Source organism: Xyrauchen texanus, chromosome 1 (assembly GCF_025860055.1).
Source record: "Xyrauchen texanus isolate HMW12.3.18 chromosome 1, RBS_HiC_50CHRs, whole genome shotgun sequence".
NCBI lineage: Eukaryota > Metazoa > Chordata > Actinopteri > Cypriniformes > Catostomidae > Xyrauchen > Xyrauchen texanus.
This window is the reverse complement of record NC_068276.1, coordinates 5,670,155-5,814,333: the sequence shown is the minus strand read 5'-3', so window position 1 is coordinate 5,814,333 and position 144,179 is coordinate 5,670,155. Positions and strand designations below refer to the sequence as shown.

Genomic DNA, 144,179 nt, shown 5'->3' with positions numbered 1-144,179 from the left:
TTGAATGATGCAGCATCCAGGCCACTAGGTGTCACTGTAAGCCAATGTAAGCCACTTCGACATACTTCAAAACATTACTGAGAGCACCTTTTGAGCATACAAGTTTTTTATTTGCATCTTGGTGTTTCCATACAGATATTTAAAAATTTGCATAAAAATATGTGGATAGAAACCCAGCTAGTTTAAGCATAATAAGGATAATTCACCCAAGAATTTTAATTCTGTTATTTTCAGTTCCTAATGAACCTACATGAATTGCTTTTCTTTCTTCTGTGGGTGACATTGATATGAATGACAGTGATAATATTTTTCAAAGTAAAGTGTATGTGGGTAAAGTGTATGTGGGTGGGTAGGTAGGTAGGTTATTCCTGGAATAGATAGATAGATCATCCCCAGAATAGATAGATAGATAGATAGATAGATAGATAGATAGATAGATAGATAGATAGATAGATAGATAGATAGATAGATAGATAGATAGATAGATAGATAGATAGATAGATAAAAGACAGAATAGATAGATCATCCCCAGAATAGATAGATGGATTGATAGATAGATAGATAGATAGATAGATAGATAGATAGATAGATAGATAGATAGATAGATAGATAGATAGATAGATAGATAGATAGATAGATAGATAGATAGATAGATAGATAGATAGATAGATAGATAGATAGATAGATAGATAGATAGATAGATAGATAGATAGATAGATAGATAGATAGATAGATAGATAGATAGATAGATAGATAGATAGATAGATAGATAGATAGATAGATAGATAGATAGATAGATAGATAGATAGATAGATCGATCGATCGATCGATCGATCGATCGATCGATCGATCGATCGAATAGATTTATAGATCATCCCCAGAATAGATTTATAGATCATCCCCAGAATAGATTTATAGATCATCCCCAGAATAGATTTATAGATCATCCCCAGAATAGATAGATAGATAAAAGACAGAATAGATAGATAGATAAAAGACAGAATAGATAGATAGATAGATAAAAGACAGAATAGATAGATCATCCCCAGAATAGATTTATAGATCATCCCCAGAATAGATTTATAGATCATCCCCAGAATAGATTTATAGATCATCCCCAGAATAGATTTATAGATCATCCCCAGAATAGATTTATAGATCATCCCCAGAATAGATAGATAGATAAAAGACAGAATAGATAGATAGATAAAAGACAGAATAGATAGATCATCCCCATAATAGATAGATAAAAGACAGAATAGATCATCCCCAGATGGATAGATAGATAGATCATCCCTAGATAGATAGATAGATAGATAGATAGATAGATAGATAGATAATCCCTAGATAGATAGATAGATAGATAGATAGATAGATAGATAGATAGATAAAAGACAGAATAGATAGATCATCCCAAGAATAGATAGATAAAAGACAGAATAGCTAGATCATCCCCAGATAGATAGATGGATTGATAGATAGATCATCCCTAGATAGATATATAGAGATAGATAAAAGACAGAATAGATAGATCATCCCCAGGTAGATAGATGGATGGATAGATAGATAAAATACAGAATAGATAGATTATCCCCAGAATAGATAGATAGATAAAAGACAGAATAGATAGATCATCCCCAGATAGATAGATGGATAGATAGCTCATCCCTAGATAGATAGATAGAGATAGATAAAAGACAGAATAGATAGGTCATCCCCAGATAGATAGATGGATGGATAGATAGATAGATCATCCCTAGATAGATATATAGATAAAATACAGAATAGATAGATCATCCCTAGATAGATTGATAGATAAAAGACAGAATAGATAGGTCATCCCCAGATAGATAGATGGATGGATAGATAGATAGATCATCCCTAGATAGATAGATAGATAAAAGACAGAATAGATAGATTATCCCCAGAATAGATATATAGATAAAAGACAGAATAGATAGATTATCCCCAGAATAGATATATAGATAAAAGACAGAATAGATAGATCATCCCAAGAATAGATAGATAAAAGACAGAATAGCTAGATCATCCCTAGATAGATAGCTAAAAGACAGAATAGATAGGTCATCCCCAGATAGATAGATGGAGGGATAGATAGATAGATCATCCCTAGATAGATATATAGATAAAAGACAGAATAGATAGATCATCCCTAGATAGATAGCTAAAAGACAGAATAGATAGGTCATCCCCAGATAGATAGATGGATGGATAGATAGATAGATCATCCCTAGATAGATATATAGATAAAAGACAGAATAGATAGATCATCCCTAGATAGATAGCTAAAAGACAGAATAGATAGGTCATCCCCAGATAGATAGATGGATGGATAGATAGATAGATCATCCCTAGATAGATATATAGATAAAAGACAGAATAGATAGATCATCCCTAGATAGATAGATAGATAGATAGATAGATAGATAGATAGATAGATAGATAGATAGATAAAAGACAGAATAGATAGATCATCCCTAGATAGATATACAGGTGAAACTCGAAAAATTAGAATATCGTGCAAAAGTTCATTAATTTCAGTAATTCAACTTAAAAGGTGAAACTAATATATTATATAGACTCATGACAAGCAAAGTAAGATATTTCAAGCCTTTATTTGATATAATTTTGATGATTATGGCTTACAACTTATGAAAACCCCAAATTCAGAATCTCAGAAAACTAGAATATTGTGAAAAGGTTCAGTATTGTAGGCTCAAAGTGTCACACTCTAATCAGCTAAACACCTGCAAAGGGTTCCTGAGCCTTTAAATGGTCTCTCAGTCTGGTTCAGTTGAATTCACAATCATGGGGAAGACTGCTGACCTGACAGTTGTGCAGAAAACCATCATTGACACCCTCCACAAGGAGGGAAAGCCTCAAAAGGTAATTGCAAAAGAAGTTGGACGTTCTCAAAGTGCTGTATCAAAGCACATTAATAGAAAGTTAAGTGGAAGGGAAAAGTGTGGAAGAAAAAGGTGCACAAGCAGCAGGGATGACAGTAGCCTGGAGAGGATTGTCAGGAAAAGGCCATTCAAATGTGTGGGGGAGCTTCAAAGGAGTGGACTGAGGCTGGAGTTACTGCATCAAGAGCCACCACACACAGACGGGTCCTGGACATGGGCTTCAAATGTCAAACGTCTTACCTGGGCTAAAGAAAAAAAGAACTGGTCTGTTGCTCAGTGGTCCAAAGTCCTCTTCTCTGATGAGAGCAAATTTTGCATCTCATTTGGAAACCAAGGTCCCAGAGTCTGGAGGAAGAATGGAGAGGCACACAATCCAAGATGCTTGAAGTCCAGTGTGAAGTTTCCACAGTCTGTGTTGGTTTGGGGAGCCATGTCATCGGCTGGTGTTGGTCCACTGTGCTTTATTAAGTCCAGAGTCAACGCAGCCGTCTACCGGGACATTTTAGAGCACTTCATGCTTCATTCAGCAGACAAGCTTTATGGAGATGCTGACTTCATTTTCCAGCAGGACTTGGCACCTGCCCACACTGCCAAAAGTACCAAAACCTGGTTCAATGACCATGGTATTACTGTGCTTGATTGGCCAGCAAACTCGCCTGACCTGCATTGCCAAGAGAAAGATGAGAGACATGAGACCAAACAATGCAGAAGAGCTGAAGGCCGCTATTGAAGCATCTTGGTCTTCCATAACACCTCAGCAGTGCCACAGGCTGATAGCATCCGTGCCACGCCGCATTGAGGCAGTAATTAATGCAAAAGGGGCCCAAACCAAGTACTGAGTACATATGCATGATTATACTTTTCAGAGGGCCGACATTTCTGTATTTAAAATCCTTTTTTTTTTATTGATTTCATGTAATATTCTAATTTTCTGAGATTCTGAATTTGGGGTTTTCTGTAAGCCATAATCATCAAAATTATATCAAATAAAGGCTTGAAATATCTTACTTTGCTTGTAATGAGTCTATATAATATATTAGTTTCACCTTTTAAGTTGAATTACTGAAATTAATGAACTTTTGCACGATATTCTAATTTTTCGAGTTTCACCTGTATAGATAAAAGACAGAATAGATAGATCATCCCCAGATAGATAGATGGATGGATAGATAGATAAAAGACAGAATAGATAGATCATCCCTAGATAGATATATAGATAAAAGACAGAATAGATAGATCATCCCTAGATAGATAGATAGATAGATAGATAGATAGATAGATAGATAGATAGATAGATAGATAGAGATAGATAAAAGACAGAATAGATAGGTCATCCCCAGATAGATAGATGGATGGATAGATAGATAGATAGATCATCCCTAGATAGATATATAGATAAAAGACAGAATAGATAGATCATCCCTAGATAGATAGATAGATAAAAGACAGAATAGATAGATCATCCCCAGATAGATAGATGGATGGATAGATAGATAAAAGACAGAATAGATAGATCATCCCTAGATAGATAGATAGATAAAAGACAGAATAGATAGATCATCCCCATAATAGATAGATAAAAGACAGAATAGATAGATCATCCCCAGATGGATAGATAGATAGATCATCCCTAGATAGATAGATAAAAGACAGAATAGATAGGTCATCCCCAGATAGATAGATGGATGGATAGTTAGATCATCCCTAGATAGATATATAGATAAAAGACAGAATAGATAGATCATCCCTAGATAGATATATAGATAAAAGACAGAATAGATAGATCATCCCTAGATATATAGATAAAAGACAGAATAGATAGATCATCCCTAGATAGATATATAGATAAAAGACAGAATAGATAGATCATCCCTAGATAGATATATAGATAAAAGACAGAATAGATAGATCATCCCCATAATAGATAGATAAAAGACAGAATAGATAGATCATCCCCAGATGGATAGATAGATAGATCATCCATAGATAGATAGATAGATAGATAGATAGATAGATAGATAGATAGATAGATAGATAGATTGATTCACTGGTCACTTTATTTGGAACACTATTTCACCTACTTATTAATGTGATTATCTAATACGCTAATTGCATGGCAGCCGTGCAGTGCATAAAATCATTCAGATGCGGGTCAGGAGCTTTAGTTAATATTCACATCAACCATCCGAATGAGGAAAAACATGTGATCTCTGTGATTTTGACCGTGGCATGATTGTTGGTGCCAGATAGGCTGGTTTGAGTATTTCTGTAACTGCTGATCTCCTGGGATTTTCCCCTCACAACAGTCTCTAGAATTTACTCTGAATGGTGCCAAAAAACATCCAGTGAGAGGCAGTTCTGTAGACAGAGACACATTGTGACTCAGCATAGCACAATGACTCTGTTTTGAGAGAGAAAAGTTCTAATGGCACAACACATCAAAAAAAGTGATGCCTGAACACGTTAGATGCCCGTTTTCCCACTGTCAGTGCTCAAAATGGACTGCAATTGGTTAGATGTCTGTGAAGAGCGGCAGAGTGCCACTCCACTTTTCCATCTTATTCTCTTTCATCTGAGGAGCTGATGGCAGAAGAGTAAGATGAAAGTGAAGATTGCAAATCAGTGTGAGCACTTGGGGAAACGATTTGGACTTGAAAGTTTGTGGAGAGTTGGAGTGTGCAACGACTGGCTGAATCGCCGGCGTTTTGTTTGTGTTAATTTGCACTTTAGAGGAGGAGAGCATTCAGAGAGCAGCCTGAATACAATGGGAAAACAGTCAGAAACATTCAGTTGTTGTCCTGATACAGTGTAGATTGGGAAAGACACCTTCCACAAGATGATTCTGTAACAGAGGGTCTACATAGTCAGAATAAATGATGCATGAACCATTCAGAAGATCACTAAAAATTTGCTAATGGGATGAACAGTTCTGACCAGCTCTTTATGGACTTTCAGCTCTAAGCACACTTTAACAATACCGTCAATCCAGTACAATATTTAAGCAATATATACAGTATATATAGAAATTTATCGGCTAAAATAAGTTATTTCCTGTATTTTGTTGAAAATGTGATTTTCAATAAAGGCGTAAGGATTTGGTTTGAAACTCAAACTATGAACAAAATTGGGAGCTCTCTTGAACAACGTTTGTTTTCACGTCTCCAACACCAGAGTGTTTCTGAAAGCGGGTGTCGCAAAACTCCGGTCTTAAAGGGGCTAAGTCCAATTTATGACTTATGTTAAGTTAAGTTACATGAAATTTCTCCACTTGGCAATATATGCTAAACATAACATGAAGTATTGTTCATTAAAGAGTAAAATTATCTATTGGGATGGATTGAGACTAACAATCTGCCCAGCAGAGAGCAATGTGACACCAGAATAGAAATGTGAATAATTCTGCCCAGCTGAAAAATTTATAATTATGTTATAAATCATATACTGATTACATACATTTTATGTATTTAAATGAATACTGTCATTTTTCAAATAGAATCGTCACTGATTACATGTTTCAGTAACACTTTACAATAAGGTTCCATTTGATAACATTACTTAACATCATTAGTTAATATGAACTAACAATGAACAAAATATTTTTACAACATTTATTCATCTTTATCAATACAATTATTCATTGTTAGTTCATAGTACATTAACTCATGTTTAAAAATTATATTTTCCAATAGTATACATGTACTGTGAAATCAGGCATTACATTTGGCATTATCAGAACTATCAAATATCAGGACCTTGAGCATTGTTATACATTATATTCAGTTATATTTATAGTTATATAGTACAATCTTCTGCAAATGCAGTGCAGATTCACTAATGTGCTGAAGTCTCGTCCCGGTGCTCATTGCATTACAAGTGCTTACATGATGTGGAGAAACCATCTAAAACACATTAAAAACCGACACACCTTGACATCTGTGACATCAGTGTGAAATCCACGACAGCTGCACAACTGATTTCGTTGAAACTGAAATCAAGAGATGTTTCACGATTACTAACTGCAAAGCACCGTTGGTAAAATGTTAAATGGTCTGCACTTATATAGTGCTTGGTTTTCAATGTGCTTTACACTGCTTCTCATGGCTAGCCTGCTATTGGGAGCAAATTGGGGTTCAGTGACTTGCTCAAGGACACTTCGGCATGTGAAGTCGTGTGGGTCGGGAATCGAACCGCCAACCCTGTGATTAGTGGACAACCCGTTCTACCACCTGAGCCACCCCAAATTGATTGCACTCCCTTTCTCCACTGCGATCGGTTTGACTGACGCAGATACATGTGCTCACTGGCTAAGTGAAGTTTAATGGAGACTCTCTTGTGGTAAAGACAGTTTTGCAAAATGGAAATACGTGCCTGATTTTGAATTAGTAACTGTGGCAGGGCAGAGGGCGGGGCTGGGTCGTGATCGTACACACCCAGTCCCGTATTAGGCTAATCAAGCCTCCCGAGAGGGATAAAGGTCGACTGCAGAGGATCGTGCGGGAGAGAGAGATAGTTTACGGACATGTCCGTTATGTGTATGTGTTTGTCTTTTGTTTTAAGTTTATCATTAAAACTATTATTTATATCCTCCTTTCCACTGTACACTGGTGCCGGAAACCCAGGAAGAAGGAGGAGGGATACGCTGTAGTAGAGTTCTCGCCACTACCGTCCACTCCAATGGAGCAGCCACGGCCATCTGCCAGGGAACGAGGAGCCCAGCAGCCTGAAAGAGGACAATTGCCGCCGACCGCGAGGGGAGAAGGGGCTCCTAACCGACCACCTGGAACGGTCAGGGCCGCTGAAAACGCAGCAGGTTTTAAGACTGCCGACCGCGAGCGAGGAGGGTCTCCCCCCGCCCCTGGCAGCGGTTCTCCCGCTCCAGGAGGTCGGCAGTGAGCCCCTCCCCGCTCGCGGTTGGCTTCCGCTCCTCCTTTCCATTGATCTCTTCACACTAACATATAAAACAGCTCAAACATTCAGTCAACGTACCTGAAGTAGCAACTGCTCCACATGAAATTGTATGCTTATGATTTTCGTTGAAGGGTTTATAAAGTGCTCTCATGCGCTGGAGAACTTGGGTCATGTTTATTATGCAACACATTTTTCACTGGGCTGTTAAGTGATGTCACTGATGGAGCTTCTCCATGCTCGCCACAAATATGCAACTAATCGCTATTTAAATACATCATCAATGATTTTCATTTTCAATAATTATTGATTTTATCGATTACCGATTTTTCGATTCATGGCAAATTTGCTTCAAGTTTGCTACAAATTTGCCATGGACTCTCGATTCTTGTAAGGCTAGTTGTTTCAACTCTTCTAAACAACAACACTGTGTGTGTATCCTAGTGGTTAAAACATCTGGACTGGTCACTGGAAGGTTGCAGGTTCACACCACACAACAGAACATGCATGAATTAGCATAACTGTGTTCTTGATCAAGACACTTAACCTCAGAATACTACAAGGTGGCTGAATCAGTGTGAACCAACATTATCCCAGACCAATCATTCAGTGAATTCAAGGACACAAGTTCAAAAGTTCTACTGCTGAAAACGGTCTGGTTACTTAAATTTAAACCACTGCCCACAGTGGCCAAAGCTGAAAGTGTTGTTTACCAGTGATACTGGGTGAAATGAACAAAGGGTGGTGCCAAAGGTGAGTTGTAGTTTTAGTTGAAAATGATGTAATACAGTCAACAGGAATGCATATTTACTTAACTCTAAATCATAACCAAATCCCCAACCCTAAACCTAACCATCTGTGGAGTAAAGTTGTATTTTTAAAGCAGAAGATGCAACCTCTGAGTAATGTTCACTATTGTTTAAGTAAATCTGTTTACTACCTGGTTTCCACATGACCAAACCTGTATCTCAATGTGAACGTACTTCCTGGATTCCACTGGGACCAGAACCCATGTTCCAGGGATCGCTTGCTCAACGCATCTGTTGTGACACAGGAAAATAATACATTTAAATTAATGATACATTTTCAGGGTATGTGAACATTTGGAAGCAGCATGTTAATGTACTGTGTGATCATATTGGTTATCCAGTATGAAGTGCAGTGTTTGAATTGGAACAAAATCAGTGCTGGTATTCCTTCCCTGAGAGTTTCTTTGTCCAGGGGTGGGCTGCCTCTGAATGTTTCTCCGTCTGGGAGACAGTACCACCATTACAGCAGATCTACCCATATGTAAGAGTTTCTGCCAGTACTGTGAAGTTATTGTCACTGTTACCGGCACTTACCAGCTTACTTCGAGCATTGACTAAGAGGATAATAGTGTTTGGAAATGGACAAATTAGAACCAATAAAAACTAACCAATCAGTGAACTCCATAATAGGGAAGCTTCAAAATATTTAATCTAGATCAAAGTCTGACATCAGCTAAATGAAAGTTCCTGGTTCCTAGATGTGGCAATAGCCATTTTGAAACCAATATAGGATGACCACTAGACAAAACCAGTTCACTCTAGTTCTTCAAAGGACAAGAAGGTCATTTAGTAATGTGCACAGCCACAATGTCAGAAAACACACACACACTGACAATGCAGTGGAGAGGAGAGGCGGATTTTAGAGCGCAGCGCTCTAATTGAAGCCCAGTGTGTGTCCATCAGGCGTGCAAACTTGCTCAGATCTGCCCAGTAACGAGCAGCAGAGTCAGGCTGTAATTGTGGTCAGTTCACCTGCGTGTTCTGTCAGATCTGTGTGAACTGGGCCGGATCAGATAAGATCTGTGCTGCTTTGACCCACCACAAGCCCATTAAGAACTAACAGGATGAACTACCTACAGAACAAAAGCACAGAACACTAGATTAAAGAATCACCATGGGTCAACACATCTGGATACTGGGTCAGGATGTAGAACACAGACTGTACAGGTCATATATTCTTATGTGACCATGGTATGTGAAAATGGTGATCATTAAGTACCATGGAATATATCAAAGTAGCATGATCTAGGGATAGTCTATTGATGAGGATCCATCCCTCCATAGTGTACTTGATTTCACCAAGTAGCACATGTTCCTGGATCAACATCACTGTTGGACCTGGAACAACATTCCTATTAACCAATTATATTTAATGGTTAATGTTCAGTTAGGGTATTGTAAACCAGTTTTATGAACCTTTAATTTCCCTCAAATTTTAGGTGCTGGTTATGGTTAGTTTGGGTTTGAGGATACAGGTAGGGTTAGGACTAAGTTTCTCTGAAAGGAGTGGTTCCAGGACCAACAAAAGATGTTAATCAGGAACACGTCTTATTTGGCAAAATCACAGTTCTTACCCATTCCATTCCATCCATCCATCCATTGTTATCCAATGCATCCATCCATCCATCCATCCATTGTTACCATCATCCATCCACCATCCTCCCTCCTAATCTTATATAATCGAATCTACTAATCTAATTCATCCATCCGGTGGAACCTTTCCCATCCATCCATCCATCCATCCATCCAATCTGTCCATTTGTCCATACAGCCAGCCATCCAATGCTCTTTCCTTATTTTATTTTATTTTTCTGCACTGGGACATTGTATTCTTTGAAGTACCTTGTCACTGTTTGTCTGTCTAACACAAAATTACCATTCTTGTTTTATTTAGTTTCATGATATTCTTCGAAGCATCTAGGAGTATCAAGTAAATACCATGATACATAAATATAGTAATCATTCAACAAGTATGATGATATTTCCATCACTGTACCATGGTACTGCCACAATAAATTTTTGTATGAGTGGTGCTACATCAAACACGACTTTCACATTTGTGGTGCTTGCCTACATGCTGATGCTAGGGTGTTTTGTGATGTTTGAAAGGGTGTCGCTATGTGGTTGCTAGGATGTACTGGCTGTTTACTAAATGGTTGCCTACTGGCCCAAGTAATAAAATAAAAAAAAGATAAGAAAATAAATGGACCACTTCTCCTCAACAAGCCAATATTTTGAGATATTATTCATGTCTGTAGCACAAATGGTGCAGGATGAGTTGGGGTCCAGGGTTAATTCAAATTCATAACCCATATGAGCAACAGTAATAACTGCCTTAGCAAACACTAATAATACATAATACTATTAATAATACATTTCAAGAAAAGTTGGGTTCAAGACGTAGATCAGGTTAACTACACCTCATTAAAGCATTTCTTTTTTTTTATTCTCGGATGTTGGTTCTTTGTGTTGTCTGCCAGGAATAACACTTATTAAAACACGTTACACATTTTCACAGACTAAAGTTCCATAAAATGTACATTTAATTATGAGCAGTGGGTGTGTAAGTGTGTGTTATTTAATGAGATGACATGCTATGTATGAGTATTTACAGATCATTTAAATAAAATGTAATTACAGTGTATAGTACGATTTCATGAAAAAGGAAAACAAATATTCCCATTTTCCATCATGTTTGTTTAGAAAAAATACAACAGTATCTGCACATCAATTAAAATGAGAGCGAGAGATAGGGTCAAATACTCTTTTCTGTTAGTGAGAGAGAAGAAATTATATTATTTGTATCTATTCTAATGCTACAGTCTCAGCAGCAGCGAATCAGTCAATGTGGATATGCATTGCTGCTTTAGTAAGTAATGAACATGCGTCGACCAATCATGGACTGTATGAAAGTGTGAAATACGTGAGAGGGAGACAACTAGACTGAATGTGATTAATTACATTTTCATTTCTATTTAATTTTAATTGTATATCTGTAAATGTTATAAATCCTAAGTCAAGCAAGTAATGAGATTTCATTCATAATATTATCCAACATGTTTATTGAATATCACAATTCCTTCATATTGTGCAGTTTCGATTTCCTGTTGACTTTTAGGTATACTTTTAGGTATAAAATTCTTTTTATTGACTTTTAGGTATAAATAGATCCAAAAATGTTTTTGGTGTCACACCACATTATGCTGTCACATAATGCGTCACTATGGTAACACATGATTGGCATTGCAGGTAAAAGCTCCACCCCGTGGCCTTGACTTTTGCCCCTAATGATGCCCACACACTATACGACTTTCAAAGTCATCGGATTGCTTCACACTACACATCTGTCTGTCTATAATGGGGTTCTTGAAGTTGCTTACTAAACTCTAAGCAGTTCATATACTCCAGTCTATTAAAATTCTCACACTAGGGAACATTGTTTGGGGTAATATATTTATTACTGAAGATGTAGAATACTTTAAATCAAAACATGTGTGGTTTATCTTTTTAACTATGGGTGGCGCTGTCTCCACTGCTTAGATATCCTTTGAAGATGATGTTGAAGGTGCATCCCAATTTTCATTTAAATCTGACAAATACAATATTTTATTATAAAATTCAAAATGGCGGAGAGACGATATGGCTGATATCAAACACAACTGAAAGAAAGAACAGTCTGGATACAATGTTCATTATGTCTTCTATACAGTTGACAAGTTGTCTGGAGCGGGGATCAAACTATTACCCAGGAGACCCTTTTGATCTCCTGGGTTCCACTACTCTACATAGCCTCATGCAGAAGAGACATACAAAGCTGCCAATCAGCTGGTTTTAAATGAAAAAATGTATAAATACATTTCTTAATTTCTCTTTGTATTTTCTGAAAACTTAGAATAGTAAGCAATGATGCATCAAAAGTTTTGCCTAAATTAACAACGCATTTTGATCACTATCTGACATTGTCTCCAAACTGCTCAGGTACCATCAGGACAGGATGTCAAAGATGCACACCAATTTTCATTCAAATACAACAATGCATTCAAAAGATATATAACTTTTTCATAAAATTCAATATGGTGGAAAGGGACTATAGCTAATATGGGTTGGAATCCTCATTATCCACGGAATGCATAGACACTGATCTCATGATTTCAGGACATACGGTTCAAAAGTTACGAGCAAAATAATTACAAAATCATATATTTTTACCCATAGTTGGTGCTGTCACCAAACATTGCATGTTCCCTCAGATCATTGTCTTAATGAAGCATACCAGGTATTTTTCCGATATGACAAACTGTTGTCGAGATACAGCCTCACACTCAGTTTTATGTGGACCTCGTTAACTATGTGCTCCTGTAACTTTTCAACAAACACAAGAATCAAAATTATGTTGGGTGATTTCTGTGCATTTCAGTCTGGAGAGTCCTTGTTTGGCACAATTGGGCAAAGTTTGAAGGGTGTGAAATGTTTTAAAGGAAAATTACACAAATTTGCTATGGGGACTATTCATGCCATCCTTATCAGTGTGCCAAATTTAATAATTTTCCTATGTACAGTTCATAGGGCTGCCATTGTCTCCCAGCCAGAATAATAATAATAATAAGAAAACTTCTTCTTTCGGCTGCTCCCATTAGGGGTTGCCAGAGCAGACCATCCATGATCCGAATATTTGACTTGGTACAAGATTAAAGCAGGATGCCCTTTTAGTGCAGTTAGAAAATCGTGCCGCATGCATTCAGTGTTCGATCACTCTGCTGATTACGCAATTTGGATCACACTTCCTGTACGCAGATGCTCAGCGTTCAAAATGATACCGAAGTATGCTTTGGGCTTTTATGTGCAGGGCACTATTTTAAGAGAACTACATTTTATACACAGTCATTTTAGATTCATCATACGCACAAAGTCTTTAGGCATTGCCAAGTTGCTTTTGAATTTTTGTTCATGCAAATAGCGAATACAATTTTGTGGCACTTCCTTTTGATAGACCTCCCGTCCTTTCCTGAATACGCTCATAGTTTGTGCATATACGCCCACAAATAGTGCAAGCACTCCACCCATTCTTATTTGGGTATTTCCCTGCCAGGAAACTGATTTAGTCATCTCACGAAATTAAATAAGACGTAGAGCACGGTTGTAGTGCCTAGCCCTGCACATAACACAGGCACGAAAATAAGGCTTCAGTCATTTATTTTTGTTTTGGTTGAGTTCCCAGGCAGTGCAAAAGACAACATACAATTTCCCAACTTGGAGAAAACAAACAATGCTGCCAATCATTTATTATCAATAATGTGCATGTGGACATTTGGTGACATGGTAGTTTAGAGGGTAGCACTGTCACCTCACAGCACGAATGTCACACTTTCAAGTCATGGCTCAACCTGAGCCTTTCTGTGGGAGTTTGCATGTTGGAGTTGAGGGGGTTTCATCTGGGAACTCTGGTTTACCCCTTAGTCCAAAGACATGCAGGTCTTGGAGCGAATTGGAGACTCTACATTGCCCATAGGTGTGAGAGTGTGAATGTGTTTGTCTGTATGTCTTAGCCTTGTGATGGACTGGCCACCTGTCCAGGGTGTTTCCCCACCTACGACCTGACACAACTGGGACCGGCTCCAGCACTACCTGCAATCTTACATTGGATAAGTGGCTAAAGAACATAGATGGATGTGAGCATTTGATTTAAAGTATTGTACATCTTCAGTAATAAATATTATCCCAAACAATGTTCCCCAGTGTGAGAATTTCAACAGACTGGAGTATATGAACTGCTTAGAGTTTAGTAAGACAGCAATAACTGTTCTCCTTGCAAACATATCTGCTAGTAAAGTCCTTTGAGTAATGTAGATAAATGTACATGGCTTGCTGTCCGCAAAGGGGGGCTTGAGGATGAGGCTCAAACTAGTCCCTCCACTAGTCCCCCCTTTGGGACTAGTGAAAGGATTAGTATAGTGTGGCATGGGGGGGCATGGTCATGTGTCTGTCTGTGGGAGAGGGAAAGCGGTAAAGCTCGTCACCTGGGCTGTAATCACTCTAACACCTGTCTCTCATTATAGTGATGGCAGAGGAAGACCTGATAAGGCATGCCAGAGTGGGAGAGAGAGTGACAGTGGAGAGTGTTGTCTGCCTGTGCATGTCATATTGTTGGGAGAAACGCCAAGACTCTTCTGTTTATGTTTGGCCACTAAGAGCCCATTTATGTAAAGGTTTTGTGTGACCCTGTACGTGCCTCCTGACTCCTCCATTGCCCATGAAAATAAATCTTTCACATATAGCTGTTAAGGCAGGAACTCTTAGAATAGAGGAGGACATGGGGAGGAAGAGGAATGCCGGAAGGGTTGTCACCAGGGAAAGGTAAGCAGTGACTTATATATTCTGTGGTTAATTGGTTGATTGGATGGGCAGGGTCCTCCATTTAGTACCATACTACTTTTAAAAGCCAGTCTAATCATAATGCAGAGGAAGGGGGAAGGGCAAAAAAGATGGTATGTCTTTCCAATAGTTTGTTCCACAACTAAATGTGTCACACATTGTTTGTCTTCCCTTACAAAAAAATCTAAAGTTCTGTGTGGCAGGGTGGAGGGCGGGGCCGGGTCGGGATTCTACACACCCGGTCCCTTATCAGGCTAAACCCTGAGTGGGCATTCCAAAGGAAATCCTCATGGATCAAGACACAAACATACACATGATGGACATGTCCGTAAACTAGCTCTCTCTCCCGCACAATCCTCCACAGTCAGCCTTTATCCCTCTCGGAGGCTTGATTAGCCTGATAAGGGCCGGGTGTGTAGAATCACGACCCGGCCCCGCCCTCCGCCCTGCCACATTCTGGTAAACTTGCAACAATCTTGCCACAGATTTGACACCCATTATTTTCACATGCATGTGAGCTTGCTATTTGCAGCAAATGTTTGCCAAAGTTTGCAGCTCTTCACCTGTAGTAATGAACTTTCTGCAAATCTTTGGTGACAAAGAAGAGTTTGCCAAAATCTGCAGCTCTTCACCTATAGTGGTGAATGGCAAATTTTCATGCAAGTTTGTGGCAACTCTAGAAGAGCCACACTGTCTATTTTACCAGGTCATTGCATGGCAGACAGTTATCGACAAATTGCCCCTCCACACCAAAGGAAAACAGGTGGTGCTAATCGACAGTCCATTTTACTCTGGTACCGTAGGTGGCGCAAAGTGCGTTTCAGTTGGTCTGCCCTCACCCTATCACACATGAGATAAAGTTTTGCCAAACAACTATGGAAGCACATGGAAATGGAAAGACTATCCATCGAGTTCTCGATTGAGCCGATTGAAAAAGGAAAATCGAAGAAATTGTATTTCTCTACAAGCTTGTATACTCATAACATGTTATTGTTGTACACATACGTATACATGTGTTGTAATTCTTTTATAAATATCTATATGTGCATGGGAAAAGCTGTACTTATTTACTGTACATATACACAAGGCACCTGAATATGTTCACGACAAGTTTTTGACGATTCACCATGACACGTAACACTCCCTATCAACTTACACATAGTTTATTAGTAGAGAAGGCTCTGGCTTTATGAAGCTGTTGCTGTAAGTAGTTATTCAGTAGCTTGATTTAGCAGTGATTCTGTCTTGTGTTTCGATCTTGATAAATTCATTAGCTGTTTGATTATAGAGCTGTATGATTCACTGGTGATCCTGGAGCACATTGACGGTGTGAATTTCACGTCACAATATTTAACATACTTCATTGGATCTGATCTTCATGGTAGCTGAATTTGTATTTCTTGTATTCTGTATTTTCCTTTTCACTGTCTCTCAAACTCCTCATCTGTTTTAACTGTTGTTGTAAAACTCATCAGCTGATACAGTTGGCCTTAGATCATTATTAACTGTCACACTTGGATCTGATTCCTTCTCAACTGCTGTAAATGTCAACATACACACTTACACAGTGTTTGATTACAGAACATGGGTTTCTCCTGTCTTGTGTAGCATACACCATCTCACCTTTCGCCATAGCGATGGCAGAGAGCTCATTTATGTAGTTCATTATTCAGGGACTGAGTAGGGAGAGGAATGTATCAGGTTAAACGTTTCTGTGTTTAGGTGCTTGGATCATATTGGAAACTGACTAGGAGTTGACAAGCAGATCTACTGAAACACAGGTGAGTGTTCAACTATACAGACTTTTTTCAGAAAATAAACACATTCACATTCTCTCTAGTGTATGACCAACACATATGACCGATATGTACGTGAATAAGGTTTTTTTTTTCTGAACTAACAAATGTCAAATTATGCTGTCTAGAGAGTAGATCAGTTTAAATTAGAAAACAGTTGCATAGGGTGCAATAAACTACTCTTTAAGATTGAATGAACTATTCTTAGGGGGCTTTCACATGGGGCACGTTTGCTCCGAATCCGAGTGTGATTGTTCCTAGTGTCCCCCTCAGTGTTGGTCTGGTTTCACACTAACTTCATTCTATCAAACCCCGGTCCATTTGCATTCATCTTATGTCATCACAAACACGCATGGTGAACACAACGCGACTCATCATACTTTTAGTTTTTTTGTTGCCATTATGCACAGCAGAGTGAACGACAACTGCGTATATGTGCGCTTCATGGCGTAACTCCTCAGATGCCCTGGGGAAGGCGGCTTGCTGCTGCTCACAAACACCGTTTTTTGAGGAGTCTGCTGATTGTAAGGAATTAATTTGCATCTTTGTTTACACTGTACGCTTAACTCACACTCGTGTCCAAGGTGAAGTTATCGCCACTGTCATCTCCTATTATACATTATATATAACTTATAATAGTAATTATATATAGTATTTATAAGATAGATAGACAGACAGACAGACAGATACAGACAGAGAGATAGATAGACAGACAGACAGATATTATATATATATATATATATACAGACAGACAGAGAGATAGATAGACAGACAGAGATATATAGACAGACAGACAGAGATATATATATATATATATATATATATATATACAGACAGACAGAGAGATAGATAGACAGACAGAGATATATAGACAGACAGACAGAGTATATATATATATATATATATATATATATATACAGACAGACAGAGAGATATATAGACAGACAGAGATATATATACAGACAGACAGAGAGATAGATAGACAGACAGAGATATATAGACAGACAGACAGACAGATATATATATATATATATATATATATATATATATATATATATATATATATATATAGATAGATAGATAGATAGATAGATAGACAGACAGATAGACAGACAGACAGACAGACAGACAGACAGACAGACAGATAGATAGACATTCAGTTAGATAGACAGACAGACAGACAGACAGACAGACAGACAGACAGAAAGAAAGATAGATAGACAGACAGAGAGAAAGACAGATAGATAGATAGACAGACAGACAGAGAGATAGATAAACGGACAGCGAGATAGATAGACAGACAGATATATAGACAGACAGAGGTAGATAGAAAGACAGATATGTAGATAGACATACAGAGAGATAGACAGACAGACAGACAGAGAGATAAACAGACAGTCAGACAGACAGATAGACAGAGAGCGAGATAGACAGACAGACGGAGAGACAGACAGACAGAGATAGATAGACAGACAGACATTATTTATAGAGTTGATTGTACTTGTAAGTCATTGTGGTGTCATTACTTTTTGGGACTTTTAGGAATTAAAATCGCTTGCGCAGGTTACTTTACTTCCTGAACGAGTGTGCACCTGAGTCCGATTTGCTTTCACATTCATGAGAATCACGCTACAGTTCTATTGCAACCAAACTCTGACCAACTCCTACAGGTAGTCTCTGGTTCGGCACCCCGGCCCGCATGACAGCTTTCACATTACCAATTTTTCATGCAAACTGTACTCTGTTTTGAACTAAACTGCCAGTGTGAAAGCACCCTTACATTTACAAACCTATAAATGGGGTTTGCTTTGTTTGATTTTTAAGACAGTGGTTCTCAACTGGTGGGTTGCAATGTGCCGTTTTGATAAGATCACAGACAGCAGGGAAATAAATACTAAATGCAATAAATAAAATGCAATTACACATATAATTTATAATGATGTGCCTACTAATTAATTTAATTAATTGTAATGTATCACTTATATCATTATTTACAGAGAAAGGCCACCAAATAATGATAATTATATATATATATATATTGTAATTCAGATAATTAAAATACATTGCATCATATATACTATATAGTACTGCAGCAAACAAGTAAAGCATTTAGACAATACAGAATTGTGTATGTCTTTTAAAGTTTGTTTTATTTCCTTTATCATTGAAACCTGTTTTATATCTCTATGCTATTTTTAGCTGTTGGTCTATGCATTCATGTATCAGACTGATGTTTTAGGAGCATCTCACTTTAGTTGTGTCGCATCTCACTAGTTTACTACTGCTTCAAGTTACTTTACGCTCTGTGTCAAGTTAAACCTTGGTTGAATTGCTGAAAAACTTGTCATGAGATCTCAGCACTCTGTTGTGCTCCATTCAGCTGTCTTTGAGCACAAGTACGCGTCATCTGTTGATTTGAAAAGGCACGTTGGCTTTGCAGCTGGAGTTGTGCTGACTGCCCCCTATTGACACAGATTTGTAAAAACACCAATGTTGTAAATTTTTCTGCGATGGGAGGTTCCCTTTCGAGAGGTCTCTCCTATTGCGTACGTAGCTTACGCTATGGGAAAACTCAGTTTCTCGAGAAATATTGAAGTCTTTATGTAAAACGCATTGCAGCTGCACAGCAGACAGCAATGAGCGAGGCAGCTCGGTCATTGGCTGTGCTGCGGCAACTTGCTCGAACCAATGACGGGGCGACTCTGAACGCGCGACCAATGAGACCAATGAGCTTCACGCCCGCGCGCTCAGAGCCCGCCAAGATTGGCGTGGCTAAGGCTATATATTAGGCGCCCCGTCATGAGAGTTCTTTAGATTTAATCTCCTTCAGCAAAGACCTTCTCTTCGCTGGATCCTCTGGATTATTGGAGTCTTTTAAGCCCGCCGTCGACAAGCCTACAGCAGGACTGCTACTGAGGCGCCGGCGCCTTCAGCCGCCTTCAAAGCCTTCTGCTACGCCATCCGGCGCGCATCACCTTATATCCTTTACTAAGCAATAACTTTTCAAGTGTTAGCCTCTGCGACGCTATTTTGTCCTTAGTAAAGAGCAAATTCGGCGTTGTTTAAAATGCCTTCGACCTGCGCCTCGTGCAGAGGCCCTCTTCCTGGCGGGGACTGTCACATTATCTCGCTTCGCTGCCTGGGACCTGACCACACAGAAGCTGCTCTCACTGAGGCGGATGCCCCGAATGTGACTCCCTGGGCCTCACCGAGCTGCGCTTCGCTTTGCCGCCTTCGCCCGCGAGCGAGCCTGCTACCACCGTTCTGCCATCCCCTCTGTTCGAGCCGCGCAAGAAAAAGCGCCGCACACGGAGGCCGCCAGAGCACGCGGACTTCAGTGACGTCATGCCGGGCCAGTCCCCGCGTGCTTCACCACCACCCGAGGACTCCCTGCCGCCAGTTCTATTCACGCAGGCAAACCAGCACCCCTCCGGAGCACTGGGTCTCGTCTCGTTTGGCGCTAAGGGGACGACGGTGAAAAGGATGACAGCCTTTCCATTGACGCTGCATCCGACGACTGGCCGGGCTCGGCCTTCGACCCCGCGCCGTCGACACTAGCGGACACGAGCAGGGGCACCAGCATGGACTCAGAAATCGTCCGCATACTGTCGAGTGGTCTTCTCCGGAAGAACCCGCCCGCAGCCGGCTGGACGAGTGGTTCCTGCAAGGGCGCCGGCAGGCCCCTCGACAGAGACCCTCCCCTTTCTTCCCCGAAGTTCACGACGAACTCACAAAGTTGTGGAAAGCCCCGCACTCTGCTCACCTGGAGCCTTCTTTCTCTTCCTCGCTCTCCTCGGTGGACGGCGCGAGAGAAAGAGGCTACTGAGGAACCCGCCCCTCGAGGAGGCTATGGCCAACCATCTGTGCCCACCCTCCACCGCTGGATGGAAAGCCAAAGCTTCTCATCCCTCGAAGCCCTGCAGATCTACCTCAGCTCTCGCCGGTCGCGCATATGCCGCCACCGGCCAAGCTGCGTCAGCGCTTCATTCCATGGCTGTTCTGCAGGTCTATAAGGCCAAACTTCTCCGCACCATGGACGAATCTGGACCTGAACCTGAGGCTTTCAAGGACCTGCGCAGCGCCACTGATGTAGCCCTGCGAGCCACAAAGGCCACCGCCCAATCCATCGACCGGGCCATGGCTAACCTGACTGTCCTTGATATCCATCTGTGGCTGACGCTAACAGAAATGAAGGACGCGGATAAGGCGCCATTCCTCGACGCGCCTATCACCCCAAGCGGCCTGTTCGGACCGGCGGTAAAAGAGTTCGCTGAACGCTTCACTGAAGCCCAGAAGAATTCGCAGGCTATGCATCACTTCCTGCCTAAGCGCTCCAGCTCGTCACAGAGCTGCCAGAGACTGCCTCAGCTGCAGCAGCGAGCCAGGGCGGCGCCTCCCGTCTCCCAGCCCAGACCTGAAACAGACGCTCGACGCCGCTCGCGTTCCGCTAACCGAAAGCAGCCGCCTGAGCGACGGGGACCTCGGCCCAAGATCGTGCTGAACCCAGAGCCTCGTAAGCCTTCCTAGACATAGGAAGAAAGAGAGAGAGTGTGTGTCTCGCAAAAGCCAGACCACTCTCTCCAAAACGTGTAAAACATTACCCAGTCCCCTTACAAGTGGCTGGAAATGTCTGTACAGCAGTCAATGGGCCAGTCACAGAACTCGCTCACCTGCAATCAAACGCCGTTTTAACGGCAACATGCAGAAATCACAAAAAGAGTCATTTTCTGCCTGTGTCACTAAGGGGTCACGTGTCCACACTAAAGTGCGCATTCCCACTTATCAATACTGTCCAAACAGTGCCGAATACTTCCCCAGCTCAAGCTGGACGCCCCATAAATGGTGATCGTGTGCCTATTGTCATGTATGCACCACTACACACAAGCACTGTTCCCACAGTTATAAACACTTCCCCAGTAAAAGCGGGAAATACTATAAAGGTAACGCGCGTGCCTGCTGTCATGCATGCACCCCTACACACAAACACTGTATGCATGCCCAAAACCCCCGCCACGGCGGAGGCTTTATGAAAATGGCGCGCGTGCCTACTACGGTATATGCACCCCCACACATAAGCGCTGCCCATACAGTTTCAAACAGTTCTCTGGCCCATGCCGCGAGCATCACAGATGCGGCGCGCAAGCCAAGAAACTCCCCGCTAAGAACGGGAAGCTTTATGAAAGTGGCGTGTGTGCCTATCACAATGTATGCACCCCACCCGTAAACACTGTCTATACAGTTTCAAACATTTCTCCAGCTCATGCTGTGAGCATTACGGAGATAGCGTGCGTGCCTGTAATCTCACACGCACACCTGCACTCGGCACTCAACAAAGCTGCTCAGCGCGCTCCCGCGCCTCCGAGAGCTGTAAGCTCAGTGTTAGCACAAGGCAATTCGCCGGCAGGGTCCATACGTCACTGCGACACGCCCCCAGCCAGCATTCAGCCCATATCTGTGCGAGCAAAAGCCTGGGAAAAAATCCCCGACATGCCGAAATGGGTTTTGAACATAATAAGACACGGTTACTCGCTTCAATTCGCTCGCAGACCACCCCGCTTTTCAGCGGTGGTCGAGACCAAAGTGAGGAAAGATGTTTCACATGTTCTATGCACCGAGGTGCTCAAACTGATAGAGAAGAGCGCTATAGAAACTGTTCCTCCCTCTATGAGCGAGGCGGGTTTTTACAGCCGCTACTTTCTCGTCCCGAAAAAGGACGGTGGCCTCCGCCCCATCCTAGATCTCAGACATCTGAACAAAGCTTTAATGATTCGCTCGTTCAGAATGTTAACGACCAAACATATCCTCGCGCAAGTTTGCCCCAGGGATTGGTTTCTATCAGTGGATTTGAAAGACGCTTACTTTCACATTCCAATAGGGCCTCATCACAGGCCATTTCTGAGATTCGCTTTCGAGGGACAGTCATACCAGTACACAGTACTACCATTCGGCCTATCATTGGCCCCCCGTACATTCACGAAATGTATGGACGCAGCACTTTCCCCCCTGAGACAGCGGGGAGTGCGAATACTGAATTACCTCGACGATTGGCTAATCCTAGCACAATCAGAGCGTCAGTTAACGACGCACAGAATGTCTGGGTCTGAGAATCAATTTTGCAAAAAGCGTGCTATCCCCCAGCCAGAATATCTCTTTTCTGGGAATAGTGCTAGACTCAGTGCAGATGACGGCGCGCCTCTCATCAGAGCGCGCGCTCGCTATTCGGCGCCTTGCAACATCATTCAGAGTGGGCGCGCTCGCCCCAGTCAAACGATTTCAAAGGATGCTTGGTCTCATGGCCTCGGCATCAGCTGTACTCCAGCTAGGATTGTTGCACATGCGGCCTCTCCAACTCTGGCTCAAGAGCCGTGTCCCCACTCACATGTGGCGCTCGGACCACTTTTTAATCAGAGCGAATCACGGCTGTATAAAAGCCCTGATGCCCTGGAAGGCCGTCGACTGGTATCAAACCGGCGTGAGTCTGGGCGTGAACATGCAGAGAAAAATGATCACGACAGATGCCTCCAAAATAGGATGGGGGGGCCCTTTACGAGGGCAGGCCTGTCTCCGGTTTTTGGTCAAACCCGGAAAAGCGCCTACATATAAACTGTCTGGAAATGAAAGCGGTCGCCTTGGCTCTCAGAGCCCTGCTTCCATACCTGAAAAATGAACATGTCCTGGTCCGAAACGGACAACATGACGGTAGTGTCGTATATAAATCGCCAGGATGGACTCAGGTCGAGCTCCCTGAGTCCATCAGGTGCACTCTATGGCCAGGGAGCTCATCTTATGGTCACAGCACAACCTGCGCTCGCTGAGAGCAGCGCATGTGCCAGGCATCCTGAACCAGGGAGCGGACATGCTGTCCAGAGACAAGGTTCTCCCAGGAGAATGGTCTCTCCACCCCCTGACGGTCCAGTGGTTATGGCAAACCTTGGGCGAAGCAGAGGTCGACCTCTTCGCCTCCAGGGAAAATGCGCACTGCCCTCTTTTCTTCTCAAAGAGCACGGACGCTTCGCCCAAGTCTGGCCGAGCAGCCCCTTGTATGCTTTTCCCCGATCGCGATGCTACCTCAGGTCATCAGTCGGATCAGGGAGGTGAAATGTGCAGTGCTCCTGGTAGCCCCACTCTGGAAGAACCAGACGTGGTTTCCAGAACTGATGCAGATGATGCAATCTGCCCCATGGCCGATTCCGTTGAGGCTGGACCTCCTCAGGCAGGCCAACGGGATGATTCTTCATCCCCGCCCGATCTGTGGGCCCTTCATGCATGGCCCCTCAACGGGTTCCAGAGAACCTCCCCAGCGGAGTGTTGAGAACCATCACTGAGGCGCGAGCGCCCTCTACGAGGCGCTTATATGCCCAAAAGTGGAAAGTGTTCAGTGACTGGTGTGATACCAAGAGCTTGAACCCCAAATCGTGCGAGATACCAAGTGTACTCGCCTTTTTGCAAGAGTTGCTGGAGGCGGGCCGCACACCCTCCACGCTCAAAGTCTATGTGGCTGCCATAGCGGTGTCACACAATCCTGATAAAGGACGCTCATTAGGGAAAAACGACCTAATCAATCGTTTCCTAAGAGGCGCTAGGAGGACCCTCTCGGTACCGATCTAGGACCTGGCCACGGTCCTGGACGCACTCAAGAGTGCCCCGTTCGAACCTCTCCGAACCGTGCACCTTAAACAGCTCTAGCTCAAAACTGCGCTCTTGCTGGCACTCGCCTCAGTCAAGAGAGTGGGCGACCTGCACGCGCTGTCATCAAGCGCTGCTTGCCTGGAATTTGGACCTAAGGACTGCAGAGTTGTCCTTAGGCCAAAGCACGGGTATTTTCCTAAAGTGCTCTCCACACCCTTCAGAGTACAGGTGATATCTCTGGCAGCGCTATCGTCTTCAGCAGACGAAAGCGACGCTAATTTACTCTGCCCGGTCAGGGTGCTCAGAGTATACTTGGAACGTCTGCCCCGTTCAGACAGACGGAACAATTATTCGTATGCTTTGGCGGCCGCACTAAAGGTCTCGCAGTTTCAAAGCAAAGAATATCGCGCTGGATATAGATGCTATAGCGCTGGCTTATGAAGCCAAGGGCCTTCAATGCCCCTTAGGCATCAGAGCTCACTCTACGAGGAGCCTGGCCTCCTCGTGGGCGTGGTCGAGTGGGATACCCATCGAGGATATTTGTGCGGCGGCAGGCTGGGCCTCGCCTTCGACATTTATCAGGTTTTATAACCTACAGGTCCCCTCATTGCATTCCAACATTCTATCAGCCTGACTGTAGTATGGACTGGAGTACATATATGCTGAGCATTATCTCCTCCCTTATAAGGTCCGTCTCTGACTGACTTAGGGAGTTTTTTATGCATATCAGTAAATAGAAAAATCAGTACATAAGATATGTGCGTGTGTTTTTACAATGAGCGTCCCACCATGGGCCACCTTGGGGCAAAGGCGCTCTGTATTATCCCATTATATAGCTCGCCGTTGGCCGGCTCGTTGAATAATCACTGCTTTAAGGCTCAGGCATCTGCCTCTGGCTTTATAGAGCAAAGTCAGCACGCTGCGTTGGTGTTCCCATAGCGTAAGCTACATACACAATAGGAGAGACCTCTCGAAAGGGAACGACTAGGTTACTAACGTAACCTCGGTTCCCTGAGAGGAGGGAACGAGTATTGCGTAAGCTGCCGTGCTTGTGCTTGGTCAGTCGCTTCAGTCGATTGAACCTAAAGAACTCTCATGACGGGGCGCCTAATATATAGCCTTAGCCACGGCAATCTTGGCGGGCTCTGAGCGCTGGGCGTGAAGCGCTCATTGGTCGCTGCGTTCAGAGTCGCCCCGTCATTTGTTCGAGCAAGTTGCTGCAGCACAGCCAATGACTGAGCTGCCTCGCTCATTGCTGTCTGCTGTGCAGCTGCAATGCGTTTTACATAAAGACTTCAATATTTCTCGAGAAACTGAGTTTTCCCATAGCGTAAGCTACTTACGCAATACTCGTTCCCTCCTCTCAGGGAACCGAGGTTACGTTAGTAACCGAGTCGATTTTTTTTATTATTTTGTTTGAATTTACATATGAGTCGCAGGCATGATTAATTACTTACATTTATTACGTGTTATTTTACTTAAAGTTTCAAGTGTACATTTCATTGCACTTAAAACAGTAACTTGTCAACCCCAATATAATTATGTGTAGTTAGAATAGCACAAGAAATAGGCTTATCAACTTAAAAAAAGGACCATATATATATATATATATATATAAATAAACAAATAAATAAAAAAATTATATATATATAATTTTGTTGTTAAAATGGCTAATACTGTACTAATGCAATATTCATCCCAGTCTATGTGCATATTATTGGGCCTATAAAGTTTGTGGTAATTTTTGTAAATTCCAATGTTTCATTTTTATTTTTGTTTACTTTTGTACAAACAATCTCTGAACAATGTTGGGTCACCATTTGATTTTGGTGCTTTTTAACATAGCAGATACATTTGGATTCTTGGAGAGTTTTCCTTTCCTTGTGGGACATTTTAATGTCCAATACACATTTGAATCTGAGAAAAATATCTCTGGCTTTTTAGTGTATGCAAATCTCTCAGATCCCGTAACAGCCTTCAATTCGCTCTCTGACCTTTTCACTTCAACACATTCACACACCTTCCATTCGTCTGTAGAGGTGTGTGTGTGTGTGTGTGTGTGTGTGTGTGTGTGTGTGCAGCCTCATTTCCCACAGAAATAAATTCTCTGGTTGAAATGGAATGTGACAGTAAAGGCAGACAGTGATTCATAAATAGGAAATTACTCTCTGCATATTTCACACAAGGTTCCTGTGTTGGTCATTTTTCCTGCACCATGTCCTTTGCAGATGCCTGATAAAATATTTATTGTAACTAGAGACAATTACGAGAGAAAGAGAGAGTGAAAGAGACTCTGCACTTATTCTGGGTTACAAACAGGATATCAGTGCTCTCACTTTAGCAGGCAATCCATATTCTAAAATTACACAGTATTGCTTGTTTTTACAAGGTTGTAGTTTCAATAAGACGTTCAAGGCAGAGCTGTTGCTATAGTGACTTTTATCTATACATCACTTTGCTCTTGTGATTCAAGTAAATAGTGACCAATATATCAGCCAAGTCCATGTATCAGAAAATATTTGGCCATAGTTGTATATCTATGGATATTATTACATGAATATAACATGAGTGTGCCAACATTTTTGCAAAATTATATAACGTGGCTCCTTGCATGTTTTGCAGCAATTCCTTTTGCAGCAACTTCTATAGCGCCACAGGCTTGTAAGGTTAATGTTCTATCAAGTATTAAATCAATTAAACTTACCTCCCTACCCTAAACCATAGTGGTATACAAAGCAAATGTGATATAAAAAAAGCAATTGCTGAAGCATCCATGTCTTGTTGTGGTGCTTTTATAGCCCGATTCACACATGCAATCAGGTAAATTACAGGAAATCGTTGGGTTGCCTTAACTGCTAAATGTACCACATGTGCTGTTCACACATACCATCAATATGGAAATGTATAGGTAATGATACAACTTCTCATTAAGGGAAAGTGCCAGAGCAAAATTTACCAGTATTATCAAAAAAGGTTGTGTTCAAAAATGCAGTACATTTCCTGGAAAAGGCTGTATGTGTGAAAAGGGCCTTATAACACTTTCGGCTCACTTATCGAATCACATATTCTGCAGGACTCGTGCTTTCAGGACTGTCCTTTGCATCTCAAGTGGAATGCTCTATCAGTTCATCTACCGCAGGATATGATTGCGCTCGAAGGAGCTTGTAAATATTGTTGTTCGTGTAATCCAAACGTTTAAAATGTATCACCCGACAAGGCATGCGCTATAGTAAAAGACAGCATTGTGTGATGAACAGGTCGAAACGTGTTTGTGAACTTATAATCTGCAGTTTTACTTTTGATTTGTGAAGAAAGGAATAACAGTTCTATAAGGAAGACTCACAGACTTGAGTGAAATTTAAGATGACATTTATTTGAAGAATATAAAACAGAAAGGTAATGTGGCTTTCGCGTAGGCCCCGTCTGGAGGTCCGAAGAAGTTGTACTCGGAACCTTCATATCCTGCCAGAGATAGGAGGCAGGGCTGAGGAGCCTACCCCCATGCAGGACGGGACTCAACCTGTGGTGGTGGGGTGGTGGAGGTTGCCGTGTTAGCACACTGTAACAGCAATGTGATTGTGAGCAGACATATAAAGCAATGGCTTACATGTGATTGGCTTGGAATTACCCAGCTAATGGTGCGATGATATACAGCTGCTAGTCTTCCAGCTAGAACTATGCTGCGCTTACATTCATTGTTGTTGTAGTGCCTTTAGTGTTCATTTTACCAAGAGACTGGCACATAAGGAGTTCCACTGAGCAAAACTGCTGTCTGGATGCTTTTAGAGTAGAACATGTCCCCTTAAGATTTTGTTCCTTAGAGAAAAGGATATGTTCTCTTAAAAAAAAAAGAAAATGTACCCTAGAAACAGAAATGTCCTTCACCAAAGGATGACGTGTCACATGTAGAGGAGTAATTGTTCAGACAATAGTATATGTCCCTTTACAAAGATGCATATGTCCTTTAAAGTGACGAATATGTACCCCAACTGAAGGAGTTTGACCTTTGAAGGGGTAGAGTATGTTTTGGGTCTGATGGATAAATATTGGGGCTAGTAACCCGAAAAGTTGTGAGTTAAGCTTGTGGATGGGGTTATTCATGACCTGGTGGGTAACTGAGTTCCCTTGTCTCCATTGTGTCCTTGATCAAGGCACTTAACCTCAGGTTGCTCCAGTGGGACTGTCCCTATAATAATTGTACTGTGAGTCACTTTGGAAAAGACAAATAGCTAATTAACTTAGATGTTTTCTGTTAGGGCAGAAAGATTTCACATAACTTCACCTGCCCACAATAAGCAAACTCTATGTCATTTTAAAACAGGAACGTAAAAAATAAACAATTACCATTGACACTATAGTTTCTACTTACGTCATAAATCAGAAAATATTTGGCAGATTGTGTGACCAGACCAGAAAGCCCAGACTAGTTAGATCAAATCAGTAAAACAAGACCAGTGAGACCTTGATAGTGAGATAAAGTCAGTAAGACCACAGTGGTGTGACCAGATTTCTGAGATCAAACCAGTTAGACCAGACCAGTGAGATCAGACCAGTAAGACAACAGCACTGAGACCAGACCAGTGAGCCTGGACCAGTGTGACTAGACAAGTAAAATCACAGTAGAAAAATAAGACCAGACCAGACCAGTGACATCAGACAGTAAGACAGACAAGTGATATCAGAAAAAAATATCACAATGGTGAAACCATATCTGTGAAATCAAACCATTGTCATCACAGCAGTAAGACCAGACCAGTGTGACTGGACAAGACCACTGCAGTGTGATCAAGCTTGTAAGACTAGACAAGTTACACCAGAACAGTGAGGACAGACTAGTGACATAAGACCAGTAAGACCAGACCAGTGAGATCAGACCAGTAATACCACAGTGGTGAGATCAGACCCTTATGACCAGACCAGTGAGATCAAATCAGTTAGATCAGACCAATATGATTGGACAAAAAAACCACAACAGTGAGATCAGACCAGTAAAATCGAACCAATAAGACTAGACCAGTGGCATCAGACCAGATAGACCAGACCAGTGACATCAGAAAAGACAACAACAGTGAGATCAGACACTTCAGACCAGACTAGTGAGATCAAGCCTGTGTGACCACAGTGGTGAAACCATATCTGTGAGAGACAACCAGTAAGACCAGACCAGTTACATCAGACCATTGTGACTAGACAAGTAAGATCCCCACAGTGTAATCAAGCCAGAAAGACCAGACTGGTGAGATCAGACCAATAAGGCCATGACGGTGAGATCAGACCCTTAAGACCAGACTAATAAGATCAAATGAGTAAAACCAGTGGTAAATCCAGATCTGTGAGATCAAACAAGTTAGACCAGATAATTAAAATCAGACCAGTGAGAAAAGAGCAGTGAGATCAGGCCAGATAGACCAGACCAGTAAGATCAAACCAGTAAGACCAGACTAGTGAGATAAGACCAGTAAGAAAACAGCAGCAAGATCAGACATAGTTAGATCAGACCAGTGACATCAGACTAGTAACCCCAATAAAGAGACATCAAACCAGTTAGTTCAGTCAAGACAACAACGGAGAGATCAGACCTTCAAACCTGACCAGCGAGACCACAGTGAAGAAACCAGATCTGTGACATCAGACCAGTAACACCAGACCAGTTAGAACAGACCAGTGTGACAGAACAAGAAGGACCATTGCAGTTTGATCAAACCAGTTAGACCAGACCAATTTGACTGTACAAGTAAAACAACAACAGTGAGATCAGACCAGTAAGACCAGACCAGTGAGAACAGACAAGACAACAGCTGTGAGATCAGAACCTAAAGACAAGACCAATGACATCAAACCAATAAGACCAGAACAGTGACATAAAACCAGTAATACTAGTTCAGTGACATCAGACCATTTTGATCAGACACTTGAGACCACAGGTGTGAGATAAGTCCACAGTCCATATTATGTGCACTACAACAAGACATGGATGCTTCATGATTTCTGTGTACTGTAGGTGGTTCTGGGTTATTGTGTCAGTACAGAAATACTCAAACCAGCACATCTGGCACCAACAATCTTGCCACGCTCCAAATCATTGAGATCAAAATGTTTTCCCATTCTTATGGTCGATGTAAAATTAACTGAACCTCCTGACCCGTATCTGCATGATTTTATGCACTGCACTGCTGTCACATGATTGGATTATTAGATATTCAAATGGATGTTTTTCAGTAACTGTTGATTTCCAGGGATTTTTCACAGACAACAGTCCGTAGAATTTACTCTGATTGGTGCCAAAAACAAAATACATCCAGTGAGGGGCAGTTCTGTGGATTGAAATGTTTTGTTGATGAGAGAGGTCAACAGAGATTGGCCAGATTGGTTTGAACTGACAAAGTCTACGATAACTCAGATAACCGCTCAGTAAAATTGTGGTGGGAAGAATATCATCTCAGAATGCTATTTATATTGGCGCTGTTTTGGTGGCATGAGAAGGACCTACACAATATTAGGCAAGTGGTTTTAATGTTGTGTTTGATCAGTGTAGTTGTTATCATACCTTTTTCAGTAGAGTTGTTCAGAACCGGTTCCATTCTTTAAAATAATGGTAATGGTATTCGGTAGAGTTAACGGTTGTTCAGCATCAAATGTTCCACCGATGCGGATGGAACACCATCCTGAAATACTCTGACAGTTTTTCCAGCAGCACATCTCTGCAGCAGTGCTGTCCTCTACTGACTCTACAGCGTAAAATACACAGCTCTCAATTGTGTCCGCCCCTGAAATTGTGTCCCCAGGGGGTAAACATTCAGGATACAATGATGTTTCCATCATAATTGCTGGTGGTCATATAAGATTGAAAGTTGTGTAAATATGTAAAATATTTTGTAATATTGTGGTTCAGTAATCCTGTAACAGATAGCTTGCCAAATGTAATCTATCTAAAAAAAGATCTATAGTGTACTATTATGTGTAACAAATTATTTAGAAGTCATTAAATGTTGTATTTACAAAGTTATATTGGCATACAGCATAAAAGGATTTTGGAGGATTTTTACTCAGGCAGTGAATATGGTTCTCATTAAAAGTCCTATGAGTTAATGGAATCAATACGAATGACATAGGCTGTGTCTCGTTTCGAAGGCTGGATGCGTCCTTTGAAGGATGCAGTATACCGAGCATCCTCCTTTAAACAAATCCCATTTAAATGAGACGGCCTTCCAAGGACAAACAGATACAGAACGTAACATGGTTGCTATGACAGCACACCACTCTTTAACAAGCACGAGCACTTCAAGTAAGAATGAGTCCCTTTAAAAGGGAATGTATGAGGTACATTTTAGGAGAGTTATAAAGATGTAAAGAGAAAAGAAAAAAATTGATTTTACAGGTGTACTTTTAGTCTAATACTTTATTTTAATTATATATTAATATAATAATACATATTATATACTCTGCACCCGTCTACTGAGGTACTTTGCCTTAGAAATTAACATTCCTTGCATTTGAACATAATTTTTACAGGGAAATCGGCATTTTTTTTTTTTTTTTTGCCATTTCCGTTGAAGCAAAGAATTGTGGGTTGTGAGTGTCCACAAAGGATACACCTCATGCATCCTCTGAATTCCCATGAAAGAAGGTGGCATTTGAAGGCTGCATTCGAAGTGTCCTACTCAATTTTATGAAACGAGACAGCCTCGATGACATATTCGCCTGAGAAATGCGACCTCCGGAGGACGTAGCCTTCCAAATGAGACACAGTCAGATGCGGACTCTATTTTACAGGCGGACTTGATTCATCACGACACTGGGTCTTTTGAATCTACAGCGTGAAACATAAATGCTTCCGGTATAGTATGATTCCCAAAAGAGTTATTCAAAGGAGCCGGTTCTTTTGAATATACAGCGCAAAACATATGGTGCTTCTGGTATAGTCCGACCGTGAAATAACCATTCTAATGAGCTGATTCATTTGAATCAACAACACGAAACATAAAGGCCTTCCAGTAAATTTATACTGATGTGTGCAAGTTATGAATGTCAAACTTGAAATTAAATATGGGTTGGATTTCCCAAAGCACTATGTAGAATATTAGCAGCACTTAAATAGTCCTTTCACTAGCAAGGACCATGCCGCAACAATGAAGATGAAGGATTTTTATTGAATGGTCATGTTTCGATGAAATAGGGAGGGAAAGGATGTTGAGGTCCTCGATCCGGCTGATCGGGGAGTCTTGGCAGGGAGACTCAGAGTGGGGGCTTCGTCTCGGTAGGTAGCAAGCCAGGTGACCGGAAGACCCCTCCCGAATGTGGACTGTGGAGTAGAGAGGGGATGTTTAGAGACTTGAGGAAAGTGCGGGGGGGTTGGTGTTGAAGGGATGAGTTGGGTGGGGTCGAGAAACTGAGACAAACGGAGCAGAGGAAGTTGGTTCAGTATAAGTGCGTTGACGGGAAGTAGCTGATTGGTTGAGGCATGGTCTGCTCCCTAACTTTAGTTAAATTATCAACTTCATTAATCTCTAAGGGACGTTCCCCAAAAGCATCGTTATCTATGAAGTAGTTTGTAAAAATCTTCGTAAATTAACGAGAGCTTTGAACCGCTCTTAAGTCCATTAAGTGCAACTTAAACGTATCTTTCAAGCATCTTTCAGTTTATAAAAGAAAATAGGGCATAGAATAAATTGTTTTAATATATTTTGATAATTGGAAAGCCGTTGTAAACCGTTTCAGTTTCAAAACTATTTGAAAAGTGTTGAAAAAGTCACTGTGAAATCAATAGGCAGTCGCCGCAGTCTGCTCATGCGATGAGATAGATCTAAATTATAAACGTAATACAGAACAATGTTATATTAGCCTTCTTTGATAAGTATAATTGTAATGGCAATAGAAAGACTATATTCTTAATAAACAGATCATTTAAGAAGATACGAGTAATGTAATGTGACCAAACAGTTTAAAACTTAAATACATGTGCCTTCATAAATAATTAAAATATGGTTAACAAAGGAGATTCGAGCGAGAGGGTGCAATGAGAGATTCCCTCTTTTTCTTCACCGTCCTCTTCTTTCTTCCTCCAATGGATATTTCAAATCAGCTCGCCTATAGTCTTAGTACAAGGCAGAAACAAATTGCATGATGCAAAATGGCAGTAAGGCTACAAGTGCACAGTAACTTGAACTCTAACCAGATGATCTATTAATATTTAGGCATGTCTATGAGTAGTTCAATTCTAATGGCCATCATTTTAATCTTTTAGCATTTGTTCAGTGTCCAGCCAAATAACGTTAATCTACGTGAGAGCCCCTTATGATTCACATAGCGTACATTCATGTTACATGTATTTATTGCGTCACTTTCATTAATCTCTATGATTGAGCATCAATACATGGGAAACTCCATCTTACTAAAGCCATCATTGTTTCTATAATTAAATTCTGTAATAGTTAATCAATTTTGGCACCTCAACAAGGTTACAAACAACTTCCATGTTTGTCAGTATTTCCACCTTATTTTCATTTTGAGTAGACAAACTCCTGGACATACTGGCTAAATTGATCAGCACCTTTAAACCAGACAGCTCCCATAACAAAGTACTTAAGTTCTACTTTATAACGAGCGATCTACTTGGTTTGGGAAACAGGCGTTACTCCAAGATGATCGCAAAAGCTTAAGTTGCAACATGATCGGGAAACCCAGCCAAGAACTGTTGAAGTCTCACAAGCCTTCAGTACTTCAGTACAATATCAGACTACATTACACTATACAGGTCCTTCTCAAACAATTAGCATATTGTGATAAAGTTCATTATTTTCCATAATGTAATGATAAAAATTAAACTTTCATATATTTTAGATTAATTGCACACCAACTGAAATATTTCAGGTCTTTTATTGTTTTAATACTGATGATTTTGGCATACAGCTCATGATAACCCAAAATTCCTATCTCAAAAAATTAGCATATTTCATCCGACCAATAAAAAAGTGTTTTTAATACAAAAAAGTCAACCTTCAAATAATTATGTTCAGTTATGCACTCAATACTTGGTCGGGAATCCTTTTGCAGAAATGACTGCTTCAATGTGGCGTGGCATGGAGGCAATCAGCCTGTGGCACTGCTGAGGTGTTATGGAGGCCCAGGATGCTTCAATAGCGGCCTTAAGCTCATCCAGAGTGTTGGGTCTTACGTCTCTCAACTTTCTCTTCACAATATCCCACAGATTCTCTATGGGGTTCAGGTCAGGAGAGTTGGCAGGCCAATTGAGCACAGTAATACCATGGTCAGTAAACCATTTACCAGTGGTTTTGGCACTGTTGAGCAGGTGCCAGGTCGTGCTGAAAAATGAAATCTTCATCTCCATAAAGCTTTTCAGCAGATGGAAGCATGAAGTGCTCCAAAATCTCCTGATAGCTAGCTGCATTGACCCTGCCCTTGATAAAACACAGTGGACCAACACCAGCAGCTGACATGGCACCCCAGACCATCACTGACTGTGGGTACTTGACACTGGACTTCAGGCATTTTGGCATTTCCTTCTCCCCAGTCTTCCTCCAGACTCTGGCACCTTGATTTCGAATGACATGCAAAATTTGCTTTCATCCGAAAAAAGTACTTTGGACCACTGAGCAACAGTCCAGTGCTGCTTCTCTGTAGCCCAGGTCAGGCGCTTATGCCGCTGTTTCTGGTGCCTGTGCACAGTGGCTCTGGATGTTTCTACTCCAGACTCAGTCCACTGCTTCCATGAGGTCCCCAAGGTCTGGAATCGGTCCTTCTCCACAATCTTCCTCAGGGTCCGGTCACCTCTTCTCGTTGTGCAGCGTTTTTGCCACACTTTTTCCTTCCCACAGACTTCCCACTGAGGTGCCTTGATACAGCACTCTGGGAACAGCCTATTTGTTCAGAAATTTCTTTGTGTGTCTTACCCTCTTGCTTGAGGGTGTCAATGATGGCCTTCTGGACAGCAGTCAGGTCGGCAGTCTTACCCATGATTGCTGTTTTGAGTAATGAAACAGGCTGGGAGTTTTTAAAAGCCTCAGGAATCTTTTGCAGGTGTTTAGAGTTAATTAGTTGATTCAGATGATTAGGTTAATAGCTCGTTTAGAGACCCTTTTCATGATATGCTAATTATTTGAGATAGGAATTTTGGGTTTTCATGAGCTGTATGCCAAAATCATCAGTATTAAAACAATAAAAGACCTGAAATATTTCAGTTGGTGTGCAATGAATCTAAAATATATGAAAGTTTAATTTTTATCATTACATTATGGAAAATAATGAACTTTATCACAATATGCTAATCTTTTGAGAAGGACCTGTAGTCTAAACAGTCTCTGGAAGTGTTACTGTTTATGTAACGATGACCTGTGTCTCTATTACTTCAAGCAGGGCAGTTACTGACTGGTTGTTCATATGACCATGTATACATTTAATGGTTTTGTTGTAATAAGTGGAATTTTATACAATAATAAATTAATTAATGAAGTATGCCATCACATTCTTGTTGGTTTAGATTTGTTTATTTAATATATAGTTAGGATCTATTATTGGATTGTTTTGATGTCTCTAAAAAGTCTGCAAACACACCTTTTACATGACCTGTATTAAAACCTCTTCCCAATCCTGTAAAATTAGCCTAAAACGCCTAATCAAGGCATACCCAAAGTAAATTTAAAGCTGTTCTTGAACCGTTTGGAGTACATGCATGGTTTTGGTCACATTTGAAAGGGGAGACTCTGAAGTCAGAATTACTGTAAGTGCTACTGATTCTGAGTAATAGAAGTTTGAACACAATGAAATAGAAGTTTTTTTTTTCCGCCTGAAATTTTTTTTGCATACAGATGCCTGCAGATGACTATAACTTGTAGCTATTAGCTTGAGAACACAATGGGATCACAGCATGAAGCCTTACCTAGTCCAAGTTCAAATTTTAGAACAATACCATAAAAAATGAATATTTTACACATGTTTTTCTAAGGGTACACCCAGGCGTTTTACAAAAGTGCCTTTTGGATACTCCAAAAGGACCCTTTGGTAACCTAGGCCAAAAAGGCTCCTACTTTTGAACGCTTCAACGTACAGTCATAATTTTGGGCTCTAATGAAAGATGACACTTAGAGCTATCATATTCCATATGCAGATCCACTATTAGTTTTGCTGACACAGAGTAACTGATGCATAAACACATTAGAGTGCCTTTTCCCTTCTTGAAACTAAATGTTGTGCATATAAAAGAGTCAAAACTAGTGCTATGGTGGACAATTTGTTTATATAAAAAATACACAACAAACTATTTACATGAATTTTTACACAAAGTATTTACAAACCATTATAAAATTGTACATGTTTCTAGCAACATGCCAGTCATTGTAGCAGTCACATTTGGGTACAAAGCACAAAGGCAGAACACAGGAAGAGTACTTCACTGGTGTCTTTGCATGACACTGCCTGCACTTCAGACGCACCAGCGGTGCAAGATTTGGTGATGTGCAACGGCCTGCGATCTGCTCTTCGTGGAGCAGGAGATACGGGTCTGGCTGTGGAGTGAGACCCCAACTCTGCCAGCTCCTCAGCAAGGGTCTCTCTGAAAGCCCTCCTCTCTTGATGAGGTGCTGTCCTGCTGCTCCACTTTATGTGACCGCTTGCTGAGTGGGGGAGAATAAATAAATGTAATTTACAAAGCTAGACACAACTTTTCCATCTTTTCTGTATTATATATATATATATATATATATACATATATATATATGTATATATTCTTTTTTTCGAGTGTGTAAATATGCATTATTGTATGTATATTTACTGTAAATACTGTATACTTTGCCAATGTACTATGGAACAAAGAGATGGGCCTACACCTCCCCCATCAATTCAGCATTGTAACAAATAGATGGGCCTACACCTCCCCACCTCCCCGCATTGTAACAAATAGACTCTCAAACACAACATATATTCTTATTTTCAACTTATATTTATTTATTTATTTATATATATATATATATTATCCATATATATATATATATATATATATATATATATATATATATATATATTTACAGTAAATATACAAAACATCTATATAGCATGTCAATAGATCTGAAACAAACAATGAACTAAAACCTCACACACGCACATACAAATACAAAAAACACGCACAAACGGTTCAAACACTCACTGAGGAAACACACGACAAAGGGTAATTACAAAATGTGTTCATTATTCAAACTAAAGCTTATTTATGCGAATATACAGTAATATATGTTATAAAACACAAGAAAACACTTACTTGTCCAGAGCCATGTCTCATCTCTCCATATTTCCTCTGCCTCCAAATCATCCGTATTGTTTTCAGAAATTTCATCTCCAAACTCAGAATTTTGACAATGAATGCCTTCTTATATCACATCCTGGGGTGAAAATCCTGTTTTTCGAGTCCGCTTTCACCATATTTAAATCGCCAAATGTGTAAACAGTTCCAAATCAGTTCTCCAATGGCTTTATGCGCGGAGGCTAAAACTGTCGGTAAACTCGAGGCTGCTTACGCTACACGCATAAGAGAACCATGCTCTAATGGTTCCACTAAAGCCGCATATCACTGTTTTCAGAATTTCATTGGCTATATGATGCGTCAGTCATTTCCACTCTTCGATGTAATTGGTTTGATCAGTAAACAAAGGAAAGTGGGTATGCCCTTACATTCGACACAGATGGTGGTTGGGTATTGAAGGCTTTGGATAGGACATGGAAGCTCCTATTGGGTCAAATGAGGTGTCAATCGAAAGTTCAGAGTGCGTGCTTCCATTTTGATACCGGATATAGGAAATGTTTACATCTGAACTGAAGTTATTACCGATAATATGTGAAAGATTAGGCACAGCTGCCAGGTGCTTTGAAATGATGCAACAAGAGTCTGTGGATATTTATTGATGTAATAATGTGATTTGGACTAAACATTTTACTTGATTTGATCGTTTGGACATTTGACAATGAAACAACACCGTTTTTGTCGGGAAGTTATGGCTCAGTGGACTACTATGAGGCTTCATAGGTGAGTTGCCTAAATTTTGTTTTTGGTTGTTTATATGTTGGTGGTCTGACAAAGATATAGATTGTACCTGCTGTTGTGATTGTATCTTAAAAGGTTTACATCGTTCGAATCACGAGTATCTCAGCTTTCCAAATATATGTATTATGTTTACTTTTTTTTTTTTGAGTTTTATCTTTCAAAAACATAAACCTCTGAAACACACCGTGGGTCGAGTGCGGCACGTCGGACCGGGAAAGCGTTAAATTTATTTCTGATTGGTTATATCTGATCGTACTATTTTGTAACAAATAATTGCATTTCTCATTTTCAAATAGTTATATATAAAAAAAAGAATTACTGGAATCGTTACTGGAACTGTTAAGGAACTGGAATCGTTAAGAGGAATTGGAACCGGAATTGTAAAATTCCTTAGGATTCCCAAGCCTATTCATCAGAAAATTCCTTGCACAGTGTGTCAGTCCTATCAGGTCAGGTCAGGTTTTGCAGTCTGATTTTCTAGAAATTAAGTCTGAATTATGAGATTTATAACTTTATTTATCGCAATTCTTTATCTTAAAATGAATAAAAAAATGTATTCCTTGGTGGGATCAAGGCACTATAGTTAAAGTCATGGTTTGACAAACTCAATTCTCTTACCTGTTTTGATGTTTGGATTAAGTTTGTTATTACTTAGTGGCATGGGGTATAGTACAATCTCATTCTGGAGAGTATTTTATTGAGCGAAAATGTATATACGCCCCTACAAACTATGTATGTGTAATATTTGGTGCCCAAGAAGTGGAAGAGGAGACGCAGTAGTAGAGTCTTTGAATCTTTTAATTACAAACACAGGAGTAGGACATTCACTGGAGAGGAAACTAACGCTGGAGTGGAAACAAATGCTTTAACAAACATATCCATTGAAACATCACAATTCAAACTTTAATATTCAAGGACTGACAAACTATGAACAAAACTAGAGGATATATATATATATATATATATATATATATGTGTGTATATATATACACTGTCCTTAAATACAGTGGAGACAAACTGTGACATTACCCCCCTCTCCTATAAAGGGCAGCTCCTGGCGCCCCTAGACGGTTGATGGTAGGAAAATGCAGAAGAAGGATCCCAGGAGCATGATCTGGGGGGGGGGGGGGGTTCAGGGCTGGGAATGGTTCCGGCTGTCTAGGGGGCGGCCACAGGGCAGGGACTGGGTCTGGAGGCCTGGGTGGTGGCCACAGGGCAGGAACGGGGTCTGGAGGCCTGGGAGGCGGACACAGGGCTGGGACTGGGTCAGGAAGTGGAACTGCTGTAGGAGGATAATCTGGAGAAATGGGCAGAGTGGGATGGGAGTCGGAGCCGTGGAATACTCTGGGGGCAGAGCTGAGGGAGACAAAGCCATGGAAGACTCCAGGGGCAGAGCTGTGGAACAGGGTACAGGCTGAGACTGGAGAACGACCTCTGTGGTCGTGAGCACTGGTAGAAGACTGGGTAACGATCTCCATGGTCGTGAGCACTGGCAGAGACTGGGGAACAACCTCCGTGGTTGTGAGCACTGGCAGAGACTGGGGAACGACCTTCGTGGTCGGGAGCACTGGCAGAGACTGGGGAACGACCTCTGTGGTCGTGAGCACTGGCAGAGACTGGGGAGAAGGTGCCCTCTTCCTTCTCTTTCTCCTTCAGCCAGCAGGGAGTGTGGTTACGGGGACCGTCGAGGCCACAGGCGCTGGCTCTGGGATGATCAAGGACACCGGCACTGGCTCTGGTGAGGAGAGAAAACTGGGAGATTAGTCATTTTGGAGAAGAAGGGTAAGGTAGATGGAGGATTAGAGTAGCCACAACATACTCCACCAGGCAGAGATTCCCCACCACAGGAAGCTCTGTTGTATGGTTAGAGTTTAATCCCATACCATAAATGGCTTTGAGGTACTCATCGGAAAAGTCTGTAGCAGCTGTGAGGCGAAGGAACCTGGTTGAGTATTCCAGTAGGGGAAGATCCTGCCTGAAAAGCTCCAAAAATAAAGCTGTTGGCTCCATGCTCAGTGAAGTGCTCCTTGAAGTGGGGCTTAGTAGGAGAGAAAGATGTTGGGATGAGCTGGCAAGTGAATTAGTATTATTCTGTAGTTATTGGTCAGTCCTTCTGTAACTTTTGGTGCTCAAGGAGTGGAAGAGGAGATGCAGGAGTAGAAACACAGGACTAGTAAATTTTCTGGAGTGGAAACTAATGCTGGAGTGGAAACAAATGCTTTTACAAACATATCCATTCAAACATCACAATTCAAAATGTAACATTCAAGGACTGACAAACTATGAACAGAACTAGAGGGTATATATACACATGGAAACTTAATGAGGGAATGGCATACAGATGGGGATAACTATGAAGTGATTAGGATAGTGGATACTGGGAAATGTAGTACAGGAGAAAACTTAAATATAAGAGCCCTTGAATACAGTGGAGACAAACTGTGACAGTATGTACATCTACATTTACATTTATGCATTTGGCAGATGCTTTTATCCAAAGCCACTTAGAGTGCACTTATTACAGGGACAATCCCCCCGGAGTTAAGTGCCTTACTCAAGGACACAATGGTAGTGGCAGTGGGGATCGAACCAGCGACCTTCTGATTAACAGTTATGTGCTTTAGCCCACCACCACTCAAAGCTAGCATGGATGGATTAAAAGCCACAAATCAGAAGCCAGGATCTTTTGTTTAAATTAATTCACCTGAGCAGTATATTTTGTATAAGAATAGAGTGAGATGTCTTTAGCAACTCCCACTGAAAAAAACAGACACTGTTGCATTGTGACAATCTGCACGTATTTGAATTAAACATAATTTATGTGAACCTGATGTTAGAGGGTTTCAGTGTAATGAGAAACTCCAGGTATTGATCACACACCCACCCTCAGATCAAACCACATGATCTGATTATCATATTTCCATCAAGATGCCTGATAGCGGTCGTTAGAAATTATTCTCCCTGACAGACTAACATACTATTGGACCTGCAGCCAATACAATTCACGTAATCTTTGTGGCGGAACAACCCGCCCCTCCCTCTTGTCATTGTAGCCCCACCTTGAGAGGCTCATGATGGGACTGGGCCAGAGAGAGAAGAGGCGCATAGTTAATAAGTCTCGTCTGGGCAGCGGGTTGAAACAAGGCACACCTGATGCATGTTTGGCCTCATCACCGCTGCCAAATAAATGTAGAGTGCACCTTTTCTAGGGGAACTAGCTTCTATTCTCCATTTGTGCACACACTGAAATCCTTGCATGCCCAGGATCAGAGCGGGTAGGGTTCAGCTGAGTTAGATGCATCACCGGATCCGCTTCTCGGACCCCCGCGCAAATTAGAAGCATCAAGCTGCTGATACTGAGTCTCTTTATGCAACTCAGACTCTTTCTGTGGAAGAACTTTACTCTCTGGAGTAGACAGAAGATAGACAAACACATGTTGGTGCGGCTATCCTTATGAGGACTCTCCATAGACATAATGATTTTTATACTCTACGAACTATAGATTCTATACCCTAACCCTAAACCTAACCCTCACAAAAGGCTTCAGAGACCTTCTTGTCTCTCTTTTGACTTAAGCAAGTTTGAGAGATGGTGTGATTAGACAGGCTCATTTGGAGGGATGGTGTTGTTGAACAGATACATTTTGGGAAATGGTGTGATTGGACAGGCTCGTTTGAGAGACAGTCCCTGTGTTCGTCTAATTGATGAGAAACGCATTTCTTGGCAGGTAAAACAGCCCGCTCTTTAGGTTTGCGAGAGGGAGTATGAATAGAATTCGGACATACTAACATCCAGGAATGTACGCATGGCCATGTGACCAGAATATATGACGTGACAACAACAACTGTTAAAATAATCCACTCAAGTTCAGTTAAAGGGGCGCCATTTAAGCACAATGAGCAATGTTCTATGTGTATACAGTGAGACTCCGTTGGTGAGACTTCCACCCTGCGGTTCTCCGCCATTTGTTTTAAATCAGGCCTTTGAAGGAGATGTCTCCTTAGCTCCTGATGCATTGTTGGATATGAAAGTTTTCAAATGATCCACACTTCAGAATACCGCCGGAAGTAGTAGGTCATCTGGGCATTTCTCACTTGCTGTCTTATGAATACTATGGATTTGAACATACCACTCCACTGGCATACTATATAGTAGGGAAGTATGGATATTCAGACACAGGGAGTATGAACAGGGTCCTTTTGGGGCACGATGTGATAGCACAGGCTCATTTTGGGGGACAATGCAATTGGACATGCATTTTGGGGCACAGCTTGATTGGACAGGCTCATTCTTATGGACAGTGTTATTGGACACACTCATTTTGGGGGACAGTGTGATTGGACAGAATCATTGTTGGGGACAGTATTAGTGGATAGGCTCATTGTAGGGGCAGTGTTATTGGACAGACTCATTTTTGGGGACAGTGTTTGTGGGCAGGCTCATTGTGTGTGATAATCAACATTATGCCACAAATGCTGTTGATTGAGCTTAACTTGTATTGAACCCAGAATATTTATTTAATGGACAGACTCATTTTGTGGCATTGTTATTGCAAGAGCCATTTAAGGGGTCTAATTTTGGAAGAAGGCGTGATTGGATAGGTTAATTTTGGGCACTGTGTGATTGGACAGTCTCATTTTGGGAGATGGTGTGATTGGATGTGATATTTTCAAGGGGAGATGTGATTGGACAGGCCTAAGGACAGTGTTTAATTGGACCAGCAGGTTTTGAGAGGGCATGTGTTTGGCTGATTTCTGAGTGTGCTAATACAGACTGACTTTTTGCTGAACACTGTTTGTTTAAGTGCCCTCATTAATGTCAAGGGCAGACACTCACCCATGCTGCCCCTGGTGGGCGGAGATTGCACTTGATTTCAAAATGGCCTATGGTGAAGCACTTGTGCTGGTCAAAACTGATGGCTTGATCTACCATTGCAAGAGAGAGAAAGTCATCTGTGTGCATCAGAGAGTAGCTTATTCAAAACAAGCTCTTATTGTCTCAAAGTATCCAGAATGTACTGAAATATGAATGTTTTTGATAAAAGAGTTCACTGAGGTCTCAAGTCCTATTTAGCATGTAAACTAGTGAGCTCAAGCAGTCCCTCGATCTGTGTCATTAACTCATCTGTCTCATGCTCACCTATCTAATGTGTTTCTAATGACACACACTCAAACTAATGGAGCCTGATGACTGCAGCGGGTGGCAGTTGAGACAATGAGAGGTGAGAGGTGACGAGAGAGAATAGCTCTGCTCCAAGCTGCTCCTAGTGAGCTTCCTGTTGCATTTTAAGGCACCATTGGCGCACTCCAGATGCAAGGGCTGTTCCAATCTTCTAAGATATCTCACTTTGGCAAAATTGAATGGTAGCATCACATGTAGGATATCCTTCACAGATAAGGCAATACAAGATTATTAATTGCAGAAAACAGTAGAAATTTTAATCCATGAAGATGGATGTAATCGAGGGTAATTTCTTAATTATCCTAGTATTTAATGCAATACTGAGAAATATTGTTAAAATGGTTCCATATATTTTTCTTTTTGACCCAATATTTGTGTCATCTACTTTTTGTGTTTTCAGCCAACAAGCACGTTAATGTTTAACTTTATGGAATCAACTGTGCGTGTTAGGCCGCAACAACACTATCCCGTTTTCGTAACTCCATAATCAGTTTTCAAACTTCATAGTTTTCCAAAGTATGTGAAAATGGTTAGTGTTTTTGAAAGTGTTTTTTTTTTTCAACTAGAACTTTCTATTGTTAATGAGAGACATAAACAGCGAAATCCATGCATTTTCAAATGAAACATATTAGTGTGGATGTGGCCTTACTCAGGTTGTTGTTTCAGACCCTATGACTTTCTTTATTGACATGGAACACAAATGTTTCATGTTTCAAGTCGCTCACTCAATGTTATGTCGATGATCTCTCTAAATTATTTTTCACCTTGCCAATTTCATTGGCAGATGTCTTTTGAAGTCCTGCCTTCCATACTCAGCGAGCATATAAAAGGCGAACAGAAAGACAGCCTCCTCTAAAATTCTCTTTTAGAGGTCGAGTACGGATCTCTCTCTGTGGATCATGCCTTCAAGTTCAGCGGACAGAGTCTTCTCTCTTGTTTAAGCAGAAATATCTTCTGTTCCCTGCGTGGCCAATGAGAAATTGTATATTTACATGTATTTTTTTGGCTTGTCGAAAAACACACAAATATAATAATAAAAGACTAACACTGTGGTGTATACATTCTTTTAAGGATAGAATATTGCGAGAGTAATTTCCTGTGTTAAACACATTCCACAGGACAGGCACATTTGCTGTCTTCCTTGCCTGGGCAGCACCAATGCTGAAGCAGCATTAGTGGATGTGCAATGCATTCACTGCAAACATATTAGCATCAAGATGCTATGTTCACGGTTGGCATTCTTCTCGAAGGTCACTGCCACATCTACAGCCTACCACAGCACCCCTGCTGTGCTTCCGCATGGAATATGGAGAATTGAGGAAAGTTTCCAGCCAGCGCAACCTTCTACAGTGCATCTACAGTGTTTTAGCCTGTGGAATATGCCTACGGAAATCTCTGTCCCTCTGTTGAGATGGATAGATCGATTTCATTTGGCATATCTCCAGAAGAGAATGTGGTATCTATCGTGGCATGGTAGGCAGTGCATGGTACAGTTCAACAGAACTCCAAGGAACGTGCCGTGCACCCTACTCGGCTCGCACGCAAGTTTCAGGAGTGAATGCCTTTACTGCGCCCTGGTGTATGGTGCCATTCTCACCGAGAATGAATACTGAACTCTCCATGACGTGGCATGCGGCCTACTCGGCTCACAAGCACGTTTCAGGAGTGAACGCCTCTATCGAACCCCGGCGTGTGGTGCCATTCTTACCTAGGTTGTATTGTATACCAAACCAAATTAATGGCTGTAAAAGTGGGTTTTTACAGCCATTAATAACTTATTCAGTCTTTGTGTATACTACCCACTTGGCCAGATACACTAAGAAGTCACGTCTGAAGTTTAACTCTGTCTTTGCTTTCTCAAAACACTGGTCCCGCTTGGCTAACCCCTCTTGTAATACATCTGTCCCAACTTCGGGTAGGCTAGGATCATTTTTGACTCTCTCCACATAGTGAAAGAGGTCAATTCTAACTCAAGTTATAGAGCATTGGTGTCTGCGGGACATTTGGACCCTAAAAATATGTTTTAAAGGCCTCCCAGAATGGTAAGGCATATATCACATTGGTTTTTATCTTTTATCAGTTTAACTGCTATCCTACATGGCAAAACAAGTTAGTAGGATCATTTAACAAAGTTATTTTTTCCCCTAGATTCCATTTTGGAAGATTGAACTCTTCATTCAGTTGGTTTAAAGTGCCCCTGCTGGCGGTTCCTATCATAACCACAATCAAAGGACTGTGAATTCAGTCCTCCCTCCAAACAGTTTATCACCTCACATGATGTGAGTTCTGTGGAGAGAATTGGCCCTACCCTCGGGACTATGGCAAGTGTCACTTTTGTGTCACTCACTGTCCCAGACTCTTCCCTACTCATGTTTGGAAGTGGGCTTTCTGTGAACGTTCTACTACTTGTTTGGTAGCAAGCACAGCCAAATCAGTATTGTGGCACTATGCTATAGGGACCCCTACTGTTGATCATTGAAGTAATGTCGAGTGACCAACTTGAAAAGGAACGTCTAGGTTAGTATTATAACACCAGTTCCCTTAAAAGGAGGGAACGAGACATTACGTAGCCTTGCCACAATACAGACTGCCACTGAAAAGGTTTTAGAGATCCTCTCACCTCTTCAGTTGAATGTCCTGAGGAGGCTGTCTTTAGGTCTGACTTTTATATGCTTGCTGAGTACGGAAGGTGGGACATCTTCCAATGAAATTGGCATGATGGAAAAATATTCAGAGAGATCGGGGCTCTCAGGAGTGACCTCTACTGTCGATCATTGATATAATGTCTCATTCCCTCCTTTCAGGGAACGGGGTTACAGTAGTAACCTAGACGTTTTTAATATAATATTATACATGTTATTATTTCATATGGTTTCATACATTTGTGGTTAAAATAAATATCAGCAATCAAACTGGTATTGGTCAAAGTTTTAAATATTGGTTGTCTTTTGCCTCAAATTAATCTAATTGGTTCACCCATCAAACGCGTCATACCAAGTATCCGAATAGATACTAAGTTACTTTAACTATGACCACAGACACATGATGCAAACTGAACTATGAGAAATTTGAACTGTTACACCTCAATATTGTCATATACAGTAGTATAGTATATGATAGTATGTGACTCTATTGGTTAGGTTTAGGTTTAAGGTTTAGGTTAGGGAGGTAGGTAGGTTTAACACAATTTGATATAGTAAATAACATAACATAAAATTGCGAAAAAAATATTTTTATATTATTCTTATTCTTATTTTGCACTATATTTACTCAATTGCACACAAAAATTTGTAAAAAATTATATTGTTTTTTCCACGGTAGATAGCGGTTTCTTCTGATTTCTGTTTAGTCATAACATTTTTGTAATTTATTTGCACATTAAGAAATATTTTTTCATACATCACAGTATGCACAGTAGTCCAGCAACCATAGATGGCATGTGTCACGGATCCACCAGACTTCCTCTCTCACTTCTCACTCCACACCCTCTCCCTCACTGCTGACACAGCTCTCACTCTCCCTTGAGTTTTGATCACTCACACCTGCACATCATCAGTGACTAATCAAGGACTTAATTTATACCCAGCCTTCACACTCACTCTTTGTCTGTTCTTGTCAGTGTTTTCCAGAAGACTATGGACTCCCTAGGTTTGTCTAGACCTTCCTGTGTACATACACTTACCTTGTTATTGTTCCCATCATCAGAGCTTTGTGTTGGTTCATCCTCCATATACTCCCCAGCGCTTGGACTCCCCTGTGTTGTTTACATTCCCTGCAAAGATAATAAGACTATTGTGAGTTAACCATTCATCTGTTCATTGCACTATTTCCCTGCCTGGATATTACCCACCTGCTGTTTGCATCACAACTGTATTTGGATTGACTCACCGGTTGTTTTCTTCTACGCTTCATTCACCTGTTCAATAAACCCAATGATTGAGTCCATATCTCTGCCTCCTTGAGTTTCTCCATGACAGCATGTCCATGTTAGCAATCACATTTTCTAAAAAAAAAAATACAGAATCAAACCAATTGTACATACAGTGCCTAGTGAATAAGACATTTACTCATATCACACGTGAAGTGCTTTTATTTGAAATATGTTCTTTGATCTTAGTTTTGACCAACTGTTTTGGAGATTTTGGCCATTCTCCATTCAAGTAGATAGGACCTGCACATTCATCTGAGTCTGTCTCCCGAGAATGTTCCAAACATGGTCGTCAGTGGACTGACTTGCTAGAAAGACTTTGGTTGCTCTCACATGGCTGTGCGTATCCAGGGTGAGCAGCAATCTCTTGACAGTTTAAACGGCCTGGATCGCGCCTGCTTGGATTGTCATGGACTGACCATCATGATTTGTGAATCAGAGGAACTTTTTATCCTGATCCTGGAGTTTTGATTCTGGCTGATAAAATACACACTTCAGAGGAAGATACGGTAAGAAAACACTGGATTTTTGTGAGGTTTGTGAATTAAATATGTTTAAACCAAATGTCTCCATATTTGTAGAATAGAAGTTGTATATATATATTTGCATTTTATCATTAGAAAGTGATCGGGAAATATTGAGAAGAGACTGTTAAAATACGTGCTTTAGAGTAAGATAAATAAACGCTCCACAGGATGCTGAAGTTGTGTGAGGTTGGTTTATTATATTTGTTTAAATGAGATCTGTGCATATTTGCAGATGTATATGGTATTATATTGATTGATATATGTATTTTTATTATTAGATTAAGTGATATGGAACTGTTTAGGAGGGAGAGGGAAAATGAAACAGGCATGCAATTTAACATTATGAGCTCAAACGTGTCTGCTGCAGCTCTGATATGCGCACCGTTTAAATGAGACTGTGAGACACACTGGTCTATTATTGTAGTAACCCAATGGCATGTAACAACAAAATGAACCGTGACTGATTGTTTACATGTCTCAGTTGCTTCACATGCAAGCAGGTGATTCTTGGTGCCCTCAAGAAATAATCGGGGGAAAATGTATTATAATTAAAGTCAGGATATCGGCCGACCACTAGTTAGGACCATCTTTTCTTTTGCTGCAATTTTTGTTTTTTGGCCTATACAACTCATTTTTTTTTTTGGGAGTCTAAACTGCAAAACAAAAAAAGGCATAATGCTATTAAAATCAGAATTGCGTTTCATTCTGCAATGTGGATTCATGGGAAATCTAAATGTTGCTACCAAATGATCTATTATCCCGACACCATTCTGCAAGCGGCATCACCCATCAGACATTTTCGCATTAATTTAACTTTGTTTACCTTCTCCTATGGTGCGGCTGATGGAGTGTTGCTTCAGGAGCCTCAAAGGCACTGCTATTGGTCCTGCATTGAAACCAAGAAGTAATCAAGTTCATCTTATAGCGTTATAATAGAGTTTCCATCGAAATGTTTAGCATGTTTAAAGTACATTTCTAAACAGTTGACTAAAGAAAATATGAATTGTTGTGCATTTCCATCCACTATGTAATATGCATTATCATTAGAGAGCCGCCTGCTCATGATGGAGCAGTTGATTGAACTCCTTGCTTCGGGGAGAGTTTCCTTTGCAGGATTGGAGCAGTTGTACCTCGTTTTATTAAATGCTGCCAGGAGACGCCACAGAATAAGTGTAATATCTGATAAAATGGGGCTGAAATGGCTGCGACGCCCACATGCCGCCAGTTTCCATGTACATGGAAGCACCCACACTCAAAACTGTTCTGGTGGACTGTAAGGATCAGGGGTGGAAAGAGTACTGAAATATAATACTCAAGTAAAAGTACTGTTACATCTTAAAAACTTTAGAAGAGTAGAGTAAAAGTAACTGTACTAAAAACTACTCAAGTAAAAGAGTTGCTCATTTAAAAGTACTCATGAGTACAGAGTTGCGAAAGCTATGTCCCTTTATAATAAGAACTCGATGCTGCAATTTAAAAATGTAGCACACATACCGTAATTTACATTACCTTCTGTGGATGTTTGCCAGAAAGAATAAAAAATATAGGTAATTTATAGATGTTTTAGACTGACAACTTTTAAAAATGCATCACTTATCTATGATACTGTCATAGATAAGTGGAAACCTCCCACTGCCCGCTCTGGTACGCCCTAACAGAGGCTCCCCTCGGACAGATGCGCTGGCACACAGCTGGCCCTCGGGCTGCGCAAGCACGCATTTCCCCAGTGAGCCTTCTTGCACCGGTGCTGTGCAAGGTCAGGGAGGACGAGGAGCAAGTCACGCTAGTGGCCCCTACTGGCCCACTCGGACTTGGTTCTCGAACTCAGACTTCTCGCGACAGTTCCTCCCTGGCGAATTCCCCTGAGAAAGGACCTCCTCTCTCAGGGACGGGCACGCTCTGGCACCCGCTCCAGACCTCTGGAACCTCCACGCCTGGTCCCTGGACGGGATGTGGAAGAGCTAGCCGGCTTACCGGCGACCGCTATGAATACAATCAACCAAGCCAGAGCCCCTCTACCAGGCACCTTTACGCCCTAAAGTGGCGCTTTGTTCGCAGATTGGTGTTCTTCCCGAACTGAAGACCCGCAGAGATGCGCGATCAAGTCAGTGCTCCTGTTCCTACAGGAGAGGCTGGACAGGAGGCTGTCCCCGTCCACTCTCAAGGTGTATGTTGCCGCCATTGCCGCCCACCACGATCCTGTAGGTGGCAAGTCTTTGGGTAAGCACGACTTGATTCTCAGGTTCCTGAGAGGCGCCCGGAGGTTGAATCCCTCCCGGCCAGGCCTAGTTCACTCCTGGGATCTCTCGGTAGTCTTGGCAGGACGCATTTACCTGGACCGCACACAGAGCACCAGACGCTCTGAGCAGCTCTTTGTCTGCTTTGGGGGACGGCAGAAAGGGATCGCCCACTGGGTTGTCGACGCCATCACACTGGCTTATCACACCCAGGCCGTGCCCCTACCCTTGCGGGTCTGAGCTCACTCAACAAGGGGTGTTGCGTCCTCATGGGCACTGGCCAAGGGCACCTCCCTAGCAGACATCTGTAGAGCCGCGGGTTGGGCAACACCCAACACCTTCGCGAGGTTTTACAACCTCCGCGTCGAGTCGGTTGCGTCTCGTGTTTTGTCAGGTCCGAGCCCGTGAGAACTTCGGTAACACGTGAGACCGACCGGCCGGGTGGATCGCTTATGCCCAGCGCCCTTTCCTGACGCCAAGGTAAAGTACTGCGCCTTCTTCCCAGGGCGCCCCACTCCGAGTCGGGCCCCTGGTCGATTCCTCCCCAGCCCTCCGGGTCCGCGGTTCAGCGGAGGAACTCGACGACCCAAGCCACTGCGGGTACCCTGATGGCTACCCTGTACTGGTATAGGTGCTCCGCAGGTAAGGCCTCCTGCTTGGACTCCCCCTGTGTGTAATTCCACGGTTCTGTCCCCTTACGAGCGGACCCCCTTGTCTCCCTTAGGCAGTTACAGCTGCCCCGGTCGCCGTGCTGTAGCAACTCCCCCTTTTAAAGGCTGGATCTACCACTGCACCATACTTTCCACACAAGCCCTAAGACGGCCGTGTGACGTGTCTACCACTTTTCCTCCCCAAGAAAAAGGGCAGGTGTGTTCTCCGCAGTGTCTGGGTAAGTCCCCCTTCCCTATATGCGTGTAAGGGCCCCGGCCGTGATTGCTCTATGCGAGAAACATAGAGAGAAAAGAGGCCCAGCCAGGCTGGCCCGTTCCCATGTTGGCAAACATCGCCTTGTTCCCCTTCCAGGGTAACTAGAAGGATTCCGATGTTCTTATGGGGCATTGGGGAAGGGTACATGCAGCCAGGTACAGACGATGCGCGGCACTGGATGAAATCCCTGCCCGCCTCTGTATCGGGCGGTTCACGTACACGGTTCAGCGCATGGCAAGATTGGAATGGGTCCCCTAGTGTCGCTTCTCCAACACAACGTGGAGAGAACGACAGAAGGGGAACGTTTGGTTACGTATGTAACCTCCGTTCCCCAAGGGAGGGAACGACACGTTGTGTCTTTCCTCCGCCATGTCGCTGAACCAAGCCACTGTTGTGGCCGGACCATTTCCGGCTCCTCAGAAAAATCCTGAATGAACTCCCGTATTTGCGCCACTTAAATACCCGTATGTCCGGGGGCAGGACATGCAAATACCGGCTGCCAACTCTCATTGGCCTTTTTTCATAGATCAGAGGTGGATATCGGCGCTCAAGAGAGACTTCTAGTGTCGCTTCTCCGACACAACGTGTCGTTCCCTCCCTCGGGGAACGGAGGTTACATACGTAACCAAACGTATAGTAATATGCAAGGAAATCTCTGATACAATCTAAACTTAACAAATGTTCACATGCTACAGCCAACATTGTGCAGCTAACCTGTAATCGTGTATGTAAGGTCCCGGGTGTAGAAGAAATACTCTGAATGTGGGGAAAAAAGGGACAGTTAGCAACCCTAGTTGGAACAATAAACAACATTTAAGGCAACCTAAATAAGCTAATCATGATTAATAGCCATAAACAGTGGTACTACAAAATTAAATAGAAATTGCTATACAGGGACTAGAGGGAATATTTTGGAGGGATGATTTAAAAGAATTGGTGAGCAAGCATTTTTAGCCAGTTCAGCATCAGAGGTGGATTACTGTACACAAATAACTGCGCATACACACACGCACACACACATTGTGCCTTATTTTGAATTCTCTATCTGTCTTTTAGCCTAGCATACACTCAAACGTGCACACACAATCTGATGTGATCTAGTATGCTGTCTCATTCTGCCTGCAGACTTCTACAGTATAAATAATACAACACACTGAACAGACTTTCTCATTCGAAGTCCTGCAAAGTCCTTGCACAACACACTCCAACACATGCGGCTCTACTGCGTCAAATCAGACCACTTTTAATTTCTAAACACACCAACAGCGTATAACAGCAGTCGAGTGTGACGTTTAGACTCCTCTCACATGCACTAAATAAATCGATCTGATCTTAAAAAACATCAACCACAAGGTGCACTTCAATCTTTGTGCTCATTTGGTGCTTTCAGCAGAATTCCAAAAAAGTTGGGACAGAATGAAAAATGTTTATAAAAACAAAAAGGAGTGATTTGTAAAATTATCTTCACGCTTTTCTATATTAAAAGCACTACAAATGCACATTATAAGATGTATTACCTTGTGAATTTCATTGTTGGTTTGTTTTTAAAATGTTCAGTAATTTCAAAACAGTTGTTTACAACACACTCCAAAAAAGTTGAGACAGACAATTTACTACTAATAGCAATTTGACAAGTTAATATAAGGTGATGTTAAACAGGAGATGTTAAACAGGTGAGGCAACCATGTCATTTTATATAATGAGCCTCCATAAACAACCTTGTCCTTCAAGAGCAAGGATTTTTCGAGATTTGTCAGGTTGCCAACAGATGCTTCAGCCTATAATCCAACACTTTGAGAACAATGTTCCCCAAAGACAAATTGGAAGGATTTGCGGCATTTCACCCTCTACCATGCACAATATAGTTAAAAGATTCAAGGAATCTGGTCAAATCTCAGTGCGTGAAGGACGAGACGAAAACCAATTCTGATTGTCACGCTCTTATAAACCGGTGTAAAGGGATCAATGGAAAAGAGCAGGCGAGAACCGGCTTTTCAATGTAAATAATGGTTTAATGATAAACAATGACACAAACACACACATGACGGACTTGTCCGTAAACGATCTCTCTCTCCCGCACAATCCCCTGCAGTCGGCCTTTATCCCTCACGGAGGCATAATTGGCCTAATACGGGACCGGGTGTGTAGGATCACGACCCGGCCCCGCCCTCCGCCCTGCCACAAACGTCATTCATCTGTAATGGTTATGATGAACATGGGCTTGGGATTACTTTAGTAAACCTCTGTTAGTCAACACCACTCACTGCTGCATCCACAGATACAAGTTAAGACTTTACAATGTAAAGGAAAAGCCGTACATCAGCACTGTCCAGAAGTGCCGTCAAATTCTCTGGGCTCTGTCTCATCTTAGATGGAAAGTAGTTTTATTTGGTCCACATAATTTTTTTAAAAACACAGCCGTAGTGTTCTCTGGCCAAAGATGAAATGGACCATCCAAGCTTTTATCAGCATCCAGTCCAAAAAACAGTGTGCCCACGGCATGGGTAACTTGCACATTTGTGAGGGCAACATTAATGCAGACAGATGTGCAGCTGAAGACCTGCATAATGGACGAATGCGGGAAAATGTCACTATCTAAACTTAACAAACTTGTGCCTTCAGTGCCCAATTTGAGAGTTCACAATGGTAAACACTCAAATGTCCCAACTTTTTTGGAGCGTGTTGCAATCATTTAATTTGAAATTACATGACATTAAAAAAAATATATAATAATAATAGTAAAACATCATATAATGTTTTGACGTAGTGCTTTCAATATAGCAAAGGGTGAATATAGTTTACAAACCACTCCTTTTTCTTTTTATTAGCATTTTTTCACACTGTCCCCAACATTTTCGTATTGTATAAGACAGTTTGATATAATGCAATGTTTACCTTCGGCCCACGGCCCTCAAACAGGTTCGATTTTTAGCCCTTCGTAGGAAGGTTTGGCCACCTCTGCTGTAGAGTTTGGGTAGGGTTTTTAGATGTTGTCTGGAGGTTTTTAATGGGGGTAGGTCAGCCCTCTACAATGCAAGTAAATTAGTCATATATATAAATAATTTCTTGGACTTTGGAATATTTTCATTTAGATAATTTTATTTTCTTTCTCTTTTGTATGTAACACTCTGAATTACCATTGTGTATGAAAAATGAAATATGTGCTATACAAATAAACTTGCCTTACCTTGACCAAATTTCGCACTAGTCAACTGCAGTGTCCATTATTAGCCTGATGGTCTGATTTTACTTGACAGTGATTGAGTTGTGTAGTGGCAAAAAAGATCCATTCACTGTGTGTGGTTTTGTATGAACGTGCACTCTAAAGGCTGCATTGGGTCCGGAGATGTCGTGGATGCCACCATCATTTGCAATATGTCATTGTTATATTTACACTACATTTAGTGAGCTTAATTCTAATTTTGGTCAAACCTATCCACGGACTGCTTTCGCAACAGTCTCCGTGGCTCTATGAACGAGTGCCTTTGGTTATCCATGAAGGCAAACGTGAGAACTTGGACAATAAACAAAAAGTCAATACACATTAAGGGAGATTGGTTTGACTTGTTCCGTGTAATGTGTATCCAAAGACTTGATCAACACAATCCATTTTCATTGATTAATGTCTCTTAATAATTTTTCTGTTATTTATAGTCAGATAATCCAAAAACAACACCACAAACAAAAAATTTACATTTAATTCAGTTGCATTGTGCTAACATGTCAAAAGTCTGGTAAGCACAAATATCTGTTAGCCAATGGTGAACTTTCACAATCTTTCTCCAGAGTGTGCTTAGAGTGGTGTTGTGTGGATGCGGTTATGGTTGTGTTGATGTTTTAGAGGTGCAATAACAGAATCAAACATGCATAAAAGCGGATACTCCGAGTTAGTTAGGTGAAGCTAATGGAGGACAGCTTATGTGAAATATATTGTGTTGTTATTGGGATCAACGATGATGTGTAAACTTTCTCTTTCTCTCTCCCTTCGAGGTACGGTTGCTGGTGGCGTTGATTTGGCCTTTGCTTCTGTTCTTTATTCTTGTGTCAGTCAGATCCACCAATCGGCCCATTTATAAAAGCCAGTGTAACTACAGTGCACCTTTAGTCATCGCTTGTACATGCATACAGTGGTACCCAAAAATATTTGGACACCTTGATCCACTGTGGAACACATTTTACATGCCTGAATGCAAATTGCAAAAAAACAAAACATTAAACCAAAAGCATCTCTAAACAAATGATTCTAGAGTTTTTCTGAATCGTACAATTCTAAGCCACAGGGCATGATGTATAATAGCACCTGGACAGGTGAACAACTTCAACGACTCCATGTAAGTGTCAGATCACAAACGAAAAGATCTTTCATACAAATATACAAATGTATACAGTTTGGTTGTTCCATACAACTACCACAGGAGATTTAATTGCTCAAAAATTGCTCTTTTACAGCTCAGGAGACATAATGGCTGTCTTTTCCTATAATCCTTTAGTCTCAAAGGTTTTGATTGAAGTTCAGACACTCCTCGCAGATCCCACCATTTTCGCCAGTATTAAACTGCCCTCAGGCGATATTGGCCAGTGGGCCTCTGTCCCACAGAATGCAAATTTTTTTAATTGTTGAGATATTTTAAAGAAGCGTGTAAAGTATGCACCAGTAGCGTCAACTAATGGAATTTCAAAACGATAAATCAACCTTCAAATGGCTAACTGACTGCACAAGTGTCTCTGCATATATAAAAAATTACACACTTCACCTATACATGAAATCTGTGAATTCTCAAATCCATACATGGCTTCACGTCTCAGTAGGATTGATGTTATAAAACACTTCAGAGATCTCAGCTCAGCTGTGTTTTCTCAAACTCATGAACACAAAAAATAATGGACTGCAACTGAAGCCAGTTCTATGGTATGGCATTGTGCATTGTGGGATATCAGATGAGTGCTTTGGAGCATCATTACCTAGAAGGAAATTCTCAGAGGTTTCTTTTATAGCTCTGTATAATTGGAGTTCTCTCTTTTAATAAAGCAATAAGCCATGTGTGTTGGGCTGAGCGAAGACTGACATGCTTGTGGCGTCAGGCCTTGGAGACACATTTAGTTTAAATAATAATGAACAGAAAGCATGAAAAAAGGGAAACAAAGTGTCCTGTGGTAATTGTGATCTTAATAAAAGGGGGTGTAAGAGGGTAAGTGGATCATTATTTGTGTTTATATTATACATTTTTTATAATGCAGCTCATCCAATCAGAATTTAAAGTTGGATTTGTTTTAAAATCAATTGTTTTGTGTGTGTACTCATTAAAAATACAATCCCTCTGCTTGTTTAAAGGAAGTTCCAACCCCCCGTCATTATTTACCTACATTCATATAGTTTTATGAACCTTTTGGATTCTTTTTAAATGTTAAATTGAGACACAATCCTTGCATTGAAAGGACAAGCCACAATATTTATTAAAATCTATTTTTGTTTTCCGTATAAGAAATAAAGTAATACTTTTTTTTGGAACAGCATAAAAGACCTGGCACACTTCCTAAAAAAAAAATCTGGCCAAAACAAAGGTGTTTTTGAGTTTGTTTTGGTGGTTTGTAACAGCTCGCAAGACATTGACTGCCAAACACTTTACTGCCATTGGCCCACGTCATCGGTAAGCATGACCTGGAGCTCCACCTCCATACTTTGAGGCCAAGAGCTAATTCCTGTTCAGTCAGTTAAGATCAGTGAACATGAACACACCATCATGCAGAGTTATTAGCGGACTGGTGAAAACGTACCTACATTTGCACGATTGTTCGCAAAGGCCTTTTTCAAGAATATATTGTGATGTGGAGGAATCGAGCTAATCAGCGAGGGGGATAAAGACGATTCGGATGCCCAGTTCCAGAGAAAGACGCATGTGTCTGTGTTTGTTTATGTTTGTTTTAAGTGAGTTTGACATAAAAATGTGTTTACTGTTCAGCCGGTTCCTGCCTCCTCCTTGCCCATCCTTATACTGTTACAGTGTTGCTGAAACCCAGGATGGAGGAGGGATGCGCTGTCACGGAGTCCTCACTGCTGCCATCCGCCAGGAGTGCAGCCATGGCCATCTGCCTGGGGACGGAGGGGTTGCTGCCAGCCGCTGAGAGCCGGAGGAACCTCTGCCATCCACCGATGAAGGGGAGGAGCAGTTCCATCTGCCAGGGGCCGGAGGACTCCAGAGATGTCTGGGAACATGCATGCAAGTTTTTCCTCTTTCTATCACTCCGCCTCACTCTTTCCCTCTCCCCTTTCCTTCCCCTCGTTTCTCCCAGGGCTCGAGAAAAGCGGGGAAGACCTACCTGCAGGCACGGCCAGAAGGGCAATGCCCCCCTCCAGGAAGAGAGGGGAGGGGAGTGCTTCATGCCTGGGGATATCCCAGCCTGAGTTGGGTGATGGAAGAGTGTGACGTGGAAGAGGGCAGAGCTGGGCCGTGAGGACACACAGCCGGCCCTGAATCGGGATAATCAGCCGGCAGGGGGATAAAGACAAGCCGGAGGCCCCAGTTCAAGCGAGAGAGATGCACACGGCATGTGTGTCTGTGTTTCTTTGTTTGTTTTATGTTGAGTTTCTTATTAAACTTAATGTTTACTGTACAGCTGGTTCCTGCCTCCTCCTCGCCCATCCTTGAACTATTTCATATGTCATGCGATTTTCTTTTATGTTTGTTTAATTAGTCTGCTAACAGAATCAAATCTACTCATGCTCTTTAAGTGCTCATTCACTCTCTTGTTTGACATGCTACTTCACTCATGTGCCTTCTGCACCTGAAAGCCATTCACACATCTACCCATAGTAAGGTATGCTTACTATCATACTTTTGTCTGTATTGTACCCTTTAACACTCTTTTATACACCTATCCTTGAAGTCGTATCATAGGGTGGGTACCCGGTGCATATTTTGGCCACGTGTCGTGTGTTAGTTTATTAGCGCCATGAAACATGACAAATTATACAGGTGTCCACTGAATATTTATTTCTTTAAATAATCATTGAGGGACTAAAACCGCTCCTTTTACAGACATTGTGTGAATTATACTCATAGAATGAGACATTAAGTCATTGAAAACACTGTTGGCTCTGAGCGAAGAATAACTTTTCCATGAGTAAATCGGGGCCTTAAGGGTGTCCTTACAAAAAATCAAGAGTTGGTCCAAACTTTCCACAAATCCGGCACTCAATATTTTGCATATGAAAATAATGAGTGACCAATTTGCGGCAAGTTTGCCAGAACTCTACATTTTTTAATGGTGCAGGACTCAAGACCCAACTGCCGTTGCAACAACATTTTTGGTCGTACTGGTGTGACTACAGAGTTGGCCAACTGTCTTTGATGAGCTGCCGAAACATTAAATGGCAAGCGGAACACTACCCATATAAGTTATCAATGGACAGAGTTGCACAAGTGTGGAGCAGTTGTGTTTACTCGAAGAACAGTCTCTTTTTTTCATGTTATTGGCCCCTACTGGTGCCACCAAATTTGGAACTGGTGCAACAATCTGTAGAACTCTGTGTCACTGATCTCAAATGCTAGTCTGGAGCCCTGGGATGAGTCAAATATACCTTGTGTTTGTGTGTGTGTGTGTGCACTATTCATTTAAGGTCATTTCAATATTCCCAGATCCAGAGAGGACACATGCTTATATTCCTCAGGGTCAGCTGACAGCAGTGTGCCTGTGCAATTTACGGGCACAGTTTTTGATTCACAGGGGTAGGTCGTATATCTCGCTGCTGTGTTGTTGTTTGTTCATATCATTTAGTCTGATGATACTCAGATTTGTGAGGCAGCTCATTGGCAGATAGGCTGAAAAGCGTCATGTTGTCAGGATGGGGTCACCGCTCCAGATAGATTTGCATTCTGGGGCCTTGAACTTATATTATACAAGATTAAATTCATCAGGAGACCTAACAGGGAGTAATTAACTCACAACGCTGCCAGAGACTCCGAAACGAGGGGTCGTGGGACAGCTGAAAGAAACAGCCAATCAGAGTGAGCTTGGAACGAAGTGGCCAATCAAACCGCTGGTGACACAATGGCAGGAGATATGATGGAAGTGTGAGGTGATGACTCCAATCTCACTCAAACAGAGCCCTGCGCGCGTGTACGACCTGTCTGATTTACGTTGTTCGCCGTGGCTCAGAGGATTGTTGCCGCAACACTAAAGATTCTGATAACATTGAGAGTGTAATAACACATGGCTGGTAATCAGTGCGGTGGTCTGATAGCCATCAGATCCATCGAGCTCCAGGCCACTAATTAGCACTCTTATTATCGCGGCTCTGTACATATTAGCCAGGTCAGGCCTTTTCCTTTTTTAATATCCAAACAGAGCCTCCAGTTCATGTAATAGCACAGAAATAGTGGTAAAACTTTTATATTAGTGTTCCCTTTTTTTAAGGCTTTATGAAGGGGTTTATTAATGACTAATACGTAATTTACAGATGCATGCTAAAACATTAATATTAAGTTATAACAACATGCAAACAAAGACTACCAAAGAGTGAGCCATATTACTTAATATGTTGTAAAAGTGTATTTATTATAACATGTAGTAAGTTTAAAATGCTCACTATTTGTGGGATGGTCAGACAATGATGATAAAATTTTCATATTTTGGGAACTATTCCTTTAAAACACACTCCTATCTGGGGAGCATTCAGATCTCCACCCAGCCTTGGTGTGCAGACACACAGATTTTCTTATGCCTAATTGGCTTTGATGATTTGTGTAAGTATGTGGGAGGTATTTGTGATTGCAAGAGTATGAAGCTGTGTGTTTCATTAGAGCTAAATGAGTCTTTAACGGGCTAACACATGTTTAATAAGCCACGTCCTCTCCTTCAATCAATATCCCAATTTACCCAGAGACGCAACGTTTGCACAGCCACTCACTGCACAAGAAAGCTCCCCACACCGTTGGCACGATGTCACCTGATTCTGAAACAACCTGAATCAAGTAAATGTATAGAATTTGTAGTCTCATAGAATCGCTAAATAATTGGTCACACTTTATATTAGGTGTCTTTAAAATTCATACAACACAATGTGTTTAAGTACATGTTGTTCTGCAAAATTCTCACAAGATTCACATTTGCTGCTACTGAGGTTGAGGTGTGGGCATGTTTAGGAGTAGGGTTGGGGTTAGAAGTAAGGTTAACAGTGTAACTACAAATGTAATTAAATACAGGTACTTTAAATATAAGTTCAATGCAACGTCAAGTGTGTACATAATATTTTATCGTAATATTGTATCAAATGTTTAAGTACATACATGTTAAAGATACCTAAAATAAAGTGGAACAAAATAATATTTGCATAGCTAGTTGTACATATGATAGCAGTTTTCATGTCAAATAAACACTAGAGGCGCTATACGACAACAATTACTATTATTGTTTTAGCGCCACGCAGTGGACATTTCAGTGGAACTGCAGCGATAGGTGTAATAAACAACTTGATGTCATTTTGCAGAACTTAAATCATTTGGTTTTGATATTATATGATTTTGGCCATGAAAACATTATTAAAATAATTTTTACCTTATTTCTTTCCTCATATATAATTTTGCTTCTCAAGTTAATGTGTCTTGTTTTTATGACATTTTGATCATTTTATTAGAAGACGAGAAAAATACAGAGCAAATTAAATACTTTAGATTACGGGTTTGTTAAAATCACTCGTTCAAATTATTAGTAATGGTAATGGTAAGCTTGACTTAAGGGCATCACTATTTTAAATCCAGTAACACCTCTCTACCTCTCTCTCTGTCTCAGGTCAATCCATTACACTTCGTAGTCTGCTGAGAAACAATGAGACACTTTCAGAATATCTGACAAACAGCTTGTCAGTGCCAAACACAACAGTCGCGAGTCTGATGAAGGTGAAGGTTCAAATCGGCCAGGTATGTCGTCTTCGAAGACAAGCCAGAGCGATGGAGAGCTAGAAAGATAAAGCTACAGTTAATATGTTAGTGCATGCTGAGATCCGATATCCATTTCTTTGGTTCTTTGAGACTTTCTTGATACTGCAGCCATGCTAGTTGATGTTCTGTTGCAGGTTCATCAGGACTCAGAAACTTCCCGTGCCCTGTTTCTTGCTCTCTCATTGGCTGTAGGTCAACGCTTTAGTTGTATTCAGTCAAAACATATTTCACATTTAACGATTTAAAGACCAGATATTTAGGTCCAGATATTTAACATGCTAGATATCTTGCTGACATCGGCGACGTGGCGGTGCTTCTCTCAAATCGTGTCTTTGATAGTTCATACATTGCGATCATCACTCATGAGAGCGAGCTCCGATTTGCCTACGATTTCAGGCTTTTTCGGGGATCTCCACAAAACTGCCAGGGACCGAAAATTGGGTTTAGAATCGAAAAAATAGCCAAGAGGCCAGATGATCTTTCAGGTGGGGCCGATGTGAGGTTGGTACTCTACGGTGCATCAGTCGACCGCATCCTGGACTTTAATTCAGACAATCAGAGAGAGTTTCAGAACATCACATGTTCCATTACAGCCAATCAGCTTCGCCTCTCCATACAACATGAAACTATTAACTGCTGTGTGTGATTTATGAGTATTTGTGAGACAATTTCCTTCTGAATTCTCCCAGAATCTACTCAACCTTTTAAAGTTCAGTTTACTGTCATTTTACCAAAGCTGCTGTAACCCCATTTTATTTGTACTGATATTCTTCTTCTATATTTTTTCCTCTGATTTCCTGAGTCATGCAAAAAGTGACAAAATGTTATCAATGAATTTTGGTTTGTCATATTGTTTAGAAGATTTGAGGCAATTATATTTGTGGCCGTGGCACAAATTTACTTACCTACCTATATTTTCAGAACCTGAAGTCTTTTGACAAAAAAAAAAGGTTAACAAAAAGACATTTTAAGGAGGCATGCCAAATGTTGTCCAATTCTGCCCATAGGGAGCAGTTTGACTGAGGAAGTTGTAATTTGGCAAGCATCTTCTTTGAGTCAAGTGCTAAAATTTCCTTGATTGAAGAACTCAACAAAAACTGCTGCCAGCTGCCAGTTAAACCATTATTAAATTGGCATCCACTTACAGATTGCCAAAATTAGACTGTATACCAACTCTTGGGAGAACATTCCACAAAGTGGCACTATAATAGGCTAACATATTCATTTTGGTTAAAATAACAATAATTTCTTTCTTCTGATTCCTTGAGTGCTCCTGAATCAATATGTCAAATACATTGAACGTTTTTACATAAAACTTGTGCCACTGTGAATGTATAAAATAACTACATGTTTGAACTCGTCTCTGTTTGTTTGTCTGATTCGCACAAAATGTAATGTGCATAATCTTGAGTACCTTAGTGAAAAAAGTTATCAAAAGAATTTAGATTAATTTAATAATTTAGCAGATATGAGCCTATACATGTTCCAGGCATGGCTTATAATGATGAATTGGAATGCATGTTGTGAATGAAATTTCACAAAACTTGGCACACATAGACAATAGCATACTCTGAGGACAAGTGCCAAATTTAATCAATTTTAACTGTGAATGACATTTAAAAGATACAGTATAATACCAATTTTGTCCACTAGGAGGAGCCGCATGATAAGAACTCTTTGTAAGTTTGCAAACATCATGCCAATAAAGTAACTCGAATATTATATTCTTTCAAATTTGGCGATTTTGGTAATTTTCTTCACTTTTCCAAACTGCTTGGATCTTGTTTAAGGCCATCTTCAGACTTGTTATTAGCTGTTGTTCTAAACTATTGCGAACAGGGTCCAAAAATAACTCTCCAGTGCAATAATGCACTCAGTTGCGACGACTGGTTTTATCGCAATGTAGGATGCAATGTAACAGTTTGAGCCTCACTAATGTTTTTTGAATCAAATCAGAATCTGTCACCTTAGATTTTTTTGATTTATAAAACAACAACAACAACAATAATAATAATAATAATAATAATAATAATAAGTATTATTATTATAAAAATAATAATAAATTGCCAATGGGCCAAGAAAAATAAAGTTTATTCAATATTCTTTAAAAACAAGTCTTAATATTTTAGGCACTTTTCTTTCTCTGGTAAATTTACCTGTTTTTTTTATTTTTTATTATGTTTTGATATATTTACTAGAAAACAACACTGATTATGATAAGTATACATAAGTTCCATCCATATATATATAAATAATTAATATACTGCAGATGATCCAATGTCAAAATGGCTGTATTAGTATTAACATTCACATCTAACCAAAGGTCTTATTCTCAAATGCTTTAGTTTCACTGCATTTTTGGAAATGCGGATGCTACGAAACTGGGAACAGCTTAAATGCACTCCAGACTGAGCAAAGAAAAGCCATTTGCAGCGTAATCCCTTGTGCAGATAAATACTTAAATGCACAGACACCAGTTCACACACATACATCTCTCTCCCATCCCCTTCTTTCCATCTGAACCCGCTTTACTACTAAAGTAATCACTATTGAGTGTGTGAAGGTCACAGAGATAACTGCAGAGATAGTGTTGTCTAAGCGGACAGTGAATGGGAGTTTATTAAGGTTTTTTTAACTGCCTGACATCACCGACTCTGAGAATAAGCTTTGAAAATCTAATGACCTTCATAGATTTAACCACACTTAGCTGCAATTCAGTAATAAAGTTGTAATCTTCAGCTCTGTGAAGCAGCACCCATGTGATACACAATTAAGCTCTGGAGAAATCAGTAATGCTGAAAATGACTCCTTTCTGGTTGAGCTTCCATTAGCCGTGAGTCTGAACCCATTGAAGGTGGCCACACTCATGACTCAGACCAGCAGTCATGTCACTCCACTGATGACGGGTGAGTTTCCTACATTTGCTCACTTTTAATATACTGTGCTCCTCTGCCTATATGTGAATATTTTACCGGAAAAGGCCTCACCTTTAAACAATTTCTATCCAGCTCTTTCACAGAACAACAATACATAATGACCAATGGGGCTGTCAAGTTCCAAAAAGGAGTGATATAAATATTTTCTAATGTGTTTGAAATTTCATGGATAATTTTCCTGTGAAATGTTATGTCTTCTCTGCACCCAGATGTCTAATTCCTAGACTTCATCACTATTGAGTATGGCAGACAATTTAGACTTTGGATCAGATCCATTTGGGAGTCTCAGTATGCTGATGTGTATAACAGACTTTAACTCATCATCCAATAACACGATAAGAGTCACTATCCAAAGAGTGTAACAGCTGTGATGGTCAACACAAACACAAGCAACACAAACAGCAGTAAGAAGTTGATTCTTTATCTGTTCTTAAAGTCTGAATGGTGCTCATGTAATGGGAGCCAGCTGGTACGTGATAGCTGTGCGGTATGTGTAAAACATCACTCCCCTGGCCTCAAGAGGCGCACTAGCGACTGCTGCTAGGGGCTGTAGCCTTTAGCCTTCTCAGTAGCGTGCCCACCTCTCATGCTGGCTGACCCTGGTACGAATCCTGCTCGGAACGGGTCGAGCAGGACTGGTTACAGTGGTGCCATGACCCGGATGGGTGTGAGGTTTAGGGGGGTGAGTGTAATGGAAGCCAGCTGGTAAGTGATAGCTGTGTGGTATGTGTAAAGCCTCACTCCCCTGGCCTCAAGAGGTGCACTAGCGACTGGTGCTAGGGCCTGTAGCCTTTAGCCTCCTTAATAGCGTGCCCGCCTCTCATGCTGGCTGACGCTGGTACGAATCCTGCTCGGAACGGGTCGAGCAGGACCGGTTACAGTGGTGCCGTGACTCGGAGTAGAGTGAGGTTTTGGGAGTGAGTGTAACGGAAGCCAGCTGGTAAGTGATAGCTGTGTGGTATGTGTAAATCCTCACACCCCTGGCCTCAAGAGACACTATCAACTGACACTAGGGGCTGTAGTCTTTAACCTCCTCATTAGCGCACCCGCCTCCCATGCTGGCTGACGCCGATTTGAATCCCGCTCTGAGTGGGTCGAGCAGGTTACACTCCTCTGAACAAAAGTTGTGGGTAGTTGCCAGGGCATTGCTATGCTGTTGCTAATGTTTGCACATTGCTAGAATGTTCTGGGTAGTTGGTAGGTGGTTCCTAACTGGTCCAAGTCAAAATAACCCACCCCCAAGTCCCCAAGAATGACATTCTGGTGTCTAGATATGGCATTGCTTCATTTATGTTCTCCACGGAGTAAGAATAAGCTAATAAATTAGCTCCTTAAGGTAACAATTGCAAATTACCACATTTCCAACATGAACACACTGGAAATTGGCATGTTGCTTCCAAGAGTTCTGGTGCCGTAGGATCGTCCACATAATGCCAATTCAGAAGGCAAGTGGCATCTCCTATCAGACATTTTTGCATCGGCTCCAGCGTGTTTACCTTCCCTTGTGGTATGACCGGAAGTGCGTTGTGGTTAGGTTTATGGACATTAGAATGAAGAAAAGTCAACCTACTGTTACCGATTTCACAGTGAGATCAGTCTGCACATTTCCCAAATGTGCCCAAAATAAAATCGATTATTTTACATCCCCTATTTCTGACTTACTTTCAGTCGGATTAATTTGCTCAGCACAAAAGGTGAGACTCAAATCAGCAGTCTATTGATATTGCTGACGTGATGAGGTTTGTTTGTTTATATTGTCACTGCGTACTCGTCTGTTTGTTCAGAATGCTTCTGTGCAGGTGAATATCACGAGTACTGAGTTAATTAGTGACTCTGTTGGGGCGATCCGTTAATTACCTTCTCTTTGAAACTCCGGTAAACATGATTGGCTGTTTCTCCCTAAGCATCAGGCCTGCTGCGGGTTTCTGTTGTTCTAACACTACAGATCACAAAAAGCATGTTCCAGTCCGTTATGTTCTGTTTTGTTGGCATTTGCATACTAATGGCATTGTGGGTTTTCCTCTGAATTCTTTGTGTCAGGATTGTATTCAAGTGTCTGCAGGAATACAGAGAGGAGATGTGTCAGTCATGAGAGCTGATGTGGGAGCAGTAGAGTGTCTCTAGAAGAGTGCAAACTGTTGCATTATGTAGTAAAGTTTGTGTATTTGTGTCTGTGCTGTATGTAATGAGGAATTTAAAGGGATTGGTTTCACAAAATTTGTAATTGTTCTCATGTCATTCCGACCATGTATGCTACAATATTTTCTTTCTACAGTAAAACATAGATTTAGATTGGATGCAAAATGTAAATAGAATGATTAATTCCCTAAACATATTTCTAAAAGTAAAGGGGACATTTCCCCCATCCCAGGTTATAATGGTTGCTACAGCTCTGGCTTGCTTTGTCACTACAATTAAAATACATTTTTAATTATTGAAAGGATAAATGTTCATATCAAGATAAATGTACTTGCACAAATGGAATGTGCTTGGCAATGCTCAGGATGATTGTGCAGGAGAGTGAAGGGGTTATTTGTCATACTGTGATGCATTTAATTTATTTTGCATTTATTTCAAGAGGTTGAGTCCCACTGAGATCATGGCTTTTCTGAGAGAGTGTTGCATTGTGCAATGAAAATAAAATGGGAGTTTTTATGTGGAACACAAAAAGAGAATTTCTGAATATCATTCAAGCTCCATAATGGACAAATCACTATAAACGTATCAATGTCCTTCTAGTGAGTCATATTCCAAGTCTTCTGAAGAAATATTATAGGCTTTGAGGTCTTTAATGTGAATCTTAAACTGTCTTACATAGCCAAGTTAACCCTTACAAAAAAAACCAGAGTTGCTGCAAAATTTCTGCAAACTTGCTGCAAATTTGACACTCATTATTTTCACATGCAAATGAGCTTGTTCTTCGCAGCAAATGTTTACCAGAAGTTTGCAGCATTTCACCAATAGTGGTTAACCTGTAGAAAACCTTTGGTGACAATGAAGAGTTTCCCGAAAGCTTATTTGCATATGAAAATTAATGAGTGACGAGCTTGCGGCAATTCTAGAATTTTTATAACTGAAGGCTTCTCTGAGCCGATGCTGTGCCAGCTCAAAGATTTGTGTTAAGACACAATGCTGCATAAAAGTGGAACTAAAATATGCCAGATCTTCCCCACCTGGTTCTGATGTTGCTTTGGGTCTGTGTAAATAAAAAGGCTGATCACACTGTGAATTTGGCATCAGAAGGTTGAAAATTCTGCCACTGAATTCGGTCTGTGCGCACTGAAATTCAAGCCACTGCCCCCAGTGGCCGAAGCTGGAAGTGCTGTTGAACATTTTGTGAATGTCCACAAGATGGTGCAATGTTTTATTTGTAATTGTAACTGATGTGATACACAGTCAACAGGAATACATATTTTATGAACGCTACCCCCTGACCTATACCCTAAACCTCATGTTTTATTCAAACACATTAATTCAAGTCAAGTGGTTTTTATTGTCATTTCAACCATATACAGTTAGTACAGTACACAGCGAAACAAGACAACGTTCCTCCAGGACCATGGTGCTACATAAAAACAACAAAGGACAAACACAGGACCACATGAGACTACACAGACTAAATAACATACCTATATAAAATACCTATATATACCTATATAAAGTGCATGTGCAAACATGTGCAAAAAGTATGGGACAGTACAAGAAATTTCCGACAATGAACAGGACAATAGGCACAGTGAGAAACCGACCAGTACACAGTAGTACAAAAAGATGACAGTTTCTAAAAACATAAACATAACATACTATGAGATAGTGTTCTATGCACATAGCAGTTATCAATTAAAGTGCAACTCCGGACACGTGTGTGTGTGTCAAACCAGTCTCTGAGTGTTGATGGCTTGGGGGAAGAAGCTGTTACACAGTCTGGCCGTGAGGGCCGGAATGCTTCGGTACCGCTTGCCAGACGGCAGGAGGGTAAAGAGTTTGTGTAAGGGGTGTGTGGGGTCGTCCTCAATGCTGGTAGCTTTGCGGATACAGTGTTTTTTGTAAATGTCTTTGATGGAGGGAAGAGAGACCCCGATGATCTTCTCAGCTGTCCTCACTATCCTCTGCAGGGCTTTGCGGTCCGAAACGGTGCAAGTCCCAAACCAGGCAGAGATGCAGCTGCTCAGGATGCTCTCAATAGTCCCTCTATAGAATGTAGTGAGGATGGGGGGTGGGAGATGTGCTTTCCTCAGCCTTTCGAAGAAAGTAGAGACGCTGCTGGGATTTCTTGGTGATAGAGCTGGTGTTGAGGGACCAGGTGAGGTTCTCCACCAGGTGAACACCAAGGAATTTAGTGCTCTTGACGATCTCCACAGAGAAGCCGTTGATGTTCAGCGGAGAGTGTTCACCCTGTGCTCTCCTAAAGTCAACAACCATCGCTTTTTGTTTTGGGTGAGGGCCAGATGGAGGGTTGTGGCGATGTTGTCATCCGTTGAACGGTTTGGACGGTATGCAAACTGCAGTGGGTCTAGTGAGGGGGGCAGCTGGGTCTTAATGTGCCTCATGACGAGCCTCTCGAAGCACTTCATGATGATTGGTGTGAGTGTGACGGGACGGTAGTCGTTGAGGCAGGACACTGAAGACTTCTTTGGCATGGGGATGATGGTGGTGGCCTTGAAGCATGTTGGAACGACGCCGCTGCTCAGAGAGATATTGAAGATGTCATTAAAAACATCTGCTAGCTGGTCTGCAAATCCTCTGAGCACTCTGCCAGGAATGTTGTCTGGTCCAGCAGCCTTCCGTGGGTTGACTCTACGTAGAGTTTTCCTCACATCCGCCGTGGTAGGACATAGCACCTGGTCGTTGGGAGGAGGGTTGGTCTTCCTCGCCACCACGTCATTCTGCACTTCAAACCGAGCGTAGAAGTAGTTCAGCGCATCTGGAAGGGAGGCATCTTTGTCACAGTCAACTGATGTTGTCCGGTAGTTGGTGATAGCCTGGATGCCCTGCCACATGCGCCGCGTGTCACCGCTGTCCTGGAAGTCACTGTGGATTCTCTGGGCGTGTGCGCGCTTTGACTCTCTGATGGCCCGGGACAGTGAAACTTTGTATGACTATTTAATATGACTATTTCTGCATTTGTAATTTCTGTACATGTATACCATCTGTAGTATTAAACATAAAGCATATGTAAATGCACCTTTTCATGGTGTAAATGCCACTTTTGCAGTGTAAAGACACCTTATAGTCTGTGCTTAAGTCTCAGTCTGAACCTGCCTTGAACCTGCATTGATTTATGCATAACTACTACTCTTCTGTCTTCTGTCTAGTGAGAAATTAATGCACTTAAAAAAAATATGATTATTTAGCCTTCAAAACAAGGCAGTACCAAGAGAATTCGAAAAATAACTGAATTATTGAACAGCCCACCGTTCACACTCGCACACAGTCTTTGATTGTGTCACATTAAATGTTAAACAAGTGTCAAAATTTCATGTTTCCAGCTCAAAAACTGGAGATCTGTAACATAAGCTCAACTGCATCCGTGTACTGTCAGTAGATGCTGGTTTGATCAGGATCGGTCTGTTTCCTCTTCATGAGCTGTCGACAGATTGAAAGATTATCTACTGGATGTCGAGTCCAGACAAAGGGGGGGCCATGATTTCTCCAAGTACAACATATTTTTGGATCAAAATCCTTTGTTGTCCTAAATCAACATTCCTACCAACCAATCAGGTTTTATATATAGAGTTAGAGCCGGGGTTAAGGGCTAGATAATATTTAGGATTGGGGTTAGGACCAAGTTTGTTGGTTTTAATTTACAGTACATGTATTCATTTAGCAGGTCATGGCTGCATCTAGGGGAGTGCTGGGGTGGGCTTTGCCCCCACTGAAATTAGCCCTATGACTACACCTGTATTTGGCAATATCATGATCACTGTGCAAGGCACAAAAACAGTTGACATATTATAGTTGCAGTTAAAGTTGCATCATAGTTGAATTTAGTGTTACAGTTGAAGTCAGACATTTACATACACTTAGGTTAAACTCATTAAAACAATTTTTTTAACCACTTCACAGATTTTATATTAGCAACTATAGTTTTGGCAAGTCTACTTTGTGCATGACACAAGTAATTTTTCCAACAAATGTTTACAGACAGATTGTTTCACTTTTAATTGAATATATCAAAATTCTAGTGGGTCAGAACTTAACTGTGCAGCTTTTAGCAAATTAGCTTCTGTTAGTAGGTGTTCTGAATTGTGCACTTGTGGATGTATTTTAAGGCCTACCTTCAAACTCAGTGACTCTGACATCATGCGAAAATCAAAAGAAATCAGCCAAGACCTCAGAAAAAAAAATGTGGACCTCCACAAATCTGGTTCATCCTTGGGAGCAATTTCCAAATGCCTGAAGGTACCACGTTCATCTGTATAAACAATAGCATGCAAGTATAAACACCATGGTACCACGCAGCCATCATACCACTCAGGAAGGAGACTCATTCTGTCTCCTAGAGATGAATGTAGTTTGGTGTGAAAAGTGCATTTCAATGCAAGAACAACAGCAAAGGACCTTGTGAAGATGTTGGGGGAAACAGGTAGACAAGTATCTATATCCACAGTAAAACGAGAACTATATCGATGAGTAAGGAAGAAGCCACTGCTCCAAAACCACCATGAAAATGCCACACTATAGTTTGCAAGTGCACATGGGGGCAAATATCTTATCTTTTGGAGATCTTTGGTCTAATGAAACAAAAATGTTACTGATTGGCCACAGAGCCGGCCCAAGGCATAAGCGAACTAAGTGGCTGCTTAGGGCCCCAGTGGCGACCGGGGGCCCCCAAGAGCACATGAAATGACAGCTTGATTTAATTTATTTTTTGTGTGTGATTATACTGTCAATGGACAATGGTAAATATACAAAAATGCAATATTAAACGCAATATTATGTTTACGGGCTGCAGGATGCAAGCACATTCAGACAGCAAAACAGCAATGTCACAAAAAAGGACATATCATCTAGTGCAGAGAAAAGGAAAAAGAAGAAAACAGATGAAGAGAACAAAAACAGCATGATAAAAGGTAGGTTAAGTAGCTAGGCTATGTTAAGAGCTAACATTAGCTGGCTAGCTAGTTAATATAGCCTATGTAGCATATCTTGTTTTTTAGGAAAGTTTGATTAAACATCCGTAAATAGCCTTGACATCTTAATATATTATAGTACAACATATTAATTAGCAAGTTTTAGATTAAAGTTTTTCTCTTTTGTGTAAAAATAACTTCCCTGTGTATATATTTTTGTAATAAAATAAGCTTCTGTTCCATAAACTTGGTACTGATAACAACTTAACATTATTTATATTAGTCTACCATTTTGGGGTCTTTGCTATTATATCCCAATATCATTATGCCTCAGTTAGCTAGTTAGAGATTAAGAGTTGTTGTTTTAGGTGTACAGATGTCTTGCTGCTGTGTATAATAATTTGTGTTGAGAAAATAACATTCTATTCTGTCAAATATGTACTCTTATGAAACTTCCTTAGGAGCAAAGTTGGTTGTGCCCCACCTGCCCCAAGTGCCAGTGCTACAGCTGATGATGATTTTTCAACAATCCCAGATCATTATTAAACCATATTAAAACCATGCCTTTGTTTTTTGACTGATGGCTAGCTTTTATTATTCTTATTTTCATCTTTCATCAGGTCCATCCTCTGCAGGCGAGGAGCACTTCCCTGCAAGTGCATCTACTGATCCTACTGTTCCTCCTATGTCTGTTTCAACCGCAGCAGATGTGGCAAGTTAATAGCACAGTAGCCTTTGTATTTGCTCAGTTTACTGTAGAATATCCTGAGATTAATATTTCCAATTATAATTATTAATGTAATTTCCTTATAGGTCCTTCTACTTCTGTGGTCATTGGGATCGATGTCACATTCACTCCCTTAGCAACGTCCATCCTACACCATGGATCAGCAGCTCCTCCAGTTGACCCAGCTGAGTGGTCATCTATCCTGTCTGACTCAGAAAGGACTGATCTGGTAAGCAGAGTGCCACTGCCTATATAGGAAAACTTCACATTCCCTGAAAAACCTGATGGCCGAAGCTTCCACTACACTACACCTACAGAAAATTAATTAATGGGGAAAAAATGTAAGTGGAGCTGGCTCACTTATTCAAAAACAAATGATGCAGTCTACAGCTTCTGCTGCAAATTGTTCTCTAGGAAGTCCACAAAACTGGTAACAGAGGGACAACAAGATTGGGTAAATATAGGTGTGCTACTGTTACAATTAAAACCATAGAAGGGTAAAATTGGAATGTTGTGAGCAACACAGCTACAACTAATACAATTGATAAGGGGTGTGTTAGATTTATAGTATGCGAATAATCGAACATTGACAATATTCAATCATATTGGTGGCACCGAGTGGCCCCCAAATCAAATTCTGCTTAGGGCCCCATAAAGGCTTGGGCCGGCCCTGATTGGCCATAATGACCATTGTTATATTTGGAGGAACAATTGTGAGGCATGCAAGTCGAAGAACACCATCCCAACCATTAATCATGGGGGTGGCAGCATCTTGTTGTGGGGTGCTTGGCTAAGGTGTATGTAAACTTCTGACTTCAACTGTATATGGTACCTCTGGTTGCATTGTAGTTTGTTCTTAAGTAAATAAAAGAGAAACTACAAAACTATTCTAACTTATTTTTATAGTCCTCTAATCTCACTAAATTGTCAAACAAAACGTAAGAAAGAAAATAAAACAGGTTTTCAGCGTTGGAAACGCCAATGTCTAAACTATTTTGCCTGCTCTCAAAAAACACCAAAAGTAGAGAGGTTGGCACTCACTCCTAACCTAAGGTGTCTAATACAAATAACAGTCTACATGGTGCAAGGTGTATGTCACCTTTTCCACTCTGGTTAGATGAGCAGCGAGTTATATAAATAACACTGATGAAAAGTCACATAAACAATGAATGGGTAACGAGTGACTTTGTCGGTATACAAAATGAATGTACAGGGTCACAAAGAACCAGAGACAATACACAAAACCAGAAGCTAACAAGCAAAGCTGTCATCAACGAAAAAAGCTCCAAACACATGGATTCAAACAGCCTTTAAAGGGTAGGAAGGGCCATCCATTGGTGGAGAGTGGAGATGATGTCATCAGGGTAATTAAGATTGGCAGCCCAGATAACCAATAACAGCAACCTAATCAGAGTATTTATAAGAGAGGGAAACAGAGAAGAGAACACAAAACAAGAATGCATACACATACATGCATAGGGATGTAACAATATTATACTATATTAATGCTGCAAGATTGATTGAATTAAGATTAAAATCACCACATGGCCTTGAACTTTACTAAACCTTAAAAGGCTGCATTTAAACAATTAGTCTGCATTCATGCTTTAGTCAATGATTCACTTAGAGCTGTGTGAGCAAGTGGCACCCTCTAGCGGTCTGGATGGTATGATCAATTATACCACTATAATACAGAATTTAAAAGGGGTTATGTTCCTTTGGTTAAAACCTTTTATTTTCCATAATGTCGTTGATATTTCTGTGGAATTGCACAACATATGCATAGTACGAATTTGTTATGTTCAATCATATTCAGTGCATACATGTAAAATGTGAGTTATCTTGTTTTGAACACATCAGAAGTGCAAATACTTTTTAAAAGTACTAAGTAGCCGTTTTTCATTTCAGTCATCATATTTAGTTATATTTTCTAAGATCTTGTTTATCTTTTTATATTTTGCTTATCTTTACCATTTTGCCTTGTTGTGTGTTCAACAGATTTAATAAATGTTCAATGGAAATTATTTATTAACAGTAAAAAATGCTCTTTGTTCTCTTTGTACCGTTTTAAAGCATAAAAAGTGAAACAGTAATCTGATGACAAAAGATACTGTAAGTGGCAAAATATTAGTATCTGTATCAGCATTGGTATCGGTATAGGTTTTTTGGGCGGGGTAAATCAGTAGCGGCCCAAAATTTTCATATCAGTGCTTCTCTATACAATGTTGTTATGACTCACTTTAGTGAGAAGGAAAGCGAGTGACTCTCACATCCCTTATGAACCAAGGCTGCCGTGAAAGCTCTTAAACCATCCATCTTACTCACAAATATGTGTGTGTGTGTGTGTGTGTGTGTGTGTGTGTGTGTGTGTGTGTGTGTGTGTGTGTGTGTGTGTGTGTGTGAGAGAGAGAGAGTTCCCCTCCTCTGTAAAAGGCTGCATGAAAGAAGGTAATTAAGGGTAATGTGGGATAATTTTCAACAGCAGCAGGAAAGGGATTAAACAGTGGCACACCTTCAGACAATCCCTCCATCACCCATTACCTCTCTCTTTCTCTCTCTCTCTCTCTCTCTCTAACAATGTTCAAACCAGCCCATCTGGCACCAACAATCATTCGTTAATGTGAACATTAACTGAAGCTCCTCACCCGTATCTGCATGATTTTATGCACTGCACTGCTGCCACACTATTGGCTGATTAGATGATCGCATGGATGATTGTTGGTGCCAGGCAGGCTGGTTTAAGTATTTCTGTAACAAGCGGATCTCCTGGGACTTTCACACACAACAGTCTCTAGAATGTACTCTGAATGGTGCCAAAAACAAAAAAAACATCCAGTGAGAGGCAGTTCTGTAAATGAAAACGCCTTGTTGATGAGAGAGGTCAACAGAGAATGGCCAGACTGGTTCGAACTGACTACGAAGTCTACGGTAACTCAGATAACCGCTCAGTACAATTGTGGTGAGAAGAATAGAATTTTAGAATGCTATTCTGAGATGCGGGTTGGCACTGTTTTGGCAGCACGAGAGGAACCTACACACTATTAGGCAGATGATTTTAATGTTGTGGCTGATTGGTGTATATTGATATAACATTTGTCTTGTTTAATGATATGATGCATTAAGTACTGCTGCAGGTTATATAAAATACTCTCCCCTGCATTATATGCATTTTTAGAGACAAAATTTATTTTCCTTGTCAAACTAGAATGCTATCTTAGTTTTATCGGCAGTGTCATTTGTAATCAGCATTTCAAACGCGTGAAACAGTGAAACAGATCGCAAAGTCTAGGGACATGCCGCCCACAGTGTGAACAGGGCTTAATGCCATAATTTAAAATGTGTAATAAATGTACTGTATTTGCATTATAAAACAAAACATTAACAAACAAATATCTAACAAAGAACTATACTTTTACAGACATTAAAATCACCATGTTGCAGATCTAGACCTGTGGTGCTGGGAGGGAGGAGGGTTTCATAGAAAATAAATACTTGACTCAAAACTGACCAAATTATATGTTGGACAAAGATAGAGAACTCAAGTTGATTGGCTAATAGATTAAATTCTAAGGACTTATCTGCAAAGTTATATGACAAAATCTAATAAAATATTTATTTTAATAAACAGTAGATATATTGTTTTAAATCACAACAAAGTATTGTGACACTTTTTGGTTGTCAAACATCAGGGAATATTTCCATAGTAAATTTCCTGAGCTACACCTATTAAATCTGAAGGCGCAAAATGTTTTTGTTTAGGCGCTAATGCCTAATACCAATCATTTTTTACTAATAAAAAAAAATGTGTCAATTGAAATTTCATGAATACGACAATTTACTTAAGAACGACTTTATGAATGCTTTACACAAAAATTATTCTGCTTGTGTTTCATGAATGAGGCCCATTGATTATAAATACAATCAAATCAAATGATTACATTCCATGTTCCAATATTCATGGATTCATTAAGGATTTGTAAACATTTAATGTATCTAAAATTGTCCATATGTAAAATGCTTTGTTTTAGATGCTGTGTATATGTCAATACTGTATGTTTCATAGTCTATGCAAACGTAAGCAAATGTACTTGTGCTAGAACCACACTTTATTTCATACAGCTACAAATACTCATGAGATTACATTAATATGCACATGTGATGGAAGCCCACTTTAAGTATGGAAATGCACAAATGCTAATGAAATCAAGTATATAGTCGGGACTGTTCACTCTGTTTACATTTCCTCTCTCGCTTAATATCTGTTTGACATAGAATTAAAGGATGCACTTGAACTGTTTGGTAGGTTGTCATGGTTAGGTGTTTTGGTACAATTATTCATACTAAATAGCTAAAATATTTTTATTGTGTCCTCCATTAGCAACAGACTGATGTTAATATTCCGTAAATTGACAACATTTTAAAACCATTACAAGGAGAGCTTTTCGTTTTGTTTATTGTCTGTCTGTGTCTATAGTACATAAAATACACATTTTTAACTCGAGAACCAGCGCAAACATTTGCTCGTTTCCTGCGAGCGGTGCTCCAGGGCTTGTGCTTTTTTACTGTGATGTGCTTAACAGGTTTTGGGGGGGGGGGTTAATAAAGCTTTAATGATCATGAATTAGTCCTTAATAATCATAATGTCTCACGTTTATTATCGGCTTTAGTGCAATGAGATGCAGGAGTGATTATGTCAGTATGGTGCATTCAACTGACATGCACACACACACACACACACACATTCCACAAGCACACTACCTTCAACAAATCTGTGCATGTAAAATATGTTTGTATGTGTGTTTACAGTATGTGTTCATGTTCATGTGTGTGTGTGTGTGTGTGTGTGTGTGCATGTGCGTTGGTTTGTATGCAGTGACATCAGTTTTATCCTTGCAGGTTAGGACAGGGAATAACAAAGGATAGGGTTGGGACTGCAATTTATGACAAAAACATGTGAGCATGTCTGTGTACAAGAGAGAGACTGAGGCATTTGTAGTGCTGAAAGAGCAATAGTGCCATCTAGCTCAAAATGAACTAGAGAGAGAGAGAGAGAGTGGATAATACATACTTGCCTTCTTCTACTGCATTGCTCTTTGCAATTGAATGGAACAGAATGCATGTGTCTCAAAATGCGTTTTTCAAATTTGATCTACATTAAACTCGACACGTTATCTAAAACTAATGGTACGGCACACGTCTAATCAGCATTGTACACACCATGGAACCCAAGTGTCTGATGTCCAACTTAAAACATTATTTATCATCATAATGCCATAACTATGGAGGGCCAAATTACTAAAAATTAAATAAATGAAATATTTCAACAAATCAATAAATAAAACATAAAATCACCCCAAAAAAATGGCTTGGTTTGTTTTATTTCTTTACCATTTAATATAACACTATTATTGACCAAATTCTGTCTACGCTTTTCCATCGCATCACACTAGATTTCAGCATCTCTAATCCAAACGCGACTTAAGATCCCTGTATCTGTTGTGTTGCGTCCAGCTGTCTTTGACCACAAGAGCGCCTCATTTATGGAAGGCTGTGCTGCCTGTTGTCATTGGTTTGACGAGGCATGTTGAACTGACTTCCCCCTACTGCCACTGATTCACAAAAACATCAAGGTTATACATTGAACTTGAATTGTTCCGTTTTTGCTCTAATTTCTAAGTACGGAACAGAAGAAAGATTATATGCGTTAACCTTTTTAAAATAGTTTTAATATCAAATTAACCACACTAAATTAACAGGTGAAATCGACAGCCCTAGTTTTTTCACAGCACAACTATGGCTTAGATTGATAGAAAAATATTTCTTATTAATCGTTGCAGATGAAGTTGCCAACAAAATTTTGACAATCACTTTAATTTAACCCAAATTGTTAATGTAAGGGAAATGTTGGCTGAAATAAAATCTGTAAATGACAGTAACGTGCGATTAGTTGTGTGGCCCATTCGTAACAGTATTGAGCAGTATGTTCGACTGAAAAATGCACAACATGATGCTAATTCTGTAAGAGAAGGTCATTATGGAAGAGGACGTCCTACTTTGAAAGGTGACACCCACTGTTATTGAGTCAACATGATTGCATGGGAAGTCGACATGTTTCTACAGAATGTTCCAGTACCCTGACTCTCACCAGCTTATGCAGAGTGACTGACAAGTGACATATCCCATCAGACATTTTTGCAGCCTTCCAATTGGAGGTAGTGAAGGGAAACAATATTTTTGAGAAATTTCAGTCAGGTTTTAGAGGAAACCATATTACAAAAACTGTGTTTCTTAGGGTGGACAATGACTTATTGATTGTAGAGAATGCTGGAGAGTGCTCCATTTAAGTGTTGCTAGATTTAACTGCAGAGCTTGATAGAGTTTATCGCTTAGTTTGGATTGATAGACTGAAGAGATGGGTGGAAATATCTGGGGTGGCTCTAAATTGGATTGTTTCTTGTTCAATAAAAAAATGTAAGTGTCTGTTTGAAATGAGATGTCCTTTTCTTCAAAAATAATTTGTGGTGTTCCGCAAGGATCCCTTTTAGGACCAATATTGTTTTCATTGTTATACAGTATATGTTACCGCTTGGTTCTGTGATTCGAAAATACTTCATACATTTTCATTCCTGTGCAGATGACCTGCAGTTGTATTTGTCGTTGAATCCTAATGATCTGACATGTCTTGAGTTTTAGGGATACAGAGAAACTTATGCACGCTTTTATTTAATCTCACCTTGATTATTGTAATACCCTGTATTCAGCTTTACATTTATGCACTCTAGCATGGCTACAATCAATACAAAATAAAGCAGCCAAACATTTGACACAAATTTTGATTTCAAATCATATTACTCCAGTTTTAGCTTCTTTGCATTGGTTAGCAAATCATTTTAGGGTTGATTTAAGAAATGAAATTCAATTGCTCATATTGAAACCAGGATGTAATCACGTTCACTATTTTGAAGGCAAACATGATTAGGAGATTGCATTTTGTTTGTAGGATTGCGTTTCTAATCCACTTAAAGTTTTATAGCTCACCTTCGCATTGCACCCAGAAACTGGAGCTCATATGTGGACATACATCACATCAATTTAGTCTCCTGAGTAGTCATTGATCAAAACTGCAGAACCTTGTGATTGGAATAGTCCTTGACCAGTGGCTGGAGGATAGGGGCCTGTCTGCAGCTAATTGCCAACTTCCTGTTCAACGGTCCGGAGTCCGAACGTCCAGTTGGAACCTTTCAACCAGGGAAACATCTTCAATGCCACCAGCCACGCAGCAGAACAGCTCACTCAGATTCTAGGGGTCTGTCTTCTACATCAGCAGCTTTGTTCTTCATCTGCTCTCATCTTTCTGGGGCTGAAAGCATTTCAGTTTGGAGTTGGTGTTGGTGGTATGGTTCTGTTTTGGGCGTGAACCGAAACCAAAACAAAGCAGCAAATCAAACCCTCCATGGGAAACAGAACAAATCCAGCAGAATTACATTACATCATATTACAAATTGTTTCATTGATATAATTGCACATTAAATGGACACTTCAAATATTTAACAAGAAGTTTATCAAAAGCAACAGTACATTGAAGATAGACATCAAATATATTGCCAGTTATTGTCGTTTCAACTTGTATTATATAGAACAGCATGCTAATAAACCACCAAAACTAAAGTTTCCTGTATGTTTGATTCTCAGCCAAGACTTCAGTCTAGACGTCAATGGGTCAATCTATTGGTCAATAATTTGCTTTATTTGATTTGCTGTACACATTTGCAGGTTAGAGTTCACCAAACCTGACCTTTTGTCTGCAGAAAATTCTACAGATATGCTTGTGAACCCATTGAATACTTACATTACACTTACAGCTCCTGTCTGCTTGATTGGGGGAAAACTGAGAATTCCAAACCTGTTTGTCAAGCTTAGGTTTCAATAGCATTCATCAAATCAATGGTATTAAAACATTTGCTGCTTTAAAGCTTAAAAACTGTACTGTTCAGGTTGGTCAAGCTAATGCACATAGCATTATAGTGTACGAATTGTCATTAAGAGCAGCCGATGCTTTTGCCAATTTTTGCGATTGGCTCATTTAACTGAAAAGCAGGACTTTGATGCCTAAAGCCACCATATAGTGCCTGGTTGATATTGCAGAGAGATTAATGTGTTTTTCTCTTAGAGTTCTTCCTCTGATGCGAAGCACTTTTAGAACACTGTCAGAAAAAAGACCCTTACTACAGCACTCAGTCAGTACAAAGTTTTTCTGAAAGTTTGTGCTGGCAAGATGTTTCAAACCACAGCAGTGAACTCAAAAACTGTTCTTTCTTGGGATTTGCTAGAAGTATTTTTTGCGCTTTATGTCTTTCAGCCTGTATTTGAAATCTTAAGGCTGAAACATACTCTATGGCAAGTACGTGAACGCAGATGGAGAGCTTAGACTTTATATGACGCAAAGTTGACTGTATATCTTGCTGTTGCTAGTTCTAAAATCGCAGTTGCAAGAGGGTCAATTGTGAGAGATAGTCAGAATTACCTTTTTTATTTTTTATTCCCTGGCTTCCATACACAATATCACACTCAAATTTGCAACTTTATTTCATGCAATCTTGCAACTGCGTGAAATAAGCTTGCATAATAATGTCACAATTGCGAGAAATAGTCTCAATTGTGAGATAAAGTTCGAATTACCTCTTTTTTTATATAAATATTCCATGGCGGGATCTAGCTTCGATATGCAATATCACAATATACTGCTTTTATTTCTTGCCATTTTGACTTTATTTCTCACAACTGCAAGATGTATAATTAAAATTTACTTTTAGTAATTTAGCAGATGCTTTTATCCGAAGTGATTTACTGTTGAGGATCAATTTGTCATACAAAAGTCAAAAATATCTGCAGTATCGCACTGCCAAGTTCCCCTAGTGGCTGGAGTAGTATAGATGCTAGTGCGGAAGAAAGAAACAGATGTTTCTTGCTGTTGCGACTTTCTCACAATTTTGTGACAGTCACAATTGCGAGAAATAGAGTCTTAGTTGTGAGATATATTTTTTTATTATTATTATTATTCTGTTCCAGGATCCAGCTTCCATACACTATCAACACATACCAACTTTATTTCTTTATTTCACAATTTCTAGAAATAGTTGCAACTGCAAGTTTACATCATGCAATTGTGTGATATAGAGTCGTAACTGCAGAAAAAAGTCATGAAATAGTCACAATCGCAAATCTGTATCACACAATAGCAATTATATATTATATGATAATTGTGTAATTATGAGAAAAAAACGTTGCAATTTTGAGAACTAAAGGCTCAATTGTGAGAGTCAAGATGCCTTGCTCCCCGTCTGCCTGCGGGTCATCCCCGCCTTCCTCGACCTAGGAGGAAACGGGGGCAAAAACTAAAACAAAACAAAATAGGCGAGGGATAAAGGCTAACACGGAGTGACAGAGAGAGAGAGGGAAAAAAACTCACTCACCAGTTCTCTGATGCACCGTAACGTGGTCCCCGATCACTCCTCCACTCTCTCAGGCAGAAGGCAGCCTCTCCTTCCCGGGCGGACGGTAGTCAGATCGACCCTCAGGGGACAGAACGCCCCTCCACATTCTCGGCGACCCGTGGGGACACTCCTCCGCCCCTGTCAGTGGCCCTACCACTCTAGGCGGTCAGAGATTTGCTTCCCTCCCCTCGCAGACGGTGGTCCTCTCCACCTCTCCGCGTTTCTGGGGGACTGCAGGGCACTCCTCCGCCCCTGGCAGCGGCTTGTTCGCTCCAGACGGTCAAGGAGTCCAGTCCCCACTCGTCTCATGGACGGCAGTCTTCTTTCAACCCCTCCGCGTTTCTGGGGATGGCAGGGCACTCCTCTACCCCTAGCAGCGGCTACTTTGCTCCACGCGGTCAAGGAGTCCAGTCCCCACTCGCCTCACGGACGGCAGCCATTCTTCGCGTCCAGGTGGTCGGGCTGCTCCATCCCCCGGCGGATGGCTGCGGCACTCCTCTGGGTGGACGGCAGTGTCGAGGACACCGCGACAGGCATCCCTCCTCCTTCCCAGGTTTCGGCTCCAGTGTAAAGAGGGATAAGGGAAAGGAGGAGGCGAGAACTGGCTTGAACATATAAATAATAGTTTTAATAATAAACTTAACCAAAAACACACAAACATAAACACACAGAGCAGTGGCCTGTCAATTGCTCTCTCTCTCTCTCTCGAACCATCATCACCAGCTGCATTCATCCCTCGCGCGCCCCCATCAGGCTGATTGGGGACAGAGTGTTTCAGCTCATAATAATACCCCCATGGATCATTTATTATACCATGTTATAAATTTGTGTGTGTCTCTTCAAATGCAAATGATCTGCTGCTCCCCACCCCTTTTCCAGAAGAGTGCTGTGCCTTTACAACTGGTGCTTCAAATACTACAGCAACAACAAATCAGAACCAATATGACTGACACAGTAAATTCAGCCATATATGTATGAAAATGTATATATGTATATCTGGTCTCCGTGAATACAATCAGAGACAATGATAACTTTAACAAGCACAGTCGGAAAGGCGATTTGCAAACATTAACAAAATATAAAGTGCAATACTTACATCTTCAGGATATAAAGCTGGAACACAAACAGTTGGTGCTAATCCATGCTTGAGAATCCAATTTTTTGAAAATCCTGCTTTATATTGACACTCATTCACAAAGCAGTCCGGTGTAAAATGTACACAGATTTTTGTATGTTTTGTGGCACATTTCCTTCAAAAACAAAACTTGTCCACTGTGTATTCAGTAGCTCTGATGACGGGAGTACATCCATATGGTTCACTTTTACAGCCAACAACAGAACACTTATGACGGTTACGAAGCTGAGACATTATTCTTCTCACTGTATCTGCTCAAGTGCTGAAAAAAATGGCAGACTGTGTGTAGACTCAGACTCACTCAGGAGAGGATCTATGATAATAGGGTGGAGTCCATCACCAGTCGTGGGTGAGGACTGCTCTAACGTGAAACGCAAACCAATCACTTTGAGACACTGTTTTTGATTAATAGAAATATAAGAAAGAGGAGTGGGAGAACCTTTAAAATTTAAATTTTTGCATCATAGATCCCCTTTAAAACTGCATTGGCATCATTGGATGCATTGGGTTTCTTTCAGGTCCTGGTATCCGTAAGCCCGTGATAACCTGTTTAATGACCGGGAGGGGTTTGTATTTCTGCAGGATATGCTGGATTGTGGAACCATTCGGGTCCAGACTGGAATCAGCCAGCCGCTCTTGAGTTTATGCACAACAGATGCCGTACCCATGTTACGTTGATGGTGCGTAAGCACCCAGAACATTCTCTGTCAGTTTGTTTGAGTGTGTTTGATTACCTGAAACGTTTGGTTACGTATGTATCCTCCGTTCCCCGAGGGAGGGAACGACACATTGTGTCGGAGAAGCGACACTAGGGGTCTCTCTTGAGCGCCGATATCCACCTTTGATCTATGAAAAAAGGCCAATGAGAGTTGGCAGCCGGTATTTGAATGTCCCGCCCCCGGACATACGGGTATTTAAGCGGCACAAATACAGGAGTTCATTCAGGATTTTTCTGAGGAGCCGGAAATGGTCCGGCCACAACAGTGGCTCAGTTCAGCGACATGGCGGAGGAAAGACACAACTTGTCGTTCCCTCCCTCGGGGAACGGAGGTTACATACATAACCAAACGTTCCCCTTCTGTCGCTCTCTCCAAGTTGTGTCGGAGAAGCGACACTAGGGGACCCATTCCAATGTTGCCATGCGCTGAACCGTGTACGTGAACCGCCGATACAGAGGTGGGCAGGGATTTCATCCAGTGCCGCGCATCGTCTGTACCTAGCTGCACGTACCCTTCCCCAATGCCCCATAAGAACATCGGAATCCTTCTAGTTACCCTGGGAGGGGAACAAGGCGATGTTTGCCAACATGGGAACATCTTTTCTCTCTATGTTTCTCGCATAGAGCAATCACGGCCGGGGCCCTTACACGCATATAGGGAAGGGGGTCTTACCCAGACCCTGCGGAGACCACACCTGCCCTTTATCTTGGGGAGGAAAAGTGGTAGACACGTCACACAGCCGTCTTAGGGCTCGTGTGGAAAGTATGGTGCGGTGGTAAATCCAGCCTCGAAAGGGGGGAGTTGCTACAGCACGGCGACTGGGGCAGCTGTAACTGCCTAAGGGAGACACGGGGGTCCGCTCGTAAGGGGACAGAACCGTTGAATTTACACACAGGGGGAGTCCGAGCAGGAGGCCTTACCTGCGGAGCACCTATACCAGTACAGGGTAGCCATCAGGGTAACCACAGTGGCTTGGGTCGGCGAGTTCCTCCGCTGAACCGCGGACCCGGAGGGCTGGGGTGGAATCGACCAGGGTCCCGACTCGGAGTGGGGCGCCCTGGGAAGAAGGCAAACTAATTTACCTTGACGTCAGGAAAAGGGCGCTGGGCACAAGCGATCCACCCGGCCAGTCGGTGTACGTGTTACCGAGTTCTACGGGCTCGGACCTGACAAAACACGAGACGCAACCGACTCAACGTGGAGGTTGTAAAACCTCGCGAAGGTGTTGGGTGTTGCCCAACCCGCGGCTCTACAGATGTCTGCTAGGGAGGTGCCCTTGGCCAGTGCCCACGAGGACGCAACACCCCTTGTTGAGTGAGCTCGGACCCGCAAGGGTAGGGGCACGGCCTGGGTGCGATAAGCCAGTGTGATGGCGTCGACAACCCAGTGGGCGAGCCTCTGTTTGGAGACAGCATTCCCTTTCTGCCGTCCCCCAAAGCAGACAAAGAGCTGCTCAGAGCGTCTGGTGTTCTGTGTGCGGTCCAGGTAAATGCGCAGGGCGCTCACTGGACATAGCAACAAAAGGGCTGGGTCTGCCTCCTCCCGGGGCAGCGCTTGCAGGTTTACTACCTGATCTCGGAAGGGTGTGGTAGGAACCTTGGGCACATAGCCCGGTCGCGGTCTTAGGATCACAGACGTATCCGCCAGACCGAACTCCAGGCAAGTGTCGCTGACAGAGAACGCTTGCAGGTCCCCGACCCTCTTGATAGAGGCGAGCGCGATCAGCAGGGCTGTCTTAAGAGAGAGGGCCCTGAGTCCAGTTGATTAAAGCGGCTCGAAGGGAGGTCTCTGGAGTCCTGCCAAGACTACTGAGAGATCCCAGGAGGGAACTAGGCCTGGCCGGCAGGGATTCAACCTCCGGGCGCCTCTCAGGAACCTGAGGATCAGGTCTGCTTACCCAAAGACTTGCCGTCTACAGGATCGTGGTGGGCGGCAATGGCGGCAACATACACCTTGAGGGTGGACGGGGACAGCCTCCTGTCCAGCCTCTCCTGTAGGAACAGGAGCACTGACTTGATCGCGCATCTCTGCAGGTCTTCAGTTCGGGAAGAACACCAATCTGCGAACAAGCGCCACTTTAGGGCATAAAGGTGCCTGGTAGAGGGGGCTCTGGCTTGGTTGATTGTATTCACAACGGTCGCCGGTAAGCCGGCTAGCTCTTCCGCATCCCGTCCAGGGACCAGATGTGGAGGTTCCAGAGGTCTGGGCGCGGGTGCCAGAGCGTGCCCCGTCCCTGAGGGAGGAGGTTCTTTCTCAGGGGAATTCGCCAGGGAGGAGCTGTCGCGAGAAGTCTGAGTTCCGAGAACCAAGTCCGAGTGGGCCAGTAGGGGGCCACTAACGTGACTTGCTCCTCGTCCTCCCTGACCTTGCACAGCACCGGTGCAAGAAGGCTCACTGGGGGAAATGCATACTTGTGCAGCCCCGAGGGCCAGCTGTGTGCCAGTGCGTCTGTCCCAAGGGGAGCCTCTGTTAGGGCGTACCAGAGCGGGCAGTGGGAGGTTTCCTGGGAGGCAAACAGGTCTACCTGGGCCTTGCCAAACCGTTCCCAAATCAGCTGGACCGACTGGGGTGAAGCCTCCACTCCCCGCCGGGCAGGCGTTGTCGTGATAGCGCGTCCGCTACGACGTTGAGCTTGCCGGGGATGTGAGTGGCACGCAGCGACTTGAGTTGTGCAGGAGCGTACGCCGCCTTGGCTATTTATGTACGCCACCACCGTGGTGCTGTCCAATCTCACGAGGACATGTTTGTCCCGAACTAACGGGAGGAACTTCCTGAGAGCAAGAAGGACGGTCAGCAACTCCAGGCAATTGATGTGCCAACGCAGCGGGGCCCCTTTCCAACGGCCTGCTGGTGCGTGCCCGCTGCACACGGCACCCCACCCGGACAGGGAGGCGTCGGTTGTGACCAGAACGCGTCGGGACACCTGCTGCAGGGGCACTCCTGCCCGTAAAAAGCAGAGGTCTGTCCAGGGTCGGAGTGTTTTGAGGCAGGCGGGGATGATCCTTACCCGATGCGTGCTGTGGTGCCATGCTTGTCTCGGGACTCGAGTCTGGAGCCAGTGCTGGAGTGGTCTCATATGCATCAACCCCAGCGGCGCGACCGCCGCGGAGGACGCCATATTCCCCAGGAGCCTCTGGAAAAGTTTTAGAGGGACCACTGTGCCTGGCTTGAAGGAAGCGAGGCAGTCCAGCACCGACTGAGCACGCTCGCTCGTGAGGCGTGCTGTCATTGAGACTGAGTCTAACTCCAACCCGAGAAAGAGATGCTCTGAACCGGAGTGAGCTTGCTCTTTTCCCAGTTGACCTGAAGCCCCAAGCGGCTGAGGTGCCGGAGCACCTGGTCTCTGTGTGTGCATAGTAACTCTCGAGAGTGTGCTAGGATGAGCCAGTCATCGAGGTAGTTGAAAATGCAGATGCCGGCTACTCGTAGCGGGGCAAGGGCCGCCTCTGCGACCTTCGTGAAGACGCGAGGGGACAGAGACAGGCCGAAGGGGAGGACTTTGTACTGAAACGCCTGGCCGTCGAACGCGAACCTTAAGAAGGGTCGGTGTCGTGGCAGACGTGGAAGTACGCGTCCTTCAGGTCTACCGCTGCGAACCAATCTAGATGCTGAACACCAGCCAGAATATTTCTCTGCATGAGCATTTTGAACGGGAGTTTTAACAAGGCCCGATTGAAAACTCGCAGGACCAGGATTGGTCGTAAGCCGCCGCCTTTCTTGGGTACAATGAAGTAAGGGCTGTAGAAACCCTTCCTCATTTCGGTTGGAGGGATGGGCTCCACCATGCCCTTGGCTAAGAAGGTCGCGATTTCCGTGCGCAGGGAACTGGCATGCTCGCCATGTACTGCGGAAAAGCGGACGCCCCTGAAGGGGGGCGGGAGCCAGGCAAACTGAATTGCGTAACCGAGTTGAATGGTCCGGTGCAGCCAGCGTGATGCGTTGGGAAGCGAAAGCCACGCTTCCCAGCTCTGCGCTAGGGGCACCAAAGGGATGAGTATTTTGGACGTACCCGGCGGGGCCTCGCAGCGGGGCGGAACAGGTAGTGCAGCGTCGGGCGGCTTCGTTGCGGCCTGAGGCTGAGGTGCTGAGAATAGACTCAAAGCACTTATCTTGCTCCACGCACCCGGCAGGGGGCAGGTTCGTGACTGAGGAGGAGGTCTGATGCTGGCGTCCTCTGGACTCGTCTGAACTGGCCAGCCGGGGGACAGTCGTTGGCAGGCGGAAGGCGGGATCGCCGCGTCCGGTGTACCGGGACTGTCGTAATCTGAAAGCAGATTGCCGTGAGAACGGCATTTGCGGGCCAGGTGACCCAGAGGCAAAGGAAATAGCTCTTTTATTGAGAATGTGGGTACGACAGCCCCCGTCAGGGGGTGTGGCAAATGAAAAAACAAAGGATTCTCCTCCCGGCCCTCCACCGGGGGAAGGAGCGGTCTTACCACCTCCGGAGCTAACGTCTTCGGCTCTGGGTCGGCTGTCTCAGAAACGCTTGGGAGCCTTCCGGGTCCTAGAGGGGGTTCGTGAGACAGGGGGCGCGCGCCACCTGCGGGGTGCTCGACGCTGGGGCTGAGAGCTGGGCCTGGGTTGAGGTGGAGCAGGAGCTGGTTTCTTCGCCGCAAGGGGACGCCCTCGGCGAGCAGACGGGGCAGGGCCCGTAGCGGCAGGTGTGCGGCGGGGCATGATGTGAGAGATGGCCTCTGTCTGCTTTTTCACCGCGGAGCACTGTTGGGCGAAGTCCTCGACGGTGTCGCCGAAAAGGCCAATCTGAGAGACAGGTGCGTCCAGGAAGTGGTTCTTGTCGGCCTCACGCATCTCGACCAGATTGAGCCAGAGATGGCGTTCCTGGACCACTAGGGTGGCCATCGCCTGTCTGAGTGCCTGCGCTGTGGCCTTCGTCGCTCTCAGGGCGAGGTTGGTCGCTGAGCGCAGTTCCTGCAGCACATCAGGATCAGGTCCACCCCCGTGCATGTTTCTGAGTGCTTTGGCCTGGTGGACTTGCAGGAGGGTCATCGCATGCAGGGCGGAGGCAGCGCGTCCAGCCGCACTGTAGGCCTTCGCGTTGAGCGAGGATGTTGTCCTACAGGGCTTGGATGGGAGTACGGGGCGGCCACGCCAGGAGGTAGGGCTACCGGGGCATAGATGGTACGCACCTGCCCTATCGACCTGGGGAATCGCCCCGTATCCGTGGCGCTCTCCGCCGTCGAGGGTGGTGAGAGTGGAGCGGGTGGCACCTAGACAGGCGGAGGCGGGGCTCTCCACGTGAGCGTCAGCTCGTCATGCACCTCCGGGAAAAGCGGGACCGGGGGATGCGAGGCCGCGAGTGCGCGCTGCCCCCAGGAACCAGTCATCCAACCGTGAAGGCTGTGGGGAGGATGGAGGGTTCCAATCCAACCCCACGCTCACGGCGGCCCGGAAAGCATGTCAGACATCTGAGCGTCGGCCTCAGCCTGGGCCTGCTGGCCCGAAGGCGGCAGTCCAGGGGAGTCCTCGGCATCAGACATCACACTCTCCGATGCAGCGGCGAGCTCATCTGCTTCGGGCTCGGGAGGATAGACAGCCAGGCCGTAAGGCGAGCCGCTATTGCCGCGAGCATGGACGGGGACCAGCGAGCGTGTCGGGGAACAGGAGGTTCGCGGGGGGTTACCCGGCGAAACTGCACCCGCTGCCGCCCCCAAATCGCCCCCAGGGCCAACCGCATCGTCCTCAATCCCGTGGGAAGAAGGAGCAATGCGGGGTGCAGCTGGGATGGCTTGCTTTCTGTTGAAAGCAAGCCGCGACTGCAACGTGGTCATGGTCATGTTCTCGCAGTGAGAACATGAACCATCCACAAACGCTGTCTCAGTGTGATCGCGGCCCAAACACACGAGACAGCGCCTGTGGCCTTCTGGAGCGGAGAGGCTTCTACCGCATCCAGGAACAACACAGGGGCGGAAGGGCATCTTGAAAAAGACGCGTCCTGAAAAGGACGTTCAACGCCGCTGTGTTTTGCTCTTTTAGAGAAATTACTTTTTTAATAGAAATTTGCTCTTTTAAATACACAATGTGTGTGTGTGTCTGCACTGTCGAAGCGCTCAGGGGCAACAATGCACGCTGTGAAATGTGAAGGAAAAAGCCTCTGTTGTGCGCTGTCAAGATCCAACAGCATGCAGATCGTCAGAGGAAACAGGAACGTTTATAGTGGTGTGTAAACTCGCAGCAAACTGCAGACAGACCATCGGCTCTGAAGAAATTTTCTGAATGAACTCCCGTATTTGCGCCGCTTAAATACCCGTATGTCCGGGGGCGGGACATGCAAATTCCGGCTGCCAACTCTCATTGGCCTTTTTTCATAGATCAGAGGTGGATATCGGCGCTCAAGAGAGACCCCTAGTGTCGCTTCTCCGACACAACGTTGAGGGGTAAAACAGTTCTGGATTTCTCGTCTCCTCGCTCTAATCGTGTTTTATTCATGACAACGAAGTTTTAGATATTATAGAAATACTAATCATCTATGTTTTCAAATTTAAATGATAGGTTGATGTTAAGAGTGTGATGATAAATTATGCAGAAATAACAGATTTTTTTTTTTCTGTTGATCCTTCAGCATAATCAACAGCTCTCTCTTCCTGTGATTCATGGCTCAAGTAAATGTCAAATTAATATTGGCTTTGATTGGCTCCCTCTTCATCGGCCTGAAAAATCCATCAGTGTGATTTTAATCAGGTCTGTGGTGGTTCATGTCCATCTGTTTATTTGTGATGACATGGATGTCAATGGCACTGCAGAGCGGTACTGTGTTTTAATGTTTTATTGATTAGTGTGAAACTCGTTGTGTTTTATTGATTTGAACAAACACCTTCATCTGTGAAACTGAGACATCAGCCTAGGGGTCTCCAAATCAAGTTACCCGGGGTCACTAGCCAGCTGCTGTTCTCATCTGGGGCCAGTTGAATAGTTTCAGAAAATGCAACTGTTTTTACAACCATGAATTATAACTGGTGATATACTGTTGTTGCTGCCATTATGCCGTTAGCGCACAAGTTGCTATACCCTAACAACGCTACCTTTTTTGACGCATAAACTGTAAGTATGCAGGATTGTTTTGTCATAGACAGTTACAGTTGTGCACTTATATTAATGTTTTTAGGCCTTTAATCAGCCATATACTGTGTGTGCATGTGTTTGTGTGTGTGTGTATATCAGGCATGAAAACTCCTCACCTTTTGGCGAAATTTGCCGTTGTGAAACCAAAATGGGTCACCTACGTGATTTGTGCAGATCCGATGAGAAAATCGTGGCCAGCATTTACCTGCTATATCTGCAGTTACCATAAACTTCGCAACTTTAGGCTCTGCCTAACCAATCATCACTCCTAATGCCGAAAACTGATAGCCAATCCGAGTCACAGTAGGGTGGGTTTTTTTTAAAGTCTGCTACACCGCGAGTCTGACAACTGGACACGCTGCCGAACATCGGAAAGCAAGCCTGAGGTAAGTTAGCTTACAATGTTAACTGTCCTGTCAGATACAGTGATATTGCCAATTTCATTATTTAACCCGCTGTTATTAACCAATAATGTTAGCTAAGCTAATTGTTCATTTATGGAGACGATTGGCAGCAACCTGTATGTAATATAGGCTAACATAAACAACAGAATAAAACATGTCGGTATCTTTCTCTTGCTGCACGTTATCTATACAACATGTAAGATAATGCAAGCAGGAGCAAGTTCCTATCTGCTAGCATTTACAGAAATGAGCCTGACCTCCGTTTTAGATGTTGAATACAATGCTAATAAATTAATAATGCACTTTATACGTTTTAAACGATCATGGCCAGAAAGATACAGATTTTAATTTAATAATTGTATTGGTCAGAATATAAGACGATGTTTTTTTCCCCTAATAACAAATAATATGTCTGAAAAGCACTCGTCACAGCCGTATGCACACGGAGCAGAAATGCGCTCCAGATGCTGTTCTGTGCACGCCTGGAGCAGAAATGCTCCCTCGCGAGGACGGTTTTACACCCGCGGATACGGTTCGGTGCGCTCATATTATGTACACGCGGCTGATTTTTATGTGTGCTATTATGGTACTAGGGAAACACCATAAGAATGTATATTTACCTATAATGTGTAATATTCAATAGCCATTCAGACCGTCAAGTACAACCTCCAATCCAGGGAGAAGACGACAGCCGAGTTCTTCAGATGAGATATGGGAGGTGGATCGCACACTCAGCAAGAACATCTGTTCAGCAGGAACCACAAACAAACACCAGCAGCAGCAGAGTCTGCTTGAAAAGAGACTCAACTGTGGTTGCAAAGGATCCAGTAGTGCTCAGGATCTCAAAAAACAGGCAGCTGAAGAGGTGAAGAGGACAAGGCTGAGACATGCTGCTAAACAGAGAAAACGGGCCCTTGAGAGTCTGGTTCAGGCAAAAAATAAAAACAGACCCCTCGTACGCTGTGTGTTTTGTGGAATGACTTGCCTCCACACATTTAAATGGCCCCCATATTTTATGTGTTATTATATTTTTTATTTATTCTTTGTGCAACACATAAAATGTGCTATATAAATAAAGTTGATTGGATTGGATTTTTTACTGGCATATCCTTCTCAGCTTTTTACCCGTGACCAGTTTTCATGCCTGATATATATATTAGGGCTGTCAATCGATAATTTCTTTTAATCAAATTAATTACATGGTGTCCCGATTAATTAATCGCATATACAAATATTTGCTGAGAAAGCCCCTCATATAACAATAATTAAAAATAAAATGTTGAAATAATTATACATAGTTATCTTTAAATATTAAAAATATATATATATATATATATATATATATATATATATATATATATATATATATATATATATATATATATATAACAGTGAGAGAAAAAAATGTTATAAATTGAATTGCATTTTAATGAGGGAAATAAGTATTCAACCCCTCTCAATCAAAGATTTCTGGCTCCCAGGTGTCTTTTATACAGGTAACAAGCTGAGACTAGGAGCACACTCTTAAAGGGAGTGCTCCTAATCTCAGTTTGTTACCTGCATAAAAGACACCTGTTGACAGAAGCAATCAATCAATTAATCAGATTCCAAACTCTCCACCATGGCCAAGTCCAAAGAGCTGTCCAAGGATGTTAGGGACAAGATTGTAGATCAACACAAGGCTGGAATGGGCTACAAGACCATCGCCAAGCAGCTTGGTGAAAAGGTGACAACAGTTGGTGTGTCAATTAACTGTCAATCTCCCTCGGTCTGGGGCTCCATGCAAGATCTCACCATGTGGAGTTGCAATGATCATGAGAACGGTGAGGAATCAGCCCAGAACTACACGGGAGGATCTTGTCAATGATCTCAAGGAAGCTGGCACCATAGTCACCAAGAAAACAATTGGTAACACACTACGCCGTGAAGGATTGAAATCCTGCAGCGCCCGCAAGGTCCCCCTGCTCAAGAAAGCACATGTACAGGCCCGTCTGAAGTTGAAGTTGCCAATGAACATCTGAATGATTCAGAGAACTGGGTGAAAGTGTTGTGGTCTGACGAGACTAAAATCGAGCTCTTTGGCATCAAATCAACTCGCCGTGTTTGGAGGAGGAGGAATGCTGCCTATGACCCCAAGAACACCATCCCCACCGTCAAACATGGAGGTGGAAACATTATGCTTTGGGGGTGTTTTTCTGCTAAGGGGACAGGACAACTTCACCGCATCAAGGGGAGGTTGGACGGGGCCATGTACCATCAAATCTTGGGTGTGAACCTCCTTACCTCAGCCAGGGCATTGAAAATGGGTCGTGGATGGGTATTCCAGCATGACATTGACCCAAAACACACGACCAAGGCAACAAAGGAGTGGCTCAAGAAGAAGCACATTAAGGTCCTGGAGTGGCCTAGCCAGTCTCCAGACCTTAATCCCATAGAAAATATGTGGAGGGAGCTGAAGGTTCGACTTGCCAAATATCAGCCTCGAAACCTTAATGACTTGGAGAAGATCTAAAAAGAGAAGTGGGACAAAATCCCTCTTGTGTGCAAACCTGATGGCCAACTACAAGAAATGTCTGACCTCTGTGATTGCCAACAAGGGTTTTGCCGCCAAGTACTAAGTCATGTTTTGCAGAGGGGTGGATTACTTATTTCCCTCATTAAACTGCAATTCAGTTTATAAAATTTTTGACGTGTTTTTCTGTATTTTTTTGTTTTTATTCTGTCTCTCACTGTTCAAATTAACCTACATTTATAATTATAGACTGATCATTTATTTGTCAGTGGGCAAACGTACAATATCAGCAGGGGATCAAATACTTTTTTCTCTCACTGTATATATATATATATATATATATATATATATATATATATATATATATATATATATACGTACTGTACACTAGGTGAGCGTTAAACTATTTTAATGTACGACTTGGTGGCAACAAACCAGCCTCCGCTTTTGTGCATTCAAATAATTTAATGCACACATAGCTACGTGGATTATTCCGCTTACACAGTACCGTGGTCCCTTGCAAGCTTTGATTAATTAAAGCTGTAAGAGCAAGTTCCGACCACAATAATACAAATAATTAACTTTATCTGTGGGTCGTATGATCTTGAGTTCTGCCTGTTTTAAATCAGACACAGAGATAAAGTAGTGCGATAAGAATACATTTAATTGAATAAATGAAATAAAAAGCTATATGAATAATTAAAAAAGACCACACATGCTGTAATAACTGTGAATTTAAATGAACAATCCAGAAATAATAATGATAGCCTCATAATGTAGCTGACACTCCTAAGAACATGAAAATATTTCACTCAATAATAAGGATAAATTTACATTATACACGTGACATCTTTATATAATGGATGTGGCAGTTAGAAAAGGGGCACTTACATGATGAGGGTAAACCATCCAAAACGTTTTAAAACCTGCAGACTTTGACCTCTGAGACATCAGTATGGTATCCATCAAGGCTGCGATATCATATTGAAATCGCCATATGTCGTTTTACTAAAGTGCAAAAAAGGCTGCGTTTAAATGATCTGAATTGAGCGTTTCAGTCAGGAGTGGGTAAGCCAGCGGCACTCTCTAGCGGTACACACTAAGAAGCGTAGCATTATAAGATGATGTTACTATTCAAATCATATTCCCAGACAGTGAAAGGCACATTTTATAGGTCCCAGTTTCCCTCTCTCTCCCACTGCGAAAAACAGCTTAATGTCAGACCATACTTTTCTTACAAGCCCTATGTATGTATTAGGGGGAATGTGCTGATGCGTTTCTAATTTTCATGCTGCTGTTGGACACTGGTATCTTTCCCTTTTTCCTGTAGCGCTTCACAAATGATTTAAAAATGGCATTCCATGACTTGAAGATGTTGAGTTTTGTGATGTGACGTTAATCCCAGCTCTGAGACTATCTATCATATTTGCGTCTGGAGGAAGTTTATACAGAGGAATAAAACTCTTGAAATGTCTCATTACAGAGCAGAGTAGGTAAGTGCATTAATATAAAGAAAGGTGATTAATGCTTCTGTGCATTAAACATATTTAAACGAGTATTTGAATTGACCATGGTATAAGACATAATCTAAAACTACAATGTGTTTGTCCATATTTTTTGAGGGGTTTTTTTCATCAATTTTAATTATGAATGTGTGTGTGTGTGTGTGTGTGTGTGTGTGTGTGTGTGTGTGTGTGTGTGTGTGTGTGTGTGTGTGTGTGTCTGTGTGTTTAACATTCCTGGCCTCCTAGAAGAATCAGTCAAACTTGAAAACACCCAAAGCTCCCTTTTGTATTCATGCATAAGACAGAGAGAACGAGGGGGAGAGAGAGATGGATAATGGAGAGAATACTAATTTGTTTTTTTCAGCATGTATCTGCGTTTAGCCATTGTTCACCACACAAAAAGCTAGAATCTGAATGTTAAATGTAAGAGAAATAAGAACTTCACGAGCTTTAAAATACCAGTAATTCATCCAAAACATTCCAGCCTGACTGGATCGAGGGTTTAATCTGAAAAAAGTGACGTTCAGCCATAAATAATCTTCCTTTATGTTTGAAAACATACAAAAACTGCAAAGGTAATGAATGAAAAGTAGGTGTTGTTTGTTAAAATGTCCTGTAAATTGTAGATCGCAACATTGAGAGCATTTACACGCACGTTTTTACACAGATTTCACTTGATAAGCCGACAATGTGTAAGGTCGTACAAACATCTTAAATGGTTTCCTTTATCGGGGTAAGGCCATAAACGGTTTCAGCAAAAAAATTATCAGCATACATAGATTTTTACCCATTACCCCAATATTGCGTTGCATGTAAAAACTTTGACCTCCATTCTTAGCGGTTTATCCAATGTGTGCAAGTGTTGAGGTCATGCCTGTTCACATTTTGACATCAAAAACAAAGAATAATCCGATGATTTCAATTCTCACCAGTCTTTTTTCCAAGAAGTCCATTTTTGATAGTTATCAGTGTAGTGCTGTGCATGTAAATGCATTCATTTTCTCTGTTGTTATTTATGTCCAAGCCAACCCTAAGAATATAGCGATATTTGGGATATTGCGCTACGTCTCGCAGGTTTTTAACCTGTTGATACTCAGTCGACCACGCGCGGTAGTGACGTCACTCTGCTTATATTTAATATATAATTTACCGTCTATAAATGTAATTAATGTTAACAAATTATACATCTTTTCAAAGGTCTAATGGTTCAATATTGATGTCCGATCTCTGTTTCACGATAGCAATGCTCCAGAAACAGAAATGTAGTTATTTGTGCAGGAGTACAAATGAAAACATGCAATATCAAAACGGGACTTCATACATTTATTATGAAATCGCGATCGCCAGATGAATCCAGTTCACCACACTTGGGTCTATTGTCCATGACATGTGTTCTTTGAAAAACATCCAATAGCACTTTTTATCCATAAAAGTGATAAATCTGAGAAATATTGATAATACTCTCCATTGTTTACATGAGATCTCACCTGAAATAATTACCCTTCGTCATCGTTCTTCAACAAACTATGCAATCTGAGCAGCATTCATGTTGTAAAACTGTATATTATCTTATATATTAGAGTCTCATAAACAAAACCAGCCCGTCTCCAAAGTCTATTTTTAAAAATGCGGTGTAGTTTTATTCATAATAGCCGAGCAGTGCCGTCAGATTTTGTGGCGTCTTGAAAGGCAGAGCCTTCACTTTACTCTGTACACTTCTAGCGATGTTACAGAGAAAAAAAGCTTGCAGGAACCAACTTTTTTGTTGGATCATCTTCAAATTTGAAACATAACTTCTTTAGACTTGTGTCTTTGAGAACATTGTATTTCTGGGTTGTCTTGGTACTGTTATTATATTTTTTTTTAGATGATAAAAACATGTTCAATACTAAATATTTCCATTACTATAAACTTCAGCTTCTCTAACTTTAAAAAATAACAACATATATTAATTCTGAAACTTGGGAAATTTCATCCATACTCCAAAGGGTCCAGTAAATACACCCATTTAAGTTCAGGTATGTCATTTTCATGGTTTGTGCTAAAAAAGGGGGTGCGTATCAACAGGTTAAGGAAACTGTGTATTCACAACGCAAGTTACGCATATTCTAACTAGCTTTTCGATTTTAATTGTAGCACTTTATTATCCTCATGACACAACTATTTGTCTTGTCATCACTATTGTTGACAATAAAACAACCTTTTGTCAACAAATTATTTTAAGGAAGATTAACACTGCTCTGAGTTTGACGTTAGCATGTTGCTAAGCTAATGGCATGATCCTCTCATGAGCAATATGTAGTGCACAAAAATGCACTAAAATAATACATTTTTAATTACACTGAACACTGTGTAATGTGTTTTTAGATCAATACATTTCATTTAATGAAATATTAATGATGACCATTTCTCTTCACTTAGAGTTTCACTGAGTTCATTGCAGTGCATCTGGGATTGCCTTCACAAAGGAAACATGTGATGCTGTCTGACAATTTGGCTAAAACAAAGTATCTTAGGAGCCAGCGTTATCAAGTTATCTACTTGTACAGCCATCACATTGGAAGCGCACCTACAGTGTGATGCTTTAAAATGCTATCTATGAGTAGCTCACTATGTTTTGGAATGGACAGAGGAAATATCTCTCTCTCTTTCCCTCCTTGCGTTCATAGCTTTCTCCAAATCCTTAAAGACTGCAGAAAACTCACTGGATTCATTAGTGTTTTTACAAAAACTGACATGGAAGCAGAGACTGAGAGAGTTGAGTCTGATGTGATTGTGAATTAATTTGTTTTAATGGGTTCGCTATGACTGTCTCCTGCTGTTTCCTTTGTCTACTGTAATTGTGTTGTGCCATCTCTCTGGCTGTATTTATGAAAGGTAAGCAGAACTGATATGAGAAATCTATATCGTGTCAGATCCTGAGAGCGCATGATATATTTTAGCTACTAGCTAATTGAGCGCAGACAGCACTTTGCTTTCCGGAGGCTTCTGCTTTGATATTGACGTGACATTTTAGTACCCTTATGAGAGCACTTTAATACAGGCTTACAGTATTATCAAAACGACATCAAATGATAAATCATACTGACAGTGAACTTTGTGTGTGTGTGTGTGTGCATGCATGAGTTTGGGGTGTAAAAATCAAAATTTTAAATGAATACACTTATTGTTCACTCACCCTCATGTCATTTCAAATCTAAATTAGATACTTATATGGAAACCAAAAGGAGATTTTTTTGAAGAATGTTCACACTACTTATTTTCTTACATGGAAATGAATAGGATGGATGCTGTCAAGCTCCAAAAAAGACTACAAAAGCACCATAAAAGAAGCCAGTATGACTGGTGTGCTACATTCCAAGTCATATACCGTACAACCTATATCCTTTGCATGAGGAACAGACCTAAATTTAAGTTACCTGCTGAAAATATAACCCCCTCCGCTGCTGCGCTCAATGCGTCAGTGCCTTTCCAGCCTGATCTCATAAACATAACGTGACCATGCTTCATTACATGTTTCACTGCATTTTCCCAGTCAAATGTCCAGCGGGGGGCGCCAAAAGCGAGTGGAATGTTGTCGTAATCACACAATGTTTTTAAGATAAATTTAGATAGCCCTAACCATTATCAGTTGTGTCCTGAAAGCAACTGAGAGATGAATAAAATAGACTTTCTTACACTAAACCAACACCTAAAACTAAACGATAGTGTCGTAAAATCAAATGCGACATGAAAAGCAAATATTGTGAAGCAACCAGGTCTTTTTGTGCCACTTACGTGCTTGGCTGGGCTCGAACCACTGTCTTTCAACACTCAAACACTCTCAGGTGAACTACCGAGGAAGGTAATCACGTAGGAATACATTTTTAAATGTAGATGGGTCTGTAATACAGGCCTTAAATACAACAAGCGTTAAAATGTAATTTTTAAAATTATTATAGGAAGTACTTTTCGATATCAAAAGATAGCAGTTTGTGAGTAATAGTGTGAAAAATAAGTGTTTATAAAGACATAATCAGCCGTTGTACTCGTGATTTGTGTGAAAGTGAATAAAACACACAGTTGTTGTAGCGCCTGTAGTGTTCATTTCACCAGGAAACTGCAGTAAAACATGGAATGCGCCATGTAAAAGTCAGTTTGCAAAATGTAGGTGTAGTAACGTTCATTCTATGAGACTAGGTTTTTGGATTCGCAGCATGTCAAATAACATTGGTTCTCGTGAGTCTCATGACCGCTATTGACATTGAACTTACCAGGACTTGTCTTGGCATGGCTTTTGAATGCACGCTATGACAGTGGGTACAAATATTTAGCAAACAGTGACTTAAAGGTGCATGTTTTGAAGTATTTTTAATGTTAAAAATACTTTTTCTATTCCAGTTTTGTATGCAGAGACAACTGTAAGAAAGCTCTTGGTTTGGCTACACTGTCCGGTAACACTGTAAACACAGTGGCTCTGAGGCATTATCAAGACATTGCCTTGGTTATTTGAGCATCCCGACTGACCCAACCTTCTTTTGTTGGGCTCCGTCTAAAGGAGGTTTTGTGGGTTGTTGGGGTTCGCAACTCTGCCTTTTAGTTCTGTTGGTTCATAGAAAACATGGTTCTTCTGACCATTCCCTGTGCTTTGATCAGTGTGATGGTGAAGGTTAGTGGTGCCAAAATACCAAGATGAATAATCAATAATCAGACTGGATAATCAGTCGGAACAGTAATCAAACGCAATGTGACCACAAAGCAAACTTACATTCTCTTTAAAATCTGGCCCAGTTCTGGTATGTACAGGAAAGCCATTTCTAACGATCCAATCTATTCCCGATGGAATACATCAATTCCTGAAGACTTTAAATTTATGTCTGTTTCACCGTTGTGACATATTGGAGCCAAACACCAGTTACTTTAGTTGTCAGACATAGGAAAGAAAGGCAATTCTCAATGATAATGATGTTATGCTATGGTTTTCCCTGCTTTTCCTATCTTTCTCTTTTCTCCATTTTCATCTTTCTCAGTCTCGCTTGGTCTTTCTCATCTTTCTCTGAAGGTGTATATTTGCAGGAAGAATTTAAGCATACCATAGCAGTTTAAAATAACTTCCCCTCCCCTCATAGTGGAAAAAAACACATTCAACTATATATATCCTATATAAAGCTTACACAGACAATCTATATAAGGCTATACAGTGAGGGGAAAAAGTATTTGATCCCCTGCTGATTTTGTAAGTTTGCCCACTGACAAAGAAATTATTAGTCTATAATTTTAATGGTAGGTTAATTTGAACAGTGAGAGACAGAATAACAACAAAAAAATCCAGAAAAACACATTTTTTAAATTGAATAGCATTTTAATGAGGGAAATAAGTACTCAATAATTAGAGATTTCTGGCTCCCCGTTGTCTTTTATACAGGTAACAAGCTGAGACTAGGAGCACACTCTTAAAGGGAGTGTTCCTAATCTCAGTTTGTTACCTGTATAAAAGACACCTGTTCACAGAAGCAATCAATCAACCAATCAATCAATCAGATTCCAAACTCTCCACCATGGCCAAGTCCAAAGAGCAAAGGATGTTAGGGACAAGATTGTAGATCTACACAAGGCTGGAATGGGCTACAAGACCATCGCCAAGCAGCTTGGTGAAAAGGTGACAACAGTTGAGCGATAATTTGCAAATGGAAGAAACACAAACGAACTGTCAATCTCCCTCGGACTGGGGCTCCATGCAAGATCTCACCACGTGGAGTTGCAATGATCATGAGAACGGTGCAGAATCAGCCCAGAACTACACGGGAGGATCTTGTCAATGATCTCAAGGCAGCTGGCACCATAGTCACCAAGAACATAATTGGTAACACACTATGCCGTGAAGGACTGAAATCTTGCAGCGCCCGCAAGGTCCCCCTGCTCAAGAAAGCACATGTACATGCCCGTCTGAAGTTTGCCAATGAACATCTGAATGATTCAGAGGAGAACTAGGTGAAAGTGTTGTGGTCCGATGAGACCAAAATCTAGCTCTTTGGCCTCAACTCAACTCGCCGTGTTTGTAGAAGGAGGAATGCTGCCTATGACCCCAAGAACGCCATCCCCACCGTCAAACATGGAGGTGGAAACATTATGCTTTGGGGGTGTTTTTCTGCTAACACTCACCGTGTTTGTAGAAGGAGGAATGCTGCCTATGACCCCAAGAACGCCATCCCCACCGTCAAACATGGAGGTGGAAACATTATGCTTTGGGGATGTTTTCCTGCTAAGGGGACAGGACAACTTCAGGGGGATGATGGACGGGGCCATGTACCATCAAATCTTGGGTGAGAACCTCCTTCCCTCAGCCAGGGCATTGAAAATGGGTCGTGGATGGATATTCCAGCATGACAATTACCCAAAACACATGGCCAAGGCAACAAAGGAGTGGTTCAAGAAGAAGCACATTAAGGTCCTGGAGTGGCCTAGCCAGTCTCCAGACCTTAATCCCATAGAAAATCTGTGGAGGGAGCTGAAGGTTCGAGTTGTCAAACGTCAGCCTCGAAACCTTAATGACTTGGAGAAGATCTGCAAAGAGTAGTGGGACAAAATCAGCAGGGGATCAAATACTTTTTTCCCTCACTGTACATGGCTGTATGAATGCATACCATACACATGATGTAAAAGCACATGTTCAACCTATATGAAGCTTGACTTGCACCAGGCTTTAGACATACCTTGACTTACACAAGATAACATAAATTACTACAAATGATCAATAATTCTACTAAATGATTACTAATAATAATAATGATTAATAATACTGATCAGCATGAACATTTTTGTCTACATCCTTTCTAAAAAAAATTGTATCTTTGAACATCCTGATTCAATCGGAAATATGTCCGATTACTAGAGGTGAGGATTTTAATTATTTCCAGTGGCAGCAGGTTTTAAATGTTATAATCAAGATTACATTTATTCGTTCAAAAGCACCGAGCCGTTCATGACCATAACAATCATACTTTTTTAACATTGGCATGTCTTCAGATATACTAAGAGACTTAAGAATGTTTCTTAAAGGACTGTTCCAGGTTCAATACAAGTTCAGCTCAATCGACAGCATTTGTGGCATATTTTTGATTACAACAAATATTTATTTCAATTTGTTCCTCCTTTTCTCAAAAAACAAGCTAAAATGGAACGACTTACAATGGAAGTGAGTGATGTGTAGAAACATGATTTTAGTGTTTTAATCACTTTTCTGTGTAAAGTTATAGCCAATGTTACATCTTCGTTGCCATGATGATATAATGTCAACAAACTCTAAAACGACTGTAAAAATGACAATTTAAACAACTTTAAAGCTCAAATTATACACACCTTTTACCAGCATGTTGCATGCATGTGCTTTTATAAAATTATAAGCTTCACATTTCTGTTTAAACCCTCTATTCACTTCCACTGTAACCTCGAGTTTTGCTTTTTTTTAAAGAAGAAGAAATTAAATTTTTGGGCTAATCTATATTATGCCGCAAATGCTGTCGATTAAGCTTATCTTGTATTGAACCCGGAATATTCCTTTAAAATTTTCACCACAAATAACGAGCAGATTCATCATTTTTCCTGCATTTCGAGGAAACTCCTGAGCATGACTTCATCGAACTATTCTAAAAGACATCAACAATATCAACAATGACAAAAACAATTAATTAACTCTAAAGATTTGTTCAAAATCACTGATTCATTCATGAACAAAACTTTACAGATTTCAGAAGTAAAACTGATTGTGAATGCCGTTTCAAGTTGTACACATACACACACAAAAAAAACACATTTTAACCTGTACTAGAGTAACCCTAACCGAAAGCTGTTTAGTATTTATTTATAGAATTTATATTATTTCCTGTATCCAATGCACAAAACAAATTTGGAATAATGTAAAGATTTTGCACTTATGGAAAAAAGTATTAATTTTATTCATCAAAGTGGCATTCAACTGATCACAATGTATAGTCAGGAAATTAATTATGTGAAAAATAACTATTACAATTTGAAAAAAAAACATTTTCCGAACTTCTTAAACTACTTCAAAGAGTTTTCATCAAAAAATCCTCCACGTGCAGCAATGAGAGCTTTGCAGATTCTTGCTATTCTTGCTGTCAGTTTGTCCAGATATTTTGGTGACATTTCACCCCACACTTCCTGTAGCACTTGCCATAGATGTGGCTGTCTTGTCGAGCACTTCTCACACACTTTACACTCTATCTGATTCCACGAACGCTCAATGGAGTTAAGATCCATAACACTCTTTTCCAATTATCTGTTGTCCAATGTCTGTGTTTCTTTGCCCACTCAAACCTAAAGTGCCTTTTTCTTTGTAATTCTTCCCATAAGTCCTGCACTCCTGAGTCTTCTCTTTACTGTTGTACATAAAACGGATGTTTAGCAGGTAGAATTCAATGAAGCTGTCAGCTGAGGACATGTGAGGCGTCTATTTCTCAAACTAGAGACTCTGATGTACTTATCCTCTTGTTTAGTTGTATGTCTGGACTTCCACATCTCTTTCTGTCCTTGTTAGAGCCAGTTGTATTTTCACTTTGAAGACTGTATTGTACACCTTTGTTTGAAATCTTCAGTTTTTTGGCCATTTCAAGCATTGTATAACCTTCATTCCTCAAAACGTCTCGGGTTACATGTGTAAACCTTGTTCCCTGAAAAAAGCGGAACGAGATGTTGCGCTGCTAAGCGCTATGGGGAACAGCTTTAGCTGTGAGCCGAGCTGAATAATGTGTGGAACACGTCAATGAACATTGACCGTAATTTATAGCCTCGGCTAATGTAATCATTAGATGCACCTGAGGCCAGGCTATAAATGGATACGTCACCAGGTGTCATCAGATACTTCTTTTTGAAGAGCAGTCCTGGGACGTCCCAGTGCGGCAAAGCAGCGCAGCATCTCGTTCCGCTTTTTCCGTTCCCTTTACAAAAAGCTTCACTACGATGTTGCGCTGCTAAGCGCTACGGGGAACGCAATACCCATGCCGCCGCACTTGGGGCTGTCCGGACCCCTACGGTTGTGCAGTGTACTCACAAAAACGTGAGAGGTCTCAGACATGAGCTTCAGATGTCGACTCAAGGGCATAAGAGCCCGGAGTAGCATAAACATCTAAACCATTCAATTTTGATGAATGTGTGCGGAGAGGACCAGCCTGCCGCATCACAAACTTGTTCAGACATGAGCTGAGATGTCGACTCAAGGGCATAAGAGCCCGGAGTAGCAAAGCATCTAACCCATAAAGTTCGATGAATGTGTGCGAAGAGAACCCTATCGCCACACAAACTTGTCATAAAAACTGATGAATGTGAGCGGAGAGGACCAGCCTGCCGCATCACAAACTTGTTCAGGTATGAGCTGAGATGTCGACTCAAGGGCATAAGAGCCCAGAGTGCAGAACATCCAAACTAAAAAAGTCCAATGAATGTGTGCGGAGAGGACAACCTGCCGCATCACAAACTTGTTTAGGGATGGGCTGAGATGTCGACTCAAGGACATAAGAGTCCGGAGTAGCAAAGCATCTAGCCCATAAAGTTCGATGAATGTGTGCGAAGAGAACCCTATTGCAACACAAACTTGTCATAAAAACTGATGAATGTGAGCGGAGAGGACAAGCTTGCCGCATCACAAACTTGTTCAGGCATGAGCTGAGATGTCGACTCAAGGGCATAAGAGCCCGGAGTAGCAAAGCATCAAACCCATAAAGTTCGATGAATGTGTGCGAATGGAACCCTATCGCACCACAAACTTGTCATAAAAAAAGGGCATAAGAGCCCGGAGTGCACAACATCCAAACTATAAAAATCTAATGAATGTGTGCGGAGAGGACAACCTGCCGCATCACAAACTTGCTGCAGAGGGAGACCTCTATCCAAGGTTTTAGAGGAGGAGAGCCCTCTGGTAGAGTGCACCCTGAAACCTACTGGCAAAGCTTGACCGCGCGCCTCGTAGGCCCGGGCAATAATGAGGATGCCTCTTTGAGGGCACCCCGCCCACCAAGCCGTGGGAAACCGCAGTGGCCACACAGAACCTGGCAGTGGCGAGGCAAGTGCCCGCTGACAGTTCTTTCTACAGAAAATCCAGAACTGAAACAAACTGGCAGTTAGATGGTTCTGTAATAAGAACTTTAGTAGAAGGAAACGTATGCAGGCAAGTTTGCATTACTACATTCAGCTCCTCCCAAGGGGGAGGGAGGGGGAACTGGGCGACTCGGGGAGAAGTAGAGGAGACATTGCGCTATCAACAGAGGCGAAGAGGTCCTCTTCTGCCCTGTAAAATCTACCCAGATCAGTTCCAAGTGGAGGGAGCCCTAGCACTTGAAATGGTATTGATAATCTCAAGAGAAAACCCTGTGAACCTCATTTGGTACCCTTAGGGGCCAGACATGAAAGGTTTCACAATTCGGGCCAAGGATGAGAAGGTCCTCCCTGTTCGGAATCGCCCAAGGCGAGCCGTCGAGGAGAGGAATTAGCTCCAAGAAACATATCCTGTTCGCCAGCCGAGCCATTAATAGGAGGCAAGACCCTTGCTGGTGAACATCGCCAAGACTCCGGGAGCAGAGAAACTGGGGAAAGAAATACATACAGACGCATTCTGGGTCATGTATGTGTCTTAACGTCCAGACCCAAGGGGGCTGGGTGATTTCAGGGAGAAGTAGAGGAGACATTGAGCTATCCATAGAGGTGAAGAGGTCCTCTTCTGCCCTAAGATCTCACCCAAACTTGTTCCAAGTGGAAAAAGCCTGGCATTTAAAAAGGTCTCGATAACCTCAGGAGAAAGCCCTGTGTCCCTCAGTTGGTACCCTTAGGGGCCAAACATGAAAGATTCCACAATTCGGGGCAGGGATGAAATATTGCCCTGTGCCTGAGATAGAAGATCCTTCCTGTTGAATCGCCCAAGGCGAGTCGTCGAGGGAAGAGATTAGCTCCGAGAACCAAGCCCTGTTCGGCCAGTCGCGGTGCTATCAGTAAGAGGCAAAAACCCTTGCTGGCGAACTCTGGGCAACTACTACCTTAGGGTGGAGTTCTTAACTCCCCATTGGTATTTCCTGTCTGGACCGTAAATCTGCTCCCAGTATCACGGGCATCCAGGGATATAACTGACCTGAGTGACAGGAGCTTACCCTGGGCCCTAAGGAGAATCCGGCGTGTCAGAAATACAGCTGACAAAAGCGTGGGTCTCCTTGAAGATTTATGTAAGAGGCTACCGCTGTATTGTCCACCAGCACCAAGACATGGCAGCCTTAGGAGGAGGTATTTCAGGGCCAGAAATACAGCCATCAACCCGAGACAGTGACTGTGACAACCGAGCTGGCGGCCCTCCTATCCCCTTAAGCTGGATGACCACTTAAGGCCGCTACCCGCCCGTCAGGGAGGCGTCTGTCGTTAGCAGTCTGCGACAACAAGACGCACCTAGAGTGGGACCCAAGGCAGAAAACCGGGTCTGAACCACATAGAAAGGGAGCGAAGCCTGAGGCGCGTAACCCTATTTAGCCCAGGGGTTTTGGCCCTTGGAAGAAATCCCCTGGCTTTTGGCCACAACAAAAACGGTCTCATGAGCAGAAGGTCCAGAGGGATCACCGTGGATGCGTTCGCCCTGAGACCTGGAAATCGTTGATACTGATAACAGTGCAACCTTGACCTAGCCTGACTTTGCTCAGGGTGATCTGAATGAACTCAATCCTAGCGGGAGACAGTTGTGCCCGCATTGTGATTGAACTCCATACGATGCCCCGATAGTGATCTGAGTGGGAGAGAGGACACTTTTCTTGGCATTGAGCCTCAACCCCAGAGAAACAGATGAGCTAAGATGATGTCCCTGTGCTGAACTGCCAGTTCCTGGAACTGCGCTAGGATCAGCCAGTCGTCTACGTAATTCAGAATGCAGATGCCCCGGTGTCGCAAGGAGCCAGCGCGCTACATCATGCATTGTGAATGTGCGGGTAAAAAGGGCTAGGCTGAGTGAAAGAACCTGACCCTGGAAGACTTCACCCCCGGAAGTGAACCTCGGGAACCTTCCATGTTGTGGCAGAACTTCTAAATGAAGTATAGAAGTGCGTCATAAGATTGATGGTGACCAGCCAAACGAGTTGTAGGGCTTGAGACACCACCGTCTTGACAGGCATCATCTTGGACTTGAACACCCACGGGTAGTTCAAGCTTTAAGATCTAAGCCAGATGCCACCCCTCACCCTCCATGGGAAACGGGAAGTATTTAGTGTAATAACCTAACTCTCTCTCTGGAAGGGGAACACATACCATGGCCCCTATAACCAGGAGATTGAGTTCTTTTTTCTTTTTTGTTTACAAAAAAAAAAGAAATCCGGTTTACGGTAGTGAGAACACACCGTTGAAACACGGAAAAGCGGCGAGAGAATTAAATCCTGACGCCCTTATAAGACCCACAGAAAAGATTATATCCGGTAGAATTTTCCACGCTGCCAGGGTCTCTGAGATGGGTATTATATTTTAACACTTCCTGTTGAGGGTTGTCGGTGTTTAGCGTCCTGAATAAAATGCAGGAACAGCGAAAACACCCAATTTTGACGGAATCCTCTGCAACCCGAAACACCAAGAGGTGGTGGGAATGGAGGGGCTCGAGGGGGTACCGGAGGGGTGAAGTGAAGCACGCGCCCGTCCGAGGGAGCTACCCCTAATCTAGGCATAAGACCGTCAGGGTTTTCTCTTACTAGAATTTATAGTCCTGAGGTCTTGCTTCGGGGCTGGCGAGGGCTGAGACTGTCCCCAATCCCTGGGAGGAGGAGCACGACTCGCCACGCTTTGCTTTTGAGCCTTCCTTCAGTCAGGACCGAGGTGGGTCTGAGGCTTGCTCGTCAAGCGCAGAACCCTCACTCAGGTCGTCCAGGAGGTCAGCCTGGTACGCCTGAAAAACAGCATAGTGTGCAGAGTAGCACCAGCCTGACCTGCTGCTTGATAAGCCCATCCCACTAAAGTGGAGGTTGTCCTACAAGGCTTTGAGGGGAGAGAGGGCTTCTTAAGTGACGATGCCAAGCCCGGCGAGAGATAGCCCGCAAGCGTCTCTTCGACCGGCGGCATCACTGAATACCCCCATGCCTCAGCACCCATGATAGTCGAATATAATGACGTCGAGGGTATGTGAACACGGGAAGAAAATATATATATATATATATATATATATTTTTTTTTTTTTAGGGGTTCTCCATGAGCGAAAAAGCTCTTCATGGAGGTTATCAAAGAAAGGGAAGGGACCCATGAGGCCTTCCCTTTCTTAGACTGGAAGATAAAATCTATCCCCTAATTTGGAGCGTTTGGGGGTCTCTTTTTCGCGTGGCCAGTCCAATCTGGCAACCGCACGAGTAACAACATCGAGCAATTCCTCCGTAGATTTTTTATCGCGGACGGAAAGCTTGGAGGCGGGAAGAGAGTCGCGATCCACCTCATGATCCGAAGAAGCGTCGGAACGCGCTTCAAGATCTGGTGAAGGACCAGCTGGGTTTGGGGAGAGAGTGAGAGAAAGGGTTCAACCCGTCTCTTGCTCCTCAGCCGAATCCATGCACGAGCCCCACGAACGATCTTTTCGTGAGTGCTGACTCCCGGAAGCAAGCGAGGCGAGCACGACGCACTCTGCCTGTTAAAGCAAATCGCAGTGCTCGCACCGCCCTGCTGCAACGCGAGCAGCGTGTTCTTACCCCCAAACAAACAGCAAAAACTGATGTGTGCCATCTTCAGCTATAGAGGCGAGAAGAGGGAACACGCACCGCTTGCAGCTTTCAGTCATTCTCTCTTTTTTTTTTTTTTTTTTTTAGAAATATATATATATAATATTTTCTAAACAGAAGAGAAAAATAGAACAACGTTCACTGCACACTGCCTAACTGATTCTATCTCCTAACAGAGGAAAGAAAGTTTTGACAGGGTGCGTGAAACACACAGAAACAGAATCGCTCTGAAAAAAGAGTTTCTGATGACACCTGGTGTGACGTATCCATTTATAGCCTGGCATCTAATGATTACATCAGCCGAGGCTATAAATTCCGGTCAATGTTCATTGACGTGTTCTACACATTATTCAGCTCGGCTCACAGCTAAAGCTGTTCCCCGTAGCGCTTAGCAGCGCAACATCGTAGTGAAGATTTTTGTAAAGGGAACAATGATATACTGATGAGTTTATAGGGAAAGCTGTTTCTTTTTTGCCATTTTTGACGTAATATTGACCTTAAGACATGTCAGTTTGTTGCATACTGTGACAACTCAATACCATTATTGAATTTCCATCTATTTTCTAGTACCAAATTTATCATGATTATTGAAGGATAAGGTGTTGGATTGATGGGTGCTGGAAATTGGGCCTGTCTAGATTTGGTCAAAAAGGATTTTTTTCCAATAGTGATGCTGTTTTTAACATCAGTAATGTCCTGACTATACATTGTGGTTATTTGAATGGGACTTTGGTGAATTAAAGTACTTGTTACCTTCTGTATCAGCAAAATCTGTACATTATTCCAAACTTTTGGCCACCAGTGTAAATAGTTTGAAAAGCTCATATGTAAGGTTAAATGGCACAATAACTCTTTATCAGCAGAGAAAAGTATTTGTGTTGAGAGGTTGCACATTCAGAAAGTCAAAGTGCTTTGTGGTTTTGATGCTTGTGATCACAGTGGAAGTAATTACAGTGAAATAATTATACCAAAATGAAAGCAAATTAAGCATAAACTGGTTGAACTTTGATTTCTCTAAATTGGGTGATTATGCTAATGTGTTATGCACGATATCACATTGTTCATGAGCTGTTATCTGTATCACTTGCTGCCTCTCCGTCACCATTTTAAAGTGCTTTAAAAACATTTTTGTTGCTTCCACAGCTTTTAGCAGAAATTTTGAGTTTGGTTCAGGAAGTGATTTTCATGTTGGTTGCATTTAGGCAGTGGCCCAATTATAGACCGATTGAGATGCTTTTGCCACCTTCCATGAACAAGGTGGACTTTAGTGTCCCATTACTGTTTTTAGAGCATTATAAGAACAACAGAGGGGAAAATTATATTTATAATGTCCTAAATTTAATGAACAACCCTGTTACTGCATGATTATTCCCTATTAAATAATGAAACCTTAAAACTGGGACACTCAAGAAGTTAAATCATTTGGACCCTTTCAACAGCATGGTGGGAAAACAAGTAAATGATTGCATTTTGTTTGGTGATGGAAACGGTTTATTGGCAAGCGATGATTTGTTTTGACCATTCGTGAGTGTGTTTTGAGTGTGAGATAGCTTGATGTGACTGGCCCACCGAAAGGTCCGACCGGCACACAATTCTTGGAACATGACGCTTGTTATTCGGAAGTGTTTAATCCACAGCTGGTCGATAAAGTGGGTCCTCACAATTCGCCAGTTTTGAGAGCGGGTGCTCTCAGGGATGCGGAGACTGGCGGATTCTGGCCATCGCAGCCATTTCAGCACACATTATATCAGATGTTACACTTATTCTGCAGTGTTTTGTGGCTGCATTTAATAAAATTAGATACTTGCTCCAATCTTACAAATAAAATTGTCCCCAAGGCAGGTAGAAGTAATTCAGCTGCTCCATTATGACGAGGCGGCTCCCTCAGGAAACGCAACAATTCGTATTTTCTTAAGTCAAATTTCTAGAAAAGCACTTAAATGGGAAACATTTTGGATGGAAACCCAGCAATTGCATGGATAGCTTAAACATTCAGCCCTATTACCAACATAATTGTAAGAAAATGCTTCAAACTAATATTATGAGATATTTATGAAACATATGTGTAGTTGTTCCTAAACTAACTAGCTAGATTAATTCAGGCTAAATTTGCAGTAGTCCTGCAACTTGAAAACCTGTTTCCATAGTTTTTTCTTTCATGTTTTTATTGTTATTATTTAAATGTATAACTTTGTTCATGTTTATTGATTACAAATAATAAAATCACACAGTTTCAAAATGAACAGACAGTCAACCGTTTCATCACTTCCTTTTTCATTGTAAAATGGACAGAGTATGTTGGGAATCGGCAGATTAGTGCAGCATTAAAAATGAAATAATTAGCAGCATGGTGTAAATTGATGGAGGACTGTGGTAATCGCATTAGTTTGAGCTGATTAAACAATTTGACAAAGTGCATTACAGTGTGCTTCTTCATTTAGATCAGCTTATCATTTCGACTGTTTTAATTGGTTAAAAGACACAGTAAGTCAGCTAATGGGGTAATAATATACAATAAGGTTCCATTTGTTAACAATAGTTAACAACATTAACATGAATTAACTTCTTTTACAGCATATGTTAATTTTAGTTAATGTTAATTTCAACATATACTTACACCATCCCACAATTTACACAATCATTAACAACCCTAATAGAATGGGGAATTTGTGCGGAATTGCTTGGCTGGCAAGGAACGTGTGTTGCTCTGTTTTTGCTATGATAAGCTTGAGGTGGTATCCTTGCATCCAGTGTAAGATGCCAACAAGGAAAATCAAGATCCATGCAGCTACTTTGAGTTGGAATAAGAAGTTAAGTTGTGTGTCTGTATATTTAGAAGAGAAGGGGGCCAAGCACTGAACCTTGTGGTATCCCAGTTAGTAATGTGACAAAGAGACCCTGAAGAATCTAACTGTGACTCAAAACCAGTTCCTGTGACGTCTAAAGTGTAGAGATAAAAGCTGTCGAAGGCTGCTGACAGGTCCTGTAGGAGGAGGACAGAGTCTGCTTGGGAAGAAATCAGCTTGAATGTATGGTGTGTGACTGAGTGTGCTTGATAACACTTAACGGTGTGAAAATGTTTGGTTGTGTTTTACAGTTGTGTGTGTAACTGGATGGTCTTAATACTCCAGAATGTGTTCAGAATTGTATATTGTGTGTCTCCCATGTGATCTCTAATTTGTGTGGATCTGCAGTGCAACCATTGAATGAAAGATTGCAGTAAGTAAATGTATTTTGTGTGCAATCATAGGTCCCTGCAGTCTCTGACGTGCTCCCAACCTCTCTACAAGACATTAGCATGGATCTTCTCTGTAGCACTGAGAGTCAAGGGTGTGGTTCAGGAGAAGGAGGTGCATCTGAATGAGACGATGAGGATGATTGGATTGAAGGGCTCCACCTACTGACTGAGCTGGGCCATCAGCACTGTACTCCTCAGTCAATCAGTGGCGGATTTAGGCATGGGCGACATGGGCAATCACACATGGCGGCATCTTGCGGGCGGGGTGGGGGTGGGCGTGTCTGTTGGGGGGCAGCACGAGGCGGCGTAAAAACCCAACCCCCCCAGTCAACCACTTTGGGGGTGTGTTGAATGTGTCAACACAAGCTAGATCCGCTACTGCGGTCAATATTATATATATTAAATATATAGTAAATTCAAAATATCTAGACTATTGGTAATAAAAAAAATTCCCATTTTATTAAAAACCCAACCCAGTCTGAAACCGGATGCTTTTTTCAGGTCCAGTCAGATTCGGGTTGCAGACATTTGTGCATGTTTGAGAATAATTGAGGATAGGTTTATCTATACTTATTAATTATAGATATCCAGATAACCAAATATTATTGTTATATTATTATTTTGTGCACATTTAATTTAAATGAAGACATACAAAATTAACGTGTGGCAATTATGAAAATAGCAATGTAACAAGTAGCCTGGCCAAACAGGTTAATTTACAATTGGGTATGTTTTCTGCTCAGTTAGGGGACCGTTGCTTTAGAGTGACAATCGAATGAAGGAAAAGTCATGCAGTGTTTGTGAAATGGCCAATCTGATGTAGGCAGCATGAGTCTGTGAGGACAAAAAGATGCACTAACATGTTGAATTTCTGATAGTAAAAGGAATAGTTAGGAATGACATGATGGTGATAAACTGATGTCATTTTTGGGCGAACTGACCCATTGAACACATTTCACAGCACACACAAACATGATTTGTTTACCTCTTTCCACCAGATTCAGGGTGCTTACCACTTATTCAATCACAAAATGTGACTTTTAATCAACTCTCTTTCTTTCACTGCATTTGACACATGTAATCATTCAGATGAGCACAGCTTGAAATGTCTGCCGTTGTGTTTTGTAATGATCAGGTTGTTGGTTAGTGATGCATTCATGGTAACACAAACTCTACATTTATTAAAAGCTCCAAAACGCTTTCACGCTGCTACGGCCGATGGCTCGAATTAATGTCTTCACGCTCTGTAGACGAATCCATCATGTGCCTTTTCAACTGCTTGACAACAGATGAAATGAAGAATGTGGCTCCTACATCTTTCTATTGTCCTCTCTATCTTTCTTTTTCTCAGTATGGAAAGATTCTGTGAAACAGTGGCCCCTCATTTGGGTCTTCCTCCTGGTCTTCTGCATGACCACTGTCATGCAGTGCTTTTCCATCAGTGTATTTTTCTCTTGGGCAAACCTGGCATCCTCCTGTGGGGGGCCTCATCTACTTCCTGCTCTAGCTGCCTCATGTGCTCTGCTATGCCTGGAGGGATGCCCTGGGCTTTGGCGCTTAACTCGCCACGGTGAGTCATTCAACACACCGCAAGGGTTGGGAACCAAGAACATGTTCTTGTTTAGAACCGGTTAGATGAAAAAACAAAAAAAGGAGAATTGTATGATTTTTAGGACTATCAGTTCTATTAACTGAACCGAGTGTTTGAGCGTAAATTCTTCCACAGATGCGGACAGAACACCATCCTAAAATACTCTGACAGTGATTCCTTCGCTACAATTCAGTGCCACTGCAGCACTGCCATTAAATAACCCTTACAAAAAATGAGAGGTCATGACAAATTTGGCGCCAACTTGCCGCAAATGCGCAATGCACTTTGCAGTAAACTTGCGGCAAATTGTCCATTGTCGCCAATGGTTTGCTGCAGGTTCACCAGTAACAGTGAAGACATATGTGTGAGTCTGATTCCCGAATGAATGACTATTAGGAGCCGGCTCTTTTATATCAACAAATCAACAAAAAAGTGGAGTTAGATTCCCAAACGGATATCTCTTATGAGCTGGTTCTTTTCAATCTGCAGTGCAAAACATACATTTGGCACTTTTCGTCTTCACGTTACGGTTCGACTCGCCTCAACTCTACTCGCTTTACTTTTCTGAGCTTGCATTTCCACTGCAGATTAGTGCTCCTCAACGTGGGTGGGATCATAGGATGATCGTCATATTTGCTCTGACATCATCTTAAACGCGACACAAACTGATCAAAACAATAACACATCCGCTAGCTGTTAGCTACTAGCTCATTGTGCTGCAGAAAGCAGTTGTTGCATGGTGATTTTACACAAGTGTAACAGTTAAATTGGCCTGGTTGTTTTAGAAGCAAGCATTCAGTAGCTGGTCAACTAAATAAAGTGAATATTTCAAGCAGAGTATAGAGTTAATGTAACAAAACATACCATCCTCCATCGAGGTTCAGGACACACTCCCTCTCCATTGCTCGCCAGTTTAGATAGCGTCCATTTGGCCGAACCACTTCCACTTTTCCTTGATGGTTCTGTAATCACAAGTTTTTTTTTCACTTTTCCCTACACTGTTGGAAGGTCCGGTGGTAGCCGTGTGCGGCCAACAGCTGAGATACTTCCTGATAGACACATTTTTGTTTCGCTCATCGCTAAAGATTGGACCGTCTGTACAGCCATTTATTTTTTCACAATTCTAAAGTCGCGTAAACAAATGATACTGTTATCGCTGTAGCCAACTTTAAAACTAGCAGGTTGATGTCGCTTGTCGGAACTCCAGTGTTGCTGGTAGTGACAATTCTATCTGACCAATCAGTGATCTGCAGGATTTTGACGTCACATTTAGTATTGTCTCGGCTCGCTTGGAACCTCGACCGAGGTGGTACTAAAAAAAGTATCAGGTACCAGGTACTATCCTCAGTGGAAACCTCAAAAAAGCGAGCCGAGTCGAGTCCAGTCGAGTTGTACCGTACAGTGGAAAAGCCCCTATTGAGACTTGTGTAGACCTGTGTCTTTTGATTTGGTTCTTTTGAATCTTCAACACAAAACATTGACCTTAAGATTCCCATCTGCGTACACCACCCTTGAGAATATGTTTAGAACCAGAGAGAAGGAGAGGAGCTTAAGCCATTTGAATCAAGTGCTTAGGTTCATCATCTGAAGATCAGATTGTTCAAAAGTTTCAGATCTCCTCTGGTGAGCACAATCCTTGAACCTCATTTATCTGCCGTGGGCACAAACATTAGTGAGAGAGAGAATGATAGATATGACCCCACACCTAAAGAGAAGAGAGATGAAAGAGTGCTTTTGCCCTTTGAGAAAGAGAAAGCAGGACACACTAAATGACTTACAGCTGCACTTCCGTCATTGTGACCAATCAACGTGACCTTTATCTCACGCGAGAAGATTCTCTCTATTCAGCAGCGTGTGGATGTCTTTCTCTTATCAGAGAAGATGCTGTGCGTGTGTGTGTGTGTGTGTGTGTGTGTGTGTGTGTGTGTGTGTGTGTGTGTGTGTGTTGGCATTCAGACGTCGCTGTCTAGACTAGATGAATTGGCCTGCAGAACCATTATTGTGAGCAATACTGTCCTTCCCACAAACACACAATGCACCCTGGTGCTGTTGTTTTGATCTTATATTCATATCAGAGTAAATATACACGGGGGGAGAAAAATTTACATTTATATTAATGATGGGTCAGATAGGAGGACATAGACAAATAGGATAGAAGAGGATAAGAGTGAGTAGAGGAGACGAGAGGAAAGGAGGGGAAGGTTAATATTCATATGAATGACTGGAGGAGGGCGTAGACCTATCGCTGACCTCTCCGTCTCCCTCCCAGAGTCTGCTGTCGTGTGTGGCATTTGGGTACAGCTGTGAGAATTTCTCCCATTACGAAGAGCAAGGCATCGGAATTCAGTGGAGCAACATCCGTATCAGTCCACTGGAGAATGACCGCTGCTCCTTCGTCGTTTCTATCTTCATGATGCTCTTCGACGCTCTTATTTACTGGATACTCGCCTGGTATATTGAGAATGTCTTCCCAGACAAACAAACAAGATCAATAACATAAGTCCACTAAGAAAATGCTAAAAGGAGCTCTTTTAAAGGGGGTGATTTAATGGAAAACAGGGTCTACTAGTTCTTTTGACATTTCAGAACTCAACTTCCCAGTCCATCCAGATCTACTCTATCTTTTCATACAGAAACTAAGCTGTAAAAAATGCTTGTCAGAATGTAAAATGTAATAGGAACTGAGGTTGAAATATCAAAACTCACCCAAAAATACACACCTTTGGCAAAATTTATGCCGTTGGCATTAACACAAAATGCCAAAATGATAGATCTTCACACAACTTTTCACCATATAATGGAAATGTATAGTGACACTGGGCTGTCAAGCTCCAAAAATGAATAGAATCACGATACTTTCCCAAAAGTTTTGCAAAATTAGTTTTACATGGTTCGTTGTATGTATCGCTCCTAGTGGGCGCTAAATCAATACATTTATTTGACTATTATTTCACAAATATTATGAGTGCAGTTCTTCTTGCCCTGTTACTCACTCAATGCTGTCTTATGACATCAGAATGCTTTGACTTTTGCATTACATAGCCAACTACATTTACAAGCTTATTCAAGTGCGATCAAGTTGCGCAGTAGCTCAACTTGAACCATGAAGGAACAGGGTACGAGGCCAGAAGAGAATGCAAAAAAGTGTCATAGAAGCACCACCATGACAAACCATAAGTGGTTGCTTCAGCAATTGCGTTTTCATCTCACAAGTACTGGTCTGACACTATCCGTCATGTTTAGGTTTAAGGATTAGGGTAGGGAGGTTGGGTTGGTTATTTCAAACTCAATATAGCATTAACTATAAAAACCTCATCTGTTTGGGAGAACACTTTATATGCTTTTAGTGCCATGCAGTGGATATTTCACCATGAAACCGCCATAATATGCGATATTAACCACGCAATATAATTTTCCAAATAAGTTGCAACAGTTACGTATTATTCATGAGATTAGGCTACAGTAAAAGTAATCAATAGGACTTGAAATTTCTCTCACTTCGTCCGCCATCTTGGATTCTTTTTCCACCAAGTTCATCACGGTCCATTCTGGGATCACCTACCCTGGGAAGGATACATAAAGTACGATGCTACCTTAGAATTTGGCCAAAACGAGATTGTAATAGATCTTAGTTCATGGGCAATGGTGGAGTCAGGGGAAAATGAAGTAGATTCAAGGTCAGTCAACGTTCTTAAATAAAAGACAGCACTTCAAATAATAAAACTCTCTCAGTACGTGGCTGTTGTGCTTTCAGGTCACTCTCTCCTCTCTGATGCTCTGACGTGCCTTTTAGGTCTCCCTCTGCCATCATCACTATATTATGAGCCAGGTAACGAGCCTTACCACTCTCCCTCTCCCGCAGACAGACACGTGACCACGCCCCCCATGCCACAGAGATATCTTAATAGGAGGCAGCATAATGGAACAGCCTTTGCATCGGGAGACCACCTACGATGTCTAAAAAGGCTGCCTCCGGAGCACACTCCTAGGTTTTGGAACAGACCCTACATCTGAAGCCATATGATCTCATGTGTAATGAAACCATTGACATTATAGTCATTCAACTAAAATCAAATAATTGATCTACTCCTGTTTACAGCGCCAAAATCAAATATGGACAATAAGGTGAATACATAATGAATGAGATTTACATTTTTGGGTGTGCTATTTTTTTAACATATAATTGTATAATATACCCCACAACACATATGAAATATTCAGCAAGCTGGCAGGGCCGTTGTTAACCGTTTTTATATGCTAACAGGTTAGCTCTTCATTGCAAAGTTAATTTACATGCAGCATAAAAGTCTTAGAGGAACAGTGGCAAAAAAGATACTATGGGTCTGAGATAGGGTGGAAAATGGGCATGACAAGCTAATTATGACTTTTTAGAGCAAGAAAACTTGATTAACATTATAAGTGGACTTCAAGGGGGGAAATGCATCAAAAGTGCATGATATCACCCCTTTTGTGTGTGTTTTACCCACCCATGTGTGTGTTTAAATTATTATATTCCTTTTTCCTCAGGGAAGTATGGTCTTCCAAATCCATGGTATTTTACCTTTACTTCTTCACACTGGTGTGGAACTCCAGTGGGTTCAGAGGCAGAACCAGACCTGTTTAAAGCACTGGAGGACCAGAGTGGTACACACACACACACACACACACACACACACACGCACACACACACATTGTGTTAAAAGCAAGATCGCTGCTTTTAACACAATATAGTGTTTATCCCTTTAAGCTTTCAACAGAAAGTTTTATATACTCTAATTGATTTGTCATGTGTTTGTACTGTAAACAAGTTAGTAGGCTGTGCATATGCTACAATATGCAATAAAGAGAATGTTCCTACCATCTGAACAATTCAAACTTGAAGTACATTGAGTTTTTACAAGCCATGTCAGCAGGGGGGAGTAAGTGTGCCTCAAAAAACTTCACAAGCAGCACAGCCACAGAATGAGTGCAACTCACACATGTTCTTGACAGCTAAATGAAGCATGAAGAATGCATCTCGAGATGGAATGTTTTAATTTGATACAACGTCCTTAAAACACAGCATTTGATGCTCAAAACCAGTGAGATTCCCCAAAATCTGTTTAACTCTCATTAATGCACATAGACCAACAATATAATAATAAATAGTGCGGATGAAAGATGTCCCGTGTGAACAAGACAGATAAGCACTATAAACACTACAGACTATAAACACTACAGCAGCTTAAACACTACAACACCCGTAATACTACAGTACCCTAAATACTACAGACTATAAACACTACAGACTATAAACACTACAGTAGCCTAAACACTACAGAATATAAACACTACAACACCCTTTATAATACAGCACCATAAATACTACAGACTATAAACACTACAGCATCGTAAACACTACAGACTATAAACACTACAGCATCGTAAACACTACAGACTATAAACACTACAGCAGCCTAAACACTACAGAATATACACACTACAACATCCTTAATACTACAGAACCCTAAACACTACAGACTATAAACACTACAGCAGCCTAAACACTACATAATATAAACACTATGACACCCTTTATAATACAGCACACTAAACACTACAGACTATAAATGCTACAGCAGCCTAAACACTACAGAATATAAACACTACAACACCCTTTATAATACAGCACCATAAACACTACAGACTATAAACACTACAGCATTGTAAACACTACAGACTATAAACACTACAGCAGCCTAAACACTACAGAATATACACACTACAACATCCTTAATACTACAGAACCCTAAACACTACAGACTATAAACACTACAGCAGCCTAAACACTACATAATATAAACACTATGACACCCTTAGTACTACAGCACACTAAACACTACAGACTATAAATGCTACAGCAGCCTAAACACTACAGACTATAAACACTACAACACCCTTAATACTACAGCACCATAAACACTACAGACTATAAACACTACAGCAGCCTACACATTACAAAATATAAACACTACAACACCCTTAATACTACAGCACCCTAAACACTACAGACTATAAAAAATACAGCACTCTAAACACTACAGACTATAAACTACACTACACACTGCTCTCTACACTACACACTGCTCTCTCCCATCTGGAAAAAAGGAACACATATGTGAGAATGCTGTTTGTAGACTACAGCTCAGCATTCAACACCATAGTGCCCTCCAAGCTTGATATGAAACTCCGGGCTCTGGGCTTAAACAGCTCACTGTGCAGCTGGATCCTGGATTTCCTGTCAGGCAGACGTCAGGTGGTTAGAATGGGCAGCAACACCTCCTCATCACTGACCCTCAACACTGGAGCCCCGCAGGGCTGTGTTCTCAGCCCACTCCTGTATTCACTATACACACATGACTGTGTGGCAACACATAGCTCCAATACCATCATTAAATTTGCTGACGATACGACGGTGGTAGGTCTGATCACTGACAATGATGAAAGAGCCTACAGAGAGGAGGTGCACACTCTGACACGCTGGTGTCAGGAGCACAACCTCTCCCTCAACGTCAGAAAAACCAAGGAGCTTGTAGTGGACTTCAGGAGAAAAGACAGAGTACACAGCCCCATCACCATTAATGGGGCACCGGTGGAGAGAGTCAGCAGTTTCAAGTTCCTCGGTGTCCACATTACTGAGGAACTCACATGGTCCTTCCACACTGAGGCCGTTGTGAAGAAGGCTCACCAGCGCGTCTTCTTCTGAGACGGCTGAGGAAGTTTGGAATGAACCACCACATCCTCACACGGTTCTACACCAGCACTGTAGAGAGCATCCTGACTGGCTGCATCACCGCCTGGTACGGTAATAGCACCGCCCACAACTGCAAAGCACTGCAAAGCCCTGCAAAGGGTGGTGCGAACTGCCAGAAACATCATCGGAGGTGAGCTTCCCTCCCTCCAGGACATATACACAAGGCGGTGTGTGAAAAAAGCTCGGAGGATCATCAGAGACTCCAGCCACCTGAGTCATGGTCTGTTCTCACTGCTACCATCAGGCAGGCGGTATCGCAGCATCAGGACCCGCACCAGCCGACTACATGACAGCTTCTTCCCCTAAGCAGTCAGACTGTTGAACACTTGATCTATCAGGATCAATAATTAGCACTGCACTTTATAATCTATAATCTCACACTGGACTGTCAACATATTGTCCTCAATTCAACTACTTATATATATTTCATATACTCCCACTTATTGTATATTGTGTGTATTGTTTACTGTGCATTGTATATAATTATTGTGTTGTGTAAGTATGTGTACATTTGATATGTAAATTGTGTTGTGTAAGTATGTTGTTTATTGTAATTGGTATATGTCTCGTCACTGTCATGACTGCTATGTTGCTCGTAACTGCACACAAGAATTTCACCTACTGTTGCACTTGTGTACATGGTAGTGTGACAATAAAGTGATTTGATTTGATTTGACAATACAGCACTCTAAACACTACAGACTATAAACAATACAGCACCCTAAACACTACAGACTATAAACAATACAGCACTCTAAACACTACAGACTATACACAGTAGAGCACCTTAGAACAAACTGTGTGACCGCCCACGTAATAGCAACTCTACTTCGGAGTATGACCTATGCTATCAGGACATTTAAATGAGTACATAAGTACAGGCTCTAACCCGATACCAATCCTTATTTTTTAAAAGCGGCCAAATTCTGTTGAATTTCTAAAATGTCTCGTAGGCTGCACCAGAACAGTCAGCAGACCACAGATGGCCTGTGAATCATAGTTTGGACACCCCTATACTATAGACTATGTACAATATTGTAGCCTTAAACACTACAGCACTTCACAATGCAGACTACAGTATAAACACTACATAATAAACTACTATAAACTCATTTTTCAATATGTGCGTTTATGAAGTAAAGACCACTCTCATAATACTGAACTGCAGGAGCACACATCATTTCATTTTCCTAAATTTTTAATCAGACTGTAATCGCCTTCCACTAATCAAATAATCATCAGCTACTCGCTAATTAAACAAACAATGTAGTTAAAATGAGCGGCATATGGCATTTCAATCCCCTGAGATCTGCAGGACTTATTTGTATTTAAAATATATAATTACAAATTCCATGTGGAATATTTATTGTCACAAATAAAAAATAGAAAAAAAGTTTTCACTGTGCTGAAGTGTTTCCATTTATCTAATGGTTCATGTCCACATGGAGTACTAAACTTAAAGATTGCTTATAATAATAATAATAATAATTAATAATAATAATTTCTTTAATTTTTTTTAATTTTTTTAATCTATTCATCTTTCTATCCATCTATCTACAGTAGTGTGAAAAAGTAAGAGCATCCAATTAAAATGGATATTTTCATATTCATATAATATATTACAAAGATACATATAGATATCCAGATTGAAATGTGAAAATCCAGATTCTAAGTTTTTAAATGACACATTTTGCTTCAGGTCATTAGCTTTAATTAATTTGTCATCAGCTCCATTTTTAAAATTCAAAACGCAAACAGTAAAATTATCGGTATATGTTACAATGAGCTGTGAATGATCAGTTATCGGTATTAGCCCTAAAATTGCATATCGTGTGTCTCTACATATTTCTTGTGTTGAAAAGTTAGTACACCCCCTACATTTATCACAACTTTAAGAAGCCTTTTGCTCTCGAAAATTAATGTCATGGCCAGATTGACATTTGCCATCCAACACCTACATGAGGATCAGGACTTCTGGAACAATGCAGAGTTGCTTGGCTAAGTTCCAAACTTCATGTTTGTCGAAAATCTAACACTTCATTTGAGACAAAAAATAACCTAATTCCTACTGTGAAGCAGGACGCCCATCATCCTGTTTTGGGTTGCTTTGCTTCTTCAGGGCCCATCATATTGCATAATGTCAAATATGAATTTCATGTTATACCAAAGAGTCTTGAGGTGAATGCGAGGCCAACTGTAAAAAGTTAAAGCTGCAATGTAAGTCTTTAAAAATGATAGTGCCCTAAAACATTAAAGCAAATCCACAAAGAAACAGCTCGAAAGAAAGAAACTGAGGGTTTTGGATTGGTCAAATCAAAGTCTCAATCTAATTAAGATGCTGTTGAGTCTTCTGTTGAAGAAAACCCTCCGATAAAACATGGTTACAGAAATCTGCATGGGGAATGGGCAAACATTTCTCCTAGTCGATATAAGAGACTGATAGACAATTATAAGACACACTTACAAGAAGTAGCCGGCTACTAAATGTTGGGCTATTTCCACAGAAGACAATTTGAGTGCATGTTTTTGTTGAATAAAAATTTCAGTCAAGTTTACATTGTTATTTGAATAAAACTCACTTCACAACTTACCTCTAGCACCCCTCTGTGGACATTTCACCCAGAAAATTGACCTAACATAGGCCCAAATGACCAACAGCACTTAACGCTTTGGCCACTGGGGGCAGTGTTTCATATTTTGGTAAGCACTGACCAAAAAGTCAACCTACTGTTTCCAATTTCAATATAAGATCAGTCTGCACTCTCACCAATCAATACTATAAAAAATAAAAAATAAATAAATATGTATTCGCTTTTACACTGCACTGAATGTACCATTTATCTCTAGTGCTGTTTATTTCCTGGAGCTGATTGTCACAGCTGAAGGAGTGTGTTGACACAGATCCATCTGATTTTACACTGTGTTTAGGGTGTGTTTGTGTTCGTATTACTAAATACACTAGCGGTTCTTTGAACCTTTCAGAGTTTTTTAGTGAACAGACACCGATTACCTCCAGATATCTGCTATACAGGGTCCAACATCACAGAAGCTCAAGATAAACATAAGTATTTCTGCCTTACTCTCACATTTTTACAGTGTGCTGCCTTTGGAATGTGCAGACACATGATATTTCTTGATATTTCTGGTCTTGTCAACTCAAAGGACAAACACTTTGAACTCCCACTGCCTCGTCACAGAGACAGAGCAAAAATAATGCAGAACCCCACGGGTGTCTGGCTTCACGACAACTCCGGCAAATACTAAAGTGAGGAAACTTTCCACAAAGATCTGAGCACCACACATACTTGTGAGCAAGGAGTACGCACACATTTCAGTGCGTAAAAGCATCTATATATAGAACTTCCTGTTTTTCACAGCACCCGCTTGTTGAACACATTGTATCCGATTCAAAAGAGAACGAGACCCTCAGAAATCCACATTTCAAACTAAACTTTGAGGATTTTCACAAAACCAAATACACAGAATATGTGTTTGTTGAATGTATGTGTGTGTGTGTGTGTGTGTGTGTGTGTGTGTGTGTGTGTTTCAGGATGTACTATCATTCTGTCTACTCATCACATGGATGAAGCAGATATTCTGGGCAATCCTATCGCAATCATCTCTCACGGGTGAGTTTGCTGCTGCGGCTCTTCTCTCTTCCTCACGAAAACATATGGCATTATGGCTAGATGATTGGTTCCTAGGATCAGGGTGCCGCTCACACCCTCGGTTTCTTTCTTCCCGGAAGTGCATGACGAGATGACGAAGTCTTGGAGTGTACACGGAGGTCCCCCAAGTAGACAAAGCAGTTGCGGTGCACCTGCTCCCACAAAACGTGGCAACCTGGAGGGATCGCCCAGTACTCCCCTCCGAGAAGATCGCAGCACGAAGGTCGCAGCACGGGAACTCAAATAGGCTATGGCCAAACTCATGGTCCAGGAACGACAGGCAGGTTCCTGGACAGGCCCGCGATTACATTGTCACATCAACTGTCTAGAGTTGCTGGCTGTATTTCTTGCCTTGCGGAGGTTTCTCCCACTGTTCCGAGGCAATCACATCTTGATCCGTTCAGACAGCACCGCAACGGCAGCGTACATAAATCTCCAAGGCGGAGTGTGTGCTCATCACATGTCACAACTCGCCCGCTATCTCCTCCTTTGGAGTTAGCAATGACTGAGGTCGCTGCATGCCACTCATATCCTGGGCAGCTCAATATGCCAAAGCAAAGGTAGACCTGTTCGCTTCCCAAAAGAATTAACATTGCTTGCTCTGGTACTCCCTCAGGTTGGAAGCAAGTCCCCTCGGGACAGATGCGCTGGTTCACAGCTGGCCCCGGGGGCTGCGCAAGTACACATTTCCCCAGTGAGCCTACTTGCACAGCTGCTGTTTAAGGTCAGGGAAGACGAGGAACAAGTCACTCTAGTGGCCCCTTACTGGCCCACTCGGACTTGGTTCTCGGATCTTATGCTTCTCGTGACATAACCTCCCTGGCAAATTCCCCTGAGGAAATTCCTTCTTTCTCAGGGACGGGGTACCCTCTGGTATCCGTGCCCAGACCTCTGGAACCTCCACATCTGACCCCTGGATGGGATGTGGAAGATCTATGTTGCCTACCAACAGCTGTCATATACACAATCAGCCAAGCCAGAGCTCCCTCTACCAGAAAGCTTTACGCTCTAAAGTGGCATCTGTTCGCAAAATGGTGTTCTTCCCGATCTGAAGACCCACCGAGGTGCGCAGTCGGTTCAGAGCTCTCATTCCTGCAGGAAAAGCTTGAGGGGCGGCTGTCCCCCTCCACCTTAAAAATGTATGTAGCCACTATAGCGGCCCACCACGACGCAGTGGACGGTAAGTCCCTAGGGAAGTCTGGGAGGATGAATCCTCCCAGGCCATGCCTGTTCCCCTCATGGGATATCTCTGTGGTCCTTAAGGGCCTTCAGAGAACCCCCTTTGAGCCGCTAGAATCAGTCGAGCTAAGTGCCCTCTCCCAGAAGATGGCCCTCCTGATTGCGCTCGCTTCCATCAAGAGGGTTTGAGACCTGCAAGCATTGCATGTCAGCGACACTTGCCTGGAGTTCGACCCGGTAGATGCCCATGTCATCCTAAGACCTTGACCCGCTATGTGCCCAAGGTTCCTACGACCCCTTTCAGGGACCAGGTAGTGAACCTGCAAGCACTACCCCGGAAGGAGGCAGACCCAGCCTTATTGTTTCTGTGTCCGGTACGTGCTTTACGTACCTTTTGGCCGCTCACAGAGCTTTAGACTCTCTGAGCAGCTCTTTGTTTGCTTTGGCGGACTGCGGAAAGGGAACGCTGTCTCCAAACAGAGGCTCGCCTACTGGGTACTCGACGCCAGACCCAGGCCATGCTCGCACCCTTGCGGGTTCGAGCACACTCTACAAGGATTGTGGCTTCCTCTTGGGCACTGGCCAATGGCACCTCTCTAGCAGACATCTGTAGAGCAGCGGGCTGCGCAACACCAAATACCTTTGCGAGATTCTACAACCTCTGGGTTGAGTCGGTTTCATAACACGGGATAACTGACCGGATATACCGCTTGCGCTAGTGCCTTTCCCCTCCACTGACGCAAACACGTGCACTGTTACTCCCAGGTGAGTCCCCAAACTCCCGCTCCCTCGATATTCTTCCTCCCCAGCCCTCTTGCTCACGAATTCAAGTGAGGCATTCCCAACCAGACCCACTGCAGATGCTAATTACTCTGTACTGGAATAGGTGCTCCATAGGTGCCAGTTATCACGGTAACACGCAGTGATATCACGGTAACACCCGCGTCTCCCTTGGGCAGTCCCCACTGCCCCGGCCACCATGTTTGTAAAACTCATCCCTCATTAGGCAGGATCTACAAGGATCATTTCCATGTGTGGCGACGGGCCCATGTGACATATTTGCCACATTTTCACCTCCCCAGCATGGGCAGGATGTGGTCTCTACAGGTTCTTCTCCCCCTGAAAGAATAGGACTGGTAACGAACACCTTTCCCGATGCGTGTTATAGGTAGATGGCCCCAGCTGCATCTAACACTCTATGAGGAGAAACATAGAGAGAGAAAAGGTTGTGGCTTGCGCGGCCTGCTCCCATGCTTGTCACGTCGCTTGTTCCCACCCCCCATGGATGGATGCCAGGAACCTAATAAAAACAATATGATGTCTTAGTGTGGCATTGGGGATGGAGGGAATGAGACATTGTGTCCCCCTTGCCACAACACTGTACCAAGCTGCTTTAATGGCCAAACCTTTTTTTCTCGGCTCATCGGTGCAGATCCTGACTGAACAGATGCACGATCCCCGCCTTTTATACCCGTATGTCTGGGGGCGGGTTATGTAAATTCTGTTTGCCAATTTTTTATTGTTTTTTTTTCATATTCAGAGGTATCCGAGGCTCCCAAAAGAAGCCCCTTGTGTTACTACAATCGACACAACGTCTCATTCCCTCCATCAGGGAACAGGGCTACACTAGTAACCTAGACATTCGTGATACCAAGAGACATTACTTAGTTGTGTATACATGTCCCACAACATGCATCATCGCAACTTTGGGCCCGCCCATTGGCGATCAGTTAGTTTTGTAAACAGCGAGAGAGAGAGAGAGAGAGAGACAGGCCTATTGTCACCAACTATTTCTGAACACAAAAGGTGACCCATTTGGACTATTTTAAAGTTTTTGTGCATATAACATGCATTACACAGATGTCTTGGACCGTTATCAATTTTACCGTGCTGCTTTTAAAATATGAAATATCAGTTACAACTCAGAAGTGGACAAGTAGACACAGTTTGGCTTCACTCAGCTGCTCTGCTTGCTATTTTTGTGCCCATCTGCACAATTTGTAATGGTTGGTATATAAACAAGGACTATCTGGACATCTTTGACCATTTGGATGCATTTCTGGTGATCTGCGCTCAGTGCACCCATGTATGTGTGTGATGTTTCACCTTCGTATGGACTGTGGATGTGTGGCTAATATCAGAGTGAACTTGTCTTGTTAACCAGTCATAATACATTTCAAGCTTTGCCAAGAAACCGTTATTGAAGAATCGGGCAGTTAAAACGTTTGGACTTGACAGCAAAACCGTGAGTAAACTGTTTAATTCATGAATGATCATGAACTGTTTGATAGTTATGGTGTGAACAATTTTATATATTTGGATGCAATGTTTTGGATGTGTGTTATGTGTAAATTCTGAAATGTAATTTTATAATGTTGTGGAGAGCTTGTTTATTCTCTTCTGATTGAGTTTCAAATATGGCTGAATTTGACGGGCTGCACGATGTTAGCCAATCAGAACAGTGGCTGTTTTCATTGAAGGTTAAAGGAGACGCTGAGGTCAAAAAAAAAAAAAAGAACACAAATTGCCCTTACAAAAATCAAGAGTTCAGGTAAACTTACTGCAAATTTGCCACCAAGTAACAATTCACAGACCACATTACAAAAACTGCAAGATCTTGTAGATTTACACTCTACAATATCAGGAAGATAAGACCCTTCCTCTCTGTACATGCTACACAACTGCTTGTTTAGTCCCTTGTCATAACTAGACTGGACTACTGTAACGCTCTCATTGCAGGCCTTCCTGCATGTGCTATTAGACCTCTCCAAATGATCCAGAATGCAGCAGCACGTCTGGTCTTTAATGAACCTAAGAGAGCACATGTTACACCACTCTTTGTCTCTCTCCACTGGCTGCCGGTTCATGCACGTATTAAATTCAAGGCCCTAATGCTGGCATATAAAACAGTCACTGGGTCTGCTCCAGCATACCTAAAAACATTTATGCAGAGCTACATTCCCACCAGAAGCCTGCGGTTGGCTAAGGAACGTCACCTTGTCGTACCAAAACAAAGAGGCACCAAAACACTTTCCCGGACTTTCAGTTTCATCATACCACGGTGGTGGAATGACCTTCCCAACTCAATCCGGGAAGCTTACTCACTCTCTATCTTCAAAAAACGGCTAAAAACACATCTTTTCCAAAAGCACTTAACCGGTCACTAAAAAAAAAAAAATAAATAAATAAAATTATTTACATTTCTTGTTGCACTTAAATCTGTTTTGTATACTATTATGATGATAGTGAAACTTTGTAATATGGCACTTTTTGTACCGCTGTCTCCCTAAGATGATTCGCTGATGTTCCTCCTCTTTTGTAAGTCGCTTTGGATAAAAGCGTCTGCCAAATGAATAAATGTAAATAAATGTAAAGTAGGCGCTCATGATTTTCATATGCAAATTTTCATATGCACTGTTGTCTGAAAATCCCAGGAGATCAGCAGTAACAGAAATACTCAAACCAGCCCATCTGGCACCAACAATCATGCCACGGTCCAAATCATTGAGATCAAATTTTTTCTCCCATTCTGATGGTTGATGTGAATATAAACTGAAGCTTCTGACCAGTATTTACATGGAATTCACACTCATAATGTTTCTGTTTAAATGTTTTTTTTTTTGTCTTCTTCCTGATTTGATGTGGGTGATGTGAGTCGGCTGGTGCGTTGGCATGTGGCGGATGCAGAGCCTCTGGTGGTCATAGGTCAAGAGCTGGTGTTCGTGCTGCCATACACAGCCGCCACCGATGGCAGCTTTGCTTCCCTGTTTATAGAGATCGACCTGGTGAAAAATTCTCTGGGCATCTCCAAGTCAAGTCAAGTCAAGTCAAGTCAAGTGGTTTTTATTGTCGTTTCAACCATATACAGTTAGTACAGTACACAGCAAAACGAGACAACGTTCCTCCAGGACCATGGTGCTACATAAAAACAACAAAGGACCAACATAGGACCACATGAGACTACACAACGAAATAAAATACCTATATAAACTACCTATATATACCTATATAAAGTGCACGTGCAAACATGTGCAAAAAGTACAGGACAGTACAACAAATTACTGACAATGAACAGGACAATAGACAGTGCAGCACCGACCAGTACTCAGTAGTGCAAAAAGATGACAGTTTCTAAAAATGTAAACATAACATACTATGAGATAATGTTCTATGCACATAGCAGTTATTGAGGTAGCAGACAGTTATAAAGTGACAGTTATTAAAGTGCAACTCAGGACACGTGTGTGTGTCAAACCAGTCTCTGAGTATTGAGAAGTCTGATGGCTTGGGGAAGAAGCTGTTACACAGTCTGGCCGTGAGGGCCCGAATGCTTCGGTACCTCTTGCCAGACGGGAGGAGGGTAAAGAGTTTGTGTGAGGGGTGTGTGGGGTCGTCCACAATGCTGGTTGCTTTGTGGATACAGTGTTTTTTGAAAATGTCTTTGATGGAGGGAAGAGAGCCCCAATGATCTTCTCAGCTGTCCTCACTATCCTCTGCAGGGCTTTGCGGTCCGAAGCGGTGCAAGTCCCAAACCAGGCAGTGATGCAGCTGCTCAGGATGCTCTCAATAGTCCCTCTATAGAATGTAGTGAGGATAGGGGTTGGGAGATGTGCTTTTCTCAGCCTTCGAAGAAAGTAGAGACGCTGCTGGGCTTTCTTGGTGATAGAGCTGGTGTTGAGGGACCAGGTGAGGTTCTCCGCCAGGTGAACACCAAGAAATTTGGTGCTCTTGACGATCTCCACAGAGGAGCCGTCGATGTTCAGCGGAGTGTGTTCACCTTGTGCTCTCCTAAAGTCAACAACCATCTCTTTTGTTTTGTCGACATTCAGGGACAGGTTGTTGGCTCTACACCAGTTCGTCAGCCGCTGCACCTCCTCTCTGTATGCTGACTCGTTGTTCTTGCTGATGAGACCCACCACGGTCGTGTCATCGGCGAACTTGATGATGTGATTCGAGCTGTGCATTGCTGCACAGTCGTGAGTCAGCAGAGTGAACAGCAGTGGACTGAGCACACAGCCCTGGGGGCCCCAGTGCTCAGTGTGGTGGTGGTGGAGATGCTGTTCCCGATCCGGACTGACTGAGGTCTCCCAGTCAGGAAGTCCAGGATCCAGTTGCAGAGGGAGGTGTCCAGGCCCAGCAGGTTCAGCTTTCCAATCAGGTGCTGGGGAATGATTGTGTTGAATGCTGAGCTGAAATCTATGAACAGCATTCGAACGTATGAGTCCTTATTGTCTAGGTGGGTGAGGGCCAGATGGAGGGTTGTGGTGATGGCATCGTCCGTTGAACGGTTTGAACGATATGCAAACTGCAGTGGGTCTAGTGAGGGGGCAGCTGGGTCTTAATCTGCCTCATGACGAGCCTCTCGAAGCACTTCATGATGATGGGTGTAAGTGCGACGGGACGGTAGTCGTTGAGGCAGGACACTGAAGACTTCTTTGGCATGGGGATGATGGTGGTGGCCTTGAAGCACGTTGGAACAACGGCGCTGCTCAGAGAGATGTTGAAGATGTCGGTAAGAACATCTGCTAGCTGGTCTGCACATCCTCTGAGCACTCTGCCAGGAATGTTGTCTGGTCCAGCAGCCTTCCGTGGGTTGACTCTACGTAGAGTTTTCCTCACATCTGCCGTGGTAAGACAGAGCACCTGGTCGTTGGGAGGAGGGGTGGACTTCCTCGCCATCACGTCGTTCTGCACTTCAAACCGAGCGTAGAAGTCGTTCAGCGCATCTGGAAGGGAGGCATCTTTGTCACAGGCAACTGATGTTGTCCTGTAGTTGGTGATGGCCTGGATGCCCTGCCACATGCGCCGCGTGTCACCGCTGTCCTGGAAGTGACTGTGGATTCTCTGGGCGTGTGCGCGCTTTGCCTCTCTGATTGCCCGTGACAGTTTGGCCCTAGCTGTTCTTAGGGCTGCCTTATCGCCTGCTCTGAAGGCGGAGTCTCGGGACCTCAGCAGCGTGCGCACCTCCGCAGTCATCCACGGCTTCTGGTTGGAGCGTGTGGTGATGGTCTTGGAGAAAGTGACATCATCAATGCACTTGCTGATGTAGCTGGTCACTGATGCTGTGTATTCCTCCAAGTTGGTAGAATCGCCATATGTTGCAGCCTCCCTGAACATGTGCCAGTCAGTACACTCAAAACAGTCCTGAAGAGCAGAGATGGCTCCTGCTGGCCAGGTTCTCACCTGCTTCTGAAGCGGTTTTGTGCGTCTGACGAGCGGTCTGTATGCTGGAATTAACATAACAGAGATGTGGTCTGAGTAGCCGAGGTGGGGGCGGGGCTCCGCCCGTGCAGCGCCTGGGATGTTTGTGTAAACAAGATCAAGCATGTTCGCCCCTCTCGTTGCAAAGTCCACATACTGATGGAATTTAGGGAGCACTGTCTTGAGATTTGCATGGTTGAAATCTCCGGCGACAATAAACAGTCCGTCGGGGTGAGCGTTCTGCAGTTCGCTCATAGCCCCATACAGTTCACAGAGCGCTTCCTTAGCGTTAGCGCTGGGGGGAATGTAAACTCCGGTTATGCAAACAGTGGTGAATTCCCGTGGTAGATAAAAAGGTCTGCCACGGCCTAGCTATGGTCTGCCAAGGTCCAGCTATGGCATTTCAGACACCAGCCTGGATGAGGTACACACAGGCATCATTTACAATGGGGAGATATCCCCAATATATTTTGCCACAGTCGGTTTTGTCCCCTCCACCCAGAATTTGTGGAATAGCTTTCTCGAGGAATGTATTTACAAAGATTTTACAAAATTCTCTGGTGTTTAATTTCACAGATCTTTCTGAAGGTGGCTGAAGACACAGGCGTTGATGTGGAATCTCATGGTATAACTATTTCTCTGAATATTAATTTAATTTTACACATTAATATCTCATCATATCTGACAAGTTTGAATAAGATAATTAAAGATGCCAGGTAAAAAAGTCATGACATGCTATTGATGTGAAATGTCATATTGAATATAATTTCATTTAATGGATTTTTCACTTATTAAATGTAAGTCATAATTAGTTTTTCCATTTTCCACCCTGTCTCTGATCCTTTTTCTTTTTCTTGCTACTCTGCCTTTAAGACTTTTATGTAAACATCCTCTGTGCATGTACTATAACAGAAGGTTGCTGTGCTCACCCACAAGTTGCGGGTTTGCTCTCAGGTCCAATATAGTTTCTGTTGCCCCATCCTTCAATTACTTTGCAAAGTCTGCATTATTTTGTTACAGATTAATACATTAATTTGCATTGAAATGTGCTTCTCAAACTGTTAAGATCGAACTGAAATGATCAGGGTTATCATCAGGCAGTATGGTTGTAATTCTGGAATTTCTGATCACCAAATAGGTGATGTAGATGTATAAACCAGGGCCATCATGTGTCAACATGTGCAGCTAACTGATGTCAGAAGTTGTGGAAGTCCAGAATGTGATGTTTATTCACCTTGGTTCAATAAATTGCCATTTCTTTCAGAAATGGTCTTATTTTAAAACATAAAAGTGGTTTCTCATAATATAAGCACTTCAAGGAATTAAAGTCTGACCTCAGCATATGCAGTTTTCTTGTTTAAATAGGATTCTGTCTCTTTGGAGGCTATATGGTTTGTTTCAGATAAGAATGATATACTTGAAAAGAGCCCAGACGAAGTGTTGCAATTGGACTGTCTCACATCTGAGTGTGTGTTAATGTTCTTCAGATAAGAACAGTTGAGTAAGGGCTGAAAGTATCGTGGATGCACACTTCAGACTCGCCTCTGCAGAGAGAGAGAGTGTGTGTGTGTGTGTGTGTGTGTGTGTGTGTGTGTGTGTGTGTAATGTCTCACAGATAAGAGTGGAGCTCTTGAACAAAAGTGCAGAAGCAGCTCAAGGATATCAGGAATACGGAATATCAGCTCAGCACTGGAATCCAAAGATGCCAACACTGTGAAAAATGGTATGCTCATGCAGTACCATGCACACTCCACACTTATACACTACCAGTCAAAAGTCTGGTCTCTTATTTCACATGTTCTTAAAAACCTTTTGATCTAAATGCTAATGCTTAATGCTTGGAGTTTTGTAGACAAATAAAAGGTGTGCCTACATATGAGTATTCTGAAATGTTTCAATATTAAAACATGAGTAGCGCATATACTGTATATAGTATGGAAAGAAACATTCTGGCCTCTCTTTATCACTCAAAAGATACAGAGAAAACCATGATTCTATGTAACTCACTGCTCCATGTCTTTTTTTTCTCGTTCTCTCTGATATAGAAGTGAAGGTGAGATTCTCTAGTCGAGTCAAGGGTACGTAAAGACAAAATGTTTCTATGTTTCCATATTTAAATGACAATTCTGTAATCTGGAGAAAAACTGTACCAGAGAATGAGCTATGTCAGCTGCAGTAGTGAGGTAATAGAAATGTACCTTTAGTTGTAACTGATTGTGAGGTACCTGTAACAGTATTGCAGCTGTAACAGTGTGGCAGTTGTAGTGAGTATTCTGTAAAAGTAAGACATATGTAACACTTGGGAAGCTGTTATAATGAGGCAGTTGTAATGGTGAGATAATATGAAGCTGCTGTAACACTGTGGCAGATATAATGAGGCAGCTGTGATATTGAGGTAGCTGTAATTGTTGGGTAGCTGTAATGGTGAGGCATCTGTAATAGTGAGGTACTTGCAATAGTGAGACAGCTGTAAAAGCAAGACCTCTATATTATGGCCAGCAACCATATCACCCTGTAGCTCAAAACTGGTTGCCTACTGAAGCTAAGCAGGGCTGAGCCTGGTCAGTAGCTGAATGACTCCTGCAGACTGTGTAGGGGACGCTATACTGTAAAAAGGCACCATCCTTTGGATGAGACATTAAACCGAGGTCCTGACAAATGCCAGGACACTTTTCGAAAAGAGTAGGGGTGTACTCCTGTGTCCTGGCCAAATTCCCCCCATTGGCCCATATCAATCATGGCTTCCTAATAATCCCCTTCCATTAATTGGCTCTATCACTCCGCTCTCGCCTCTCCACCAATAGCTAGTGTGTGTTGAGCATTCTGGTGCCCTATGGCTGCCGTCGCATCATCCAGGTGGATACTGCACACTGGTGGTGGTTGAGGAGAGTCCTCTGTTCACTGTGTAAAGCACTTGGTGTATAGTGTCAGAAAAGTGCTATATAAAAGTAACATTAATTCATTCATTATAATAGTGAGGTACTTCCGATAGTGAAGTAGCTGTACTGGTGAGACATTTGTAATACTGTTGTAGTAAAAGTGTGGTAGCTGTAATGGTGATGCAGCTGTAACTGTAATAGTGAGGTACTTTCAATAGTGAGGCAGCTGTTATGGTAAGACAGCTGTAACAATGTGTCAGTAATAGTGAGGCAGCTGTGATATTGAGGTAGCTCTAACAGTGAGGTAGCTGTAACTGTGGGGTAGCTGTAATAGTGAGGCATCTGTAATAGTGAGGTTCTTGCAATAGTGAGGAAGTTGTAACATGGAAGCAAATAAGAGACATAACTATTTGAAATTTAACAGCCACTGAATACTTCGTTTTGAAATATTTTATTGTGAAAAACATTTATCTGAATTTAATTGCTCTGAATTCACCCCTTTGAAATTATTTTACTTTGGAAACCATGTATCTGAATTTATTTGATTCGAATTTACCTGGAAATTCTTGATTTCCATTTTAAAAACCTGAATTTCGATCAATATTTTTCAATACTCACAAATTCAGATACAAAAAAAATTAATAAATCAACTTACAGAATTTCAGATAAAATAGATTCAGATCTCAAATTCGACTGCTCAAAATCAGATCTCAAATTCGACTGCTCAAAATCAGATCTCAAATTCGACTGCTCAAATTCAGATCGAAAAATTTGACTGCTCAAATTCAGATCTCAAATTCGACTGCTCAAATTCAGATCTCAAATTCGACTGCTCAAATTCAGATCGAAAAATTCAAGTTAACATCCGGGCTACCCAGGAGCCGACGTTGGGCCTATCAGAGCACGACGACCTGTCTGTCGTGATCCAAGAAGTCGATCGGGCACCACGGATATTAAACTGTAAAGATGACTTCTAGAGAAAACGAAGGCGCTCCGGTAAGTTTGCTGTTTATGTACTATGTATGTACTCTCAGGGTTCGACAGGACAGAAAAATGTTGTTGCTAATTATTTTTGGAACACATAGCTACGGTTTGTGTGACTCGTCGACTCTCTGTGTTGGTAAGTCAGCTAGGCAACACGTTATAACGTTAACAGTTAGCTAGCAAGATAACTTTAGAGCTCAACGGTGGCCGCCCACTTTTTGGCTGAAAGATAACTACATTAACGTTTATAAATTGGTTTAAGCCTGGAACGATGCCAACAGCTCCGAGATGAATCTTGACAATAAAACATTTGATTTGACGCCAATATATATATATATATATATATATATATATATATATATATATATATATATATATATATATATATATATTAAAACGACAAAAAAAAATTCAATGGTAGAAGCTCACATACAGACTGGGAGCCATCAATGTAGATGGATACGGTTAAAAGAGTCAACACATACAGCATAACGTAACGTTACAGCGGGGTATTTGTGTGATATAGCCTAAACGGCTGTCTGCAGATTACCTATACATTACTGACCATACCTGTAGGCTGGTCAATGATCCCAAACGCTTTTCAGAGTAGGATAAAGTTACATCGCGCCAGACTTGGAGTGAATATATTAGCTTTAGGGAATCGGTTGGATAAGTCATAGTAATGAATAAGCTAAAGTTGGGGATTCATCCGTTGTGTGAGTTTTCAGTGATTTACTACGAGCCTACTACTAAGTTAATATACTCTTACCATAGTTCTAAGATAATAACCATTGCTTTAAACATATTGCTGAATATTGAGCCCTGCAACTGCATGTAAATTATTGGGAGCATGTTAGGGTTTGAAATGTAATTACTGTAGCCTATGTTCATTAATGCAGCTGATTTTTCTGACCTCCATTTTTTTGTTTCTAAGGAACTGCTGCTTGACCACATTTTGGAACGACTCCGCTCTCGTTTAGAGCATATTCTTGGACAATTGCCTCTGGATTTGGACTACTTAGAGTTCATTAGCACACAAGAATTTGTGTTTTTAAATGCCATATCCAGTCATGTAGCTGTTTCACAGCCTATTTTAGATGCCTTGACAGAGCTACATAGCCTTGTAAATGTAGAAAAGAAAAAGGAAACAACACTATAAAACTGTGCAATTTGAGCAAGGACCAGTTGGACTGACCGAGAATGGTCCTATCTTTGGAGTACATTTCCAGCCTTTTGGACCTTAATCTGTCCATCCCATGCATAGCTGCGCTTTTGGGGGTGTCGAAACGAACAGTCCATCGGCGCATGGCTGAGTCTGATCTTTCAGTTAGGGCACTGTACAGCACACTGACAGATGAAGAATTGGACCAGTGTGTGATAGACATAAAATCCAGACAGCCTCATTCTGGATATCGAATGGTGAAAGGACTTCTTCAAGCTCAAGGACTACGGGTGCAGTATGAGCGGGTCAGAGCTTCCATGCACCGCGTTGACACCATCGAGTCATATCCCGAATTACCAACTTAGGTTGCATTGTTCGAAGAACCTACTCCGTTCGAGCCCCCAGTCCTTGATGCACATTGATACAAATCATAAACTAATCCGGTAAATTTTTAAAGTCCTTTTATTGACAAAGGACAAATTTATTAAAAACAGTAAGATAATATTGTAATGAAATAATTATACTTTTGTATAGGCCTATTCATCACCATCTTTATTTAATAGTGCTGCTTTCATGCTACTGCACAGATATTCTCCATCAAACATAACTGTTTTGTTCACAATCACTTTTGACATACTAAATTACTTTTTGATTGCTTCTAAAAATGACAGTAATAATCTAGGGTTTTAGAAATTGCTGTATTTCATTTTGCAATTGTTAATTTTTTTTAACTTGTTCACAAGTATAAGTTCACAATTCAGATGCTTTTTCTAAAGCTTACCTGTGAAAAAGCAAACAATTAACATTTTCTCTAAATTATATGTATCTTTTTTGTATGTGTGTTTTCCTACAGCTACAACATTGTCATCTTTGGTGGCATAGATGGCTTTTCACGGAAGGTAGTTTTCAGTGATAAATACACCGTACACGTTTGTCATTCTTATATACATTTTTGTTTCATCCAAGTAGTAAAACTGCATTGTACTGCAGATTATGTATCTTGGTGCAGCTTCCAACAACCTTGCGGCAACATCCCTGGCATTCTTCCAAGAATCTGTGGAGAAGTTTGGTTTCCCTCTTAGGTAAGTATTTTACTTAGGAATGTTTAAGTTTTACAGTGACTACGTTTACAAGCAGCCAATAACCCGTTCAAAACCGGAATATTAGCAGTAACCCAGTCGCAGCACAGCCATGTAAACACCGGCAAAAACCCGAATATGAGCCCTGGGTTACCCCTTTTCTTACCCGAATATTTGGTCATGTAAACGCGTATCGGCATATCCCCATCAAGAGGAACATTGATTTGTGTTCTGTGCATGTTCTATTCGCAAGGAATCTTGGTCTTTTGAGTAGAGGAACTTCTTGTATGCGCGGCCTTAACCCGAATATTGACAGCTTTAAACGTAGTCAGTCATGCCAGAATAGTTTTAAACCTCTGTAAGGGGTATTACAGTCAAAGACCCAGAACCAGATATTTGAAAGAAGACCCAGAGTCAGAATTATAAAAAATTAAAGAAAAGTTTTACTGAAGATAGTTTGCAGTTTCATCAGCAGAAGTCAGCTTCAATACTCACACAGGAGTTCAGTGAGGCCGCCCAGCTTACAGTTACACAGATCACAGCAGTTATACCATTTCCAAGGTCTAAGCTACGTCATTGCTTACAGGTTGATTCTCATTGGCTAAGAAATAGATAAACGTAGTAATTTTCCACACATATACAGATAGACTGAAGCATATCTCCATCGATTATGCAGCGGACACTCAGACCCTGAAGTTAGGCACGTCATGACCTTCCAGGTCGCAGATTTGGGTTTCTGGGCGCCAACATGTCCAGAACAACAACTCAGTCAATCTCCAATAATGCAGTTGTTCCTTAACCTGCAACCAAGAAGACTAACACACACACCGACACACAGCTTTTCCAAGATTTGATTTGGCCAGGCTCTAACTATAAACAGGAGTCTCATCTCAAAACATCAAGATAATGCATGCTTTCTCTCAAGGATAGCTATACTTTAGTCTAACTGGAAAGTAAGGCTTTAACAAAGAAATGGTCCATTAAACTATAGACTTCAATGACCCCTGTGACTTATAGTCGTCAGGGTACCCTAGAAAAATAGAAGCATTGACACATATTGAAGACATTTCTCAAACACAAAACAAAACATCTTTCCATATTAAATTTCTGGAAGCCGGAATAAATGAGCAAGCATTGTTACTGCATTCAGATATCAAATACAGACATTAAAGAATACATGAAAAGAACATTTCAGTAATCACACTGGTAACTTCTATAACAAAGTAAAATCTCCAGAGAAGTCATTCACTCATTTGATATAGAAGGAAAAATATTGAATTAATACCTTGATTATAATCACTCATTACATATACATTGAAGCAGCAGTGGATTCCAATCCACCCCCTTCACCTCTTTGAAATAACCAAAAGTACAATTTTGTGTGGTATTTGCCTAAAACACTTTGTATGAATTTGTATAAAGTATATTTGTATGAATTGGATAAAGATCATAATGTATTTCAGGAGCCATTTATACAGGATTTCAGTTTTTTTGCATGACTGTATAGATCTTTTTGGTTAAAGCAAAGTCTATATAGATATAATGGGGTACCCATTATGGGGCGGAAAAGAGAAAAAGTTTTCTCGTCGCAGAGGGATATGAGGGAACGAAGCACGTTCGTTTGAAAATACTACCGGGGTACTACGGATACAAAGCCTAACGCTAATCGTTGAAGTATTCCTTTAAGTTAATAAATATTTAGCAAAGTGGTTTACAAAAGTGTTGGTTACAGTAAGTGCCATAAAGCCATTAGGATAAATAATACTGCAAACAAGTAAGGTTTTTCTATTTTGCTTTGATAGGGTATGGATATTCCTCACATTGAGTGGGAAAACAGTGGACTTACTGCTGATGGCTACTCCAGTGTCATCGTCCCAGACACAGAAAGCCAACTGACTGATGGACAAATGGCAGCTTTAAGAGAGGTTGTTGACCCAAGAGCTGAATCCCAGTCCTTTGGCTGTGATATCTATGTTGCTGCTGTTCAATTTTGTGAGCATGTTCTATCTGGAAACTGAAAGAGAGCCAACACACATGCCCCCTTGTTTCTGTTCTGTTTGAAACTCTTTTTTCCATAGTGTGTCAGATCAGCGCAAACTTACTCCCAACATTTATAAGACATAAATACATTTTAGGCATTTCTTGTAATTTTATTGGATAAAAGAATCTTCAAATGTAAGTATTGTTCTACCATGAATTTTTCAGGAAGACTTAAAGGTTTCATATTGTAACCTTTATTTAATTTATTTTTACGTTTTTATGTACTTGTGAAGTTATATTTGCAGTTATAAGTATCAAACACCAAGTAAATATCATTTTGCAGCTCTTTTCTCAGCAGCTCTGCTAAAAACAGGTTGATTTTGGTCTGTCTAATGAAATGTTCATGAGGCTTTCTTCTGATTTGCCAATTTGAAAAACGCACGAGCAGGGCAGCCACAGGTAACAAGCTGTAGTGTGTGCAGTGACTGCAGGAGCTTAGCCGTTAGTGCCGTCATAAAATGCAGGAATTAAAAACGGCTTGTTTTCAGCCACAGCTTCTAAATCGGTTTTAAATATAGGCCGTGTGCGTTTGTCTAACGATCGTCAGTGTTGACACTTAGAAGGTAAGTACATAGCGCCTAGACCTTCATTATGAATTTTGATTTTGACAATGTGACCTTTAACTGTCAAAAAGTTGAGGAGAAACAAGAGCAAAATTATTCACTATAAACAATTAAAAACAAATTTTATTGATATATTGTATTTTGAATGTTTGGGGTTTTGTACACAAGTTGGAGAGTGTATATTCATAGGTAAAGACTGACGGTTGAGGACAGAAATTACAACAGTGAAAAACAGAATTATAGCCAGTTCTCAGTGCCAAAGGGCAATGAGCTTCAACGGCTATTAAAAAATGCTTTTGCCAAGCTTTGAAAACATTGAAAAGGACATTAACTTTGAAGTTGCTACATTGCCATTGCTAGCAGGTTGCATGCCAATTAATGTAATTATTCAACCCCCTATACTATATATGTCCATCAAAAAACATAACAATGAACTTTGTATTCGTAATTTGGCATATAAATATGCTATCATTTAAACATTTAACATTAACATATGGCGTTATTCACCAATTCTTTGTCCCTACACAAGACCAAATCCTGTTTGGCAAGTGCCAATACAAGCCAGGATGTCATTTTTAAAGAATGCATAGTCCTTGTAATGTCCTGGGATTCGCAGGGTCTCAAAACAGGTGGAGGCTGTTGGGAAGCTGCCTTTAACCACCTCAATGGATAGGTTATTCCTTGGCATAATCTCCCACCCTGTCCAGAATTTCAACAGGTCAGTCAATTCATCAGGTGATGCTGTGGATTAAACAAAATGGATCAAATGATAGGTTGCTACAAATAATGAAAAATAATTTAGAGACTTAAAATAATGTTTAATATTCAATAAATGTATCATAGTAGCTCTGCGATGTAACAAGCAATTTCTTGAACAGAAATACCATAACACCATTACCCTGGTGAAATGTCAAAAGGTATGAAAAAATACTACTAATAAAGCTGTGTGTGAAGAGTGTGCGGTTATCTACTCTTCCTGTCCTATATACAGGTGTGCAAAGATAGTCTTAATAATTACCTTAATAATGAATTGAACAATTTCTATAACTAACTGTTTAAAAAGTTACCTGACATTATAAATAAAAACTTTGGGTGACTAACTTATTTTAATAACACGTTGGCAAGATTTCTAACTCTGTACACATACCATTTTCAATGAAGTGGCGAAAATAACCTGATATGCGGCATTTTGTGTCAAGTGAATAATCGTCGTCGTCATCTTCGTGAGGCCAGGTGATGTGCTGCAAGATTATCTACACTGACAATAAAACAACATGACTTTAATAATTTTACTGCTTTATCATGGATTCTATCTATATAATATATACACACAAATAATATCGAATTGTAAAAAGTTACCGCAGGGTTACAATCCCCTGCTCTCTCCTGTGGAAAAAGCTGGGCCACTGTGTCCACATTGGTGTCTCTTTAAGACCACGCCTGAATTGCTTGATTTGTCGTGTGACACGTCCAATTACCTGTTAATGACATTACCGGACAGAAGGTGAAACAAGTCATTTTTTATTATTATCCCAAAGCAAGTTCTAAGGATGACTTTTGCCAATATGTGAGAGTTTCTTTAAATTTCACGCACAGCATGGATCAACATCTTCTCAAAAAGCCATCTTCGGTTATTTCCAGTAAGGCCAGTGAGATCCCAAGCGAAGGCCAAGTCCTGGACACTTTTTTGTCCTTGTCTGAGAGTTCAGATTCCCCTTCAAGCTTTAAGACAGAGAGGGAAGCGAAAGACGAGGCAAGTTTATCTAGCTATATAGCACTATATAAATTGCTTTACATACAACATTAAAAAGCAGTTTAAAATGTAAAAACATTAAGGAGAATATAAAAAAAAAGCTAAAATAGCAGTATTCACCCCCTCAGCCATATTTTCCATAAAATATTAGAGCCCACTGAAAAAAAAAAATAATAATTGCCCAAGGGGGTGGAGACTTTCTTGCTTGATTGTATATAACAGGGAATAAATAATGAGGTTAGATAAAAAAACATACAAGCCTGATTGTTTCACGGATGTCTAGGTCTGGACAGTCCTCTGGTGTTACTGTTGCAGTTTCCGGGCTTCCTCCAAACAGGACATGCACAACAGCAGGGCTAAGCCCTGACAGGCATGGTCCTCCATGAACAAAGGAGTGCCCCACCATTCTGCCTGCCATGACGAACATGTCACTTTCCACAAGAAAGTGAGAGGCTGAGGGCAATAAATGGCCTGGCTGTCCATCAAAGAGATGTGTAACAGCAGTGTTTGCTGTTTAAGAAATGTACAAATTTAGTCAAAAGAAAATTTCAAATACTACATACTCTGCATAGTAGGCATTATAGTACCAGGTTACAGCAAAAAAAAAGATAAAAACATAACAGAATTACAATATGTTTAAACAAGACTTTAATAACATAATATTTGTTAATGACAAGTCAGCTTACACATAGCTACAGTCAACATACCAAAGTGGAAGCAAAACCCAGACTTTAGCTTGTTCATGCAAGTTGAGAGAAAAAAGCAACTCACACCCTCTCCAATGGCTGCATCACCTGTAACACGATGGATGGTTTGATATAGTAAAAGGGAAAAGCAATACTTAAGGTAGGCTTTAACTACTTTGACATGAAATTTAAGCTACCTTCAAGTCTGCAATTCAAGGGTCGTGCCCATTCCACATTCGGCTTCTTATAGAAGCAGATGAGCGCAGCGTCTTGTTCAGCAGGGCTCTTTCTAATATCCATGCTGAGAAATAAGGGATTCTTACTTTCATGATGGATAAGAATAGAATCCCGAAACAGAGACATGGCCTTGGTAGGGTCTTGTACCGTGAGCCACTCTAGTAAGAGATAAAATGAAAATGTTCAAATAAAATGACTTTAGAATATGTAATTGCAGAAATACTCTTTCCATAAGTTACATATCCAAACATCAGACATTAAACTTACTTGTAATAAATAGAAACTGTTATTTACTGAAACCAGTACAACACCGTAATAATGTTTCACATGGTCAGATAAGGTGTAGGTTATGCCATGTGACATGCCACTTTTGACATTGCATCACCACAGTTTACCCTCCCTAACCTTATTGTTCTGCTGCTAACCCTGAATAGGCCTACCATCTGTAACTTGTTCACTACTGGACGATCCAGGCATCGCTGCTTGCTCTTCAACAGTACTCCTATCCAACACCTCATTTCCTGCACTGCCCACATTCACAACACAACGTTAAACACTATAATTATATTTGTGAAACTGCTTCATGATTTATATCTGATGGTGAGTGAAACAAGTACATACAAATAAAACTGAATTACAGTATATAATGTACCTTTCACCACACGAAGCAGCATGTACTTCAATAAAGTCAATGGTAAACATTTCCATGCAGATAGGACAGGGCTCCTGAACTGGTGCTGAGAAAATGGAGTTAGCAAAGATAATCAAAAATTTGACTTTAGCAAGAACCACTAAATTTAGTCATGGCTTTGTATTTTTCAACAAAACCATTTGCCCTTATCAAAAATTGTGATTTTAGGCCATCCATATTGAATGTCAAATCGATTGAAAATGCTTAATTTATTTTTTACATTGTCTCTCACCTTGCTCACTGTTCTCCTCCACATTATCCAGGTTGTCTTCATCATTGTCAACATCAATGATGTTGCAAGACTTCAAGTGTTCCATCATGAGCTGCAGTGGAATGGCAGCTCCACACTTTTGGCACATTGCCTTTGGCATGCCACTGAATACTTCATTACTTAGTTGCAAAGGAGTAGTGCTAAGTTCGTCTTGAATTGGAGCTATGTAAAGAGGATATTTACCCCCCTGGCTTGCAGCCTTTACGATCTTGCCTGTGTATCCAGTATGATCAGGTGCCACCAGGGAGAGCTTTCGGGAACCCCATCCTCCTATAGAATACATGAACATGGAAAAAATCTAAAAATGCTTTACATATGATATAGACTGTTTACACACACACAAAAAAAAAGTTGTGCATACCTGCTGCCTTGTAAATCATCCAGCCTCCAGTTACAGCCTCCAATTGAGGAAAGACAACTTTGAGTGTCTCACATAACTGTAAGCAAAGCAGATACACAGAACATTAATAATATGCATGTATCCTTAGAAAGGACGCTGAACTGTTGAAATGAAGGATGATTGTACTAGATTAGAACATCAGTCTTGATTAGATGCATTTTAGCTTATTAGAAATCAGAATTAAAACCTGTGCCAAAGGATTATAATTTTCAAATACATTAATGCAGACTATTTTAAAGG

The 144,179-nt window shown here is 41.8% G+C and overlaps 1 pseudogene; it reads left to right on the top strand.

The window, feature by feature from the left end:
* The first annotated feature begins 39,793 nt into the window (after positions 1–39,793).
* Positions 39,794–139,194, top strand: LOC127625960 (phospholipid-transporting ATPase ABCA1-like; annotated as a pseudogene).
* The last annotated feature ends 4,985 nt before the right edge of the window (positions 139,195–144,179 follow it).